The following is a 144,179-nucleotide window of genomic DNA, read 5'->3' as shown; positions in this document are numbered from 1 at the left end:
ATTTACCCTGTGCTTGCATTTTATCTGACTTATACTCCACTGTCGTATCAACATCCCACTCACCGGCTTAAGTAAACCTGTAGTTCTTTGTGCCCCGCAGTCAGCCCCTCCCCCTACTTCTGCAATACACGGTCTGATCCGTAAACTATACCAGACCATAACATTAAACCAAACAAACATAAGCATTATTAACATGAAAAGGGCCGTCGCCATGCGGGGGGCTGCTTCCGCGCTCTGCATGTGGTGGTATGCCATTACCAGTCTTTATTGTCAAGCTCCTACGGTGCCATGGCCCCATATGGAGGTTACGTATAGCGTAGAAATCTAGCAATGGTTAAGTTGGACCCAGTGTTATTACTTGTTACAGTTACTCTGCAATATCAAACAAAGTGAGACTCTAATACAGCAATCAAAGCGAAACTATACTTGCATGATACCATCAACCAAATAGATCAGTAATCACCTGTGGAGTAGCCGACGGAAACAAGGCCACGCTGCCCTCAGTTTCCGAGCCTTGAGTCTCATCATCTTCCGACGAGGTTTTTACGTCCACCACTCTGGGGGCATTCGTGAAAGTGGCCGTAGCAAGGATCGCCTGGGTTTTGTTCTGTTGTAACAGCTGCGGGGTGATCCGTGTACGTGCCGGCGTTCGCCTTGATTTCCTGCCTCTTTTCCTTGCTGTAAAGCCAATCTGGGATCTGCCTCCTGTCTCTCCACGCGAGGTATGCTGATCAGCCGCGGTCAGCTCCATCACCTCCAACCAGTCCTCCACATCGCCGGGACTCTCAAAGAAATAAGCCTTCTGTTCATGCAACACCTTGAGCCTGGCCGGGAAAAGCAGAGCATATTGCAACTGCAGGTCACGGAGACGTCGCTTCACCGCCATGAAGGAAGACCTTTGCCTTTGGACCAGCATTGTGTAGTCTGGGTACAGCGATACTCTGGTATTTTCAAAGGTTATAGGTGCGGCTTCCCTTGCCTTCTGCAGGAGCGTGTCCGGGTCCCGGAAGTTTAACAATCTGACTATCATCGGTCTCGGTGGGGCACCCGATTTCGGCCTCCCCATGGGTATTCTGTGCGCCCGCTCGACGCAGTATTGCATGGAGAGAGCCTCTGTTGTGACGTGGTCCCGAAACCATTGCTCCATATAGCCAGCGGCGTCCGATCCCTCGCATTTCTCCGGCAGGCCAACCACTCTGACGTAGTTCCGTCTCGCCCTCCCTTCCGCGTCCTCCACCCGGTCCAATAGTGTGCCTACTTGCGTTTTCAGCAGCTTCACTTCCGTCTCCATCTGCACCTGTCTGGGTAGCACTTCAGCCATTATCCTTCACTTTGTCTGCCGTTTTGGCGTGGTCCGCCCTAAGCAAGTTCAGCCCCGTAGTTAGCGACCCCAGCTGTTCTTCCATCGCTTTTCTGGAGTCCCTCACTTCGCGTAATATGAGGTCCAGCTTGTCCTCTTGCCCGCCAGGCTTTGTGGGGGGAACACAATTGGACGATGACATGCTGCCTCCACTATTCACCAAGACTGGCGCCGGATCCGCGTCGCTCTGTTCCTGCTGTTTTGTTCTGTTCCGGCCCATGGTATATCTTTTGCCTTTTGTTTGTTGTTGCTGTGTTGTGCGGTTCCAGCCACCAATCACTGCCTTCGCTGTCTGTGCGCCCTATATTACGTGTTGCACCAGACTGTGAGTATAGCTGTTGGTCCCTCGCCCCCTCCTAGCAGGTGCGTTGCGCCTCACCACTCCCTGTGTGCAGGTTGGGCACTGGGTAACCTATCAGGCGATAGTGTGCACCGCAATAGGCACCGAGTCACTGTCGCATGAGCACGTGTGGCAAACAGTACGTTCGTTGACATCCAGCGGCATCCCCTCCAAAACCATCCATGTATCCCTGCAGATCGTCCTCTACTGTTCAGTGCCTCCTGCGTGGCGAGGGGCCCCTCCACGTGTTTCGCTCTTATTAAAGCTCTTTAGAGAGGTATAGTATTGTCCAGACACAAGAAAGCACCCAGTATACGTCAAAACAATACCCTTTCAGGCATAGAGTGATGCAAAAAGTATGCAAAAAAAGAAGTAGAGAACTCTGGGTAGTTTTCAAGTTTAGGTGGAAAGCCGCTCCAGTATAGAGCACTCTCAACACCAGCGACACTCTAAATTTGCTCACCTCAAATGTCTTCTTTTCTGTCAATGTCTTTAAGCATAGGATTAGCACAGTCCCATCCACACCCAGATAGAAAGGGACTTACAGCCTGATTCATGAAGCGAAATAGCGCCCGCAATCGCAGCGAAAATGCAATTGCGGGTGCAAATTACGGAATTGGCATTCAAGAACAAAATAGCGAATTCGCAAACACATAATAGCGAATATAATAGCGATTACGCTATAATAGTCGCAGATTCCCGGTAGTCGAGCATTAGCGATACGGAAATAGCGACCAACCACGGAATCTGCGAAATAAATAGCGAAACGCAATATATTCTCTATCGGCATTCATGAAAAATATACAATTGCGAAAAACCCCAAATTCGCAGTTTGCGCGGCGCAAATTAAGGACAACTCAAAGCAGGTGGTAACCATAAAAGCCATGATTAAGTAAAATTTGAAAAAACGTTGGCCAATCACCAACAGGTCCAGGCCTGACCAATCACACATAAGGACATTCAGCAGCAGCATTAGGCGTTCCACAATGCCAGGAATGTACATGGTGGTGAGGCGGCGAAGGCTACAGCGAGCAGCACGGAGGAGACGCATGAGGCAGGAAAGGATTTACCGGCAGCGGGTCACCTTGCTGGGCCAAACCAGAGAACAGATATATGCTAAATACAGGCTGAATGGGGAAATGATCATCTGGCTGATACATGAACTTGACCCCCTCATGCAGCACCCAACAAGGCGAAACAATTCGGTGCCTACACATGTGCAGGTATTGTGTAGCCTGCACCTCCTGGTCTCCGGGAGTTTCCAGGGCATAGTAGCGGCTGCTGGGGGGATATCCCAGCCCACCATGTCACGCTGCCTCCACACTTTCGTTGACGCCATGCTCACCCAGCTCCACCGCCACATCACATTTCCCACGAGCCAACAGGAATTGGACCTGACAAAACTACAATTTTACAATGTAGCCCATTTTCCCCATGTCCTCGGCTGCATAGACTGTACCCACGTCGCCATCTGCCCACCAGCTGCCACAGAGTATATGTACCGCAAGAGGAAGTCCTACCACTCCCTCAACATACAGATGGTCTGCAATGCCAAGACCATCATCACTGACATTGTCGCCCAGTACCCAGGGAGTACCCATGACTCCTTTATCTTCAGGCACAGCGGACTCCACACACGACTGCTCAGGGGAGAGTTTGGGGAAGGACACCTACTTGGTAAGAACACTTTGTCGACAATGTCACATTGCTATGAAGTCACTGCGCTGCACAGGCAATCAACATCTGCTCCTCTCATTCAGGTGACAGTGGCTACGCCCTACGGGAATACCTCCTGACCCCTTACCTCAACCCTGCCACACCTCAGCAACGGCGCTACAATGTTGCGCACATCCGGACAAGGAACTGTATAGAAAGGACATTTGGGCTGCTCAAGAGCAGGTTCCGTATACTGCACAAGACAGGTGGGGCCATGTATTACAGTCCTGCTGTGTGCTGCCGCATTGTGGCTGTCTGTGCAATGCTTCATAACATTGCAACCAAGCGCCGGATACCTGTTGACATCTCAGGCAGTGAATCAGAAGGGGACGACCGGCCACCAGCACATACGCACCATGCACGCGGGGAGAACCCAGCTGAAGGCCACAGACGTCGCAACCACATCACAGAGAACAATTTCTAGCCCACCCTCTTCCCTCACCCCACAAATCACAATTGCATGCAAAATGTAATGATTACACAACGCTAATGTGTGCTGCAAAATAAATATATTTGTTTCATTCACAAAAAAAAGGTAATCAGTACAACTATTTACAACTAACAGTATTCCTTCATACTGCAGTGTGAAAGGACATGGCAGGCTTATAGTCAGCCTGTGCCAGTGTTTTTCTGAAAGAGTCAATTGCGCCTCCTGCGCGTAATGCCCAAGCGCCTCTGAGGCTCTTCCTCTTCCGGGGCACCTGTACCTGGCGTTGCCCTGGTGCTGCGCCTAAGTGGCGGGACTAGTGTGGCAGATTGGCTGCTGACGCTGGAAGCCCCCTCACTGCCATCGTCACCCCCTACAGTGGCAGGTAGAGCAGGAGGGTGTATTGCCGTTACCGCCGTGGTGAGGTGCTCCAGGACCCTGGTGATGTCCTCACAGCACTGTACTAGTTGGTGCTGCTGTGTGAGTGACCGCCGCGACAACTGTGAGGTGGCATTTGCAGCCACATAATTAGACCTGCTGTAGGAGGCCAGCCGGCTCATGAGCTGGTGGTGGAGCCGGCTTGCTGCACTGCGCTGCTTGATCATCGCAGCAGTGTTTGCCTCCATGGCTGCAGTCATGCGGCCCATGGCCGCCGTCATGCGGTCCATGCGGTCTCCCACTCCGGCCACATTGCGCCCAATTTTGTGTAGCTGGAGCTGAATGGCACCTTGCTGCTGTGACTGGCGCTGATGGATCCTCAACATGCGTCTTTCTACGCTCAAACAGGCATGTCTCTGTCCATTGCCCCTCCTGCTGATTGGAGCTGTGGTGTGATGGCGAGAACTCCCACGCCTGCTCAACTGGCCTGTCACAGTGGCTGGCCGCTGTGTTGGCGCTGTCGCAGGCCCAGATGTCGTAGCACCAGCTGCAGGTGGTGTCACAGCAGGCGTTGCTGGTGCGGCAGGGACTGGAGGCACATTAGTGGGGTGCCTGGCTCTGGCTGTGGGTGGAACGGCAGATGCAGGGGCCACAACGGTGGGGGGCCTGGCTTTGGCTGTGGGTGGAACGGCAGATGCAGGGGCCACAACGGTGGGGGGTCGGGCTTTGGCTGTGGGTGGAACGGCAGATGCAGGGGCCACAACGGTGGGGGGCCTGGCCTTGGCTGTGGGTGGAACGGCAGATGCAGGGGCCACAACGGTGGGGGGCCTGGCTGCTGGTGTTGTTGCAGCGGCAGGGGCTGGTGCCTGGGTTTCCGGTTGAAAATCCTCCTCCTGGGCCTCCTCATCTATTTGCAGCCTCTCACTGTCGCTGCTTTCTGCGCCACCTGTGAGGGTAAGTGGATACTCATTAGTTGCATGTGACTGTCAGACGTGCTGATGTTACATGCATGCTGGGTGACATTCCCTGGATGGCTGTGGATTTGCGTACTTTGGAACCTGTCTGGCTGCATTGTGGTACTACTACATTGTGGACATACTACATCTCCCACAATGCTTCAGGGCATTTCCTGATGCGCAACAAAGGCATGACTAAGGGACATTATGTGAGCCTATTTGGTCAGGGACGGTCATAGGGGACAGGGTCGCAGTCGCATGCCACTTACCTTGGGTGTCTTGGGTGGGGCGGGAGGAGTCCAGAAGTGTGACGCCAACGCACGCCTCCCTCTCAAGGGTGTTCTCCACCTGGTCCTCCAAGGGTGTGTTGGGAGGGACTGTAGGTCCGCCACCTCCAGTGCCCGATGCCTCTCCAAGGCGCTCCGCCACCCTCTCCTTGGCACGACCTCGGAGGTCATACCATCGCTTCTTGAGCTCCTCCAATGACCTATCGGCCACACCCACGGAGTTCACACTGGAGGCTATTCCCAGCCAGATCCTCCTTTTGTCTTGCTCTGGGACCTTCCTGGAGTTTATCCCAAAGAGTCTGTCGTGGTTGGCCACCACCCCTTCTATCAAGTTCTCGAGCTCCTGCTCTGAGAACTTTAGCTTCCTCTTCCGCCCTGTGCTGTTGCTGGGGCCAGGAACAGGTTCCTCAGACATGGCAGCAGTTTAGTAGTAATTTCGCAATCACCAGATTAGCTGCTGCTTTCCAACTTGCTCCCTCGAGGTTTGCCTCACTGTGGTGTTTGGGGGTGGGAACTGCCTGCTTCCTGGTTGTGATGTCATCACTGTGCTCGAAAAGCGACTTCCCGTTTTCCCGATCGCGCGAGATTGCGACTCGCATTCCCGATCGCACGAGATTGCGACTCGCATTCCCAATCGCACGAGATTGCGACTCGCATTCCCGATCGCACGAGATTGCGACTCGCATTCCCGACGCTGGTAGCCGGAAATAGCGATTATTCTGCGATTATCGTTAGTCGCTAACGGATTTAGCGCCCGCGTGCGAGTCGCTTTTTTTTCCGGTAATGTACATGAATTCTGATTTGCGAGTTCTCAATAGCGATTCGCATTTTATCGCTATTTGAGACTCGCAAATCCCGTTTTTCATGAATCAGGCTGAAAGTCTTTTGCCATATCTACCACAAAGTCTTTAAGCATAGGATTAACACAGTGCTATCAATGTCGAGCTGTAAAAAGACCAACGCCTTTTACCATTCCAGGCACAGTATTACAGCTTTGGATTGCTAAAATACCATGCAAGCTAACTAGAAACTAATAAATGGAACGCCTGACTGTGTTACCCTCTCATTAGAGCTCTTCAGAGGGGTATAGCTTGGTCCAGACACAAGGGAGCACCTAGTATTAGTAAAAAGAAACCCCTTTCAGGCATATAGTGCTGCATAAATTATGTAACACAAGAAGCAGAGAACACTGAATAGTTCTCAAGTTTAGGTGGAAAGCAGCTCCAGAATAGAGCACTCTCACCACCAGCGACACTCTTAATTTGTTCACCTCAAATGTCTACTTTTCTATCAGTCTTTAAGCATAGGTTTAGCTCAAGTGGCATCCGTGCCCAGATAGAAAGGGACCAAGTCTTTTGGCATTTCTACAGCAAAGTCTTTAAGCATAGTGCTATCCATGCCAAGCTGTAAAATGACAAAAGCCTTTTACCACTCCAGGTACAGTATTACAGCTTTGGATTGGTAAAATACCATCCAAGCCAACCTGAAATCAATAAAAGCAACCCCTGACAAGTGTTTTGCTCTCATTAAAACTTTTTAGAGAGGTATAGGTTTGTCCAGACACACAGGAGCACCCGGTATAAGTTAAAACAATACCCTTTAAGGCATAGAGTGACGCCTAAATTATGAAAAAAGAAGCATAGAACTCTGGGTTGTTCTCAAGTTTAGGTGGAAAGCAGCTCCAGTATAGTGCACTCTCAACACCAGCAACACTATAGGGGGCATATGTACAAGGAGTTAACACCGCCGAAGCATCATTTTTTTTTTTTTTTGTCCTCATTTGCCATCAAATATGCACAGAGCGATTTAACATTTCTCCACGGTCCCCCTTCTTGTTTGGCACCGGCTAGAGAGTTCTGTATCCAGAGGGATGCACTTTACACAGAACCTCTCTTTCCCATATTTGGTATGTTCTGATCTTCTCACTGGGTATCTCCTGAGAACAAACCAGAGGGGTAAAATATCATAGTGTAGAGACATAATCATTGGACAATATTTGTACGGTTGTCAAGGGTATCTAGCCATCCTACACATGGTAACCTGTAATCCCCTTTCTTGTTTTTCTTATTACTCCTCGAGCCTCTATCCAACTTCATCGTGTACTTGATGGAATTTACCAATCAAGAAGCGTCAGAGATATATTTACAGTCCAATATTTACAAATTACTCTCTGTGCAAGTAAAATTAGATAAAATATTACATTATTTTCCTCTGGAGACATTCAGGTACATGCATCATTGTTGGCTTTTGCAATTCCTTAATTGCGATTTTTAAGGAATCGCAATTAAGGAATCGCAAAACCCTATGCATGTAGAAATCATTTAAAAAATAGCGCTTTCTAAACATTCCTTAATTGCGACTTGCGATTTGTGAATCGCAATTAAGGAATACCTCCTCATTCATTCCTATGGGCCTTGAGGCCCATAGGAATGAATGGGAAGATATTCTCAATTTGGGAATCTCAATTAGAGAATCGCAAATTGAGAATGCAATTTCAAGGGTGCCAGGGTGTCAAAATGACACCCTGTAGCACCCCTGAAATTGATCTGTGCACATATGTTGAGCACACACATGCCCTAAGGGCATGTGTGTGCGCAACATGAAACTTTGAAAAATGCACAAAAGTGTATTTTTCAAAGTTTTTGCAAATTACTATGAAATGCAACTTCATGGTAATTTGCTACTCCTATTAGCGAAATCGCATTTTTTTTACTTTGATGCATTGCATTTAAGGAATCTTAATTTGGGATTCCTTAAATGCAATCGCAATTTAAGGAATCTCAATTTAGAGATTCATTAAATTGCGATTTTTGCATTTGGGATGATGCATCCCAAATGCAAAAATACCGGTCGCAAAGGGGCAGATTCTGAGAATCTGCCCGTTTGCGACCGGTTTTTTACTTGATGCATGTCGCTGATAGACTCATAATTTGGTAAGACCCCAAAAGATACTAGCCTTATGCTTACCGGTATATCCCTCCCAAACATGGCTTTGATGGATTTACTTCCACTGACCCAAAAATGACATTGGGCATTTGGGGATGGCTCCTTTCGCAAACTTGGAGAGCCTTAAGGGGGACCAGTATACTCTGTGGAGACAAAAGATGTGATTTCTTCTAAGGTTTGCAGCTTGAACAGTGGAATACAAGATGTTATAAGATACTTGCCATAATTCATCTGGATGAAGACCGGGCAAGCACTCTCCCCACAGATTTGATGGAAGTTTTAAATCGCCCTCTGCCAACTTTACCAGGAGCCAGTATAGGCTCGCCACCTCCTTCTTTTCATTTTTCCTTTTGAGTGCATTCTCCAGTACATTGGATACACCAACTGTTGTTCCGACAGCTTGATGCCAGCTTTTGATTTGCAGATATTTAAACTTTGATAGTACATTATCTGTGATGTTCCTCAGGTTTTCCCACAAAAGCATCATACCCTCTGGTGCAACATAATATCCCAGCTGTTTTCAGAGGAGTTGTTAAAGAAACTTTGGTCCATTTTGGCGACCCTGGAGCATCCCAAATAGGAGCTAGTGCACTATAATAGCTAATTTTCAATGACTTACTAATGATGGACAAGGTATAGGCTAGCCCATTTAGAGTCTTTAAGCGCACCCTTTTGAAAAATCTTAGATCCCCAAATTTGTAAATAAACCCTTGATCACCTCCCTTTAAGTCTGTCAGCATTTCCTTAAACATACTCCCGATATCCGAGCTGTCTAGTTCATTCAGAAGCATTTTCCTGCCCTCATTAGAAATACCCATTCATATGAGACTAGGGGCCAGATGTAGGTGGGAGATTTTGGCCATTTACCGGCCGGTAACGGCCGAATACGGCCGTTACCGACCGGTAAATGGCCATGGCGATGTAGGGGGGGAAAAACATGCATTTTCGGTAATTTTACCGAATCGGTAATTTTACCGATTCGGTAAAATGACAGAATCGGTAAAATTACCAAATCTGTATATTTTACCGAATCGGTAAATATACCGGTCGGTAAAATTACCGAAAATGCATTTTTGGTATGTAGGTGCCAAGTTTAACATTGACACAGGGCTTTGAAAATCGGTATTTTACCATGCAATACAATTGCATGGCAAAATACCGATTCAGGTGTACATGCACATCTGTGCATGTACACCGGCATGTATGTGTGCCACATGGCACACAAGCCTAAAACAGGGGTGCCAGAGGGTGTCAAAGTGACACCCCCTGCACCCTTGCAAAATTCGGTATTTACCGATTCGGTAAATACAGAATCGGTATTTGATATTGAATCCTATGAGCTTCAAGGCCCATAGGATTCAATATCAAATACTGATTCCGTGAGGAGGAGCCAAGATGGCGATCGGGATGGCTGCGTAACCGCTCGGCTCCGTGAGCCTCCTCACCCCAAGCATACATCCTGGCACTTATCCTGAGCTGCAACGGCATCTACATGTAGGCGAAGAGTCACTTTCACTTACCGCTTGCTCCTGAGGCTTCTGCTTGCTGCGGACCCGTTGGAGTGTCCCTGACAGTTTTGAGGCCTTCGCGGAGCTGGGTCCGGGGTCTCGAGTGCGGGGAGTGGCCGGCCGCGAGTGCAACAACAGCGGCCTCTGGTGGTGGTGAGGATTCGGTCGGAGGAAACTGTAGACCTGATTGCCGATGGCAAAAGTGCCGACCACGCCCGACTGGCGGAGAACCGTGTGGGGAGTGTGATGCCGCTGGGTCGAGGGAGGTACATGATTATTGGCCCCCCATTCCGGTGTTGTGCCCGGGCCCATCGCTGCCATTGCCCGGAGTCGGCGTGCTGCCCCCAGGGTGCGGCGGAGTTTTTAGCCTTTTGGTGACTCTCCGCCGAGACACCTGCCCTGGCTTGTGAGATTCAGCTGAGAAACCTGCCTTGGCCTGTGAGATTCCCGTTGTGAATCCTGTCCATCCCTGATGTGAGACCCGGTCCCGTGGTGAGGTGGTGAGGGACGAGGCCGGAGCAGCTGAGATGGCGGGAAACGCCCTCGTGCGCACACCTCACCCGGGCAGAGAAACCTTTCTGCGAGAGAGTCCTGGGGTCTGGCGACTCGAGAGAGAGCCCACGTTCAGAGATGTCTTGGCTGCATTAACAACTCTGCATAAGACCGTGATCCGGGACGCCCGGGAACTGGGACGGAGGATGGCCGCCATTGTTGTCCCGCCGCTCCACGTGGGTTGGGATGAATCGCAAGGAAGCGCCGATGTGCCCGCCTTTGCGTCTGTGTTGAACGTTCCAGCTGCGCCTGTGTTTGTGGAGACGCCGATGGACCCGGTCCGTTGCATCGCTCTGGATTGCTCTGTTGTGTTTGGGAGTGACTCGTCGGGATCTGCATATATACGGCGGCGGAGGAAACAACGCCGATCCATGGTTTGGGTCACCCCGGCGGCGCTTCAACAATTGTTGGATTGTGTGTCTTTCTCCTCCTGGCCGGTGAGACTGTGTTCTGCCTGGGGGATGTTTCCGGCATCGGTGCTGCCACGCACGGAGTTCCGCCATGCGTCCTTCACTGGGAGTTGGGGGCTACGGTCCCATGGAGTATTGGCGCCTCTCGGACCGCCCGGTTCGGCTGGACCCGCCACATTGTACTGTATGCCGATTGATGAATTGCCATATGTGGGTACTATTGATAGAGGAGGCCAGGGATGATATCGTCTGGGATATGATGGAACACATTGTCGACTGACGGTGTTTTGGAGGGACACTCCACGGGGATGATACCGATTGACTATTTGATTCTTGCTACTGTGGCTCTTCTGACTTTGCTTCTGCTGTATACTGTGCGCAATAGGGGAGGGGGGGCCGGGTGGTCTGCTCGATGGCCCTTCTCCGTATTTTTTCCTTTCTTTTTCTTCCTCTTTCTTCTATATTTCGGGTCTCTTTTTAGGGCGATAGGCACGCTGCTGGGGGGGTAGGCCATAGCCTTCTGCAGGGGTGCAGGGTGGGGGGTAGGGGGGAAGTGGGTTGTTTCGTTGTCCTTTCTTTGTCTCTATGGCCCTTTGCTTCGTCTTTTTCTGGGTGTCGTCGTCTTCATGTTTCCTACAATCTGTTTTGTTTTTAAGGGTTGGGGTGCTGATTCGCCATGCCGGGTATGTGTTGTTTACTTTAATCCTGACTCGTATGCCTTGCCCCCGTGTCCTTAATTGTTTTCGCACTCATTCCGGGGTTCCGTTTCATGTTGCTATTGTAGGATCGAGAGTGACTGTCTGGCACTTCTTCTGATGTTTTTTCAGTTTAATTTTTCTTCATTGTAAAATTGACCTTCTTAAATCCTGTATTTTACGCTGTACGCTTAAATACGAGTTATATCCTGGATACTTACCTGCCCCGGCTTATCGACCGCTGTTTCTTTTACATTGCTCTGCTTACCTTGTGACTTGCTTAGCGGCCGGCCGGGATGGTTGTAGGCCCATGCTTGTATTGCTGCGAAGTGCAAATAAAGGTCTTAAAAAAAAAAAAAAAAAAATACTGATTCCGTATTTACCGAATTGGTAAATACCGATTTTTAGCGATTCGGTAAAATTTACCGAATTGGTACCTACATTAGAAATACCTACTCTTAATTACCGAATCGGTAAAATTCGGTAATTAAGAGTCGGTATTTCTGACTTTGCTACATCTGGCCCTAGGTCAGGAAAATATTATCCTCCCTTATACTTTTTTCTCCATAGTTTCTTCCACGAAATTCGTGCACATTTTGAGGCCCATATAAAGCTGTTTCATTTTTGCCTTATGTTTTTTCAGACCCTCTTCTTTGAAGACTAAGGGGATATTTTGAAATAAAAAGGTACGTTTCGGTAAGACCATCATTTTTATTAGGTTAACTCTGCCAATTATTGTTAGAGGTAAAAATGCCCAGCTCGTTAGAGAGTTACATATCTCTTTGCTAACTTTATGGAGATTTGTAACTGTGATTTTCTCAATACTCTGTGTGATCATAATGCCCAGGTATCTAATTTCATTTTTCATTAGATGTGTGTGTGTGTATCCATATTCCATGCCATACATTCAGTTTTGGAAGCATTTATCTTGTACCCAGATACCTGACCGAACTGAGATGCCAAGTTGTATATTATTGGGATTGCCGTATTCAGATCAGACATATACACCATCAGATCATCGGCGTATAGTGCCACCTTTTTATCCCAATTTTTATATTTGAAGGGTGATATTCCGACATGATGCTTGATCTTACCAACAAACGGCTCGATATACAGGTTGAACAGCAAAGGTGATAACGGGCACCCCTGCCTTGTCCCCCTCTGGATTTTGACAGGAGCCGACATGTTCGCATTCACTAAAACTCAAGCTATGGGATATTGATAGATCAGAATTACAGTTCTGCAAACATTTTCTCCCAGAATGCACAGTCTCAATATCTGTATTAAATAGGGCCAATTGACTCGATCAAACGTCTTTGTGGCATCCAGAGTGATGACAGCCAATGGTACATTATAAAGTGTTACTAAATCAATTGCCCCAATCAGGTTGAAAATGAGGTCTTGAATTCCTCTCCCTTGGAAAAAGCCTTTCTGATCTTTATGTAACAGCCTACCTATATCTCCATGTAGCCTCTCTGCCACAATCTTGGCAAAGATGTTATAGTAAAGATTAAGCAGAGAGATAGGTCTATATGAATTACAGGAGCTGGGTGATTTAGATGGTTTGAGGATTTAAGCCACTGTGGCCTCATTCCATGATTGTGGCATACTCCCCCCCTCTTTGAGGATATGAGAAAAAAGCCTCTCCATTACTGGGATAATCTCCATCAGGTACCTATACAAATCCGCAGGTAACCCGTCCGGTCCCGCACCTCTATCAGATTTTCCTGCTGCTATTGCTTTTTTAATCTCACTCATTATTATTGGTGTTCAGATTATTAAATTCATCCTCATTGATTTTGTTTGGGGCATCTTGGTCAAGCCAGTTTATGATTTCTTCCGTTCGGATGGTTTGATCTTCTCTGTATACAATTTTGAAATGCTTTTGGAAAGCCTCTTCTATCACGACAGGACTCTTAAGTATGTTCTTGGAGGCCTCACATCTTAATTCTCTTATACTGCCCCTTGATAGGTCTTGTTTGTTCTTCCAGGCTAAGAGCTTTCCACAGCCTTCCCCATACTCGAAGTGAGCACGCATGCTCAGCTGCCATTTCCTTTTTAACCTTGAGTCAATTACCCCTGCCAGTTCTAGTTTAAGAGTTTGCAGCTCTCCCGTGATATCTTCAGTTGGCAGGTTGCTTCTTTGGGTATTGTGCCTTTGCTCTAGCTTCTGAATCCTACACTTGATCTCCTCCACCTCAGATCTGTATTCTTTTTGTCTGGCAATCTGCAACAATGTTATGCAACCTCTCAAAGAGTCCCACACTATTTATATTGGGGCACTATTAATGTTGTTTAAAAAGAAGTCCCTTGTCTCTCTATCACTTCCTCCTCTAGGATAATGGCACGACCTAATGTCCATCTCCTTGACCGAGGTCTGGCTGGGAATTTTAAAGCTAGAATTACTGCTGAGTGGTCCGATAGATGTCCCCCATGTGTTTTACGTCCTTCACCCAGTGTTTCAGATCAAGGCTGATTAAAAAGAAATCTAATCTGGACATATGTCTGTATTTCTTGTTGTGGAAAGTATACCCTCTTCTGTTTCCCATTGTGTCTCTCTCTCTCCACACATCAAGCCATCCTAGCTGTCTCATAGCACTCTTGATCGTTGATCTGATCTTACAATGTTTTGTTGCTCTGGTCTTTAATGAGCGATCCATAGCTGGGTCCAAAACCACGTGAAAATCTCCTGCCAGAATTAAAGGGTCTGGAAAATTTAGTAGTTCAGAGAGCAGACCTCTGATAGGGGCTTGTTTGTCTATATTGGGACCACAGTATCCTGCCACTGTAAATTTTTGAGAGTGACACAAACAGTATATGCTTGTTATAAGCGATATACACATCCAATAGCAACTATCGTGTATCGGTTTTTATACCTCCCATCATCTGATCCATATCCAAATCTACATCACATATACTAACTATAACAATCACAATGATGACCACTGATGCATGAATGTCTATTCACACATGAATCAATGTGGATAGGCTGCAATGTGTGATCCAAGGGCATGTAGACAGCTATGTATAACTGTAATCTTGACATTTCAGATTGAGTGAAGTCACATACACAACACAGATCACTTCACATAAACAAATGGTTTCAGCAGTCATGCAATTTCATGAAATCATGTTCATCTGATGAACAACTTGCACTTTTCGTCCAAAATGTTGCTGCTTAAACACGAAAGCGATAATTTTTTCATAACCGCCATAGAAAATAATCACAAAAGACATGTTACAACACAAAAAATTACTGCAAAAGCCAATTAGCGTGCAAAATATTACCGCATAGTCAAACCACGGGCACAAACACACAGGAAGTTATGTCAGCATGCATCCTGTGTAATGGAGGAGTATTGTACACTTTCAATTTCTCCTTTGAGCACACTGTTAGTGACTGTGGAGAGTTTTGGAGGTGTTTGGAGTTATGTGCTGGTTTGTTTGGAGTAGAGAGTGATGTTGTGTCATGTGAACTGTCCCTAGTGTCTCTGTGAAGTCTTGTGTACTTGTCCTTGCTTTTTTTTGCGTCTTGTACCAAATCTTGTTGGGGTCTGTCCAACGGGTACAATAACAATATTAATAGTTTCTGGGGTATATTTTTGGGCTTTACTGTATTCCTAGTGGGTTTAGGTGTGTTTTGGAAGATGTTGGGTGTGGGTAGGGAGAGCAGAATGACAGAGGGGTCATGGGGGGGCTTCTTCTGGCTTGTGAAATTCTACCTTCTGTTGATGGTTGAGAGTGGGGAAAGGATCCTGCAGGGATATGCCGAACGTGTACGTAAGGTGAGGTGAGAGCATGTCCACAGTCAAATGCTGAGGATCTTTGGGGTGGACAGAACTGTCTGACAATGGAAGCACTGATGGCAGGATTGCGAGGGCAGTGCGGGTGACATGTTAAACCACCTAGGAGTCATCATTGGCCTTCAAGGTGGTAAGTACAACTACAAAATTCATAAATAATCACTTTCTTTCCAAAATCCAAAATGTAGTCAGGAACACAATGTGAGAAACGCTACAGGATGATGTCAGTCATTCATGTAGAATAAAGATGCCAGCTTCTACACAATCACACTTGTACTATTGTGCAAGTGAGACAGTGTTTATGATGAGGTATGACCATGTTCAGGAATGTGTACACTCCTGCACACATGTTAGGAAGGCTTCTAGAGCGCACAGCTGCCCCAGCGAAGGGGCGTCCCGGCGCTTAGGACAGGCATAAGAAACACAACACCACATAAACACTCGAAGACCCAAGAGGACAAAATACTAAGGTGCAGGAGGGAACAGGAAGGTTTTGATAGCCCTCCTAAAGTCAAGCAATTCGTCAAGGGCACGAATATGGGATGGAAGTGAATTCCAAAGTTTAGCAGCTAAAACGCGAAAAGAACGTCCAACTGCTCTACAAAGCTTAAACCGTGGGACAACGACCAAGTTTTGGCCGAAAGACCTCAGAGATCGGGAAGGGACATAGGGGGTGAGGAGGTTCTCGAGAATCTGAGGAGAGGACAGTTTGAGAATCTTAAAGGAAAGACATATGGACTTAAAGTCAATCCTCTGCGCTACCGGTAACCAGTGAAGTGCCCGAATAGTTCTTTTAGCAGAGCAGAACCTCGGTAACCCTACCAAGGCCCTGGCTGCCGCATTCTGAATGCGCTGCAACCAGGCGATTTCCGCCTGATTGGCCCCGAGAGGAGCGAACTGGCATAATCGAGTCGGGATAAGATGGTAGCCTGAATAATCAGCTGCCTAGTGGAGGCATCAAAGAATTTTAAAACGGGCCTCAATCCGCGCAGGATCCCGAAACAGGTGGCTGCAACTTTTTGTGTATGGCCGCAGAAGCTAAGAGCAGAGTCTAGCCAGACACCTAAGTTTTTTTTTGTTAGTTTTTTTTATTGGAAAACCTTATATATAGTGCTGCAAAGAAATACAGACATGGGCCCACAACCCCTAGGGCCGGCCGCTAGACAGAAACAAAACCTTGCAAAGCAAAAATGAACACAGTCCAGCATCACTCGGTCCGAAGACATAGTAAATCGTAACAGCAGGGTGTACATTGAAGCGCGTCCACGAAATATCAGGATTGAAGAGGATTCCATTTTATAATATGGGAATAAGGATCCAATGACAAACAGTCTAGCAAAGTCATACTCGGAGCAAATCGTGCAGTCGGATATTCGCTTTCAGTATAAGCATGATTAAGAAGTTAGTGGAGAGCGTGAAAATCAGAATAAGCAAGCATACAATAACCATGCGCTAACTCGGTATCCTACCCGTAGGGTCAACAAAAACTGTGAGAAACATAAGCGCACATTGCAAGATTCTCCCAATTCTTCCAAAAAGAACAAGACTTGCCCCCCCACCCGATCCAAGGTATATAAGAAATAAAGAAAGAAAGTACGAGCAGAAAAAGAGAAAAAAAAAAAAGGGGCCATAGAAACAAAAGAGAACCGAAAACAAACCCCATCCCCATCCCCCCACCCCGCATACCAGCAGAAGGCTACGGCCCACCCCCCCTATAGGCATGCCTGTCTCCCCAACAACTGAAACCCCAAGTAAGGAAAAAAGGGGGAGGAGGACCCTCGCACCCTCCAACCCCCCCTCCCGCCCCCCCCACCGCATCCCAGAGGAACACGGAAGCTCCCCAAAAGGGAAGCGGCCAAACCTGCTTCTCATAAGCCACCCGAGAGATCTGCGGAGGCCGCAGAACAGTGACGACACCTCCTCTCCAGTAGTCGCTTTCCAATATTAAAAGCACCCAGTGTTGTTGTTTGGTGGCTAACACATGAGTCGGAAGAACCAAAAGAATGTCAGTTGTGCAAATCCGGCCGGCGAACTCACTGTCCTCAAAATCCAGCACTTTGCAACCCAGAAAGCCCTCGGTGTCCAAGGGCCGAGCGTAGCCGGGTACCCAACATACCATACTCCCATCTATGCCCACCAGCCCCATTTCAGGAGCAATAGACGCCAGCGAGTCATGGAGAGTCAACAGACTACGGCTCATGAAGGAGTGAACTTCAGTAATAGCCAGGAGGACATCTCCTAGTGTGTACTCCCTTACTCCGCTGTCGGCGGTCACAACGCTCGTCCCCCGGGGGCCCCCCGGACAGGATAGCGCACATCGTAGCAGGCATCCGGGGTCCCGGTGTCTCCGAGTAGTATGCGTTGGGGTCGGAGCGGAGCACTTCAAAGCCCTTAGTATTACAGTACCATCAACATCCTACAAACCATGCCCAGGAAAAGAAAGAAGGGGGTCCATAGTCCGACATTTGCAGCGGCCGGCGGACACTGAGGGGCAGGCCACCCCGGGCAGTCCACCAGATAAATTCCGACGCGGGCGGCAGAGCTGTCTTCGGCGCCCGGGTCGCTCACTACAGGGAGATCAGCCAAATGCGTGTTGGGAGGCTCGGGGCACGGGCATCATGCTCCGTCTGCGTCCGCTGGAAAAATCGGCATGCTGCAATGACCGCCGGGGTCCTTCGGTCCCCCCCCCGTCCAGCCGCGGCTGCTGTTGTTCGACTCCCCTCCGGCCACGCCACAACTCGAGGTCCCGGATTACTACCAGCACAGGCCACAATCTTCACGTCGACGTTTCTCGGCCACCCAAGGCGACCGCGAACTCGGAGTTGCACGATCGGGTACCGCACCACTTCAGCTATCCGGGGGCACAGTGGAGATGCAGGATAAATGTCAGGATGTTAGGGAGGGAGAGGGCGAGCGGCGGAGCCGGGCTCCTAGGCTGCCATTTTGGACTCCGACTTGGCTCCTCCCTCGACACCTAAGTTTTTAACCTCAGGTGCCGGGAGATGGGTAGTACCTAGCTCTGGGGGCCACCAAACATCACCCTAGAGATTGCTCTGCTTGCCCACGATCAAGACCTCAGTTTTCTTGGCATTGAGCTGGAGACAGTTGGCTGTCATCCAGTATGCCACTGCCAGAAGACCGCTACGAAACCTGGAGGCATCGAGGTCGGAATTCCCACTAAGAGCAACCGCCAGCTGCATGTCGTCAGCATAGGAGACTACAGTCAAGCCCCAAAGCTTGGTGACCACAGCCAGCGGCTGCACATAGAGATTGAATAATGTGGGGCTCAATGCCGATCCCTGAGGCACTTCCAGTTCTAACGGGTAAGGTGTAGACTCAAAAGGTGGAGTAACAACCCTAAAGGAGCGCTCAACCAGAAAAGACCTAAACCATTCAAGTGCCTTGCCAGAGACACCTGCATCTCCCAATCGTTGCAACAAAATCAAGTGAGAAACCGTGCCAAACGCGGCACTGAGGTCAAGTAACACCTGTGCCGCAGTTTGACCGGAGTCCATCACATTGCGCAGATGTAGAGCTGTCTCAGTGCTGTGGGCAGCCCGAAACCCGTTCTGAGAGGAATCCAAAATATTGGCCCTCTGCAGATGTTCAGATAAAATGCTATTAACATAGGCCTCAGCGACCTTCGCGGCCCATGGAAAAAGAGAGATAGGTCGATAATTCTCTAATTTAAGGGGATCCAGTGTAGGTTTCTTCAGGATAGGGATGGCCTGGGCCTGTTTCCATTTAGATGGAACTATGCCTGATGAAAGAGATAAGTTTATAAGGTGACGCACATAGGGCATACATTCAGTAGAGGATTCTCTGAACTGTGCCGGTCTAAGTGGGTCGGCAGGGGACCCAGATTTTACCTTGGTTGCCAGGCTATTGAAAACCTCCCATGACATGTCAGGGAGGATCGAGAGAACCACATCAGTAGTACAATTAGGCCTCAAGTGCTCGTTCCAAGAGGTAGAGCTAGGGAAGGAACGATAGATGGTCTGTATCTTTCTAAGAAAGAAGGCCGCTAGGTCTTCACAATGAGACACTGAGCAGATTTCAGCTGCTGGGGCTCTCTTGGCGGTCAGGTCTTTGAGAACTTTAAAAATCAACTTTGAAGGATTAGGGCTATTTTTAAACTCGTGAGAATAGTAGACCGCACGGGCTCTACAGATCGCTCTGTGATAAATTTTGACTTTATTAAGATAAAGTACTTTGTTCCCCGCCTCGTAGGTTTTACGCCAGTGCCTTTCCGCTTGTTTACAAGCTTTTTTCAAAGGCACTAAGGTCTATCGTACCAAGGAATAGGGTCTTGGGCGCGACACTTACTCCAAGTGGCAGGAATCAAAAGGTCGAGGGCCCGAGTGATCCAATCGCAAAAGAAGTCATAGCCACGTTCCACCTCAGTAAAAGAACCAAGCAGATTTTCATCAAGTAGTCGATGAAAATCTACGAGCTTTAATTTTTTCCAGGGGCGTTTCAAGGCAACTCACTCAGAAGGTTTAAAGAGAGGATCCTTAATCGTGAGATGTAATTTCACAAGAAAATGGTTGGACCAAGCTACAGGACTAGGTCGCACCACATTGGCTCCTGTTAAGTTCGTAAATATGGGGTCCAGAATATGTCCACCCACATGCGTGGGATGGGTAACCAACTGGCTAAGTTGTAATGCCTCCAGATCTGCTAGGGTGCTGCTAATAGCTGGAGTATGACAAAGATCGAAATGGAGATTAAGATCTCCAAAGACACTAAAATTAGCCGAACTTATAGCAAGAGAACTCACCAGTTCTGGGAAGGCCTTTCTGAAAGCAGTATCATTACCAGGAGGTCGATAGATCAGCAAACCAGAAAGAGAAAAGTGGTGGTTAACCGTTATAGAAAAATGTGCACACTCACAGGTCTCCACATTCAAAACCTTACCAGGCACAAGGGAAGCAGGACTTAACTATCACGGCAATACCCCGACCCCTAGAATTACGGTTATGGGTGTAGATGGAGTATTCCGGAGGAAGAGCAAGATTCACTATGGCCGTTGCTTCATCCTGTAACCACGTTTCAGTCATGAAAAAAATATCCGGGACTCCTCGGAAATAAGATCATGAATAACGGAATGATGTTTTGCCAGAGATCTGACATTAAGATTCCAGATTATAAGCTCACGAGGGTCCTGAGACACTGTATGAGAGGATGCATCTGACAAAGATGTGGCTAAGGCAGAAATAGGAGTAGATATCTTAAGAGAGAAATTGCCACATGGGCATTGAAAGGGACCGCACAGCGGGTCAACCAGGTCCAAGACACAGTGTGGGGACAGATACCGAATGCTCAAGAGCTCATCCCTCGAGTACCTACCTCCGGAGACCTGAGGCAGTGCAGAGTTCCCGGCGCTAGGCGCTTTCTTAGCGCTGACGGGCGCAGACGGGCAGGACTCCGGCACGACTCCGACGCGAATACGGCGCTCCCGCTGCGCGTCGCCATGGCAGGTTTAAGTAGGGGACTCGCCTGCACGCCTGAGCACTAGAGCGCTCACCAAAATTGCGCCACAACACGTCCCTACCTACCCCCAAGATGGCCACCAAGCGTGTATACCTGCCGATGTCCCGCTAAAGCAGCGGTGAATGTGACGATTATAGTGCAGGTATGCGCTGAGATAACAGTTAAAAGCAGGGTTGAATAAAGTAATATAAAAGAAATTTAGACGAAAACAGGGTTTTTAAAAACGCGCTCGCTTTTGCTGCTTCAATTGCCAAAAGCATGATGTCTGAATGCGCAGCGTAGTGCACAAATACCTTGTCCAGGGCCGACCAGCCAGTAAAGACCGTCTTAAGTAGGGGACTCGCCTGCACGCCTGAGCACTAGAGCGCTCACCAAAATGGCACCACAACACATCCCTACCTACCCCCAAGATGGCCGCCAAGCGTGTATACCTGCCGATGTCCCGCTAAAGCAGCGGTGAATGTGACGATTATAGTGCAGGTATGCGCTGAGATAATAGTTAAAAGCAGGGTTGAATAAAGTAATATAAAAGAAATTTAGACGAAAACAGGGTTTTTAAAAACGCGCTCGCTTTTGCTGCTTCAATTGCCAAAAGCGTGATGTCTCAATGCGCAGCGTAGTGCACAAATACCTTGTCCAGGGCCGACCAGCCAGTAAAGACCGTCTTAAGTAGGGGACTCGCCTGCACGACTGAGCACTAGAGCGCTCACCAAAATGGCACCACAACACGTCCCTACCTACCCCCAAGATGGCCGCCAAGCGTGTATACCTGCCGATGTCCCGCTAAAGCAGCGGTGAATGTGACGATTATAGTGCAGGTATGCGCTGAGATAACAGTTGAAAGCAGGGTTGAATAAAGTAATATAAAAGAAATTTAGACGAAAACAGGGTTTTTAAAAACGCGCTGGCTTTTGCTGCTTCAATCGCCAAAAGCGTGATGTCTGAATGCCCAGCGTAGTGCACAAATACCTTGTCCAGGGCTGACCAGCCAGTAAAGACCGTCTTAAGTAAGAGACTCGCCTGCACGCCTGAGCACTAGAGTGCTCACCAAAATGGCGCCACAACACGTCCCTACCTACCCCCAAGATGGCCGCCAAACGTGTATACCTGCCGATGTCCCGCTAAAGCAGCGGTGAATGTGACGATTATAGTGCAGGTATGCGCTGAGATAACAGTTAAAAGCAGGGTTGAATAAAGTAATATAAAAGAAATTTAGACGAAAACAGGGTTTTTAAAAACGCGCTCGCTTTTGCTGCTTCAATCGCCAAAAGCGTGATGTCTGAATGCGCAGCGTAGTGCACAAATACCTTGTCCATAAAACGAGGTGCTGTGTCAAGGTGCAAGGTGTGCTGCGCAGTGCATCCTATGAAGATAGTGTATGAGGAGAATTGTGTATGGACCCTTAATGTGAATGAGGTGGCCATGTGAGCTGCACAATTCAAGATATATGACAAACACACTGCCTCGTGTACAAACATGTCTAACACCACTGTGCAAGGGTCTAATCACATCTTGACACTTCACAATGTATGTGAAGTACCACATGAATGCAACAATGTTTCGCAATCACAATTGCACTATCACGTGGCTGGTTTTGTGTAATGTATGATGAGATTTGCAAATTTGCATTTGAAGATGTATGCCTTCTCTGGAGTGTCAGTCTGCCACAGGGGTCTCCAACCAGTAGCTCAGGAGCTACTGGTAGCTCACCAGCACACTCAAAGTAGCTCTCAGAGGTGAAGCCAAACCAATCCAATCTGAGAGATTCTGTGTATATTATAGAAGGCAGCACTGCTCATTTCACTACCCTTAAGAGTTAAAGACAGCCAAACCAATGGCAGGGCCTGTTGATAACACTCAAACACACACTGTGGTGGCCTATCAATCAATCAATCGGGGATTTATAGAGCGCACTAATCATCTGTGATGGTCCCAAGGTGCTGGGGGAGTGTGTGAGGGGGATTTGGGCAGCTCAGGTCATTTGAAAAGCCAGGTATCGAGGCTCTTCCTGAATGCTTTCAGTGTGGGGTGTCATCTGATGCTGAGGGGGAGATCGTTCCAGGTTTTGTCAATGTTGTAGGAGAAGGGTGGGCCTCCTGTTCTGGTTCTGTGGATGTAGGGGATTTCAGCCAAGGCATGGTCAGCGGAGCGGTGGTTTCTTTTGGGGGTGTAGAAGGAGTTTCTTTCGTTGACGTATTGGAGTCCGGTGTTGTGGGGGGCTTTATAGGTGTGTGTGAGCAGCTTGAAGGTCACTCTTTTTCTACGGGGAGCCAGTGGAGGTCTCATATATGCTGGGTATTGTGGTCTTGTCATGGGTTGCTGAGGATGAGTCTGGCTGCTTCGTTCTGGACAGTCTGAAGTTTGTGTAGTAAAGATGTGTTGATTCCGGCATAGAGGGCGTTCCTGTGTTCAGCCTGCCGGTGATGAGTGCATGGGTGACGGTCTTCCTGGATTCGGGGGGTCGGTCCATTTGAAGGACTTGCTGAGTATGCGGAGGGTGTGGAAGCATTTGGAAGCTGCAGCATTGGCCTATGGGTCTGCCACATGAACCATCTGTATCCACTTTAAATCTACCAAAGAAGGAGATTGGCAATGTTATCCGCCCTGCTCGATCAGTTGCACTGTGTGTGACATCAAAGAATAGTAGCAGCAGTAACCAGGGCTGACCCACCAAAGGGTGTGACTGCAAGAACTAAAGTGAAAATATGTTAGTTGTGAGCATGATCAACCAAAGAGCTGAGGAGAAGAGAGTATGCATTCAGGGCAGAGAAAATTAAAAGCATCACATTGATTTTTGTGTGGGTGTGTGACATTGTGTCCTTCCCAAATAAAAAGTGTTGATTCCTTAAAGCTACTCCTAGCATCAAGGACTGACAAATATGTATGGTGGTCTCCATCATAAGAGTATTATCCCTGACGCAATTGTGCCCATTCATTGTATAATTGTGCCATAGCCATAATATTTCCGTCCTTGACTATTTTGGGCATACAAGTCTAGTAATTACATACTTGCTGACATCACTGACATATTAAGAGCAAACTGCCCTGCTTTTAGCCATTCCTGACAGAGTGGTAACCACTTCTCCCATAATAATGGCCATAACTGATATATGTTGGGCATCCAGCTGTGGCACAGTGGTAGCCCTGGTTTAATGGTGGGCATAATTAGCATAACAGAGACATTCTTAGTGTTATGGTGAGGAACCATGGCCTATGATTCCAATACCTTGGTATTTGAAGCATAAATTGTCCATGCGAGGAATTTTTACATGGCGGTACTCAATGAAAACAAAAGGCTGATGTTTAGTGACTGTGTATTTTCTAACAATGAAAACTGATTTGATTTTTAAAGGAAAACATTATGATTTTTCAGAAAACTTTTTTCTTCTGGAAAATTGAGTTTGATTGCTCAAAGTAGAAGGGGATTTTGATAGAAAAGTATGTGTATTTTCAAAAACTTATATGCCAATGAGGACAAAATATTGCATTCTAAAACACATTTAAAGTTGTTAGCTAAATGATAATTCAATTTGAGTTGGGGAGACTTTCTGCTGTGGTAATACCCTTTGTGGCACACAGCATGTGATGATTTGAATTTTACTTGATTACAAGCATTTAATATTGATAAACGTTTGCCTAGCATTCTGCTGATAACTTCACCTGGAATTTTTGGGTGGTTACTATTGATAATTGTGCTTAGGGTGGTCATAGTGTAATGTTAATACATATCATCAGCATTTTACAGTGATAAAATATGCTAGTAGCTCAGCAGGACTTTCCTTGAGCAGAATTAGCTCTCACTACAGAAAAGGTTGGAGACCCCTGGTCTGCCACATACACAAGGTGTGATCAGACAACATCAACTGTCTTAGCCCCTTCGCCGCAGGGGTAATTCCCCCGCTGTGCTGGGGGAGGGGGGGCGGGCCCAGCGCCCCGGTGCTCGTGACAAGCTCAGCTCGTCACGCAGCAAGGTGGCACTGTGCTCATGACGAGCTGAGCTCGTCACAGCCACACCTGTTTCTTTAGAACGCTCAGCACAGCGGGGGGATTATCCCCGCATGCGAGCGTTGCGGCCGTTATGACGAGCTGAGCTCGTCATGAGCACACGGCCACCATGGCTCATGACGAGCTCAGCTCGTCATGAGCACGCAAGAGGTTAACATACCCTTGTGAGATCTTCAGAGAATATATTGTCTACAGACCATGGAGAACATGATGTTGTTGGGAGAAACGTGGCCTTGGGAATGTGTCATACAAGTAGTGTGTGTAAAATTAGCATATTTGCTAGCAGTATTGTCTTGTGTTACACAATTCAGCATTGGTCATGTCTTGTGGGAACGACAGGCAAAGCAGATACAATCATGTATACAACCTGAACTGAGACAGTTCTGGTACAGGGCATTGTTGTTGATGTAGATGAACCTGAGGTTGAATAGGACATGTGAGAATTCATGTCTGATACCAACACATGTTTCTTTTCATGTCTCACAGCTGGCCAACCACTGATTCCTCAGGGGGTCATTGACGCCTTCATGGACCCACACACCACTGGTGAGTTCCATCATTAAATATTGTCATTGTGAGATGTGAAGAATGTTTGGGTAACATCCTATATATAGTTGTATGCAGTCTGGGTGTGTATCACATGTACCTTGCCTCCAGTGTGATGATGGATAAAATAAAGTGTGCAGTATGAACAATTCAGTAAGATAAGATTAAGCAATGCATATGTCTTCCTGATGTAACTTTGCACATCCCCAGTCAGTGATACCCAGGCCAGAAATATCAAAGGGTTATGTCACTCTAGCCGATGCATGTGGATTACACAGCGTAGACAGGAGAGGAGACTTGTGAGTGATGTTGGTGATGACTATGACCAGACATGGAATGCGTGTACATCCTTGACTGAGATGATTGTCAATGATCATCAATTCTGTGTTGCACTGTGAGTCATTCACAGGCACCAGTACAAAGAGCAAATAGTCAGTCACATCCACATTAGGAAAGATGGTGTACGTGATTAAATAATTATTGCTGCAGGATTTTGTCGCGATCCTAGCTAAGGAAGGGCAGGTTATGGGCCGATCCTTCCTAAACAACAAGTCCCAGAAGGCCAAGGGACCTAGCAAAGCAATCAGGAAATCCTCTGGTATGGCCCGCCTTCTATATATTTAGTTCCGGGGCAAGGGGCCGGCGCTTGACAATCTGGCCCGTTCTTCGAGAAGTAGCGGACGCTTTCCTTCCCGCTAGGATTCGGATTCATTACCTTTTTGCCGCGTATGCAGAGAGGACTTCAAAAGACCCCCACCATTCCCAGATTAGTGCGAGTCCCTGATTCCCAAGCTCCGCTTCCCGCCTGCAGGAGGATTCCTCTGTAGCGGCGGTTCATTTTCGCCTGGCATGTCTCGCACAACCTTGCTGGTTCCGCATTCAGCAGTGCTCATTTACAGCACTACTTCGGAGAGCTGTATTAGAGCGGCGCTGCCTTTTTCTACACAACCATTCTCCTGGCAAGGAGAATTCAGGTACTTTGTTTTCAGGCATTGTTCCGATAGTTTCAGGAAGCGCTTCCTAGGGATATTTCTGACACTAGTTTTATTTAGTGTATCCTTTGTTGACGGATAACATTTTCATTCTTGCACGTTTACATTCTTCTCCGGTGTAGTCAACCAGGAGAAGGGACTAGGTTTTCACGTGCTTATTTACGGTACTATTCTCTTGCCACTCTGGAGCACGCTTGCCAGTCGAATCCCTGGAGTAATCTGGTGACATTGGCGTGTTTTTAAAGCCCACGTACCTTCTATTTTATTTGGAACTTTTGCTGTTTGGCTTCCTGTGCCTGCCCTTGACCCGGACCAGTTGCTGATTCACAGTTTGGGCTCTATAGGGGGAGCGGGACTGCGAGGACCAGAGGGACTAGCGCTTTGTGATCATGCGCACCTGGTGCCTCTTCCCGCCCCCTCCTCCCTGCTGCCTTCAAAACACGACTCGCGGCCCCCGCTACGCGGGAGCCGCTCACAGTCGAATTCCTGGAGTAATCTGGTGACATTGGCGTGTTTTTAAATCCCACGTACCTTCTATTTTATTTGGAACTTTTGCTGTTTGGCTTCCTGTGCCTGCCCTTGACCCGGACCAGTTTCTGATTCACAGTTTGGGCTCTACAGGGGGAGCGGGACTGCGAGGACCAGAGGGACTAGCGCTTTGTGATCACGCGCACCTGGTGCCTCTTTCCGCCCCCTCCTCCCTGCTGCCTTCAAAACACGACTCGCGGCCCCCGCTTCGCGGGTGCCGCTTGCAGTCGAATTCCTGGAGTAATCTGGTGACATTGGCGTGTTTTTAAAGCCCACGTACCTTCTATTTCATTTGGAACTTTTGCTGTTTGGCTTCCTGTGCCTGCCCTTGACCCGGACCAGTTGCTGATTCACAGTTTGGGCTCTACAGGGGGAGTGGGACTGCAAGGACCAGAGGGACTAGCGCTTTGTGATCACGCGCACCTGGTGCCTCTTTCCGCCCCCTCCTCCCTGCTGCCTTCAAAACACGACTCGCGGCCCCCGCTTCGCGGGTGCCGCTTGCAGTCGAATTCCTGGAGTAATCTGGTGACATTGGCGTGTTTTTAAAGCCCAAGTACCTTCTATTTCATTTGGAACTTTTGCTGTTTGGCTTCCTGTGCCTGCCCTTGACCCGGACCAGTTGCTGATTCACAGTTTGGGCTCTACAGGGGGAGTGGGACTGCGAGGACCAGAGGGACTAGCGCTTTGTGATCACGCGCACCTGGTGCCTCTTCCCGCCCCCTCCTCCTTGCTGCCTTCAAAACACGACTCGCGGCCCCCGCTACGCGGGAGCCGCTCGCAGTCGAATTCCTGGAGTAATCTGGTGACATTGGCGTGTTTTTAAAGCCCACGTACCTTCTATTTTATTTGGAACTTTTGCTGTTTGGCTTCCTGTGCCTGCCCTTGACCCGGACCAGTTGCTGATTCACAGTTTGGGCTCTACAGGGGGAGCGGGACTGCGAGGACCAGAGGGACTAGCGCTTTGTGATCACGCGCACCTGGTACCTCTTCCCGCCCCCTCCTCCCTCATGCCTTCAAAACACAACTCACGGCCCCCGCTACGCGGGGGCCGCTCGCAGTCGAATTCCTGGAGTAATCTGGTGACATTGGCGTGTTTTTAAAGCCCACGTACCTTCTATTTTATTTGGAACTTTTGCTGTTTGGCTTCCTGTGCCTGCCCTTGACCCGGACCAGTTGCTGATTCACAGTTTGGGCTCTACAGGGGGAGCGGGACTGCGAGGACCAGAGGGACTAGCGCTTTGTGATCACGCACACCTGGTGCCTCTTCCCGCCCCCTCCTCCCTGCTGCCTTCAAAACACGACTCGCGGCCCCCGCTACGCGGGAGCCGCTCGCAGTCGAATTCCTGGAGTAATCTGGTGACATTGGCGTGTTTTTAAAGCCCACGTACCTTCTATTTTATTTGGAACTTTTGCTGTTTGGCTTCCTGTGCCTGCCCTTGACCCGGACCAGTTGCTGATTCACAGTTTGGGCTCTACAGGGGGAGCGGGACTGCGAGGACCAGAGGGACTAGCGCTTTGTGATCACGCGCACCTGGTGCCTCTTCCCGCCCCCTCCTCCCTGCTGCCTTCAAAACACGACTCGCGGCCCCCGCTACGCGGGAGCCGCTCGCAGTCGAATTCCTGGAGTAATCTGGTGACATTGGCGTGTTTTTAAAGCCCACGTACCTTCTATTTTATTCTGAACTTTTGCTGTTTGGCTTCCTGTGCCTGCCCTTGACCCGGACCAGTTGCTGATTCACAGTTTGGGCTCTACAGGGGGAGCGGGACTGCGAGGACCAGAGGGACTAGCGCTTTGTGATCACGCGCACCTGGTGCCTCTTCCCGCCCCCTCCTCCCTGCTGCCTTCAAAACACGACTCGCGGCCCCCGCTACGCGGGAGCCGCTCGCAGTCGAATTCCTGGAGTAATCTGGTGACATTGGCGTGTTTTTAAAGCCCACGTACCTTCTATTTTATTTGGAACGTTTGCTGTTTGGCTTCCTGTGCCTGCCCTTGACCCGGACCAGTTGCTGATTCACAGTTTGGGCTCTACAGGGGGAGCGGGACTGCGAGGACCAGAGGGACTAGCGCTTTGTGATCACGCGCACCTGGTGCCTCTTCCCGCCCCCTCCTCCTCCCATATAGCCACACCCTCACACGCGCACGCGGGACGCGCGCGGGACAAAGACCGGGACGAAGCCCGGACAAAGGGCGGACAGTCTAAGACAGTCCGAGACAGAACGGGACTGGACTGGGCACGTTATACTGCCCGCGCCGCTACTAGGAGTGCCTCGTGAAAGTAAGACATATTGTGTATGCTATTGCTGCTCTGAGGTCTAACATCTGGATCTACTTTGATATATTGTAATTTACCATCATATGGTCCAGATTATTGTGCTATAACTACCACTATTTAGCATGCCAAAAAAGATCCCGCCCGCATTGTCTAACACCATGGACAATTATCTGGTCCAAGTAGTATCTAAAATTAATAGTGAAAGAAGACAGTCATTAGGACTAAGTCAATCCCCTATTCTTCACCCTCCGAGCCCACCACTAAATTCACCATGGGTTGATATACCCAGGTCATAGGTAACAAAGTTTTAGACACTGAGCTACGTGATAACGAGATTCATAATCACAGTGCACCACTAGAGATTGACCCAGAAACCAATGATGAAAATGACCCCGAGTTCCAGGTTAATGTCACTGCAGAAATTTGCCCTATACAGGTGGACTCACAGGTAGACACATTAGTAGAGAAACCTCCTATTCTCGTGCCTGTCACCCGGGCAGTTAGAACATGCAGAAAAGCTCAGTCAAACCGTGGAGGGTCACGACCTGGGAGAAAAAGGGTTGTATCACCAGTGAATATAAAGGACAAAAATAGGGGCCACGGGGAAGATGGCGGAAATCAAACCGTGGACGATGAGTTATTTAATAGGATAGCGGATATGATTGACTACAAGTTCAAGGCAATTATTAAACCATTGGTGGCTAAATTAGATAAACTCGCCGCCGAAGTAAAGAAACTGGGTGGGACTCAGAATAAGATAGCGGATGAGGTGGCAAATACAACAACTTTGGTCACAAACCTAGCCAATACACATAAAGAGCATAACGTGAATAGGGCAGATGGAGGTGAAAACGAGGCAATGATTATCTCCCCAGAACTTATATTAACAACAGAATGTAACCAGCCTGAGATAGGAGTTGACCCTATACAAAGATTACCTGTAGTGACCACATTACATATAGAAAAAGAACCACTATAATTTATAGAGGAAGCCTCGCCCTTAGTGCTGGTTCTAGCAAATGTACCCGTTCTGACTTCGGGCCAAACAGAATCCCCGACATCTCTGACAAGCAAAGCCCTGCACTGGCTGTCTGGTAATATGCAGATGGCCCCTGGGGGGGAACAACAGTTAGCAAGTGAGGTCAAGTCAGCTAGAAGGGTACCCTGGATAGGTCAATGTCCAAAAAAGTTTAAGGGAGATTGTATAGTGCTAAACTTCACCAACTCGGCTGTACTCCCTAACGTCTTATCAAACATACTTCCGCCCCAACGGAGGAGTGGTACCATTGTCCCACTCGCTTTAGAATTTTTTAATGGAAAACAGCGAAGCACTTCATATCCCAAATCACTGCCTAATTTTATAAGGTCAGAGTGGACTGTAAGGACAAATGGATGGGGTATGAGTGCTCCTGTAAACGAATGGGGGAGCAGTCTAGAGAGGCGAATAGGACCAAATCAGCTATATCAACACAAGTACCATTACCCTACTTATTTTAACAACCAGTATAGTTTCCCTATTTCAAATAGGTTTGACGCCCTGTATGGCCAGGGAGGTCTGGAAGGAGTAGAATGACTACCCAGTGTACAATTTCAGTCCGATCACATTGCTCATATAGATTTAAGGAACGCGGCCACTATAAATGCGGGGTATGGATTTACACAAGCTGAAAATTTTGAACTAAAAAATCCCTTAGCCCATGTAATGGGTTCTTTAACAGTGGTAGAGGCAACAATAGCCCAGACAAACCGACCTATTAGTTTATCAAATGAGTATAATCCTGCCCATACACAAGTTGATCAGTTATATAATACTGAAGAAGAGCAGGGTCTCAGACGTACAGAGCTAACGCACACCATTCCACCTGAAAAGACTAATAAAGACACAAATACAAATGACCTGTGTCCACAAATTCCCTGTAGTGCAAGTCTAGTATCCTGGAACATCGCAGGGTTGATTGATAAAGCTTGTGATAACACTTGGCTGTCCTTTGTTAAACAGTATGCAGTGGTATGCCTCCAAGAAACATGGTTGGTGGAAACAAATGTCCATATTGAGGGGTACCAAAGTTTTTTCATTCCAGCTGAACCATCGAACAGTGGAAGAGCAAAGGGGGGTTTGGCAATTTTTGTCAATTTGGCTCTTATATGTCATAAAGTTACACGTTATTCTGGGAACAGAAATATCCAGGTCCTAGAGCTAAAGAGGGGTAAAACTACTCTTGCCCTGATTAATTTTTATAATGCAGTGAACCAGAATGGAGATTGTAATATATTGTTACTGGGTGATTTTCTGAGAGAAAATGCGAGGAGTTTGCCGCGCCAAATGTTGATTGTAGGTGATTTTAATACTCATCCATGTGGAAATCCAGGCGAGACTATCATAGATCAATTGGGATGTAACAGCTTGAAAGGCTTCCACTTTGATCATTCGCGGCGTGGAATGCAACTAAATACGCTAATGAATGAAAATAACCTAATCAAAGCCATGTCCTTGGTGGCGGGACAAACTCTTTTTATTGTTCCTACTTACAAGGGTCATATAAATGGATCATACATTGATCACATACTATTGTCCGCGGACCGCTCTAATACTGTCCTGGGCTTCTCCATCCAAAGGAGCATTTATAGCGATCATAATCCTATTTGCATTGAAATGGGTGGGGGTATCTTTGAACAGCGAAAGCCACGTGTTGATCATGGATCCATAAAATGTATAAATGGAAAGCGTCGCTTAAAATGGACAATGGTGAATTGTAAAGATCTGTATACCTCTATTAATAATTTGTGTAGTCTTGAGCTTTCTCTATGTATGTCATCAGTATCACCACCACAACAAATCTTGGTAGCTTTTGAGGGTGTCGCATTAACAGTAGGTTCATTGTTAATGGTGCCAACCAAAGGGAATAGTAGTAATAACCCAAAATGGTTTGATAACTTGTGCTCCAAGGCTAGCCGAGACTTAAGGATGGCTTTGAAAACTATACCTAGAGACCCGGATTATATCAAGGCTAGGCGTGGTAGATACAAAACGTCTCTTGCCACTCGAAAGAAAGAGGTAAAGAAAAGTGTATGGGAGACCCTCTTAGATCCCAAAAACTTGAGAAATAGTGCCAAGTTTTGGGAAATTATTAACAAACCTTTGTTTGATCACCCAAGCAACTCTATTATTGGTACAAACATTCCAGAGGAAGAGTGGGTTAATCATTTTAGTTTAATTTTTATCTTCCCGTCAGAAATTTCGAAGGGCTTTAAAAACCCGCCTCTTCTTGCAAGCCTATGTGTAAGGATGTATATTTCAATTTTGATGTGTTTGTTAGGCGCCTTGATACCTGCGGGTTATTGTTTTGCGCATTATAAATTTTAATCAAATCAAATCAAAAGTAATGAGCCCCAAGCAAAACATAGTCCGGTTATACCTAAGGAAATTTTTTTACTCTTTTCAGTAAATGAGGTTGAAAAAGGAATTGAAGGGCTAACAAGTAATAAGGCCCCAGGCCCGGATGGCATCCCACCGGATCTTTTTAAATCTTCCATATCGCTATGGGCGCCTGTCCTCTCAGCTGTACTTAATGCGGCTGTGGTATCGGGTTGCCCAAAGTCGTGGGGTGTGTCTACCATCGTACCCGTCTTCAAGAAGGGTGAACGTAATAGCCCCCTCTACTACAGACCAATATCCTTTATTAACTTGGTGGTTAAAGTAGTAGGGGGAGTAATTTTAAATAGACTAGTCGAATGGGCAGACGAAAACAAAGTAATATCCCCAATTCAATATGGATTTAGGCCCGGTCACTCAACGATCACCCAGTGTCTGAATTTGTACATGATAATAGGGAAATATACTATGGCGCGACAAGGTACAATTCACATGGCGTTCATGGACCTATCGTCGGCTTTCGATTGCGTAAGCAGAGGTAGGCTCTGGGACATCATGGCGAAAATGGGTGTAGAGCAGAATTTAATCAACTTGTTAGCAGACATGCATTCTGACACGAGAGCAAATGTCCGGTACACACATGACCTAAAAGTGACAAGAGATTTTGGTGTATACCGGAGTGTCAGACAAGGCTGTATTTTAGCCCCTTTTCTTTTCAATCTATATATAAATGATTTGGAAGAGTATCTTTTAAGTACAGGAGCAGATTATCCTTATGTTGGACGGAAGGGACTGCCTGTTCTGCTTTATGCGGACGACGCAGTCCTTTAATCCAGGACTGCAATAGGTCTTCAAACACTGCTAAACTCCTTCTTTGCTTTTATGAAGTCCCGAGACTTGAGTATAAATAACTCCAAATCCTTCGTAATGAAGGTTGGCCAAGGTAATAAAAAGCCAAACTGCCTAAACGTAAATGGGGAAACAATCCCAATAACAAAAACATTCTCTTACCTCGGAGTCCTCTTCGACTATCAACTAAATTGGGGACCTGCGGTACAGAAGAAAAAGGGAGAGGTAACCCGGGCAAATGCAGCAATACTTGATTTTGCAAGAAAAATGGGAAATAGCCCAGTGGCTAGACAAAAAATACAAGTTCCCTTTTCATGTAGTCTAGAAAGAGAGACTTTTGTCTCTGGGGAGTTGCAGAAAGGTGCTTAGAGTGAGCCAACCCATGTATCAAGGTTGTAGATGGATCAACAAATTTACAACCATTTCAATATGCATTAGTACACATGATTTTATCAATCTGAAATTAGTGAGGATGTAAACACTCTAATGTAAATTGTATATAAAATTGTTTTTATTGTTTTTATATTAATCTCTGTTCATACCATCTTACGAAACAATTGCATACATTTATTCATAAAAAATATGTTAAAAACAATTGATATAACATTTCATCTTACAAGGTAAAAATACAGTTAAAAAAAGGTTATTTACAATACAACAAAATTATCACACAAACAGATTGTCGACGCGGCGTTTCGGTGATTTTTATGTCGTCACCTTCTTCAGGACAGTGTGTGAGTTCAAATCACTATAGATTTAAAAACACAGAAGAATCATATGTTAACATTTAATGTATTGACTCAGTGGCAGAACAGAGTTAGACTGTAACCTTCCTAAATTGGCACGCTGTACATCCTACATCCTAAGTTTCTTTCATTAAATCTAAACAGTACAATCATTAACACTTTATATATTATAGATATTTGAACAAATTCTTTCAAAAAAGCTCTGTGATTGTATGGTTACTCTATTTGGAAAACAAGCCTATGCAATATTTGTGAATCCCCCAACCTTCGTTTGGTCTCACCCTTTCGCTTGCATCCTTTCAGGTCTGTTATCATAAAGCTAATGTTTGGGGATACCTGTTTAACTTAAGATATCACCTATCGATCATCTTAGTATGGATATTACTTTAATTTATAGTATGTTGACTTAATCCATACCTCCAATTAGGTTGTTGCTTGGTCTGACGCTTTTTTAAGAAATTGGCGATCTGTGACCTTTTCGGGATTATCTCAGTTTCTGTGAAATGATTGTTAAATATAGACCGGGCCATTAGATCCCCTCAAGGTGTTGTCTCTAGTTAATCTCTATATACCTTATTAGTTATTTCTTTACCTTATTTTAATAAATGTGTTCATAGATGGAGTTCTTATACGAGCACTGACTCTGAAACAGAAATCCACCCTGAAACCTCTGCCCCGAGGGATAATAGTCACAGTAATGCCAACAAACCAAATAGAGAGAGCCTGCCTTTTTTAGACAGACGCAAAACCAACCAAAATACGAACCCAAGAGGCAGAGCGAGAGGGAGGAACTACTACCCTCAGAACCAAGCACGTCCATATATGAAGACTCGCAGCCAAAAGAATTGGGACTAGATCCTAAAACAGCAGTCATAAACTTATCCAGCAGAGTCTTAAACGCTGATGAAATACGACTGCTGGAAAAAGGTTTAGGATATGCCATCGCTGAACCAGTGGATAAATTTAATCTTCAGCGGGATATAAAAAGTTTTTTTAGAAAAATTAGGCTCAACAAATTCTTCGAAGGGAAGGAAAAACCCCCTAGTGACAATAAGTCAGGTCTAAGGCCCAAATCCAAATGGATGCCCACCGGCTCCATGGTCAGTAAGGAGGTAGACATTTTTGAAAAAGTAATTGAGAAAGGACTAGAAGACCTTTTAAAACAGAAATCTTGGGTAAAATACAACCTCACCAAAGAGGAGAAAAATGCACTAGGATCCTTGCAGGAATGTAAAGACATCACAATAAAACCTGGGGACAAAGGTGGCAGTATTGTCATCATGGACACCCATAAGTATGAAACCAAAATGCAAGAAATGTTAAAAAACCCTTTGCACTATGCATCCTCTAATAAGCAAGAGTGGTCCAATCTGAAAACGACAATATCAAATAGACTAAACTATGCCCTAGAAGATGGAGTTATAAACCAAGAGGAATTTAATTTCCTAAAAAATGAAACCCCAGTGATACCTGCAATTTATGGGCTCCCTAAGGTCCATAAAAACCTTAGGGATCCACCAATGAGACCCATAGTGTCCAGTCTTAACTCATTAACAGAACCCTTGAGCCAGTACGTGGACAAGTTCATTCAACCCCTAGTAACCCAGCAAAAAGCCTATATCAAGGACACCACAGACATAATCAGTAAAATCGAAAATAAACCCTACAACATGGATAGTGAATGGCTAGTGACTCTAGACATAGAGTCACTATACACGAACATCCCTCAGCAGGATACAAAAATAATGATGGAGAATATGTTAAAAGGAGGAGAAGAAGACCTGTCCGAACATGCACAATTCATAGTAGATTGCATAGATATCATTCTAACAAAGAACATTTTTTTGTTCAAAGAAGACCTTTTTAAACAGATAAAGGGCACTAGTATGGGCGCAACTTGCGCACCAAGCCTAGCTTGCCTTTACGTATCTACCTTTGAGGAAAAACATGTATTCAATGAGATGTCCCCTTTTTTTGAAAACATCAAGACCTGGTATCGTTTCATTGACGACGTGTTCTTCATATGGTCAGGCAGTGAAGATGAACTAAAGGAATTCATCGAATGGATAAACCTTGGAGACAAGAATTTAAAATTCACCTCCACATATAGTAACCAAAGCTGTAATTTCCTTGACCTAAAAATTAAACATACGGAAGGTCTTCTAAAAGTAGAACTCTTCAGTAAGCCTACTGACCGTAACACAATGTTACATTATGGTAGTTACCATCCATCCACCCAAAAAAATAATATACCCTTCGGCCAGTTCTTAAGGGTGAAGAGAAATTGTACAGATGAAAAGGAATTCGAAAAACACGCCCGAAACCTGACTAATACGTTTTTGGAAAGAGGCTATCCGAAAAAAATGGTCAAGCAAGCATATAAAAGAGCTAAATATTTCAATAGAGATAGTATATTTGAGCCAAAAATAGAATCCCTACAAAAAGAACAGATAGTGTGTGTTACAAACTTTTCTAATATAAGTAATAAAATTAAGAATCTCATAAACAGGAATTGGAACCTACTTCAAAACCAAAACAGCGCACCCCTGCCCAAACCAATCTATGCATTTCGCAGGAACAAAACAATTAAAAATTGTTTGGTCCATACATACCCAGATGATCAAAAAAGAAATAAGTTGAGAACCATTGATGGAAAGGCCCCAGTGGGTAATTTTCCCTGTGGTTCATGTAAAAACTGTAGTCAGATTCTAAAGGGACCCAAAGTGACATACAACGGAGTCACTCACCAACAAAATGAACTAGTAAACTGCAGGACCCCAAACGTAATATATATGATCCAGTGCCCTTGCCAAAAAGCATATATTGGAGAAACCTCCAGAGAAATAAGAGTGCGGCTTAACGAGCACAAATCCGCCATCAGATCGAAACGGGCCAATGCCCCTTTGGCTGAACACTGGGACATTCTGAAACATAAAGTCGAGGACCTCAGATGGTGCATTATTGAAGTAGTTAAATTAAATAACAGAGGAGGTGATATGGACATGAAAAGAAGAAAAAGAGAACAGTACTATATGTCCAAATTTAACACTTTTAAAAATGGACTGAACAGCAAGGAGGAATGGGACAGGATTCTCTAAACCACGAAATGGGATCAAAAAATGTGTGGTTCTGAGTAAACTTAAGAATAGAGGAATAGGCTAATATAAGATCAGGAGGTATGCTAAAAAAAAACCGTTCCCTATTATCTCAGCTTTTGATAAGAATAAACATATGGGGATATCTGGATTAGTGGCCAAAGCTAGCTCCCCCACCCATAGCCCCATTATGAGGATTCCATATCCAATAAATCAATATAGAACTAAACACACGACAAGAATATTTTGTCTAAAATATTGGGGATTCCGTATAAAATTCAGGACCAAAAACACAAGGCCCAAAGAAAAGTAACAAATAAATGATTACTATCAAAAGATTTGAATAAATTGAAAACCTAAATAGCCACCAAATAAATAAAAAGCCAGCAGGGAAACTAACAAAAGAAATATACTTCAAATATAATAGGGAATTCATTCTCAATAACACGACTTTTAAGAAGAAAAAGCCATACTTTAACACCTTTAAAGATGGCCGCCATAGTTCACTTAAGGAATACCCATCTCCGCTAATGAAACAACATATCATTGTTGTGAGGCGATAATTACTGTAAACCCACTGGGGCAAATTATACGATATGTGCCATTGGTAAACAATCGGTTTTTACTGTAAAAGTTTGAACGAAAGCGGAAGTAAACCCGAAGTAGTAATAACACCCTTAACATCTTTAAGATGGCCGCCACATTTTACTTAAGGAATATCCTCTTTCCACTAAGGAGTGTATATATCAAATTGGGAGGCGATAATTGATGCAAACCCACTGTGGTGAAATATACACCCTTTAAAAAATTGTGCTTCACTCCTAAAGTAGGAATGAAAGCGTAAACAAACCCGAAGCGGAAACAATTAAACGGTACCAAGTGAATGAAAATGCAACGCAAAGATGGCCGCCGTAACCGACGAAAGAATAGAGCCCGTCTTAAAAATAACCACAGGTGCATTGATTTAATCAAGATTGACCTAGTGAGAAGCGTATATAAGTACGAGACCAGTTAGTGCAGAATTAACACTATCGGCAAGACGGTCACGGCAGACGCCCGGAAATCGCGGAGAAAAACCAATTCAAGTAAGTAGAACTCTGTCCCGAACCCCCGAGAGAAGAACCAAGCCTTAAACAGTGTTCCGCTAGGGAATAAATAGAACTGACCCGTAACAGCTACCAAAATCGCTATCCTTCCGATTTTTTCAGATAAAAAAGAATCTCTCCTGTGTTCCCAAGAGAAATTTCGCCACAAAAGCAAGAGCGAGCTTTCTTGGTCAAAAAGACATACTTTCAGGTAAGATCAATCGACCTCTGAATAGGGAATTAATAGACAAAAAGCCCCGTTTAATATTTACAGTAAAATCTTCAACTTTTGTATCTTGTTTTTTTTAAAAAGACCAGAAATTAAAATTCTACCGGAAATACCGGGCGTAGAAAAGAAAGACCGTCCTCTGCACAAGACCTGCCTGCAAAGAATTCCAGGTACTTACTCTTTACACCCCATAATGTAGTGAACTGAATGATAAAAAAGCATTAAATTTAGGAGGGTGAACAATGGCCTGTTTAAAGGTAAATATAATGACTAATACATGGTATCTTCCGATAGGCACTATGATTTCATATATCAACGGAGCTACGGAAGAACACTGACCCACTCCATCTATGAACAAATTTATTAAAATAAGGTAAAGAAATAACTAATAAGGTATATAGAGATTAACTAGAGACAACACCTTGAGGGGATCTAATGACCCGGTCTATATTTAACAATCATTTCACAGAAACTGAGATAATCCCGAAAAGGTCACAGATCGCCAATTTCTTAAAAAAGCGTCAGACCAAGCAACAACCTAATTGGAGGTATGGATTAAGTCAACATACTATAAATTAAAGTAATATCCATACTAAGATGATCGATAGGTGATATCTTAAGTTAAACAGGTATCCCCAAACATTAGCTTTATGATAACAGACCTGAAAGGATGCAAGCGAAAGGGTGAGACCAAACGAAGGTTGGGGGATTCACAAATATTGCATAGGCTTGTTTTCCAAATAGAGTAACCATACAATCACAGAGCTTTTTTGAAAGAATTTGTTCAAATATCTATAATATATAAAGTGTTAATGATTGTACTGTTTAGATTTAATGAAAGAAACTTAGGATGTAGGATGTACAGCGTGCCAATTTAGGAAGGTTACAGTCTAACTCTGTTCTGCCACTGAGTCAATACATTAAATGTTAACATATGATTCTTCTGTGTTTTTAAATCTATAGTGATTTGAACTCACACACTGTCCTGAAGAAGGTGACGACATAAAAATCACCGAAACGCCGCGTCGACAATCTGTTTGTGTGATAATTTTGTTGTATTGTAAATAACCTTTTTTTAACTGTATTTTTACCTTGTAAGATAAAATGTTATATCAATTGTTTTTAACATATTTTTTATGAATAAATGTATGCAATTGTTTCGTAAGATGGTATGAACAGAGATTAATATAAAAACAATAAAAACAATTTTATATACAATTTACATTAGAGTGTTTACATCCTCACTAATTTCAGATTGATAAAATCATGTGTACTAATGCATATTGAAATGGTTGTAAATTTGTTGATCCCTCTACAACCTTGATACATGGGTTGGCTCACTCTAAGCACCTTTCTGCAACTCCCCAGAGACAAAAGTCTCTCTTTCTAGACTACATGAAAAGGGAACTTGTATTTTTTGTCTAATCCTTTAACCCCTTCCCTTTTCACAAAGGGTTTCTCCTTCTTAAATTGGAAGTTAAAATAGCCCAGTGGCTGCACTGCTTCAACTTTACCAGGCCAAGAGTGTTGCCATTTCAAGTTATGGCAGTGAGTTATGGGGATACGTCTCAATAGGTGCCCTGGAGGTAGTAGAAAACAATTTTTTAAAACAGATACTCAGGGTACCTAGGGGAACCTCAAACTTCTCAGTACACGAAGAGCTGGGTATGTCATACCTAAGTGACAAGATAGCAGTAAGTCCTTTACTGTGTTGGCTAAATTGTTGGCTAAACAGTGATGTAACTCTTACTCAGCTCATACTGAGGGAAGCGCTAACGTGGGAAAATAGGCTTAAGGTACCATGGATAAAATACCTAAGCACCTGCTTTAATGAATTAGGGCGCCCCAAACTCTTTTCAGCTCCAGAATCCATTACGAAACTGGATGTTATTACTGTGAAGAAGGTTTTTATTTCCACTAGGCATTTAAACAGGGAGAATGGTGAATTAAAGAAAGGAAGTGTACGGAAACATGCGCTATTAAAAACATCTATGCGCATGGAACCGTACCTGACATGGCCTATGTCAAGTTATGACCGTTTCCTGTTGACGAGGTTCCGTATGGATTTATTTCATTTACTACTGGCAGTGCCTAGGGGGTCCTATCATAGTCAAGAGTTGCCGGCTTGCGGCTGCGACGAAAAGTCTCCGCAAGACCTGGCACACTTTCTTTTTATCTGTCCTTTTTATATTATACCAAGGAGGTTATTTTTAAAACCCTGCCTCAAAAAATTGAATTTTACACAAATCAGACCAGCACTTTATTATCTCCAGTTGTTAAGTTGTGATTGCACTTTATTTGTATGTAGCTTTTTAAAATTAGCTCTCAAATTTAGGAAAAGTATGGAGGGGTAATAGAGATATTGATATATTCTCTTTTAAAAATGTATTTGTAAAAATGAGTTGGCACATTTGTTATAACCTTGATCTATGATGCTTTTAAAAAATTCTTTTGTAAATACGAGTCAATGTATGTATAATGTAATATGCTTTTATGGTTGTTATTTCTAATAACCGAATAAAGTTATTTGACTTGACTTGACTTGACTATACTTGTGTTTCTTCTACGATACTGTGCAGAAACAGTTTCGAGACAGTGTTACTGCCCAGTTGGGGCAAGGGGATCCCGATTTCTTGGAGTTGTTTATTTTTCCCCCAACGTTTTGCTTACCTGCTGGTAAGTCCTCCTTGCTTGACCTTCTCCTGTTGCCTTATGGGTTTATGTCTGTTGTATGCCTAGACTGTGTATAATTGTCTTCTGTTCTATTTCCACCTACAGTGTCTCTGATTACCTAACTAGACCAGACCTAGGAAGTAAAAAGGTCCAGCAGGATTTATTATTTTGTCCCCTTCCCTTTTCCCTTGGGTGTTATATTTCCTAAGTGTGTGTCATTACACTGGGAGGGGTAGCGCTCAGGCGAAGAGGGAGGTTTCTCTACACTGCATCGTTCCCGCTGCTGATCAGACACATAGCTGCCAAGGTTTTAGATTGCCATGTGTGACATTTTATTATTTCAGTGAAATTATGAGTGACATTTTAACGACTATGAGTGACACTTACTTTCTCGCGAGCAAAAATCATGCAATGAAGACGAGGAAAGGATATAAATACCAGAAATTACAGCCATTTGCGCAACCAGAAACTCCAAAGAACTTCTTGAAACTGCTAGAGAGCACCAGAAATGGAAGGACACTAACCCTAGTGCATAGCTGCCAATTTTCAGATTGCTCAAGTGCTACATTTCCAAGAATTAAGTGCACTTATGAGGGACATAGTAGTGCCAAATGTGTGACACTTCAAGTGACACTTTCTCACAAGTGAAATTGAGGAATAATATCCATTTAATGAGATACATATTGGAAATTACCACCTTTTGAGCTGTGAGAGGCCTTGTAGAAGCCCTGAAAACTGCTGTAAACTCCTGAAATGGAGGGTCACTAATTGATTTATATTTCTAAAGTGGTCTCACTATAGTGATTTCTATAAAGATCATTGACACCTTGTAATGACTGCTGCCTGATCACTTTTGGGGAGAACTGATCAGACCCCTAATCTGTGGCGACTATGGTATACTAGAGAAACCTTGCAGTGGTTACTGAGAAAGATGTACATTACTCAGGCATTATTAGGTTAAGGCCCTACCAATATTGCACCAGTGTTTAGACCTGTGCAGGTAAAAAATGGTGAACACCTTCCAGAATTAATATTTCTTTTGAAATATGAACCCACAGCTACAGATACATCAATAGTGTTTTTGAGTTGTCTAAAATTGCCATAAATTAGTTTTTAAACAAGCCACCTTGGCTGAAATATTAGATGTAAAAAAAGAAATAATACAGAATGACTCATTAGAACATTAGATGCTGGTACGCATCTTTGCGTATAAGGTCACTCAGAACTGGTAGGTCTGGTGCCAGATCCCACAAGCAATGCATCTATAAAACTGTGTGCTTTGTAGAAAACGGATAAGTTCCTAAAGGGGTTGGTTACGCTACCAACGTGAGCAATGGATTATGGAATGTAAGGTCTGTGCTTGGTTGTGCACTTATTTTTTTTATTGTCTGACTGGGTAGTTTTGCAGCCTTGCACTGGGTTTGCCATCAAGGTTACTTTTCAATTTAATGTTGGAAAATTAATGTGAATATGTGCCAGTATAATGTAACTGGTGCTCATGTAAAGCCCTTGAATACCTTTTGGTTGCGTATACACAATTGTAAAAGAAACAATGTTACCCAGAAAATGTAATTTCTCTGCTGTGGGCTGAGTGCTACTATGAGTGAGGGCAGGTCTGTGTCTCTAAAATTAAAGAGCTGCTAGGCTCTTACTACCGACACAGCTTGATAACAGTAAAATCTGTAATGCTGTATTTGTGCACTCTCCGTGACCCGACCCTGTGCCTGGAACACAGGTCTGGTGCCTCTGTAGTAGCTGCAGGCATGAGATGATCTGCTTTGAGGCTGAGCCTGCACGCAATCCAGAGAGACAGGGGCAGGAACGGCTGGTAAAACCACAATGTCGGGGACTGGTGCAGCAGGTGAACCCCCAGAGAGTGCGGCCATGTGTTTGGAGGTGATGCAAACAGATCGTGCCATGCTGCGCCCCGTGCACAGAGCCAAACTTTAACCACTATTTGTCCCGCGCAGTGGCAGGGTGAGGGAATATGGTTGAATCAGGCCGCCTGAGCCATCAAGTGTGGGGTGTCCCCCTATTGCCTGAAAAACATAAGAAAACAAGTGCTTGCTGGGCTGAGCCTACTTGGATTCGGCAACACCTTCTTTTGAGATTAAGCTCATAAGAGATAAGCTAAACAGGACTCAGGCTCACTGACTCCGGAAGGATCATCAGACCGAGCAGCCCTGCAGATGAGATCGATGCTATTTTTTTTTTTTATGACTCGTACTTATACTAGCTATAATATAACACTTACTTGTAGAGTTCAGAGACTCTTCCCGGGTCCGTGACTACACTGCTGCTGCATGAATCTATGCACACGGCAGCAGCAGTCTTCTTCTCAATCCAGGCTGACTCACTTGTGGACTCGAGTCGTCGAATGAGAGTCTCAAATTCCTCGCCGTTTCTCAGTGCTGCTCACTTGACTTCCTCTTCCTCTGCCGGAAGTGAGGGCACCATCCGTCACTGCACGTCATCCGAATATCACGGGCCGGCCCCCATGGTGTGCCCAGTGTGACTGACAGCAGCATCGACTGCTGAGAGGGCAGCCCCCCTGAGCACCCCGCCCCCGTACTTGGCAGCAGACAGTGACTGTGTGTCAATTAATAAACCGCGCCGCGGCGCCGCTAATAATTCTGTTGCCAGGTGACACAGGCTGCCTGCTGGGCAGAGATTTGACACATTGTAGCGCTCTGCACTCCAGAGCTGAGAGAAGATGCCGTTGGGATTTAACAATTTAGGAGTCAGCCCAGCAATTTAGCACGTCCCTCGGGAGCAGCAGAGCCCGGTGCACAGGCACCGCTGGTGGCGCGACTGAGGTGGCAAAATGCGTGACAATACATTTCAGTGCGGTGATGCGAAACACCGCACTGAAATGCGTGAGTGTCACACCTGATGTGTGACACTTGGCAGGACTAATCCACCGCTCATATTAATTTAATATTTCACTATACTAATTCATCACTAATCCTTTTGGGTTCCGGAGAAGCGTACTACTCTCCGAAAAAGTGATACGACGCAGCGTCAGGGGTTGTAAGCGCTACTATAAATGCAATTACTAGCCTTTATTGTGAAGCCTTAAGTGCTTTATATTTAAATCTGAAATACTACCTAAATGTGAAAAGGATTAACAGAGCCATCGGAAGGGCTTTAATGTGACATTAGAGAAAAAGCGTGACATCTATCCCACAATTGACTAAAACGGTGTTACATTTTTAATGGGTTTCAAGTACTAGTCAACAATAAGATGAAAGGTCAGATAATGTTCGTCGGTGTGCTTCGTGAATGCTGAGAATGGCAGAGTTTTGTATCCCAGCATCCAGGATTGAATGTTAATGGTCGCTATTTACGTCTAATAGTACTATTGGATGTACCTTTTGACTTCCCTGCAGTTGACTGCATACTTACTGTGGAGAAGGATTTTCGTTTTACCGCCGACCACGCGGTTGGGAGGGTGGAGTTTGCTTTTGGGTTATTTTACTGCACCGATCGAGCTTATTTTCTCAATCCAACACCGAGGTGCATCATTGCGGAAAAATGACGTAATCACTCGGCGTCACTGTCAGGCAGTGTACTATCTCCTTTCAATTTTGTTTTACGCTGGTTGTTGCTCTGCCCTATGCGTAGCGTACGGAGTTCTTCCCTATGCTCTGCAGGACCCACGAGAACTCTGTGTGAGGCCGCCTAAGGATGTTCGTGGCCCGGAGCATCGCGGCAGATCACAAGGACCTTATCCACGATGTGTCCTTTGACTTCCACGGCCGGAGGATGGCCACCTGCTCCAGCGACCAAAGCGTCAAGGTGTGCTGCGCGCAACCTGAGCGTCGCTTTCCCGCGCTCTCCCGCGAGCTGTGGCTAATGAGGGCGCCTGGGTTCCCCAAAGGCACCAATAGGGAGGGAGCGCGCGCCCTGGTGCTTTTGACACACCGTTTTCCCTGGGGCTGATACTTGCGTTACGTCAATTTATGGATTAGGCACTCAGCGCCGCAGCATTGGGCTATATTTAGCCCCTTAGATCTAATTATTTAATTACACTAGCGTGGCAAAGTGCGAATAGAACATATGCACTTTCTTCTTACGTTCCCTTTGTTTTATAATTCCTGGCTTTGGCAGCTCGTCTCTTTATTATTGATTTGCCTATTCATCGTGTTGCACCCTCCTTTGCTTGTCCTGGCCACATTAGGTTGCAGCATCTCCCGTCGCTTCTAATTTCTCTAGCCCCCTCCCCCCCCCCCCAGTCAGTTAAATAAAGCTTTCTTAGACACGTGAGTAAGTTTTAACGCCATAGTGGCCTTGATTATTTTCTGTTTATAGAAATGCCATTTTAATACATGCAATATTGGTTAAAGTTAATTTACGGTGTTTGCAAGGTATACTTTACAGGCACGCGGTTGTTTCGGCGTCTCTGACTGTCTTGAGGGCACAGGAATCGTAAAGATCAAACACGGCACTGGAACAAACTTTATACTTAACTGACCAGCTGTGCTTGTAGATTGAGCAACAAGCGTTTGCAATGCAATAGGTCTTGCATTTACGAGAGTTTGGGCTATTGGCATTGTAAATGACAATGCCTTTTATTTATGTGTTGAACAAATAAAAGGCATTGTCATTTACAATGCCATTAGCTTAAACTCTTGCAAATACGAGACCTATTGTATTGCAAATGAGTTGGTGCTATCAAAATAATAAAAAAGCGTTAGGAGAGGTCGTGTCCTGTGGCAGGCAGGACAAAGCTATTTGAGAAAATTGTTCTCGGAGGTTGTATTTAAAGCTTACTAACAACACATGTAACTGGATGTCACCATGGGAGGTTACATAATGTGACAGGGTGGTACTAAGGAAGGACTACTAAGTATAGTGACAAATGAACCAGCACAGTTTGCAGTGGACAATGAGGCCTTAATACGCTCTCTCCTGGACGATGGAAATGCCCTGTATTTAGGGGTTCCTCGATCCCCCACTAAGAAGCTACAAATCATCCAAAACTGTGCAGCACGGTTAATCAAAACCCCCAACAGCCAATCTGCTTCACCTGCGCTGAATGCCCTACATTTGCTGCCAATCATGGATAAAATACATTTCAAATCTCTTTGTAAAGCCCACAAGTCTTTCCAGGTGAGCGGACCCCCAATCAGTCCGGATATCATCCCTCCATACTGTCCTAATAGATGCCTACAATCAACTCACCTTGGCCTTGCCTCATTTCCCAGAATTCAACGAGTGAGGGGGGGAGATTGTTCCTTCTCTTATAACATTTCTAAACTCTGGAACTTGCTTCCCTCTTATCTCCGCTTAGAGGTGAATCATTTTGCTTTTCGAAGCGCCTCATAACCTGGCTTTTCGAAAACTCCACCCCCTAGCCTTCACTCTGTCAGTCTGTAATCGCAGCTAGTGCTCCGAGTCCTTTGGGTAGCCAGGCGCTCTAGAAATACTATTAACGATAACAAAGACACAAGTCACTGAAAAATATGGGCAGAGCTTCAAGTCCCTACCTAAATACAGGATGTCTCGCAGAGCAGCGCATGCTCTGCCAAGGCTCAACCTAAAAATGCATGCGGAAAGTCATGGACATTAGCATTCATGTATGCAATGCCCTGTGTCGTGTTACAATATTCCTATCCCATTGTATTGTGTTCGAATTGTATTTTTGTAATGCTCAATACCCCTAATGTGGTGTTAACGATTTAAGGCGGGTTGCACGCTGCACTAGTACCTGTGGTTAGTGGGCAATCTAGTGGTTGTTTGGCTTAGCCATGCTCGGAGGCCACTGCTCCATACATTTCCAACATTTTCTTGGTGGTAGATTAGGTTGATAGGAGTTCGCCGTGATTATTGGTGAGTTCGTGCGAATGGAAGGTGTGATGAGCAAGTAGCCTAGAAGGGGTAGATAGTGTTAGATTACAAGGAATGTGTACTTAATGGACAGTTTATGAGGAAAGTTATGGCCCAGTTAGGCACATAACCATTGAGCAGAATAGGCTTCATTCAGGGATAGTATGGCATGTACAGGATGGAGGATAATGAGAGGGTCATTTAAAAGAAAAGAAGGAAGAACAGAAGATTCCATCTATAGTGGGAAGATACTTTTTAGGGCTCGGCTAGTAACGCGCTGAAAGCGCGTTCTCGCCGAGAACTATTGTCGGCGTCTCAGCAGTCTGAGACGCCGAAGTGAGACAAGACCTGGCCGCGCGCAGCGTTTTTCCATAGGATAACGTTGTGCGCGCGGCCAGGTCTTGTCTCCACAGCATCGCAGGGCAGACAGGATCGCGTTGCGCGCCTCTCTGGAATGCAGGGGGAGTCTGCAGAGGGGCGCGCGGCGCTGTTCATTCTATGTACAGCTGCTTCTCGTCGCAATGAATGTGATTCCAAAGTTGGGGGATGATCCCTATGAATTAGTTCTCTTCATTGCTGACATTTATAAACGTTGTAATCCAATTTGCAGTTTTTCAACTCCTGCAAAACTGAATGATTTTTAAACACGCAAAATCATACTCGGAATTAAAGGAAATGCAAGTCTGCGAATAGTACGTTTTCTTAATCACTGCATCCCTGGTGCACCACAGAAAATGCACTCGGCGCTCCGAGGGCTGGGAGCGCGCACAGAGCTTCATGCTGGCACACTGTCGCTTCGTGACTCGTAATGGAGTCGCAACAGCCCCGGCTCATGCATAGTCAATGAGTCAAGCTGTTAAACTCCAGTCAGAGACAGACTCTAGCATGGAGGACTAATAGGACATTAGTCATCCTTTCAGGAAAAAAGCTTTATAGAGAGAAGCCCTTGCCAACAATTACACTTCCAAAGAAAAATGGAAGGATTTCTCTTAGACCGCTCACGAGTTTTCAATTTGTGATGCTTGGATGCTAAATGAAGGTAAATGCAAATTGTACCTTTGCAAGTTTGTATCGTCATTATCAAGCCAGCCATATGCCATAAGGAAGCTATGCAGCTGTTCGAGCTGGTGGACTGCTATAAAGCGCGGTACCTGTTCACTTCAAAGGATGCAAATAGGACATTTTGGCCCCAGCACATAAAGACATTATTGGGAGAAATGAGTTAAGACCCAGACTCTGCCACAGTTTTAGGCTGATTGGTGTTTTAAGTAGACGAAGAGCAGCGGAAGCGTTACGTTATCACCACAGTCAGGGGTTTGCCTTTCAGCACACTACAAAGTTAAATATACTTAATGCACAGACCCCGTGGAATCCCACCGGGGCCCCCTGTGCTGGCAGGATCTGCCATTACTAATCACAGGCCTCGGAAACCGTCGGATTTAGCAGTGGCACAATAACAAACAGCTGCGCAACGAAGACACGACGGTCAAACCACTGCCATGCACACACAGACACCACCACTGCCGTGCACACACGGACACCACCACTGCCGTGCACACACGGACACCACCACTGCCGTGCACACACGGACACCACCACTGCCGTGCACACACGGACACCACCACTGCCGTGCACACACGGACACCACCACTGCCATGCAGACACGGACACCACCCGTGCTTAATTTGTAAAAAAAAAAAAATGCCAGGGCTTTCAGTTGTAAAAAATTAAGTGAAAGGGCACTCGTCAGGAGGCTACTGTAGTTTGCCATACACATTACGCGACTTTGAGCTATTGGCATTGTAAATGACAATGACTTTTATTTATGTTTTGGTTTTTAAAACATAAATAAAAGACCTTGTCATTTACAATGTCAAGACCTTAAACTCGCGTTCATTTACAATGCTAATAGCTCTAACTTTTGCAATGCCGAGACCGTTGCATTGTAAATGCTTGTTAGAATTGTATGCAATCTGAGGTTACAGAACGCGTAGAAATAAGGATTCATGGATGTTGTCAGTGGGCAGGTGCTGTGTCGTTGCATCTTTGTTCTTTTTGACCGGTGATGGCATTGAACAGTTAATCTGTTAATAGGTTACATTTATGTCATGATCCAAACTGATAAGGGCACGTAATTTGAAGCCCAGAAACCAATGTTCAATGCCATTACTGCTTTTTGAGCACCACAGTCAGCAGATTACTCAGAGTTGGACTGCTTTTGGAGAAGGTGTTATAAAGCGAACCCAGCACTCTGCGCAGGGAGTGAAGTCTTAATGCCAAGTAGTGCTGAAGACAGTGACATGCGTCTCTACACAAGTATGTTTGCTGATTGAGAGATGTTTGTACGCAAAGATCAGTTTTAACCCCACTAAGGCTATTTCTCTTTTAAAAAAATATACTTTTATTGCGAAAACTCAAAGTAATCTACAATACACCGATTAATTTATCACAATTTCATCTACAATGTACATTGTTAATAGAGGCATTGATTTTATGTGAACATTAATTTGTATTTTTGCTCCAGTCATACATATCGTAGCGGGGAAACATTGGGACATCTCAACAAAATGCAATCATGCCTAAAATACACATATTCAAATAATCATAGTAACAATGTTATTCAGTATTTGAGTAAAGTGCAATACATTTAAATTTTTGGGATAAAGTGCAGATACGTCAAGAATTTACTCTTTAAAAAAAAAAATATATATATATACCAAACAATCCACCTCCCACAGTGACACCATGGAAGGAAGCACGGACACGAAGTGGTTCAGGATGTGGCATCACTTTATCCGTTGATGTCACCCTCAATCCCGAACACAAGGAGAGACGCGTTTCAGCCACAAAGTGGCCTTTGTCAATCACATACATACATACATACAGCTAAATACCTAGATCTGTGATCCCTGAAGGGAAATATTGGGCCATTTCAACAAAATGCAAGCGTGCCTAAAAATACACATATTGAAAAAGTCCGAAAAACAATGTTATTCGATATTTGAGGAAAGTGCAATACATTGGCATTTGGGGAGGGGGGTAAAGTGAAAATGTACCAAGAATATGCATATGTGCACCCCCACAGGGAAATAGTGGGATATTTCAACAAAGTGCAAGCATGCCTAAAAATACACTCGTTCTGATGATCCTAGCGACCATGTTGTTCTATATTAAAGGAAAGTGAAAAACATTATTCTATTCTAAATATTGCATGGCTAAAAATAAACATTCGATATTTGAGGAAAGTGCAATGCATTAACAATTTGTAAATAAAGAGAAAATGTGCCAAGAATGCTTGTTTTAATATTCCTATAAAAATATATATATTTCTTTCCTAACAACCATGTTGTTCGATATTTGAGGAAAGTGCAAAACATGAATCTATTTTAAATAAAGTACAAATGTGCCTAGAATGTTTATTTTTATATTTCCTGAAAACAATATTTTTTCTGTTAGTAAAAACGATAATTTTTAGCAGCTTCAATAGAGTGGATCAGTCTGGATTCCACTCTACCTGTTAACGAAAACCTTCTACCAAGTATGAAATACAAACAAATGTTAATTTTTAAGGCAGACCTTATTAAAAACAAATATTTGATTTTGTTTACCAGATCTTATGTTACTGCATTTTCTTTTTCCTCCATAAACTTCCTTGTGGTATTGAATCTTTTAATGCCCCTACCCTTTTTGCAAATGCCTCCTCAAACTTCTTCATTCGGCTCATCTTATTTTGTTACTTCTTATACATTGGTACTCTGGTTGTCTTCCAATTCTGCAAGATCAGAGATCAAACGGCTGAAGAGAAAATCGCAATAAATGCTTCAGTACGTGTTATTGGAAAAAGAGGTTCGGATGGCCCGCCATAACATGAGAAACTCGGGAAATTGCACTACCTTGCAGGAGGAAAGTTAAATGGTTGAAATAGAAAATGAATATGGATTACAAAAGGATTACATAAAGGTTGAAAAGAAAAATGGTTTAAAAATCGATGCAAACGCAAATATGCTGTTGCCACTAGTTTGGGGCTTAAACTGGCCCGAGTTATGATGTCAATATCTGGTGTACACCATTAAGCGATTTTGTATGCCATGGCCTTGAACTGATAACATACGTGTGCACAAAAGGAAAAGTAAGATAGTATTGCACATACATTGTAATGCAAACACAGCTATCTTTTCATTATGAAAATGCGTTTTACCCTGGCAGACATTGTCCTGCAAAGCTCATAGTTAGTGCCCCTGACAAATCTGTTTATTGTTAGGTCGAGCATCGAGAGACCTATTGTTGCCCGTATTTGGGAATGTAGACACGAGAGGGGCAGAAGCGCAGATTTCACCTCGTGGGCGCGCACGGCACCGTGCCCCTCTCGTGCCTCATGTTCCCATGCGCAAACACACTCACACAGCCACACTCACGCATGCGCACATACAGTCACACGCATACACAGGCACACACACACTGCATACGCATGCACACACACACTGCATACACACACGCACCCCCCCGTCGCCGCCGCACCTACACACTAGCGCACCTACACACACACACAGACCCCCGCACACACACCAGCGCACCTACGCACACATACAGAGACCCCCACCACCGCACATATACACAGACACACAAGCGCACCCCCTCCCCCCTACAACTAAGCCCCACTTACCGCCATTCTGGACTTCTACAGCCTCCGCGGGGCTCTCCATCGGGCATGGGAGCCCCGCTCTCAGGCACTCCGTGGGCGCGTGCGCGGGACTTCCGAAGACGGAAGTCCCGCCCAAAGGAACTGGCTCTTCTGTACGGCACTGACGCTTCGGATACGGGAATTTCACATCGAAAATACATACATATCAGGAAAGAAATGTCTCGGCAGAACTCAGAAACGGTGAGTAATGTGCTCGGAGAGAAAGAAGGTTGACGGAGGACTGCCAGGGTGCGGTAGATGTATACATGAAATGAAAGACGTGAGTTTTGTGAATGCGATTTGTGACATTTCACTTAAAAGTGATTTACGGGGAACTAACTCTCAGTAACAGTTTACAAAAAGATGACTGTCTTTCTGTTTTGAAGATGTGTTTACGTGGCTGGGGAGCATGTTAAATTTAGAATTAAGAAGCAGCATTGCAGCATAAACAAATTGAGTGCACGACTGGAATTATGGCTGTGAATGAGGCTGCTTTAACCTGCGTAGGCTTCGGAAACGGGAGCGCCTGCGAGCAAGGAAGCCTGCTCTTCTCAAGCCGCCCTCTTCTTTTCTGTGAACAAAACTCGCGGGCACAGAGTCCATGGACTCAATTTTCCCCAGAAGACGTTTTGCCCCTGTCGTGCAAATGTTGTGACCCGCAGTCTGTATTCTGTAGCCATGTGGGTCTCAGTTTATAATTCCGGACATGCTTGGTGTCTTGTTTTTTTTGCTGTCCTGCTCCCGGCTACTCGTTTGCTATCCATTTTATTTTCACGGCTGTCAAAACCCAAATCCACTGAGTCCCGGTCACGTTCCTGGGGCTTCATTCTTGTGGCCGCGGAGGTCAGCGAGGCTGCTGGAGTGCTCGAGCTGACCGAGAAACCCTAACCAAGTGTGCCGCTCCATGCAGCCCGCAGTGCATTGCTGTGTCAGTGTTCCCCCGACCAGCCTTTGGAGCGGCAGGGCATCTGGTGTGCCTCGGTGAGTACCCCGGAGAGCGGTGTGGGTGAAGGAGGCCTTGGTGGGTTATTCAGGGCAGCAGGGGGATGCAGGGTGAAGCTATGGATCTGTTGTGCAGTGTTTGGGCTATTGCAGTGCTGGGATCGCAGTAAATTAATCTAACTCCTGTCGTTGTATGTTACTGCAAAGTAAATCATTATTTGGTGTGTAATCTGCAGATGTTAACAACGAAAATTGTTTCTAACTCAAACACTGCAACACGTCCTGCAGTGCAGTGGAAGGCTTTTGTGTGGTTGATCTCTTTCCTTTGCTTACTGCTCTTTTTAGGTAATAAACTTGTACTAATGAGGAAAAAAGTTTTGCTTAGACCGTGCTAATCAGTGTAAAAACGACAAAGTAAGGAAATTATACTGTCACGAAATGTAGCGCTGTACACGGTGTAATTTGCCTTTTTTTGCCTCACAATTTTGCCATCTCTGCTGCGTAATTTGCGCTTCCCCTATTTGTAATTCCAGACACAGTTAGAAGAGCCGACAAGTTGCCTTCTCAGTCACTCCGCCATGCTGCTGTCAGTCATCCTTTTAACGCTTGTGCTGTCATTGTTGTTTAACCTTGTGGTGTTGCTGGGCTGATGCGAACAGGTTGTCTCATTCTAATCCTTATCAGTACCACGTACTCCGACTACACGGCTTCTGTTCTTCATCTTGTTTTCTCATTCTGTCAGTTTTATCCTAATTTTCTCAATATTTCTTACTCTTGTCCTCTTTCTCATGCGCTTTCCTTTTCCCTGTGTATCTCTTTCGCTCCCTCCATTTCGCTCTCTACTGTCCCCTTTTTCGGACTATTTCATTCTTTCTACATTTTTGTTTCTACTTTATTCCTCGTTTTGTCTGACTTTCTCTCCCTCCCCTCCTGTTTTCAGCAGTTTTAATATTTAAATAAACACAACACCAATAGTTGTCTTTAGTCTCAACTCTGACCAATTTTTACCGAACCGGTGACTCGCATGCATTAGTAGCGAAGGACGACGCAATGCTCTCTTCCCAGTGCCTAGAACCTGTAACATGGACTACATCTTTTCCCTCTTCAACCTACATCTTATTGCCGTGGCGCGCCTTTATTTTCATTGCAACCTACTCCTTTCAGTCTGTATTTTTTGTGATAAGGCCACCAGAATTTCTAATTGCCTCAATAGCTAGTCTGCCCCTGCTCACTTTTACGGAGCTTTACTGTCGCCTACGATGATGATTACAGAACGCATGTTGAAAGTGTGTCTCAGCCTTTGCTTATTTCAGCACTTGGCAACAAATCCTAAAGCCTGAAAGTGAAAGCAAGTGGCTTCGGCACATCAGCTCTCCACAACATCACTCAGCGCCACCACAGCATCAATCTGTGCAACCATTCAACAACAACCGATTCAAATATGTTCTCTCAATGTTTCAAGCTTTATTACAAATGTCACAAAAAAGATGTTATATTTCACTGCTGTTCTAGGATTTTCGTCACAATAAAATACACTGAACATAATCTTCAGAAAAGTTATTTACAAAAGTTTAAGCTATTATAAATTACAATACCTTTTATTTAAGTATTAATTATTAAAAAATGTTAAGTCATTGTTATTTGTAATATCAATACATCTAAGACTTAAATACAACACATATTGCATAACAAATGCTATAGGTGTCACATTTGCGAAAGTTAAAACTATTGGCATTGTAAATGACAAAGCCATTAATTTCACTATTTTCAAAACCAACACAGAAATAAAATAATTGTCATTTACAATACCAATAGCTCAAACTTTCCTAATGCGAGACCTATTGCATTGCAAATGCTTGTGTTTAATTTGCCATCTTCTTTGAGATTTAGAAACCCAGCAGCTCCATCTTTGGGCGTCCTTGCCAAAGTAATATTATCTAGAACTGTATGCAGTTCTTCCACGAATACTGTGAATAGCTTTAACTTGTACTTAATGAGTGCCATGTGCGATAGCAACTTTGCTTGCCTCATGTTAGATTCTGCAAGTCGGCATTTTTAAGGTGACCAAGGTTAACAGCCAAGAAGGAGTGGGATTATGGGCCCATAATGCTTAAAAAAGAAAAATGTTTAAGTGCAAATGATAAAATGAAGCATCTGTACAATACCAGATGTTACAGAAGAGGAATGCCATTGAGCAGTTTAGCCGTTCCCAGATTACCGCAATATCCCTAAAGTATTTGACCCCCCAAAAAATGCACATTTAATACAAAGTAAAAGGTACACCAGTTTAAGTGGATTAGTTCCCCTTCCCATATATACCTTGTTCTGAAGAAGATTTCCCATTTAGTGTGCTAGCTGTCCCTCCCTGTGAATTTTAACCGTGGTGGGTTTAATTCTTGAAACTTTAACAAAGAACAATACAAAGCAACTTCAGAGACGTCATACACCATAGCACGGTATTACAGAACATAGGATACAATATATGTAAGCAGAGCAACTCCAAACATGCATTTAAGGAATACCTAAGTTAGCAAAAGATTGTGTTCCAGTTGCATTAATAAAATAATTGCATATCGATATGTGACCTTTATAGAAAGATTCCTGGCATGAGCAAACACCGGCTTTCCAAATAGCCAAATGGAAAAGTCTCTTTCTGAAACAATATGCCGATCTGGATCAGGCCTCTTGTGTCGAAAGACACAGGCAGCACGTTAACTTTTCACGACTACCTCCCTTCCAGCTAGTCTAACCAGTAAAGATAAATCTAGCAACCGAATTTACAAAAGTGCTGACTAATTGAGGTTTCATTTAATAACCTTTGTGGCTGCAAAGCAGGGTTTGATTTAAGAATTTGGTGTTTTCAACTGTGCTGCGGACGCTTGTACTGTGTAAAGGAAAATACTGATGTGTAATATTTTATCCAGTCCTTCAGTAGAAGGTTCACCAAATTCCCACCTCCTTTTTTTGCACTTCGAGTTATATTTCGGTTCTGGAATCGACGGATGCCTGGTGTATTCTCTGATAAACATATTGTTGGATTTGCTGAATTGTTGCCCAAAGATTTGAAATTGTAAATTCCTGTGAATAGGGATTATCCAAATGCAGCACTCTTTGAAAAATAGTTCTTATTGTAAGAAAGTGAATTATTGTAATGGATGCTATTCCTACCTAACCCTATAAGAGACCACAGTCCCAGACTGCACTGTGTCAGAGAGGCTATGTCCAATTTCAATTATTCATCTGTGAATCCAAGTTTATCCAATAGTTTGTTTATTTGTGTTGCAACCATTTAAAAATAGGTTTAACTATCTGGTTTCCAAGTATATTACATTATCTCAAAACAGCTTAGAGTCCTCCTTTGTCAGTCAACTTCTAGTGCATTTCGAATAAACTGTCCTTCGGGGGAAATTCTTATATTTCTGTAACGCAAAACATATCTATTTTCATCTGAGGAAGCCTGATATGATCATCGTAAAAATGCATGCCATTTGGCGAACAGAGGTTTCTTTAATTTGCACCTTAAACATACACATACTGGCATGGAGTGGTCACTTATGTGACATTGTGAACTTTTTTTTGGCTAAAGCAGTACAGGCACAGAATGCCTGTTTTATTTAACGGCAGCCAGTCAAGGGTTCAGTGAGGTTGCACCTCAGGTGGATTGACTTGGGTGCTTCTCCAGAGGTATGTTGATCAAAAATTCCAATTTTTGAGAGATTGTTGGAAAAGTCCAGCTGGACACGGCAATGGTTCCCAGAACTTCAGAGACTCCACTTAGGGGTCAGAGCTAACTCCACCAGAGGCCATCAGCAGGATACATTTGCAACTGGTCATATGGGCATTTCAGGAAACACGCTCTTGCAGCTTTTGTCCCTGTAGCCCAATATGTAGTCAGCCAACTGACGTTTGGATTCTACTTGTTTGTCCTGGGTTCAAATGGAAGCAGGTCCAGCCCTTCAGTCTTTCTTCTGCTCTTCCACAGGTCCAGAAAGTGGTCTGATGAGTTTATGGAGACAGACACTTTTGTACAGTTTAGGAGCCAGTGGGTGGGTGTGACTTCCTGGCCACTCTCTAATCAATGATGAAAAAGTGCCCAAGGTGTGTAGTTTAGGTGTGGCGAGGAGTTTTAGGGGGCAGGGATTGATGGTTTTTAGGGGCTGCGAGGGGGTCGGCAATAAATGGTGTTTTTGAGTGGTGATGAGTTGGCGATCTAAAAGTATCTGAAGTAATTGAGTGTAAAAAATTAAAATATTAAATGATGTTCCCTGAAGCAAAGCACTGAAGTGCATAGCTCCTGAAAAAACTGTTTCTTAAAGTAAGACCTGCAACCATTCCATTTACACTTAAAAAAATAAGCAGTCAAAAGCCAATTTTGACCAAAAAGATATTCAATTAATTGGTTTCTATGAAAAGGAAAATGCCATTTATTCTGAAAATTTCCATGAAACAGTTTAGATGAAATAGTTTCCCAGTAATAGTATTCCATTAAATCGTTTTTCTGTGAAATCACATACAACGACAGCGGAAGGCTCAATTTCTTTCTTTGTTGCACCAGTGATGCTGCAGTCCACTAGTGATATTTAACTTTCCGTGCCATGGGTATATTTCTGTACCATATACTATAGCCTTTTAGTAAAATTAAATGTGCCAATTAGGAGGTAGCAATTTTAGGGGTTGTGCGGAACCGGCTTTTTGGAGCACCCCCCCACTAGGAGAGTCAAAGCCAGCGGTGCAGGGGACACCTAGAATCTACGGGTTCTTCTTGCTTAAATCATACTTTACCAAAGAGACCAGGACAACCAGCCGTGAAGGGAAGTAAGTTATTTATTAGCTCGAGCTAAGGACGGGGTCCCAGAATGGTACAAAGACAATTCTGTGGAGACTGCTCCTTCAATCCGCAGCGCACACATACTTATAGTACTAGCCACGCCCATTTGCACAATACATAGTTCCACATTTTGATAAGTTCCTCATCTGACAAGTTATTCGTCAGTCTTGTGGTGCAGTCGTGCCAGGGGACATCTGTCTCTGATTGCACAATGTACACAGCCTCGTGCTTCCTTGTTCAATTGTGTGGTCACAGGGTGCAGCCTCGTTCTTCCTTGATCAGATGGTGTGGGCACGGGGCACAGGAGTTGGTCGTGACAGGCTGAGTTACCAACAATGGACAGGATGTGGCTAAGTCTCTGACACAACTGGGGGGTGAGGCACACAGGCAGCTTCTCGGAATCGGCTCGACCACAAGGAGGAAGGAGGGTTGAGCAAGTTTCAGCAGGGACGTGAAAAGTAATTCTTCATCAGGTTGCCGAGAGCATGGCAACACAAAATGGAGTCTCTTGGGTCATTTTAATTACAGTTCAGCAGTTGGAGCACATGCACTGGGCCTGATTAGCAGTGTCCCAATTCATTGAGTAAAGAAAATTAAAATCACATCCGCATCAGTCCCCCAAAAATTATGGTGATCATGCCAAAAAGGGTACTTTTAATACACTCGCTATATAGTTAAAGAAGGCATTTGACAGCCTTGAGCCTACTACTTTCGCCGAAAAAGATTCAATACAATCTCCCATGCTATACATTGCAACAAAGTAATCTAGCTGTACCCTTGTTTACTTTTTCTCTCCTGAAGTGTGATTTGCAAAGATTTTTCCATGAGGTTTGTATTTTTTAGTCAAATACGGAAGTTCAGATATTTGATACTATGGCTTCTAATTACCAGATATTGTTCACATCAACATTTGAGTTAAATTCAACCATGTAATGTGCTTAGTCACAGTTCATGCAGGCTCATACATTCTCCAACACTTTGCTGTAAACCCTGAAATCCATCGCTTGCTTCCATCTGGTTACACATTTGAAAGACATTTACAGTACTCTCTCAGATGGCGCAGTCTGGTAACAGTCAGTGCAAGCAACATGCGCGCTCTGGAACATCGCTGCCTAGGATTCTTCAAGGCCAGCATGAGATATTGCAATCACCCTTCATGTAATACGTGTAGCCCTCCACCCCCTTTCAGCTGGCAGGTTTCAGCATACTTTCATCTTCTAATGTGATAAAGGCAGATTACTGGATATATCTTCATGGGGAAGGGTCAGCATAATTTCGGGACTTGTTTGTTATGCTTGTTTTGTGAAGTTCCTGAGTTTGTATAATTAAACCACTTTGTGTAATTATAATCCATGTGTGGTGAAGATTTGTGATAAATATGCCACACTTTGAAAATGTACTGTTAATGCATAGGAAAGGTTGAATGTGAGCAACTGTTTGCAGTGCTTTTGTTTTACTCGCAATTTATTTTTGGTGCGGTTTGCGTCCTTGTGCTTAAGTATAGCCTGAAATAACGGCCTTGCATTTTGCATAATTTTGCAAAAGTTTCATGTAATTGGACAAAGGCAGACTGTGCACTTTTTGCACATCCATAGTGACTAGCATAGAAGTAGTAAGGGGTAAAAAAATTATTTTTTTGCTCTGGTGTCCCAGAGCAGAGTAAGGATGCTGTTTCATATTCTTTCAGTCAACATTGACTACTGTCTGGAGCCTGCATTCTGAGAGGTTTATTTAGGAGTTGTCCAGGACAGGAAATTACACATATTGCTGCCATTGTTTTACTTCAAAGGCCTCTAGGTAGGGGTGGGAGCAGACTGAATGGGTGGGGGAGGGGTAGAGTGTGACTAGACCAGACAAAGCTTGTGTTTTTCACAAGGCACACAAATTATAGATGAGCTGGGCTAAGATAGAGCAAATTCAGAGCCATGCTGCTATCCTAACCAAAATAATGGAAACGGAGTAAGTCTCCTTGCATTGTCTCTTTTTGACCCTGAAATGTCATTCACCAATAATGAAAGTGGAAATTATTCTGTGAGGAAATTCTAGAAGTTAAGAAGGATGTCTTTTTAAAATAAACTAGAAAGAAGGGTTTCCGGGATCCCTAATAAGTATACAGTTTACATGAAGGGGGAAGGACAGCAGTGTAGCACAAGCAGATTTGCTCATGAGCTGTCGGGACAGTGATCCACCTAGCACGTCATCTCTCACTCTTGCATGTGCTGGGTTCTCCTCTAAATAGGATGTGAGATATGACCAGACTATGGGTTGCCCACTGGCACTCGTCCACCCTTGAGAGCCTGGGGTGGGCTTGGAGCATGAACCACTGTTCAAATGTTGGCTTCCTTTGGCATAGCAGAAATAGTTTGTGCAGTTTCTGCTGAGGTTGAGAGCCATAGTTACTTTTCCACAGCCTTCCTCCTTCACAGGGTGTCTTTGTTGAGCAGACAATAAATGAACTGGTGCATAGCTGCTGCTTTTGACACCAATAGTCATTCTTACCCGTTTGATATCCTTCTACTCCATTCAACAGCATCTCTGCCTGGCATATGTCGCTGAATGTACTGGGCCTCCTTATCTGATTATTTCCCCCCCCCGCATTTTGGTGTAAAGTCACACAGCATCCTACTGCCCCTGTTGCTAAGCTGCTTAGTTGATTTGTGCATCTATCATGCTAGCAATGGCTCAATTAAGGGGGGAAAGCAGGTGCAATTGTGAGCCAGTAGTCTCAGTTAAGTGCAGAGCATGGAAGCCAGGGAAGAGCGAATAGGTTTTTAGAGTTATAGAGTAAATGTACTGAATATTGAACGTAACCAGATTTTTTTTTTTAGCACCAATGGGAAACTGGTCATTGTTTTAGAGAGCGAGTGAAGGGGTCATCTAATGTGTATATATGTGGTATTTCTATAGAACAAACCTAGACAGAAGGCTGCTTAGCTGTTGTTTTTTTAGAAGTGGCAGAAAAACAATGGACTCGAAGGTTTGTGGATAAACCCAGTGGAAAGAGATAATTGGTAGAAAGAAATAAGGGTACTTTAGGAGTTAGCCTGAGGTTTCATAATTTGATTACAGTATCAGAGTAGGCAAAGGAGAGGTTGGTTTGAATTTAGAAATTCACTAATTTTGGGTTATGATTTATGAAGAAGCATAGCAGGGTGGTCTGCTGGGAAGGGAATAAGAGGATCGAAAGAGATCACAATATTGGAGAGAGTATGTAACCGTACAGCTATAGTGGTCGACCTCGAAGCTGGGGAACCGGGTTCGAGTCTAGGTAACGACGGTAAACTTCCTGTGATTCTGGGCAGATCACTTAATCTCCCCATGCCTAACAAAAATGAATGTGTCCTTCTGTAACGAAATTGATGCCATGTAAAGTGCTCTGATACCCGATGTCTCGGGTCTAGCTTGCGCTATATAAAACTCTAATAAAAAAAAAAAAGAATGAGGATGTTTCAGTCAAAGAATTTGACAGGGTAGTTAGTCAAGAGGTTGAAATGAGTCGATTTGGAACAAGGGGTCGGAAAGTAGTGATTGAATGGCTTGAAAAGAGCATTTTAGTCTCATTTGCTTGCTTCTTATTCAATATCTTTCATTCCTCTTCTTGTGTTTGTTCCTCTCCTGTAGCCTAGTTGATTCACCTTCCTTTTTAGGTCGAGCTGGCGTTGGAGCGCGAAGCGCTCCCGCCAGCGAGACTATAGTCACCTTGCTCCCTGCCAAGGGAGTCAGAGCTGTGAACGAGCAGCTCCAAACCTGGGCACGAGCCGACTCAGGTCCGTGAACGCGCGGGAACGTCAACGTGCACGTTCACGCGCGTCACGCTCCTGTCCTCCCGCGTCTCTTCTGAGGCGCGCTCGAGGCCGACTTGCGGTGTGCTGTTCCAGCGTTAGGTAAGTGAGGGCTGGGGGGGGATTTGTTTGCTTGTTTTCAGTTGTCAGGCAAATTAGAGATAACGCTAACAGTATGCACAATGGCTGTTAGCCATCCATCCGTAGTTTACTAGCTTCGTCTCGCCTGCTATCAGTTGAAATCCTGTCATATGAGGCATTATTTGTGTTTTAGTGTACCTCAATAGGGTCTCGGCGCCTCACAGACAAACCTAGGTTCCTGTGTGTCTTTGTAAGCCGTGGTGCAAGAGGGAGCAGCCACAACTTGCCTTTTGAATTACAATTATTTTTGTACCTTAATTCATGTAATTAACGTGGAACGGGAAATGTTTATTACGTTGCATCACTTAAAATCTAGCTGTATGCCAGCTCCTGGTATTGGAGAATGTTTTTCATTTGTATTCATTTTTTTGTTTAAACTTTCAGGTCTCAGAGTGCTGGCTATGCACAAGCCAGCTGTTCTTTTTGTCATGTAGGTAGTGGTTTAATACACAACGGTCAATTTTTCGCATGAATTGCATGGTTTATGTTTGCTTTAATTCTACATGTTCTCTGAAGAATTTGTGCATTATCTAATGCTTTTCTAAGATGATTGGTTACAACAGATGCCTTTAAAAAAAATCCTGTCATCATGCTGTAAAAACTACCTTTCTCCAGAGAAAAGCGTCTGTGCTAATTTATGTTGGTATTTATTCTGATTTTTGTATAGTCTTTTAAAAATATTTATGTAAAAGCTCTTTAAGGTTAACAGATGATTCAGTTATGCAAGGCTTTATTCCTACTTTTTTCGTTTTAACTACCGTGTATGTTGTGGGACTTGTGATTCTATTTGATTTTAGTTGGTCCACTGAATTCTCTCACCTGGAAACAATGATTTGTTGAAAAACCCACGATTGGAGCTTTGTGTCAATGAGATAAAGTCTTCTGTAATGTTAGTGGGGATGGGAGGGCGAATCTTGGAAGTCATGCAGATGCAAACTTACTACTGCCACATCTCTAACTATGTGTAAGTAGTCCATTGTTCGTGCAGTCCATTTACCGAAAAGACATTTTATAAGAATGTTTTTAAATGGCATTCTGAATGGCTTTTACTCAACTTTAACTTGACATTAAGTCTAGCAAATAGATGCGGCAAATCTGTTTGGTCCAGACACAAATCACCCACGTTTTTGGTGTGTGTTTAGTTTATGTGCACCTGGTGAACATCTCAGCCCAGGTTCGCATAACTTATACCTCTAAACTCACACGCCTTTGGTATACACGTTTTTCCCCTTCTTCATCCAGAAGCTTTTCCCCGTTCATGCACCACGGTGGGCCAGCAGGATCCGTATATACAGTAGGACTGGTGGATTGCCTTGCTAAAAACTTTCTTTAACTGCCTTCCCGCTGCACACCTCAGACAACCCACAAAGTAGCAGAGACCACAGAGCAAGCTGTGAACAGGATCCACTCCCAAAGCACGAAAAATAGTACTGGAGCATTTCAGATATTGCGATAGTAAGTAGGTTTCAAAGTAGGCATCTCCTACATTAGGCCGAATCTCCACCTCCGAGGTGTGCCCTAACTCTAGAGAGAGTGTAAGATTGCACTAAAGCCTGAACCTTACAGAGGGATTAAATATTTACCATTTATATTTAGGCATACAGCCAGCTAAGTAATTCATCCAGAATCACAGAATGTGCTTGAAGTTGTGCTTCAAACCCTGGGCAGTACAGTTGATGACAGATACTCATTCCAACAGGTCACATCTCCACCACCCTTCATTCACTTGCTGACATTTTAGCCTAAATGTGCTTGTATTAGTGGGGGACCGTGACACTTTGAGATTTTGGGTATGTACAGTAACAGGAAGTAAATATCATACTTTGTTAAAAGAAAATTGAAGTGAAACTCCTGCTAAAATTGAGAGCCTAACCTGCCAAACTGCTACAACGGGTTGAGAGGTATGCATAACTGTGTGCTGGAGGGACAGTGTATTTTACGGGCTGGATCGGGATTTGTAGACCTACCAACTGTGCATGATCTCCCTCCACTTCCTTCCTCCTTCCCACCCTATATGCTTGTAAACAATTGATACTCAGCAGTTTTATCCTATATAAGCGGTTATTTATCAGCTTAAGCATTTTAGAGTAACAAGTACATTTTTCATTGACATTTGGCCGTTTGCATGATTACCACCCTAAAGTGTTTACTTTCAGGAAGGACCAACATCGTAATTGCCTTCCCACCCTATATGCTTGTAAACAATTGATACTCAGCAGTTTTATTCTATATAAGCGGTTATTTATCAGCTTAAGCATTTTAGAGTAACAAGTAAATTTGTCATTGACATTTGGCCGTTTGCATGATTACCACCCTAAAGTGTTTACTTTCAGGAAGGACCAACATCGTAATTGCCCGTTTTACGTTTTTCTATCATTGGATTCATTAATGACCATGGTACTTAAAAACTCAAAAGCGATCAGGTGCTGTTGCGCTTCTTCGTCTTAATTATCAGAATTTATGTTAGTTTGTCAGGCTTGTATTCATGGGGCTGTTTTGCAAAGAAACATTTTAGAGCTTTTCCCCAAACTAACGATTTCAATGTCTTTTGTCCCACCTCAGTAATGGAGGTTTAGGGTCTCATTGGTACCAGAGTGTGATCAAGCAATTAGAACTCGTGAGGTTGCATAATCTATACCTGGTTTATTTGAAATGACTGCAAAGGTAGTGTGAGGAACACACCCACTGAAAGTAGATAGATGCTTCAGTAAAGAGGGGTCCCTGCAGCATGTATAACAAGCATTTGCAATGCAATAGGTCTCGCATTATTAAAGTTTGAGCTATTGGCAATGCTAATAATAATAATGCAACACCAATAGCTCAAACATTCAGTAATGCGAGACCTATTGCATTGCAAATGCTTGTTGACTGAGTGACTAACATTCCTCCCAAGATTACCCCATGATTTTTATTTTTTTCAGCAATCAATGGGTGTGAATGTGTTTTCTTGCTTTCCCCTTGGTTTACTAGCCTTCACATCCCTCTCCTCTATTTTGCCTTGTTTGAATAAAGAAAAGCAGCAAGGTGATGGAAGGAATGCTTTAAGTACCCCAGCCACTGGCAGTTGCTTTGGGCCTCTATCAACATTGTTTTTCGCCCCCTATGCCGTTCTAGACAAAGACCCGCCTTCTGCTATTCAGTCTAGTAAAATGTATTTACAGTGATTTGCTACAAAATATCTCGTCTTCCAGAGGCCTATAAATCTGCTCTCTGGGCTGCTACAGATACCATACCATGTTGGCCAGAGACTCTGGTCCAGTTCCAAATTGTTTTAAGTTTATGGCACGCATGCTTTTTCCTTTTAATTCTGGCACTTCTTCATACAGCTGTTATGTTCTTTTAAGTTCCTCCAACTAGTCCTCTGTTATTTCTTAGCTGGATCACATGCAACAAGCCTTTTAAATTCCGCTCAGTTCTCTGTGTGAAATAAAAAACAATGAAGCATGCAGAATATATAGAGTGAAAATATTACGTTTATTGTTTAATTTTGATGCACTGTAAAATGGTTGCTTTTCCTCCGGCATTTCCAGTTTTTTTGTTTACTTTTAGTAACCGTTCTGTACAAACAAGCATTGGCACATCCAATAACGTTGCACACATAAATGCAAGGCCTTTTGGCTTTGCCAGTGCTTGGGTTTAAAACTGCTGATACCATTTTTTTTATATTCTCTAGGCTTCCCCCCGTACACTTATGGTGCTTTTGTAAAAATAATGCTACTCGTTAAATCCATTTCATTTTCTTTATAGGTGTGGGACAAAGGTGAAAATGGGGATTGGCACTGTACTGCAAGCTGGAAGGTAAGGCTTTGTTTTAGTGTTTCTGTTGATATTGTTGGCTGTTTACCACTTAAAGATGGTAGTTTGCAGCCATCAGTGTTTTTGTTGTGTTAAGATTATCTTTCACACAACGAACCTCAGATATGTAAGTTAGCCGTATAAATAGCTTTGCTGTTTGCTGCTCTCCTTTTCGAATATGTGGGTTCGTATTCTGTGTCATGCAGACATTTCTAGAAATGACTGCTTAATGTTGTGAACGTCCAGTTCTACTGATGCTGTGAAGGAAAATCCTAGGACTGATAATGAGCTGTTCTTGTAACATCAGGTTACTACGTTGAGTGGTTATCATTATTGAGCAAGTGTTTGTACCAGTTTAGGGATCCACAGGTCACCACATTGTTAGTGATCCTTTTGACCCTATCCAAACCATGTCTGAATTAAAATGGAACTTAACATAATATGTTCTAGTTAAAGCAGAAACAACATAGCCGCCAATTTAAGTTTGCAATATGACTCCATGTCTCGTGCGCACCTTTGTTTAATTTCTGAGCTTTTTTTATTAATATAATTCTTTTGACTTGTGATCTCTTAGTGGGTTCAAATGAACTAAGATTACAATTCTCAGAAGGCGCCGATGGGGTAAATGAAAGGTTAGTACTTGGAACCAATGTGATCTTGTGAAGTCCCTAAAATGTTTACACCCATTTGTCTGGTTAAAGATGGATACATAAGTTAAAAATCTATATGGAACAACACAGGTTGACTATTCAGACCATCTGGTGTTGTGTCCAGCTCCCAAATGTTATTTGCAAAGTATTAAATAGTATTATCTTATCTTGTGAATTATAGTGTTTAACATGGCATGCAGGTATGTTAGGAATATCTGTCATCTGAGTTAATACCATGATCAACATTTCGGAGTAGTAAAATATCGGAGCTTGTGCTGGATCATAGAAGAGAGATAATCTAGTATATTACATGTCATCAATTATGTAGTGTAGTTCTAGTACGGCTAGAATTTCCACAGGAAGAGTATTTTTTGTATTGCAATACCGTTAATGCCATTTGGCGAATCTGCACAAAACTTTACAAAAAAACTTCATCCACCGCGGCTCCTTCGTGGTAAGGTTTGCACTGATCTCTTAAGCAAGAGCCGAGTAAAGGTGGGGTACATTGATTTCCTATGTTAATTTTCCAGTGCATTTTACTTTCCAATACAAAAAAAAACCAATGGAAAGGAATTGCATCAAAATGGCAAAAAGTTAGAGCTTTAATCAAAGTCAGCTTTTTGTAATTTGGTATAAATCTGTTTAGCCACTTGAGACATTTGTGTTTAAAAAGGTGCTTGGGTTGTGCTTGAAGGAGTTCAAAAGTGAGTTGTGCGGAATGGAAAATGGAAAGAAAGAGCTCTCTGATTCAGCAACGGAGTTTATTTCTTCAGTTGGCCATTTCGAGATTGCTACAGTACAGAGCAATCTGAATGGCTGATCACAACTCAGAAGAGAAAGTTTCATCTGCCATTACAGAAATCGTTAGCTCCGACCATATGTCCTGAAAAGGTTTTGTAAAAATACTATAACGGGATAAAGGGCCCAGATAGGGACACCCTTGGTACTTGTGGGTCGTACCCAGAGGTGCCTCCCACGGGCCAAAGTTAAAAGAAAAAAGTACCGCCGGTTCTACAGTACTCCTGCTGGACCCAGCACGTTTTTTGTGTGTTTTTTTGTTTGTTTTCTAAATATCTTTTTAGTTAACTGTATGCTTATGCTATCTAAAACAAATATCATAACAATAACTTCGTTCACATATGGTATATTCATTAAGGACAGCATTTCATTGGCTTCGATATGTCCATATAAAATCAGTAAACAAAGGAGAAACAGTCATTTCCATATCCCGACATAAGTACAGTGATAACATGTTGGATTCAGATCTAGTGGGTTTTTCAGTGTGGGATGGTACCGGCGTAAACATTTATTGATGAAATGGTCTCATGGCATTCGTCCGGCTGGTCCAAACCATAGTAGTGCCTCCAGGGACCCCATACTTATCAAAACTTTCGGGGACAACCCCTGCTGTTATATGTAGTATGTTCAGCAGCCATGTAAAGATCCATCCTCCTTCTCCACTCCTGGACTGTAGGGACGTCGTCTGTAACCCACCACCTAGTCACATCGCGCTTGGCCACCACTAGGCTGTACATAGTATACCCTAAGCAAGCTATGTGTGGCATAGTTGTGCGTACTTGGTGAATTGGGAATTATGGAGCTTATGTTCTATATAGAGAGTCGACCAGGACTTGAGTTTGCCTCTGTCAAAAATGTAATCTATCGTTGAGACCCCCACCAGGACCCAAAACATTTAAGTTTACTCAAGTCTTCGAACCACCCCCCTTTCCATGATGGTGTTGCCTTGGTGACCCTATGCAACCATCCCATGGTGCTTGTCACCTTTTCCCACACCTCCTGGTTGACCTGTATGGTGGGCAGTAGTCTGGAAACTCCTTTACCTCCGTAGAGGTAGTGTAACTGGGTGTGGGGTTCCAGTAATTCCCTTTCTAGCCTATACTTGGGATGATCTTGAGACATGCGTGTCCATTCATCAATAGGAATCAAATGTGCAGTCCAGTAATAAGCTTCTTGTCTGGCAGCTCAATCCCTCCATTTTAGGGGTTGCGTTGTAATGCCTTTAGCGCTTTTCTAGGATCCTCCCTGCCATATTAGTAACCGGATGTCTCCCTCCAGTCCGGTGAACGCTGTCCAAGGGAGTGGGTGATGGGTATTTAGAAGCCCGTAGAGTAGTTGTGGTCGGGTAATCGTTTTAAAAATAGCTGCCTGCCCAAGCAAGGAGAGGGGGAGATCTTTCCACCTCTCTGCGTCTTCCTTAAACTTCGACAGTACCTTCGCAAGATTTCGGTGTCAACATACTTCTAAGTGGAGTAATAAAAATACCAAAGTATTGAAAGCCTACAGCAACCACCTTTAAGTCCCCGGGCAGAGGGGGCCATGTTTGTCTGGCCGGGACAGTACAGCGTGGACTTATTTAATTTCATTTCATTTCAAAGTTCTTTATTTCGGCTTTGTTGCCATAAAAGAATCGAAACATATACATTACAATTAGAAAAACATTACAGCATAGGACTTTAAAACCATTAGTTAAAAATACATTTCATAATAAAAAACAATCGCAGCACAAACGACATTAGGATTCTAGGAGAGACCCCCCACTAAGTACTAGAAAATGGACTAATTCTATCTATAGGGATAACCTCAATCATAATTGTTGCCCCATTTTTTTCCTTAGGAAAAAAATAGAATGTAAAAATCTACTGACACTGAATATTATTGGTTGCGTTGTGTTGGTTATAAGAATTCTCAAGGCCTGTGTACATGATCTCACGCCTAACAGTAGGCATAGTGGTTTGCGTACGCAGGACAGAAAAAGAGAATATGAGACTCGTTCTCTATCTGGTGGCATTCACACATGGAGCAGATTTCATCTGTCACCATGGATGAGGTATTTGAGCTCCTAGCCCAACGTGCCAAGGTTGTCTTTATTAGAAGATTCCCATATCTAAGTTTTAGAAATAGAGTTTTGGCGAGAGGGGGCTCTATTTCGTCCAAAAAAGTCTCAAATAGTGGCTCCTCCTTGAAAGTAAGGAAATTTGTTACTAAAGTCCCAGCAGTTGGAGCACTTATGGTCATGTTAACAATGAAGGTCCAGAAGGCCCTTTTTAGGTCTCGCCTGTCGATGCGCATGCGCATCGAGCTTGCGAGACTATTGGGGCTTAAACAGTCTTTAACCAACTTGCAAGGAATAGTGGCGATTCCTTGCAGTGCCCGTGAAATTCAAGCTTAATGCGCATGCGCTTAAAAGCGCGTGCACATGCCCCCAGCCGCCTGCCTGCCCCTGCTGCTTTCACACCCTCTCGCCGTCTGTTCCCCCTGCTGCGTCATCAAAGGCTTTCACGGCCGGCCGGCCGTGCTTTCAGTTTCACTGCCGGCCGGCCGTGTTAAGTGCACTTCAAAGGCCGCTCTCCCTGCTCCGCCCCCTGTAAGTGCTCTTGTTTTACTCTTCAGCACACACTTTTAGAAAGTGCATGCCTCTGCTCTCAATCTCCTTCACCCCTGAAATCCCCGCTCCTCTGGTCTTTTAAACCTCCTCTCCACCGGTTTCCATTCTTTTTTCGAACATTTCTCCCACCCGTCGTCCTTCTCTGTAATCCATCCCGCCCCCTCCAGCTACACGTTCTTTGTTTCCCAGCCTCTTGTTTATTTTTTGATGATTTCGCTCAACCTCACGTTTCCCACCTTCCGTCATCCCGTTGCTTGAGGTCATGAAAAGGACGCTGCAGGATTGCACAGCCTCGCTCGAGTTGCCCACCCCCTCCCTCTCCCCTTCCGTGACTCGTATATAACAACTGAGAACAGCACATTAATTAACAACTGGTCACAGTTGCTAATCACGCTCAATACCCAATAACGTCTGATCACTCGTACTTGGCACTATGCTTTATGCGATTTTTTGACACAATTTATTTTGTGTTGTTAGCTCTTAGCGCCCTCGCCTTTTTCAAAACGCTCGGGGTATTCACCATCTTCTGATGTTTGGAGTCACCGGAATACATCCTACAAAAGGAGGCCAGAAAGGCTGGGACTCCTGAGACAATTAAAGCTAGAGGCATTGGATGGCGAGCCGCAAAACAACCGGAAGACAATCGCAAGTCCACACAGTGAACCCAATACTTGCACGGTCACATCTAGAAAGGTAAAACTCTCCTCTCGCCTGCCGTGGGATGCATACGTGTGACCTCGGCATAATTAGCCTTTGAAAACTTTGGGGATTACAAACGCTTGCGGGTCACCCCTTCCAGCTGAGCTAACAGACTGATGCGAAGCAGATGGACAGCACACAGAAGGCGGCGCTGGCCTCTCTAATTAACAAGCACTGGCGTTGCCAATAGGTCTCGTTTTTTTTTTTCCCGCTATTCTTTCCAGTGTTTTCGAGTCTTCTCCTCTACCATTTCCTCCCTTCTTTTTTCTGCAGTCCATCTGTGGCTCCTCTTAATCTCGTCCATCTCCCCTTCCTTTCCCTTGCCTTCAATCCCTTCATGCCCTCTCTCCTTTTCCCACCACTTTGCCTACCCTCCCTTCTTCTTCTCTCCTCTCTCCTCCCTTCTCGCCTCCTTTTACAGCCCTGCTGTTCAGCTTGCTTCCTTCCGTACCCATGCAGTTTCCTTCTTTTCCCATGGCTCACTGCAGCGTTTCATTCGCACTTTTCGGCATCAATTCCTCGGTTCACTCTATTTGCTATGTTTCTTTGTTCCACTGCCCCCACCTTCCTTCCAACACACTGTGGCCCTGTGCAGTTTGTCGCTGGCATTCTTTAGTGAAATGTAGTGCACATTGCCCCTATAATTTCATCTTGTGTGTATAGCGTCTTCCCTGCTCTTATTAAGTCGTTCATGTTCTTGCTTTTCCTCTGCAGGCTCTTCTCGTTTATGTTTCTATATTATACCGAGGCACATCTCTTTACCAGGCACATGCACTTTTGTCACTTAGGGAGTATGCAGTACCGAGCACGGCGTTTCCATTGCGTATGTTTGCTTGTTTGTTGCTGGGTTATAACTGCGTGTTAAAGAGCCAGAAACACGGGTGAGTGCACATGAGATTTGTGTGCGTCAGTGTTGCCGGCGAATGTAGAAGTGGCCATTAAAAGTAGAGACAAAGGAGCATCGGTGTGTGAGGGCTTACCTGCAATGTGTGTGTCTGTGTAGATTGCTTCTAAATGTACAATGTATGCGAGCCTGTGTATGACTGTCTACGTCTGTAAAATGTGTATTTCTTTGTATTCTATATGTGTGCTTGCATAGAGGAGCATGTTTTTTCTGTACCCCACTGCACGTTGCTTGTGCACGAGTCTTTGTGTATGTAAACGCTCATGCGTGTTTGCTTGTGCAATAAATGTGTACAATGATGTGTGTATCACGTTCTATGGAATGTATGTGCTGAGCGAATGTTGTGCTTGTGCCTTAGTGCATGCCTGTGTGTTTGTGTAGATTGTGTGCGCCTTTGTACTTGGTATATAGCTCCGTAGTAGTGCTACTATGTGTAAAGTATGACTGTTACTTTGAGCTGTGCGTTTGTGCATGTATACAAAAGCTTCTCGAACGCTTTTGCATGGTGCGAATTTTTTTTATTTTTATATAGGAATGACTGTGTTTATAGATAAGTATGTGTGTTTGTATTCTGTGCTTGGCTACGAACTCTGTTGTTTTGTGTGCCCTTCAGCGTATGTATGTCTTTTTTGCGAGTACGCCTGTGTGCATTTGTGTAATGTATGTGCCTTTGTGTGGTGTATGACTGCTCCCGTTTTTTTGTATGTGTATGAGATGTGGGCTTTACCCACGTAACGCCACTCACACACGCAACGCCACTCACACACGCAACGCCACTCACACACGCAACGCCACTCACACACGCAACGCCACTCACCCACGCAACGCCACTCACCCACGCAACGCCACTCACCCACGCAGCGCCACTCACCCACGCAGCGCCACTCACCCACGCAGCGCCACTCACCCACGCAACGCCACTCACCCACGCAACGCCACTCACCCACGCAACGCCACTCACCCACGCAACGCCACTCACCCACGCAACGCCACTCATCCACGCAACGCCACTCATCCATTTGCAAAACGAAAAATGTAAAACTCTTCTATTGCGAGACCTATTGCATTTTCAATGCTTGTTAGAATTAGTTTGGGATTGGGTGGAAGTTGGTCGGGGTTCTCCCAAAAGTGTTTCGGGCCTATTTTACTGAGCCAATTTTTAACATGCTTAAACCATGGAATAGTTTTTAAATTATCTAGCTCCATAATTTCTTTTAACCCATCTCTATAGTCTTGTAATTCAGGGACCCGCCATAATCTGACCCATAACATCAATGGGTGAATTATAATATGATGATCGGTTCTTTTGATGTTTAGGTCAAATTGAAGGGGCACTAAAGGAGTGCCTCTTGGGACCCTTACCAAACTTCTCATAAAATTATTGTCCAGGACACTAAAAGTATCCTTGGACCCAGGGCCCCAAATTTCTGCACCATATAGCACTGCTGGTTGGACTTTGAATTTAAAAAGCTCAATCGCCGGGGACACAGCTTTGCTGGTACTCAGGCTTTGTTCCCTAAGGATAGGTTTTGCATTCTGGGTGAATGTCAACTTACTTTTTTCCATTTGAGCTCTCCAAGAAAACTTGGAGTCTAACGTTACCCCTAGGTACGAAAAGTGGGGGACCGATTCTAGTTTTACTCCTTCCAAGATTAGACTGCCTTTGTCGGATTTAGTTGGATTTAGGGCCATACATTTAGTCTTTTCCGTTTATCTCCAGTCCTTTCTTACTACAATATTCGTTGAAAGAATTCAATAATGCCTGGAGACCTTTTTTGGTTTGGGAAATCAGAATAGTGTCATCAGCAAATAATAAGGATGTTACCCTTTCTCCATTCAGTTTTGGGGAGTCATTTTTACATCCCTCTAAATATGACGGGATGTCATTCACGAAAAGGGAAAAGAGCGTGGGGGCCAGTACGCAACCTTGGCGAACACCACGTTCAATGGGGATTTTTTGGGTTAATTCACCGTTTGGGCCCCATCGAATTTTCGCAAAGTTCCCTTCGTGTAACTCTTTGATCTGAACTAATAGATTATTTGGCAGCCCCATTACACTCAGCGTTTTCCATAGGAGATTGCGTGGCACTAAATCGAATGCTGCCCTTAAATCAACAAAGGCAACATATAAATGACCCTTTTTAATCTGTACATATTTCCAGTAAAGGCAGCAAAATCTAAAGATCTGGTTTATTGTGCTTACTTTTGATCTGAACCCAGCTTGGTATATAGTTAAAATTGCATTTTCCTCCAACCAGTCACTGACACAAGATAGGATGTGTCGTGAGTAGATTTTCTGGAGTATATCCATCAGGCTGATTGGCCGGTAATTAGAAGGGTCCATCCTATCTCCTTTTTTAAAAATTAAAACAATTTCAGCTCCCTTCCAGCTTTCAGGGAAGTCTAAAGTGAGGGATAACTTATTGCACAAATAATTAATATATGGTACCCATATTTTTAAATCGTGCTTATATAAGTCCCCCGGGATCTTGTCTAGACCTGGGGCTTTGCCAGATTTTATTCGGCTTATTGCCAGCTCAGTTTCACCTAATGTAAAGTCCAGACAGTCTGTTGGAAGGTCGTAGCTTGGGACATTCATATCCATATGTGGATCATCATATGTTTTATAAAGGTTAGTAAAGTGGTTAGTCCAGGTTTGCTCGTCCAGGTAAACATCCTTAACCGCTCTCCCTGCGTGATTCCCATTAGCTACTAGCCTCCAAAAAGCTGCGTTATCACGTGTTTTGGCGGCCAGCAGCATATCCGCCCATTTTTCTTCCTCCCAAGCTATTTTAGAAGCCTTTTGTACAAACTTGTAGTTGTTCCTAGCTGTATGAATGTCTAATGGTGACTTGGATTTGATCGCGAGTAAAAGTGCCCTTTTAGAATCTCTGCAGGTTCTGTCATACCAGGGTTTGCTACGGGACAGGTTCTGTGTCTTTTGTTGGTTCTTCTTAGGCATGTTGGTGACTAACAATTTTAGATCTTTAAAAAACTTTTGGTGTAATGACATAAAGTGAGATTGATTTTCCTCCTCTGACGGTAGACCTATATATGATCCAAAGGTCCCTGCGAAGAGTTTGTATATTTCTATAAGAATGTCACCATGGTCCAATATAAATGGCCATTTGAGTGATCGCCTGTTATTGCTAATATGGATCTCGATATTGTCACCATTGCTTCCTTCTGCTGAGGGGGAAAAAGCTGTATCCTCAAACAGGGAAGCTTCCATTGCGAGGTTTAAAGGAAAGTGGTCACTTTCTAGCCTCTCCTTTACCTCAAGATCTAAAATATACGGCCAAATTGATATTGGAAGCAATCACGAAATCTATATTACTTTTGCAATTTTTTCTGCTAAACGTTGGTTTTTTTAAGCTGTCAGACGGTAACCGTCCATTGCAGGCCCTGAGGCAATACTCCGTGCATATTTTAGTCATTTGGAGTGCCAAAACTGAACATTTTACTAGTTTGGTATTCTCCAAGGCGGGGATTTTATTGGCCTGATCTTCCTCTTCAAAAATGTCACAAAGGCCCGAGACTGGTTCGTAGTTACAATTTAGATCACCGGCCAGAATAATGCAGTCCTCCCTACCATCCAGTCTACTTAGAAAACAATCTAGTTTGGATAATATTGATGATTCGCTTGATGAGGGTGATGGCCTATTGTAGATATTTATTAGGAAAAGATTTTTCCCTTCACGTGTGGTAATTTTTAGTGCTAGTATGTCTAGGGAATTTGTGTCTTCCACCTCGATATGCACCCTTAGATTAACTTTCACCCAAATTAGTAGTCCACCCAACGGCCTTCCTCTTCTAGATGGAGTCACACCAATCCCATAAGTCTTATACCCTAGTCTATGTGGTGTGACAACTGCCCAAGTTTCCTGTAACATGCAGAAGTCGAAAGAATCAATGAAACTGGCCCATTCTGGGTCCCTCAAATTTTTTGAGACTCCGGCTATGTTCCAGGAGACTAGTTTCACTGGCTCCCTTCTTTCAGCTGTAGTCTCAAGAACTGCTATTGGTGTCTCATTGCTTCTTGGGGGAGCCTCAGATTGTACTACCAAGTGAGCATCCTCAGATGTTGACATTCTGTTCATTTTATTGTGGGATGCTACTGATGTATTTGGATGTTTACAGCTCTCACTTGGGGTAGTTGTATCCCTAGTTACCGAATTAACCAAAGGTGACGACCCAGAGTTCCCCAATACTTCGGTTCCATTGACAGCACCCTCAGCACTAGGAGTTCTTATTCCACTTTCCTCACCCCCCCGTCTCGAAAAACATCAATCACAATCGTCTAGGCCACTGAATATGTCAAATCTATTTGTGGTCTCCAGAGGTGTGAATGGTTTTAGGTGATCCATTCTCCTATTATTAGCGTTGTAAGATCTGGCTGGCACATAGCTCCATCTGTGGGAATCTGGGGCTGACAGAGGATAGGGCACGTGTTGAGGAATCCTAACACTCTGTAAGGTCGGCGGGTACGGTGCATATTGAATGTTCCTAACGCTCTGTGTGGTCGGAGGATAGATATTTGGGTGAGTTTGTGTTGTCATATGCTGTGGTGGTTGGTGCTGGGATGGAAACACCACTGACCTTGGATAAAAGTACGTCAGTGGTCTGGGGATTATGCGGTTGTTAGTGCTACCTGGCAGCCAATTTAATATGAATTGGACGGCATTGAGGTCCCTAAAGTTCACTACCACCACATCACCCTCGATGTCTTTGGGTCTGCCCCCCAACCACTGAAGACGGCGAACGTGAACAATTTCGCCACTGATGTGATTTGCAATTGGCCTGTATAAACATAGCCAATGCATAATCTTATTCTTCAAATGAGCAAAACCCTCCCGCTTATTCGATTCCAACACAGGCACCCCTGATAGAACTACAACAAAAGGTACTGCCTCTGGCGGGAGTTCGGGTAATGGAGTCAGTTTAGGTCTCCCCCAGGTATACCTGGAACCACCCGCCTCCCTTGTTGGTATCTCCAAACGTGTGGTCGCCATGCTTTTAGAAGGTTTACTAGCTGGAATAGCCGGGGTATGATCTGGTTTGTCTTGTGGCAATTTGGATAATGGGATATGTTGTGTGGTCATTATGTTTCCCGGGTGCTTTGAAGTGGATGGGTTCGTGTTTGTGGTAGAGATTGGTACAGTTAAAGCAGAATGAGGTAGTAATGTAGTATTTTGTACTACATTACTTGGAGCTAAGATGGTAGCAGCTTCCTTACTTCTCAATGCCTGCTCAATTTTCCCTAGTCTATCTTCCACTTCGTTCAGCCTCTCTAAAATTGCTGCCGAGTAACTTCGAATTAGACTTTCTATACTATGCAATGTGACAAGGCCCTGGGCTGCTTGAGGCACATTGTCAGCCACACTGATGTCCGTGCTAGCCTCTTTATCTGTGGACATATTGGGTAAGGGTGGGGAAGAAATGTTAGATCCTTCTACAGCTACTAATAAGTCATTAGGACTTTTCACAATAACCTTCGCCTTTTTTCCAAAGTCAGAATGGCTCAACTTTGGTTGTTGGGAATCCCCCCTTTTCCGCCGTTTTTTATTTGGGGGTGGGCCATATATTCTAGGCGGAGGCATTGTATTTTTAGCCCTACTTCGTATTGTTTTGGCTAGCACAGTGGCAGATGCCTTCATTAAACTCGGAGTGCTCGTATAGTTTGTGAAGGAAGGGCCATTCGTATCCGACTCAGGGGAAGCACTTAATGTAGGCAGGGTATCACTCGATACCAGGGGCTGGCTTTCCACTATGCATACAGTATCACTGGCTTTCTGGCTGTCCTCATTGATAGAAGTAACAGGTGAAGGTAATAGTATCACTGACCTGTTCTTCATGCTTTCTACGGAACGGCGGCCTTCTGCTCGCCGCTCCGCCAAAGCAGTTTCCTTGGGAATGTCGGGAGTAGACTTTGAAGTAGTTATCAAGGGTTCTATTCAGCGGGCCCCCTTGCTTATCTGACATAGTCAGGTCAGAACTTAGCGATGTTACAGACATCTATGACAAGCAATCCGAGAGTTGACAGTAACGAACCTATGTGGTCTCTATTACAGTGACGCTAAAGTAACAAGCGACCAGGGGGCTGTGCCCAGTCCAGTGTCTTCGGTGCTCTGAGGGTCTCAGAGGGTCCGCCCTTAGTCCGGTCTTTGTCCCGGGATTTGTCCTACTCACGCGTCCCGCTCACGCGTTGTGGCACCAACCTATATACAGGAGATTAAAAGAAGGGGAGGGGACACGGGAAGAGGCGGCAGGATTGCGGGATCTTCTGGCGCACAGCCTGATGGGCCTCGCAGTCCCGTCTGATGGCGGTGTTCAATCCCCAGCAAAGATCTCCTCCGGCACGGCAGTTATGCAGCAGAGTCCCAAGGCAAGGCAAGTCCTGAATCGACTGCGAGCGGCTCCCGCGGAGCGGGGGCCGCGAGTCGTTTTTAAAGGGCCAGATAATGAACAGTTAGAGGGGAGGGGACACAGGAAGAGGCGGCAGGTGTGCGGGATCTTCTGGCGCACAGCCTGATGGGCCTCGCAGTCCCGTCTGATGGCGGTGTTCAATCCCCAGCAAAGATCTCCTCCGGCACGGCAGTTATGCAGCAGAGTCCCAAGGCAAGGCAAGTCCTGAATCGACTGCGAGCGGCACCCGCGGAGCGGGGGCCGCAAGTCGTTTTTAAAGGGCCAGATAATGAACAGTTAGAGGGGAGGGGACACGGGAAGAGGCGGCAGGTGTGCGGGATCTTCTGGCGCACAGCCTGATGGGCCTCGCAGTCCCGTCTGATGGCGGTGTTCAATCCCCAGCAAAGATCTCCTCCGGCACGGCAGTTATGCAGCAGAGTCCCAAGGCAAGGCAAGGCAAGTCCTGAATCGACTGCGAGCGGCACCCAATGACTGAATGCTGTGCGGGAAAAAGGTCCACTGTTGTGTGACCGGGAAAACGTAATGTTGTAACACTACTGACTTGTCACCAATGACGGAGACCTCTGAAAAATATCATCTGCACGTCGGAAAACTGATCGTGCAGAACGCTTGCCGCGGTGTCGCAGTGCCTTAAAATGAAATCAGGAACTTCTAGGACGCTGGAACGAATTTAATTTGATTTTATACCCTGAGTGTTTCCCAAATGGTTCAGAAAAGGACAGGGATGGTTGTCATGGGGTCTGTGACATAAAAGAGAATATCACTGGCATAAAGGGAGAGCTTTTCATCCGCCTCGTTGGTGGGAGTGATCTTAAAACCTTGAATTTTCAGGTGTATGGAGATATCACATAACGGAAAACAACAGTTTGAATGGGGGTCTAAGGGCAAGATTAACGACCTACAAACAGACATATGCCCCAAAGATACGTACTAATAACAAAGAGTGTCTGAGGGTCAGGAAGAGCGGTTCAAATGTGTACACAGTTCAAGGCACAACTAAAAATGACCAAAATGGTGAAAATAAAGGTGAATTGATGTGTGTCAAAAGCACTACATCCCTAGAGTTGGGAAAAAGTACCCATCAGTTCCTGCTTGGTACCGCCCTTTATCATCATATGGGTTCTCCGTAACCCAGGAGAAAGTGCTGCCCGTCACTAGATGTCATTCTGACAGACAATCAGCCATTGGTAGATATATGTATGAATGGATGATACCGAGAATAATATCAAAAGGGGTAACTGATTTGCAGTGCAAGAGTGTAAAGTAAGAGTGTGGGGTATATTCCCCTAATGCGTCAGATATTTTGTTAAATCTGTTGGTATTTCACATTGGTTTTAATGTTGGAAGAGTTGAGAGACATTATTAAAATGTTTCTTTCTACTCACTTCTATCCAATTTTATATATACCCCACACTCTGACTTTACACTCTTGTGATGCACAATTGCACTTAGCACTTCGGTGATACTACTCCTTGTAAATAGCACGCTCAAAGATAGCCGCCATGAATTGTACTCTTAATGCTGCGTAAGTCCGTCTTTGATGTTCAAGAATAACACGTGATGTATTGCTATTTTAAATACTGTTGTGTAAGCACAGAGAAACTGACCTTGAGAAAGCCGTAAGGTGAAACGCGTCTGTCAGTGCAGGGGGGTGTTTGAATTATTATCAGTGTGCCTTCCGCTTGGCTACGAAAGGGTCTGATATATATATATATATATATATATATATATATATATATATATATATATATATATATATATATATGTATATGTGTATGTATATAAAATTTAAGTGGCTGAACTGTTGGCTTTGCCAGTGTTTCTTTTTTGGGAGGGGTTTGGCAGTCGCACGCATCTTAACCCTTTCCTTGCGCCCGTCGGCCAACGGCCGTCGCGAGCACTAACTTCGTAGTGCTGCACACGTCTTTTGGCAGACGCGGCCACGCCCACACAATTTAACGCACCGCGGCGGAATTGCCGCCGCGGTTAAGGCGGTAATGTACACGTGTACACACACACACACTGGGTTTTGTGTTCAAGAAAACTCATTCCATTTCTGCTGCCGATGTGGGCGCTGTTGCTGGTGCATGTGTTGTGGCGGTTGGCGACTATTAATTAGTTTAGCTTTTTAACATGGCAGACCGCCATGTTAGATTGCTAAATTAAACGCCAGTGCAAAAAAAGAAAAGAAATGTGCCACTGCTTGCATCTGCCAGACCGTTTTAAAATAAACTAAAAATGGGGATGCAGCAGCAATGAAATGAGAAGTCCTCTAGTCTTAAGAGTGTGAGACTGAAATGCTCCTTGGTGACACAACCGCAGAAATATGGAGAAAATCCATTGAATCCAGCAGAGACAATACAGACAACAAAGCCATTAAATCGTGAGCAAGGGATTGACTGAAAGTCCACTTTAGTACATGGGGCTGTAGTTTTCTCAACTGGAGCTGGCTGTAGCCGATAACCAAAAACAAGAAATCCAGCATCTTGACATGTAAACTCGTGTGTAATTCCGAGGGAATTTCCACCTTTTGACAAAGAATGAAGGATCGTAATTGGGGAATCTTCCCGCTGCTCGCTACCCTTTCAAAGGTAAATTCACAGTTCTGCAAAAGACTGAAACTCTTCTTTGTGCAAGCAGTAAGACTTGATTGAAGCTGATGTAATCACTGATCAGTATAGGATCTCCCTCACCTGAAGGCTGTGTTCTAGAATGGAAGAATCAATCATTTGAGTACCAGAGGGTCGAAGGTAAAAAACATTGTTAGCCCAGTTGATAAAAAAACAGGTCATGCATTTGAGTAATATTATAAAGTATCCTAATATTTTTAGAAACGCTTTGTTATTCGTTGAAAATATGTTAGACAGTCAAATGCAAAGTTGGTAAATTTGGCAAAATCAAAAGTAAATGTTAGAGAGATCAAAGTCCTTTTTGTGGACAGCGTTTTATAAAATTTCCATGAAATCTGGATATGGAAATGTGAAAAATAAACTTGTACAGTGCATTAATCTGGGACATTTTATTTTACATTTAAAACTACTTGGGTATGTGAGTTACAAGCCGACCCATTTATTCACTGGTAATTTTGTAAAGTTGTCTAGAGGCAGGAATAGCTTTGGTGAATCGAAGGGAATTTAATATCTTTTTGTTTCCTTTAAGACACACAGTGGCTCTGTGTGGCGTGTGACATGGGCTCATCCTGAATTTGGCCAGGTCTTGGCTTCATGTTCCTTTGATCGAACCGCCGCTGTGTGGGAGGAAATAGTTGGAGAGTCAAATGATAAGTTACGAGGGCAAAGCCATTGGGTGAGTGATTTATGAATTCTTTAATTTCCATCGATTCACATTTTCTTGTTTAGTGGATGCCCACTATGCCATCAGTGTATTGGATATTTGAGACTTTAAATTCTGCTAGTAATGAAATATACCCATTGTTGGCCTGTCTTGAAAACAGATGACTTGCAAGAATGATGCCATTGCTTCCTTGTAACAGTAATATTTGTGTTACGTATGCTACTTGAAACTCCAAAAGTAACCTTTCTTTTTATTTAATGCTGGAATTCAAAGCTAGTATCTTCCTTTCCATCACCTCTTACCTCTTTTGATATTTTCCTTTTGGAATACAGGTAAAGAGGACCACCCTGGTGGACAGCAGAACATCTGTTACAGATGTGAAGTTTGCTCCTAAGCACATGGGCCTTATGTTGGCTACATGTTCTGCAGATGGGGTAGTCCGGGTATATGAGGCCCCAGACGTCATGAACCTTAGCCAGTGGTCACTGCAGCATGAAATCTCTTGCAAACTAAGTTGCAGTTGCATTTCCTGGAATCCTTCAAGGTGGGATTTCTGTTTCTTTTTTGATGCTTCATCGTCATTTACGTTTTCTTTTATTGTCAGAATGGAAGTGGCCTGTAGCTCTAAGGTTAGCATTGCTCCCTATCATTTAGGAACTGCAAATCTCCATTCACTAATGTTTACATGTTGTGTTTTCAATTGGCTTTCCACATTCTCCATGTCTATGCTAATTTGTTAAGTTTGTTTCCTTTATGTAATACACTATTGCAGCTCAGTAGTGAGATCCAGTGTTTGAAGTCGAAACTACGAAGACTCTTGAAGTAAAATTGTTATTGGGCTTTAAAACAGCAAACCAGACGGGGATCATCAGAGTCTAGCTATCAGTTGCACCATGCTGCATTGTGCTGCTGCCGCCACCTAATGAATCTGCACGAATGTGCACAAATCTTGCTCCTGCATATTCGTTGGATTTTCTCTCCACAAAGTTAGCTCGGATTTGCGGTTTCTTAAAATAGCAAAATAAGGCCACAGTTTGAATTTGTTTACATGAATAAGCTGTTCCTCACTTGGCTGTTTCACTCCTCTGAAAGTTTGTATTTCTCATAACTGATATTCTCTGAGTTTCCTTTAGTAAGTTTGACAATACATCTTTAGTCAGTATATTCTTGATTTATTGAATGTGGTAAATGTGTCAATTTAACGTCTCTACATTCTTGTAAACAGTAAATAGAGCAATAGCTTAAATTATAAAGTGTTATATGGAATAGAGCCATCACAATATACATGTTTGTGTACAGCGGGACCCTATTATCGTAGCATATAGTTAGTGTTTCATATTCATACAAAATTGATATAATTTAGCATTAGAACATCATAATTAAAAAAACTGTATAATTGCAGAAATGGTATACCATTTACTCAATTAGTATAAATATGCACTCAGTGCCTACTTTTGATGTTGCTCTTATCCTAGGGAAACTGAGTCCAAACAAGTTGCCATACCTCTTCTTTGTGTACATAACACAACAGGACTCCAGCATGTTTGTTGTTTTGTATTTCTTAATCCAACTTTGTTACCAAGCGTTAAAAGCTACTAAAGGTAGGGGAGAGGAGTTGGCCTAACGGCTAAGGCGCTCGACCTCGGACCTGGGGGATCTGGGTTCGAGTCTCGGTAACGACGCCAAAACCTCCTGTGATTCTGGGCAAATCACTTAATCTCCCCGTGCCTAAAAATGAAAGTGTGTGTCCTCATGTAAAACGTAACTTGTGCTATGTAAAGCGCTCTGATACCTGATTCGGTTCGGGTCTAGTTCGCGCTATATAAAACTCTACCAAAAAAAACAGTGTAAATCTAAGCAGCAACAAACCATGGTCACCCATATGGTTTTGCGCATTATACTTAAAAAATAGTGAAACGAGGGGCGTGGCTAGCAGCCGACAATGGCGGCAGCAAAATAGAGAGGCTCCTGGTGTAAGGCGGCTTCCCACTAAAATCCGCATACTTATCCGGGCACAACACTGCTCGGAAGAGGCGTCCTGGGTCGGATGACCGTGCGACCACTCCAGACGCAGTTTCACGGCGGCGGAGCACCGGATTCCATCAAACGGACGACGCAACTGCAGGGGCCTAGCACCGGCCGGTGAGCATCGGGCTGAAGTGGCAGAGGTGACCTGGCGGAAGTGCGACCTCGGCGGGGACTGTCGGCCGGAAGTGCTCCGGACTACGAGACACCCAAACCACGGCGGAGGCAGCGTTTGCCCACTACGCGACTGGTAGGAGCCACACGTATCGAAGGCTGCCTGGGACAGAGACCGTGCGGTGGAATCCTCCGGCGGGAGGCGGCGACACGGACAGAAGCGGCAGCCGGAAGACGAGTACTGGCGCCGCCGCCCTGCGCAACAGCAGTGGCCCCGGTGGCGTGAGGGACAGCCATTGGAAGCCCGAGGTACACGTCCCCAGGTGCGTGCACAGTGTGCGAAGGGTAGCGTTGTGGCGGAGAGTGCTACTTCCGGGGCCCACTGTCCAACGGAGTGAGTTGCCTATGTGCGCTGGGGTACTGTGGAGGCGGTGAAGGCTGAATAACAACGCTGGTGCAGACGCGTTTAAAGGGGCCAGGCAGATTCGGACCCCTGGGCAACGAAGAGGCATGACAACAATGTGGCAGCGGTTGCACTGGTGCGCATGGAAACGGACTGCACCTTGAGGGATGGTTGACTAGGTTCCTGGCAACCCATCAAATGGCCCGCACGCCAACCGGAGAGAACGAGTCAGGGCCCGAAGTGCAGCAGTACTGCTCATAATACCACTCTGGCTTACCACACCGACGTCTGTAAAGGCTGGGCGAGTGGACAAAGGTACTGGCGCTTCATCACACGACAAGAAGCGCGATCTGGGGCTGGGTGCCTTTTTGGGGGACCAACATCGTGGCCCATTCCCTAAATAGACAAGTCGAACCGAGACTGGTAGTGGATCCCGGCTTTTACACACCACTCAGCACGTCAGGGGAGACACGCGGCGACGGGCGGTAGCCACAACGCAAAGCAGGCGGAGAGTGAACAGTGCAACGCCACTCGCGGGTTGAACGAATTTGAGGTCACGACCATGGCGGGCAGAGGCCCCCAAACACAACTCCACACAAGCCAAGCTTGACAAATTCGCATTTGACAAACAGACCCCCCCGTCGGGGGACCAACGCAAGTCCGCAGGTAAATCGGTGGACAGCGAGGGAGTGAAGAAGGCCACGTTGGAGGACGTGATGAGTGCCCTGGCACAAGTGCAGGCTACGGTTGGGGCAACAGCGACTGAGGTGACCTTGATACGTGCAGATTTCCAAAAAATGAATGAACGGGTGAAACAAGTGGAAGTAGTGACCAAGTCCCTGGTAGAAGATGTTTCGGACCTACAAGTGGAGATGGAGAAAATGCAAGCCGAGAATAAAGTCCTCAGGGAGAAGCTGGATGATCAAGAAGGGCGATCTCGTCGAAACAACGTCCGAATACTTGGGGTTCCGGAGTCGGAAACTACAGGGGCCATGGACCTTTACGTGGAGGACTTGATTAAAAACCAGCTCAATCCGAAAGGTCTATCGCACTTCTTCTCTGTGGAGAGGGCCCACAGAGTACCCGGTGGTCAGCCGAAACCGGGGACGCCGCCGAGACCAATTCTAGCAAGACTTTTCAATTTCCGAGACCGAGATGCCATACTACAGGCAGCTAGGGTGGCGCCGGCTGTACAGATCCAGAACTCCAAAATAACATTTTTCCCGGATTACACAGCGGAAGTATCGCGGAAGAGGAGGACATTCCTTGAGGTGAAAAAGACGCTGCGAGAAAAAGAACTGCCTTATTCGATGCTTTTTCCGGCCAGACTGCGGGTGGTTGCCGATTAAAAAAAAAAAAAAAAGTCTGGTTCTTTGACACTCCGGATGCGGCCAGGGATTGGCTCGAGGGCTGGCGTACAGCAGGACCTCCCCGAAGAACGAACAGATCGAACAACGGACACCGAGATAATAGCCGGGCCGGATCACACGCATCAGGCAGAGGAGGCATGGACCGGTCACCGACGCAAGACCTCACTGAGACCGGAGGAAGAGAATGAACCGGAACCGGTGCGGGGTCGGACGCCGATTCTTGTACTTGATTTCTTTTAAGTACTGGTTGCGATTGGACGCTGGCCTGGGGGGCCCGGACGAGTGCAGGGAAGCCGCCTGCCCGGGGAGACACTCTCCCCCCACACGCAAGTACTTTGGTTGAGGGAAGGGTAAAGCGCTCTGCTCAGTTGGGGAGGCGGGCAGTTGGAGGTCCGTTAAGCAGGGAGGGGGGAACAGTTTGGGGGATGTTTCGTAGTTGTTAGAAAACCACAAATAGTGTCACGATGTAAGGATGGATGCTTGCACCGCTTGACTGTCGAGAAAGGGTGGGGCGTGTGTGCCGCAGGGAGTAGTAAATTTACACTACACCGCAGGATGTTCCATGGCCGATTACAATGTACATAGCACAGAGGGGGAGGGGCCGAGGAGGCGGGGTGCGCCTCTCCGCATGCTGACGTGGAATGTAAGAGGGCTGGGGGATAAGGTAAAGCGCGGACTGGTGCTTACGGCATTGAAAAGACAGGGGCCCGCCCTGGCACTTCTCCAAGAGACACACTTAATGGGTGGGGCGACCAAGGCCTTAGACAGGAGGGGCTATCGCATGGTAGCACACTCCGAATTCACTTCTGGCTCTAGGGGAACTGGCATACTAATCAAGAACTCCTCACAATTCATACCAATGGGCACCAGGGTGGACGGACAGGGATGCTTTGCTGCACTGCAGGGACAATGGGAGGGGCGTCTCATTAATGTGGTCTCGGTATACATCCCCCCCGGCGCTTCACTCGGTCATGTTGCCGGCACTTGGTGATTTCCTCTTAACACTGCCAGAGGGGGATGTGATACTTGGGGGAGATGTTAACGCCACCGTAGACACCCAACTAGACAAATTCCCGGAGGTGGCCCCGACGGGTGGCCCCTCCCGCTTTCAACGCTTCCTGACCGCCATGGGTCTGGTGGATATTTGGCGGCATACCCATCCTCGAGAGAGACAGTACACCTTCCACTCCTCTGTCCACAACAGTCTCTCGAGGATTGACTATTTCCTGGCACTGGGGGATGGCATACAGCGCGTAGACACCGTAGACATTCACCCTAGAGGCATATCGGACCACTCACCAGTCACCCTGACGATCTCCACCCAAGAAAAATCACGCAGACGCATCTATCCCATACAGGCCACGTACCTTAATGTCCCCAAGGTCAGGAAAGCACTGAAGACGGTGACGACGCACTACTTTGCTGAGAATGCAAAGTCAGTGCCTTCCGCAGCAACTTTATGGGAGGCATATAAGACGGTGCTCAGGGGCCAGGCTATAGCCTCGATCACGGGTCACAAAAGGGAAAAGGAGACGGAACTTGCCGGACTAGAGTTGGCACTGCGGGATGCAACAGCAGCACACGAGGCGCACCCCGGGCCCGAAACGTCCCATACCCAACACGTCCACCAACAACTGTATGCGGAACATTTACGCCATCAGGTGAGGGGGCAAATTACAGACACACAGCACAGGATCTACGATATAGGGGACAAGGCGGGTAGGATGCTGGCCTGGCTAGATAAAAGGGGAGGGAGCTCCAGGGGTATCCAACGAGTGAGAGATAAGCATGGGGCGGTTCACACAAGCCCCGAACTGATAGTGGAGACACTGGCAGTGCACTTTGAGGAGGTATATACACCGGGCGGGGCAGTCTCGGCCGATATGGCCAGGGCAGCACTAGATTCTATCCCAACGCCAACTCTTCAGCCGGAGAGATCGGCGGAGTCAGACGCTGACATCACTGCAGAGGAAATACAGATGGCTATACGGGTGTTAAAGCCCGGTAAGGCGCTGGGACCGAACGGTATCCCGATAGAATGGTACCAGGCCACGCCGGAGAGTTTGAGCACCCACCTACTGGCTATGTATGAAGACTGCTTGGGTCTGGGCGAGCTTCCTCATGACCAAAGGATAGCGACCATTGTCGCAATCCCTAAACCTGGGAAACCACCGGAGGAATGCACTTCCTACCGCCCTATTTCTCTGCTTAATGCGGAAGTCAAAATACTGGCCAAACTCCTGGCTACCCGGCTGTCGGCGCACCTGCCTGACCTCATACATCCCGATCAATCCGGATTCATGCCACACAGGAACACGGCGATGAACCTACGCAGGGTGCATGGAGTACTGGCACGGGCGGACTCGATCCCCGAACCGGCGGTCATCTTGGCACTTGATGCGAAGATGGCTTTCGATTTGGTGGAGTGGAACTATCTGTTCGAGGTCCTGACGCGTTTGGGTTTCGGGCCCAAGTTCATAGCGTGGGTCAGGCTACTCTATGCTAAACCGGTGGCGCATGTGGCAGCAAAGGCACCCGCCAGGGTTGCCCTTTGTCGCCGTTGCTTTTCGCAATTGCATTAGAACCCTTAGCGAAGCTGATTAGGTCTACCCCCTTACTGAAAGGCATATCTTGGGCAGAGGGGTGGGAAGACCGCCTCTCACTATATGCGGGCGATATGCTGGTGTACCTAACGGATCCGGGGAGTGGAGTTCCGGCGCTCTTGACCCTCTGTGATGACCTCGGGAAAGTTTCGGGCTACACGTTGAACTGGACTAAATCGGAACTATATGTTCTGAAGGGCCCGGCTCCGGCGTTGAACGAGGACTGCCCATTAAAGATGGCCGGCTCCTCCTTTAAATATTTGGGAGTCCATGTCACCATGGACCCTTCGGAATTTGCCCGAAAGAACTTGATACCGCCCTTGGAGAGGCTTAAACAAGACATTGCATTTTGGGCAGGGCTGCCCCTAACGATGCTGGGTAAAGCAGCACTCTATAAGATGATGTCACTGCCCCGTTTCTTATACATTCTAGAAAATACGCCATATCCGGTAGAACCAGGATACTTCAGGAAGGTATCGGCGTTGGTGGCGGGCCTTCTATGGAGTAATCGCCCGGCTCGCATTGCACAGGCTAAAATGCATAGAAGCTGGTATGACGGAGGGATCGCATTGCCTAGTTTGCAACTGTATTACTGGGCAGCGCAGTTGAAACTCATAAATCAATGGCTTCATGCCCCCCAGAACGACCCGGCATTCCAGGCAGACAGGGCGCAGTTGGGCACTAACACCTTACTGGCCCCTTTATACGACCGGCGAAAAATATACGAATTGACGGGGCCCACGAAACTGACCACCGCGCTGTGGCACACGGCGCAGTCGGCCCTGGGATGGAAAGGAAGATTGACCAAATTTTCTTCGCTGTGGGACTCCTGTGCTCTGGGAACCCTGAGATGTAGCAAGGGCTTCCCCCATTGGGATACCATAGGGATATCCACGGTAGGGGATCTATGGGAAAGAGGCACGGTGGTCCCCTTTGATCAGTTGAGGGAGCAATACGAGCTGGGAACTCGGGAATTGTTCCGCTATGTTCAGATTCGGCACGCGCTGCTCACGGCCATCCCCCCCGAGACAGAAATCCCAGAGGCCTCTCCGCTTGAGGATCGCCTTCTTACGGACTTCATGCCGGAAAGGGCAACCTCCCTTGTATACCGCAAATTACTTAATAACTTGCCAGACCCCATGCTTAAACTGATAGACAAATGGGAGGGAGAAGTGGAGGCTATGGACGAGAATGAATGGAATGCGGCGCTAGCGTCACCCAGAGAAGTTGGGATTTCGGCTAAATTCCGTCTTGTACAATTAAAAATTCTGCACAGGGTATACTATACAAGAACGAAGCTACACCTCATACACCGTGCACAACACCCATACTGTCTTCGTGGATGTGGGGAGGAGGGCACATTCTTCCACACGATATGGGAATGCCCGCGCATTCAGGAATACTGGAGGCAGATATTGCGCACAATATCACAGACGATGGCAACCTCTTTGGTCCCGGAGCCGCGGCAGTGCTTGCTGAATGTATGGGGGCCTAACGATTTGTCCAGACATGGACAGCAGTGGGTCACATTAGGCATAATGATTGCAAAGAGGGACATAGCGCAAAAGTGGGGGGCGGTAGAGGTGCCAACGAAATCGCAATGGTGTATGAATGTGGACAGGGTGATGATAACAGAAAGGGCTGTGTATGCTAGTCGGGCTTGCCCAAGGAAATGGAACAAGATATGATCCCCGTGGAATACATACGGGGGGAGATCTGTGAACCCTTACCGGAGGAAGACACACTGACTTCAGATGAGGAGGGGGAAGAAGACTAAAGACACCCGTAAGGTGTGACGGGGAGGGAGATGCCTCGGGTAGAGAGGGAGGGATTGTGAATTAGAGGGTAGAAGCAAGTGGTTCCCAAAGTATACAGCCTCGGAAGGACTGGGCATGCAGGACCGCTCTCCCAACACAGGCACCGCGACCTCGGTCGCCACTCAGACTGTTCACACTGTGGCCTTAACAGGAGTTTCTCCAGGCACAAGTAGTGCAAATTACTTATTCTAATGATGACCTAAAAGTGGTTTACTCAATGTTCTGTTGTTTGAGGTTAAAAAAGAGAAAACCAAATTTACATGGAGCTACATGCTGCCGCGATTTATGCACCTTTACTATGCTGTAAATTAGCCGAACACCGAACATAGCGGCCGATAGGTGATATTATCCTGTTGATCAATACTTGCGTTGCTGATGTTGCGGCCGGCCCACTGGGTTGTAGGTCTATGGCTGTGTAAACTGTTCAAGTGCAATAAAGGTTTTTATAAAAAAAAAAAATAGTGAAACACGACTTTTATTTCACATAGAGATTTGTAATCGTTATTGTCAACAATAAACTCCATGCTTTTAAGTAACAAGCTTTCATGTTAGCCAGAATATCCAGTCCTAAGCCACCAACTTAAATAGATGAGTTCGGGTAGCATGCATCTAGAACAATTTATAGCCTTTCTCTAACAAAAGCCTGAAAGCCTTCCAAAATATCCAACCTTTTATTACCCAGATAAGTTCCCCACAAGAGAATTGTAAAGGGCAGTGGGAACTCATTTATGGTGACCATTAGTAGCAGGTGCAGAGATAGACCTCAAATTTAACTATTCTCAGCTAAGAAATGTGTTGTTGAAAAATATTTAAGTATGTCTTTTTTAGTATATTCATAGTACAGTAAATTCATTGACTCCAACTTTCTGGCCTTGTTACTTAAGGTCCCCATGATTACCCTATGGATTCGTGAAGTTGGCAGAGCTAGCTTCAGTCCAATCTGTGAGGGATTTTTTCTTGGTGTCCTTTAAAAAATGGTGGTAGTGCCTGAGTGCAGTCTTGTAAGTAGATCTGGCATTGGCTTTGTGGTTGGAGTTCCATTTCCTTTCCATTTGCTTGCTGTATCTTTTGCAGTCCCGAAGTTTGTCAGTGTACCATGGGGCCTGTCTGTTAGTTCAGCGCTTTTTATGAATTGTGATGGGTGCAAGTGTGTCTGCACAATTCGTGATCCATTGGTTGACATTGGTGATAGTCTTGACTGGCTTTTCAGTGGTGCTGGGTGAGTCTGTTTTGAGTGCGCTGCACTAATCAGTTTATGTTAATCTATTCCAGTTCTGGCTAGGCAGGTTGATGCTGGTGGGTGCTTTGCCCTACAAAGTAATAGCACCTTATAGCAATCATAGTTGTCTTTGTCAAAGTGGCAAGGATAATATGATATTGAATCCTCTCTATAAGATGTATTAAAAAGTTTGTATATGCATCTCTTTTATTAAGGGTGATGTCATAAGCATTGCATTCTGAGCAAGCCATGATGTTTTTTTCAAGGTGGTGGAGGTTTCCTTTCCTCAAGTTTCTTTCTCAAAGTCTGGAAATAAGTGTGTTTAAATTTTGTACAGTTTAGGATTACCGCATTCAGAGTTTCATTAAATGTTCTTTAAAGTATTTGCGTTTCTAACCATGTACCTCCCTCCATATGTACACACTTGGATGAATAGGGTGTTGATGATTGTTAAGCCTGAAGTTCAGATAATGCTCCAATCTGCACATCTTTTTCCATATGCAAGGTTTCAGAAATCGATATTTTAAGCAATGTCATGTAAATGATACACTAGTCACTATGTATAGTGTTAATATATGAGAACCGTAAAGTGTAACACAGGTTGTATAATGGGCGATTATAACTTTTAATCTGAGTTATTTGGTTTGCAGCTCTCGTGCTCATTCACCGATGATAGCTGTTGGCAGTGATGACAACAGTCCCAACATGATGGCGAAGGTTCAGGTGTTTGAATACAATGAAAACACTAGGTTAGTGAATACAATGCATGCATGAGTTCATAACGTTCAGTGTACATGTCAGTGTTTGCCTTTCACTTGTGCACTACAGACAGCGATCACATTATTTTGTATCTAGATCAATCTACTCTACATCTTCAATAAAGGCCCTTGTGTTAAAATCCCATCAGTTATTTGATTCCAATTCGACTTAGATCCCACTTTCTTTTTCCTGTTCAGTTTTAAAGTACACGTAAATCTAGAGCTCCTGAATAGTATGCCTGTAGGAAGCTGCCTCTCTATATAGTGGACCAAAACGAGGTATAAGGTGTAAAGAGTCCAGGCAACCCTTCTTGGTTTACAGAGGCACAAGTAACAAACCCAAATGCTTTCTTTTGTGCTCGTTTGGATGAGCATTTTCAGCCCTTCGGAATGTTGTGCTAAGCATTTGTTGCACTCACAGAGGCAATAAGTGAGACACACACTCGAGAATAAATCCGAGACCAGTTTAGAAAAATAACACTTTTTTTGTATACATTTCAACACCAAGAACTTCGGTATCAATTAAGTACTTTTCGAAATTTGAATTTTCACAGGTAAGTACAATGTTCACTTAAAGGAGTTTTTACGCGGTAATGCTTTCCTATGGGGGTCAAGGTCCAAAGAACCACCACCAGTTAGTTTTTACTTGTCCTGGAGCGTCTAGGTGCAAAGGTTCTGGCTGAGTTGGTAGCTTTGGGTGCTACAGCAAGGGGAGCGGGGAGGCACCCAGAAATAGACAGCAGAGGGAGACTTGGGGACAAGTCTTGGAGCTCCAAGGTGCCCTCTGGGTGCTTGTAATCTATTACTGGCATCAGTACAGATTTATTAAGAAGAGGTGTTTGATACCAAACACCGTAGGTTTCAGTGAAGCCATCATGTAGCTGGGGAACTCGCAGTGACCAGTGCCGAGTACATGTACTCAAGATGGCTTCCCTGTTCACTTGTACAATCTAGCAATTGGATTAGACAGTACAGGGGCATAGCTGCTCATGCAGGTATGTCCTCACATGTAATCTAATGCACCATACCTTAGGGCTGTAAGGCCTGCTGTAGTGGTGACTTACAAATATTATATGCAGTGTCAGTGGGCATGGCACACAGGGTGTGTGCCATGCTGTGTTTTCATTTCACGCAGCCTGCAATGGTAGCTCGCATGATTTTGATGGCTCCCTTAGGTTGGCACAATACATGCTGCAGCCATTATGGATCCTCCTTAGTACCCATGGTACCATTTACTAGGGACTTACAGGGGTGCTATTGGTGTTGCCAGTTGTGGAACAATTGCACAGTTACCTTGTTTTGGGGAAAGAACACTGGCACTAGGGACCTGGTTAATAGAAACCCAGTATACTTCAGTCAAAGTTGCATCAAATACCAAGCAAGAAATAGGGTTTACCATGTCAAAACAAAGGGGCACTTTCCTACACAATGCTCAGACCTTCAATACATTTTTCCCCAAGCAGCACCATGCGTGATTTATCTGGACCAAACAGGTTCTGATTTTGATCTTGGCGGACGGGTACTCCGTCACAATGGTGACGGATACCCCGTCCGGCGAAATGTAAATTACATTATATCCTATGGGATTTATATTTTTCGACTGACGGGATGTCAGTCACAGTTGTGACGGAGTAACCCGTCCGCCAAGATCTAAATCAGGCCCTAAGTGTTAAGCTGGTTTCGAGACTATCCAAAACCAATAAAAAATGAGTGTGGGCCTAAAGAAATTAACTCCTCTCCTTGCTTATTTTTGTCTTTAGTTTCTGCTGGTTACAAGTGTATTTCTAAACCGAAGATTAGACTCCACCATTGACCTTTAAAGCATTCTGGAAAATATTATCCAAGTATTTGGAAATCACTCCTTTTGTTAATCAAAGGATTGTTCCTACATTATTATACTTGCTGTTCCTATTGCTGCTGCACTATTCGTCAAGAGAAACATTTTGAACAGACCACATCCTTCTTTCTTGGATTGCACTTTAGTTTCAGAAACATGCCCCAAGTTCTCCCTTGCAGACAGTGTTCATCCCTGGGGTCAGTTGTTGGCATTTGGGTCCACCAGTGACACCATACTCGTAGTCTTGGAGTGAAGGTGATCTTTTATGGCACATTTTGTGTATTTAATTAAAAATCTAATAGTCAACAGAATGTTGTTGCACATTCATAATCAGTAAAATAGGTCCAAAATACTAAGGCAAAAGGCAAATGGAAGTAGCGGTAGGTGGCGTTAAACTATTTGGAACTTTCCCACCAGGGGTGCCAATATGAGATAATTATAAAAATGTCACTCCAGCTGCAACCACATTTTGAAGGGGTGAACACAGCAGAGCTGAGACATGCCTCTCGAAAGGCTTCCAGATGACTTCAGATCACCAGTGATGCGATGAACCAATACTGTGCTTTCCCTTTACATATTGTCTTTAGTGTGTGTATGTTTTACAGCAGCGAACCAGGACTTCAAGTCCCAGAATGCCTTACACATTGGAGCACTTAGAAAGAGTTTAAGCTCCCTCACTAGCATTAGCCTCTGGTGCCATGATCTTCAGCCCCTCCTTAGCTGCGGTGTCCAAATGTTTGTTCGTGTTTGTCAGGTGCAGAGGGCCATGGGGTGAGCAGTGCTTGATGAGATGACATGAACGTTCACTAATCTGTATTAAGACTGATGCTCCTTGGTTTCAGCCATCCAGGTACTTTAGCCAAGGGTTACTGTTTAACTACCCAGTGCTTTCCTAGAGTTGTAGTTTTGGTTCATGTTGATTGGTTGAACAATCCTGCAAAGAGTAAGATGTGAATTGAAAGCTAGGACTGGGGTATGGGCTTCCTCAGTGGAATGCTTCATCTGGCCCAGAGAGAGAGAAACTCTCTCTGGCTCTCGAATAAGCTTTGTGCACTTAAACGGGAAGTTCCAAGAAGGCTGCAGAACTGAGGGTGAATTACCATATTTATTTTTAATGTGCCCTTTCACTCAGGGTTTCTTGGCTCTGTAGAACAGCTGGCTGTTGGTCAGCTCTGCATTTATGCACGTGACTGGAGAGTATTATACTCACTATGCACCTCAAGTAATTAACTTGTATGCAGAATTCAGACCAGTCTCACCAGTCATGAGTACTGCTGTAGCAAAACTGACTGTGTCCTGCTTCAACACGTATTTTAAGGTAGCAATAAGTACCATTCAGTGCATGAATGTGGACACATCCATGCCTGTTTCTAGTCTGTAGCCAAATGTGCATATGTTGAAAATAACTGCAAGTTTGTTAAACAGAATCACAAAGGGTCAGGGATTTAAAACAAAAGTGGGTAAATATAGTCTTAAAATATTGTGTGACTTGTGTACTTTACTGTCAAGTCTCCATATATATATAGTGTATGTTACTTTCAGCCTCTTTTTAGTATTTTGCTAACGGCACTTTCTGTTCTGTGACTGGTGGGCTTGTAACCATAGCGGAAATTAATCCAAAATTACATTATACAGGGTTGCTGTTGGTTTTAAAAGCCAGGACTGACTGAGAAAGTCGTAACTTCAAATTTCAGCTAAAAAAGTGTTTCGAAAATACTTTTTGGCTGTGTGTCTCCAAGAATGAAAAAGTTTACTGCCTAGCACAAATATGCTGTTTGGGGGATTGGGCACCTAAGGTGGTGCTAATAAAGCTTTTTTTGCATTTTATTTCAAACAAGGGATCCTAATTCAGAGTTCATTGAGTAAAAATGTTAACTATCGTTCAAATAAGAATTGTGCAAACAGTTGACAAATCAAGCAGCATTTAGTTTACTTGAATTAAAACAAACTTTAGCAGAATAACATTAAGTGCACCAAAGTATATGTCAGTTCCCTAAAGTAGCTGTGCCTGGCCTACGTAGTAGGCGACTGGAGGCACAATGTCAAGAGTGACAAAGTGAAGTGGTCATCAAAGATGGTCTTGTTAAATCGTTGGTCAGATTTCAAATAGGAGTCTGATTGGCTTGCTACTAATGCTCCGTGTTTCTCCAAATGTCAAAATCACAACAAAATGGAAACAATAAATTATTTACATATAACATTCAAAATATGCCAACAGTTGACAATGATCTGCACTTACATGGGCAGCACGAGGTGTACACGAACTTTTCAAGCAGATTACGGTCCACAATGTTGATAAGGAAATTAAGAGGGACCATGGTGATAATTGTATTGTTTTACGGGATCCCTTGCTACAGCACATTAAATATTTAGTTGTATGTTTTTAATATGTCTTCACTTTAAGCAGGTTGTTTATTGGTGTAGTGATAAATCTCTAATAAGCCAAATCAATAAGCGCTGTTCAAGGACTTTTGACTGTATCCGAGCAAATCCGCATATGCTATCTTGTAATGGATTTAATTGTTTTATGATCTTGAAACTAACTGCCTCTGTCTTTGTTTTTCATAGGAAATACGGAAAAGCAGAAACATTTATGACCGTGACGGATCCTGTGCATGATATTGCTTTTGCTCCAAACTTGGGAAGATCTTTTCATATTCTTGCTGTAGCCACTAAAGATGTTCGTATTTTCACACTCAAGCCTCAAAGGTAGATATTTGAGTAATTATTTGATTAATAACACCTTGTTTTTGTCCAATTCTTTGCTAGTGCCTCACTAATATTTGTTGTAAATATTGTTTGTGTAGGATGCTGGCTCTTTATACAGTATACCAAAAAAAGGTATGCTGTGTAAAGAGTCCAGATATTCTTTCGAGTGGACCGGGGCTTGCTCTAGCAATTTCAAGGTGCTCTATCTAGGGTAGTGTGGTCAAGCAACCTAAGGGTTTACAGAGAGGAGTGTTAGACATTTACAGCACACACAGAGTCAGTGAATGATACAAACACTCAAAAAGGAGAGCCACACCAATTTAGAAATCTAACGGGTCTCTCTCTATATATATATATATATATATATATATATATATATATATATATATAAATATATATATATATATATATATATATATATGTGTGTGTGTGTTTAAGTTCGAGGTATGTGTGCTGTAGATACACATGCTTTGCATTCTCCTGCAATCTGCTGTTGGGTGCGGATGTTTGCAAGTTGTTTTTCTTCGAAGAAGTCTTTCCCAGTCACGAGGGAAGGTGCCTCCTCCTTTTGGTGATAATGCGCATGGGCATTGACTCCATTGTTAAATTGTTTTCTTTCCGCCATCTGGTTCGGACGTGGTTTGTGGCGCTCCAAGACCGTTTTTTCAGTATCCCTCGGTGAGCAACCCACTGTACCCTCGTCAGTATTGTTTTCTACTTGTTCCTTTATTCCTGCATGTCGAAACAACTTCGATCCTGAAGACGTCGTAGGCAGCCTTCAAGCCTAGCCATTTCTTTTGACTTTCACTCCGTCGTACTGGTCGAGTCTACCGTTGATGGAATTGACTCCGTTTCAATTCTGTCCCCGGTGCCACGCAAAGCATCCGCGCACCGACCTGCACGAAGTTTGCAACTTGTGCCTTTCACCGGAGAACAAGGAGGAAGACTGTGATGCTTGCCGATCATTGTGGTCGAAAAAGACTTTGCGGGATTGTCGGGCTCGACGAAGGGACATGCAGAGACAGAAAACATAGTACACCCCGGTTATTTCCGGAGAAGGTATTGATCAAGAAGAGATGGAAGTAGCGGAAGAGGAAGATCCCTCTCCGTTCATGAATCGGACTCTGAGCTTGAGATCGACTTACAGTCCGAAGAACTTTCAGCGAGACAGGGGGCTGTGAGTAAAAAAGCCTATCTATCCTCTCCCTCAGTCCCCTCCTCCACCAGGGCCAAATCCCCTTCAGATTACACCACAAGCCTCTCCTCACACACAACCTGACATTGATGAAGGAGATGATAATAGTCCTCCACCCACAGATCCATGGATTGATTAAGATCAACCAGTAGATAATGATCCTGATCTCTACCCTTTCCGGGCCTTCACCGCCTGATGATAATATCGCTTACCCAGAGTTTCTATCAAGAGCAGCATCTTACCACGGAGTTGCGCTATACAAAGAATCTCTTAACCTTTTCCATGCTAATGATAAGGTGAACTCGTCATGAGGCACACTGGAGCTGTGCTCATGACAAGGTCAACTCGTCATGTATAATGGGAAACATCAAAGCTCAGCGCAGGAGGGGAAAACCCTGTAGCAGCCAAGGTGTTAAGGAAGATTTCCTATTTGAGACATTAGGTTCCACACATAGATCCACACAAAGCTTAACTATGTTGAAGGGTATGTTGAGACATATAGATGACATTTTTAAGGATCCAGTATGCACCTGTGTTTTAATTCCTCAGATCGATAAAAAGTACAGACCTCCACCACCTGACCCAATTTATATCAAAGGGCAGTTGCCTTTAGATTCTCTTGTAGTGTCAAATGCTCGTAAAAGAGCTAATTCACAAACAACCTCTGATGCACCTCCACCTTACAAGGAGTCTAAATTAATTGACTCATCAGGCAAGAGAATAGTGACTCAGCCAGTGGCGCATTGCTAATACCCAGGCTCTTTTAGCAAGATATGATCGAGCCCACAGGGATGAAATAGAAGAGATTCTACAATACCTCCCAGATGGGCATAGAAAAAAGGGACAGGAGCTAGTGCAGGAAGGGAAATTAATATTGAATTATTTCATTCTATGTACAATAGATGCTGCTGACACTGCAGTAAGAGGAATTAATACCAGCATTCTCCTCCGTAGGCATGCATGGCTTAGGATTTCTGGTTTTAATCCTGAGGTTCAACAGTCTTATTTTAAAAGTCCCTTTTGATAAGGAACACCTTTTTGGGTCTCAAGTAGATGTGTCACTTGAAAAAATGATAAAAGACACAGAAGTGGCAAAATCCATGGGAGACTTGCAGTCACCCTCCAGCAAAGGTTCCTTTTGTTGGTCATTTTATAGGCGAGGATCCAAAAGTAATGCCTCAGATCCCAATACTTCCTCCTATAAAACAAACATGCAACCCACTTCATCCAGGGAGTTCTATAGGGGAAGCTACAGAGGGAACAACTTCAAAGACAGAGTAAGATGTACACCCACCATCACGCACCACTCCACTCCCAATAAGCAGTGACTTGCCTACTATTCCCCCAGATCATCTTACACCTGTCAGGGGAAGACTACAGTACTTTCTTCCCATTTGGCAAGCAATAACCACGGACAAATGAGTATTCTACATTATCCAACATGGTTATTGCCTGGACCTCACCAGCGATCCTCCCAATATTCCACCTCGCAATTATCAGCTGTCATCACAACACTTACAGCTACTCAAACAGGAAATACAGGCTCTATTAGCAAAAGGGGCTATATAACCGTTTCCAATACAAAATCAAGGTTTAGGAGTATATTCACTGTATTTCCTAATGCCCAAAAAGGATGGGTTTCTACAACCAATACTAGATCTAAGACCCCTAAATCTGTACATACTATCAGAGCACTTTCACATGGTCATCCTCCAAGTGCTTCCACTAATACAGCGAGGTGGCTTTATGTCTACACTAGACCTAAACAACGCATACTTTCATATCCCCATCCATCAGCGCATCGCAAATACCTCACATTTGTGATAGTAGGACAGCACTACCAATTCAAGGAACTTCCATTCAGAGGGACTACTGCACCCAGAGTATTCAAAATCTCTGGCAGTAGTAGCAGCTCATCTGCTAAGACAGCAAATCCATTTCTTCCCATACCTGGCATAACACAAGAACGGTGTTTACAACACACTAGATCTACAATAAACCTTCAACATCAATTGGGATTCCCAGTAAATCCGCAAAAAATCCCATCTTCAACCCTCACAACTGCAGACATATCTAGGAGCAACGCTCAACACTCCATTTCAATTCAATTATAAATCTTTATTCAGCACTTAGAAAGACACCATAAAAGCATATACACGATATACACACATATATTTTATATATACTGCTCTAGCTTGTCCCAGTGTAGCCAGAATTCACAATTTCCAGAGGATCGTACTGCAGTTTCAGTTAAACCAGCACCTGTCAGTGAAAACTTTCATGCAGATATTATTATAAATGATGGCATCATGCATTCACATAGTGCCTCATGCGAGGTTTTTCATGCGCCCCCTTCTAGAATGTCTAGCACGACAGTGAAATCACGCACAGGGTCAATTAACAGATCTAGTGTTGGTAGTTAGTCACACTCATAGCTCTCTGCAGTGGTGGAACACACAAAACCAATTATAAGGGCAGCAGTTTATCGACCCTATTCCACAAGTCGTACTAACATCAGATGCATCTCTCACAGGTTGGGGTGCCCATCTCCAACATCTGACAATTCAAGGTTTATGAGACACCAAACACAGAAGTTTCCACATCAATTACTTAGAACTTCTAGCAGGGCAACTAGCATTGAAAGCGTTTCAGCCTCACCTAGTAGGGAAAGTTGTCTTACTCCAGACGGACAATATGACAGCAATGTACTATGTATAAAAACAGGGGGGAGGCACACTCTCTACAGTCGTCACGCCTCTCCCAGACCATTTGGCGTTGGATGATACATCACAAAATTCATCTTCTGGCAGAACTCTTTCCAGGAATAAACAACCAGTTTGCCAACGTCCTTAGCAGGATGAGGCAACAAATACACAAATAGGAAATTCATCCCCAAGTTCTCCTCTCATACTTCCAGAAACGGGGATTCCCACAAATAGACCTCTTTGCCACAACACTGAACTCCAAATGTTCAAACTTCGCCTCCAGATTCCCACACCATCTATTCAAAGGCAATGCCCTATGGATGAACTGAAATCAACCAACAGGAGATAACCCGTATTCCCAGTTGAGACCTGGGTGGTAATTGTGTATAACAAAAGCAACGTCTCAACAGATAATGTTTAGAAGACCGTTAAATAAAACCTGCACATTAAGTTGCAAAGAAAGAAAAGAGACTCGAGGGTTTGGTGGGATATGCAAGGAGCAATATGTATTTTGGAAAAAATGTAGGCATGGGAACAGTATCAGCACTGTTTGCAATAAATGTGGGCGTACCCCGAAAGAACTTGTGCACATGAGTGCTCGTGGGACATATGGGCAGCGGCACAAGTGACACTGCGAGGAACCATGCAGAACAAACACACTTGGCAAAATATACAAGGTACTTTCTGGTTCACAATTAATTTGAACAAAAACTGTTTTACAAGGGATTGACAATTTCGTGAAAAGTAGATTTGCGCCAAGAATTGTGCTGGAAGATGTTATTGGGTCCTTCATGTCCGCTTTAAAAAAAAAAATCCACCTCGTACCCTGTTTAGACTCCCACCTTGTATACAATGTGAAAAAAAGCATATCCTTTTGAAGAGTGTGCCTACCATTTTTCAGAACTGTCTCCAAATTTAAAAAGCCATTACTGCTGAACAGATGTATTCACCCCTAGGGGCAATGCTGTCTTGTATTTTCGTTGCCCCAAACATAAGACTCCATGTGTCACCTTTTTGGCAGTACCTGGAAGAAAAATGGTCTCAATGGAAATATAATTGGGAAGTTATGGTGCCCATATTTCTATGTGCAAAGCAGTCTCTGAATTAGTGGTGCAGGGAGTCCAGTTCTATTAACGGAGTCATATTTCAGCAAGACGTATAGCAAACTATTGTGACAAGTGCCTCTCTTGCGGGCTTTAGATCCCTCTGTTAGAACATGACAGAGCGGGGCATGTGGTCGGATAATAAATGCTTGTACCATATTAATGTATTTGAGCAGAGAACAGTCCATGTGTTCATCTGTCTCAGACAATGAACAAGATTCTAATCCAAGTGGACAACACAACCACAGTGCACTACATCAACACACAAGGGGGCACCAGATCCAGGACCCGTTCTTTGGAAGCCCAGTCGTGCTGGCCTTGACTTTTGGCGAGAAACCTGAACAGAAAGACAGTTCAGATTGTAGGCCTTCACAAATTCCCACTGGAGTCAAGCAAGCCCGGATGAAGACGGCTGTAATGCCAGAAACCGGTCCTGGGAAGCTTGATTCCGGTCCAGGGAAGACCAGGCTTGGCAGTTCGGGCAGGACTGTTCCTATGAGGCACAGGGTCAGAATGATTTGCGTATGGCTGTCTGAACTGGGGTGGCGGAGTGAGCTAAAGAACAGTGATGGATTAAACCCAGATCAGTTGACTGGGGGTGAGTGTTTGTATTGTCAACGCTCCGTCCATCATCACCTTTGGTTTTTCTTTGTTCGCCCTAAGTTGGCAGGGTATGCTCAGACGTGAGTCCCTTGCTCACTTTGCCACTGGAGTCAAGCAAGCCCGGCTGAAGACGGCTGTAATGCCAGAAACCGGTCCTGGGAAGCTTGATTCCGGTCCAGGGAAGACATGGCTTGGCAGTTCGGGCTGGACTGTTCCTATGAGGCACAGGGTCAGACTGATTTGCGTATGGCCATGTCTGAACTGGTGTGGCGGAGTGAGCTAAAGAACGGTGATGGATTAAACCCAGATCAGTTGACTGGGGGTGAGCGTTTGTATTGTCAACGCTCCGTCCATCATCACCTTTGGTTTTTCTCTTTTCACAAATTCCCAAGCATACTTGCTCAGTAGATTCCCTGTAGAAAACCATGAATGAGTTCTCAATAGCAACATTGTTTACTGCTATTTCTCAGATTGATCTGCTTAAAACATCTGAAAATGTAAAATGTCCAAGCTTTTCCTCCAGTGTGTGAGAGCAAGCATCATTGGACTTGTCCTTTTTGATACGCCAGTCAGAAACATTTCTGATTCCTTCAGGGGTAGTGAAATTCATATATGCCAGTGTTAAAAGGGTTCTTATTGCTCCAACAATGGATAAGATCTTGGGAGTGTCGAGTGCATCCTTACCTGTATGTAAGGCCTTGTAGGAGGAGGCTGCAGGCAAACCGGTTTCAGATTTTTACCATATTGTGTTTTAGCTTTATTGCTGTTTGTGTGCTGCATAAATACTTTACACATTGCCTCGAAATTATGCCTGACTGCTTCTGTGCCAAGCTTCCCCGGGTTAAGTGCAGATTAATTTGGCGGCTTTTGTGGGTCACGCTGACCAGGATTGTGTTTGAGTGGGGCTGTCACCTAATAACCAAATTTCTTACACACATCAATAAAACCACATTTCTGAATCTTTTCTTCAGTAAACCTACATCTTTTTTTGAAAGATTCCAGCATTTCTTTGATGCTAAGAGTCCTTGTGTTTTTAATTATTCAAAACAAAGATGTAAGGAAGACAATCATATCTTTGTTAACTATGGGCAGGTGTGAACTGGTTTTCCTTCATTTCTAAATGGATAATATCTTGTATTTCTTTCTGCTGTCACAGTGCCAACACACATCTTACAAGAAAAGCAAATCTCACTCTACTGGGGAAACAGTGGCAGCTGCTTAGTTAAGAAACCTCCCAGTTCTTGATATTTGTACAACAGCTACATGGAAGTCTATTTATACTTTCAATAACCATTGTCTAGGCAGACTCCAGAGTAGATGTAGTTTGTCAAGCTACTGTAAAGAAGCTCTCTGGATGATGTGGTTCTTGTCTTTTGGGCCTTCTTGATTATTTTGCGTTTTCAGATTGGTGGCCTCATTTTTTAATGGGATGAGCTTATTTTTCTATCAGTGAAGATCCAGTGATGCAGTGGGAAATGTTAATACATTGCAGTCCTAGTTTTTCACTGTAGGACTCTTCACTGAAGTCATAAATAATCCTCTCGCCTCCTCAAATTTTCAACGATAAATTCATATTAAAGTAAATTTACAGTTTAGCATGAATTCCTCACAAAGAACCGAGCCTTGGAGTCAACCGAGGCATGCTGGCAGATGAAAGCTGCTAGCTCTTTAAAGGAACACTGCATATGTTTAGTTTTTCTTTTTGGGCTTTCCCTAATCTTTGAGTTTAGGTTTGCTTATAGTAGCAGCACATGGAACATTCATGCTGAAATGCGGTCGTATACATTATTTAAAATAAAAAAAGAAACCTTTCTGTTAGACAAATATGGCCTGCAATGGGTATGGTGTATATGTGTGTGTGTGTGTGTGTGTATATATATATATATATATATATATATATATATATGTGTATATATCAATGCTCAAAGGTGTCCATCTTTGAGTAGCACGCGAACAGCAGCTTGGTTTATGTATAGGATCCACTCGTAGACGCCGCTCCGTACGGGATCTGCCCAACGCGTTTTGAAGCTCCATATGCTTCTCTTTAGGGGCTTTAGCGGAAGCGGTGTGCGCAACCGCTAACCCACTTCTCCATTTTCCATATGACACACCCACCAATGGGAGGCTCAAATGAGACTGTGTATTATGGGAAGTGTGGTGCGGAAAGCACATAATCAAGTCCTGTATGGACCCCGCAAGTGGGCCTGTCCTCGATCCCGTGTACGGCTGCTGTTTCACTTCCGTGACACCCAAGGATGACGGGGTGGTGCATACTCCGTGGCTGGACGGCCGCGTATAAATTGTCGCTCCAAGGTTGTCCACCTTTGAGTAGCACACGAGCAGCTGCTTGATTTATGTGTAGGTGAGGACGGGGATCCGCTTGTAGATGCCGCTCCGTAATGGATCTGCCCGACACGTTTCGAAGCTCCATATGCTTCTCTTCAGGGACTTTAACGGAAGCAGTGTGCGCAACCGCTAGCCCACTTCTCCATTTTCCATATGACACACCCACCAATGGGAGGCTCAAATGAGACTGTGTATTATGGGAAGTGTGGTGCGGAAAGCACATAATCAAGTCCTGTATGGACCCCGCAAGTGGGCCCGTCCTCGATCCCGTGTACGGCTGCTGTTTCACTTCCGTGACCCCCAAGGATGACGGGGCGGTGCATACGCCGCGGCTGGACGGCCGCGTATAAATTGTCGCTCCAAGGTTGTCCACCTTTGAGTAGCACACGATATATATATATATATATATATATATATATATATATGATGCCTGCACACTGGTGGGGATATTCTAGGTGTATGACTTCAGTGAAGATTCCTTCAATGTAAAACTCTTATTGTGGTGCCGGTAAGACAAATAGGCCCAGACCTGTTCATTTCCTAATGGCACACAAGCCAACCTATCGGTTTCTGTTTACTCAGTGTAAGGATAGCCAAATGGAACTGATGTAGTGCAGACAAGGTGGTAAGGAGTTTGGCCTTGGATACAGAACATACTTTGCCTTTAGTGTTGTGCCATGGCCCTAGCTCATGATTGATCCATCATGGAGAAAGATGTCCCATTCTTTGTGAAAGAAAGGGATGCAAGGACTGAACAAATTGGGGTTTTAGTCATTAGTAACGTGATTCAAGGCTGGGAGTCATTTGCATTATTAAGATTACTGATTGTCTCATACATGAAGAAATATTAGAGCAGACTCTTGCTGTGAACAGCCAAAAGTTTGTGTTGCCATACTTTTAAACGTATTTGCCCGTAGTGGCCTTGCTTCTTATTTTTGTATTTTCCTGTGGTCTTGTTTTATGATGAATCTCAGTGTTGCCTTTGCATTTATTCATTGGTGATTTTGTTTTTACAGACGTATATCCATGTCTCATCTGTTTTAAGTCCTATTTGAAGGAAAATCTTCACACGTTTAAATCCAGTATACTTCTTCTGTTAACCTACTTTTCTCTAGCCATCTTTTTAAGCCCAAGAGTCTGAGTAATGTCATTGGCTTGAGATTGTGTACGTGTTAAGTTATCCAGTATTAGGGGTGTCTTTCATAGATTCACATGCCTGAATCATTCCCCGTCGTCGAGACGGGAGCCTCCGGTACATAGAAAAGTAATGTCCTATAGACATACATAGAGAAAAATAGGCCTAAGGGCCTCACCTTAGTAGTCTATCCTTGTCCTTATGCAAAAAGGACCAAACTATTAGAGCCAGCCAATCAGCTATCACCTCCCTCTAGAACCTTCCTGACAGGAGCCTCAGTCTCTCAGATTTTCTACCGCACGTTGTGCTAGGGAGTCTCCACCCTGAGCTCTCCTCAGGATCTCTTCAAAACCTACTTATTTACTTGTGACAAAGAATTCTTTCTCAATCTTGAACAGGAATACTTCAGACTCCTCTCTTACAGTAAGTTATTGGTTTCCTCACAATTATAAGGAATGTCTGGATCCCAGAAGAAAGCCCTTTTCAGGGCCTGCTCTTCATGTGGGAAGAAAAGGCTCCATGTGGAGGACAAGCATGACCTATGCTTATATTGCCTTTATCCCGACCACGTCCCTAAAGACTGCAAGATATGTCGCTCTTTCCCTAACAAGACCTTAAGGGATAGAGAAGGTCGACTTCTAATTTGGCTGGACAGGCTTAAACACAGGGATAATGTAGAGTCCTCAGAGGGAAGCTTCTCCATGACCTCAGACGTCTCCCACAAGAGGCCTAGGGGGGAGTCCCCTGGCCCCTCAGACACTCCTCCTATGAAGGTACAAAAGAAATCTTCAGAGGCAAGATCGACATCTTCAGTGTCTGACAAAGGCTCTCATGCCTTTAAGAAGCCTACGCACTCATCCTCTAAGCCTGCGTCATCTTCCTCGCAAAAAAGAGTTATGACGCCACTCGCCGTCTCCACAACGACGACGACCGTGTCGACGACGACAGCGTCGTCTGTTCTCGCCTCGACGACGACCACCCCATCATCGTCGTCGGCGGGTAAACCTATACCATCTATCATGCTGCTTAAGCAGTCATCGACGACGAAGCTGGGCCCGTCGACGACGACACCGTCGACGAAGAACTCATCGACGACGAAGTTGGGCCCGTCGACGAAGAACCCATCGACGATGAAAGTGGGCCCGTCGACGACGACACCGTCGACGAAGAACCCATCGACGGCGAAGATAGGCCCGTCGACATCGTCGACGAGAAGTCCACCGTCGACGGGAGAATCGACATCGAACGTCGACGAAGAAAACGTCGACGAGGAATGAATCGTCGACGAGGAACGAATCGTCGACGAGGAAAATCTCGTCTGTGGACGCACCGACGACGGAGATCATGCCGTCGACGACGATACCGTCGACGGGAGGGTTGTCGACGGACCGGAACATCATTGAACCATGGAAGAAGTCCCAACTAGTGGAAACGTCGTCATGGACCCTACCACCGCCGACACCACCGGAGACAACAGGGGCTCCTGTTAAAGGTCCTGTGTCTGGCAAAGTGGCTAAAAAACTTATAACACCTGAAACGACATCACAAAGCAAGGTGCAAAGTCATTTACCATCCGAGATTCTCCAGAGCGAAGAATCTGAAGAGGAACCTACGAATCAGGCTACGTCCATTTCAGACCTTCATGTGAAATGCCAAAGCACTGACGAGGAACAAGAGGAACTGGGCTACCAGGAGCACTCTTTCCAGGCTCATGTACGAACGGAGGTGACCCCGATGGTGTGCCTTCCTGCTTCCATTGTGGATGACCTTAAGCACCTTATCAGGGACTACAAACAACGTTTCCCGGAGGCACCGACAACTGAGGCTGGGGGCCCGACGCCTGCTACAGATACACCAGCGGCAGCCCCAAGACAGGCGCGGCCAATTTCGCAGACCTACCAAGAGCCAGTTTCACCTCAGGTGGTAGACTCCTCAGATGAGGACGCTGAGGAACTGGAAGAGGGTGAAGTCCATGAGGATCGAACGGATCAGGAAGATGACGAGGAATACGTGGCACCTTCCCCAGCTTCACCCCAACTGCGCCAGTCAGACTCTCCGCCAGTGGACATTGGCGGTTTCCATAAAATAATGGAACGGGTAGCGAAGCGTTTTCACATGGAGATGGAAACGACGGAAACGGAATGCTTCCTATACGACTTTAAGGAACAAACTAAGAAGATCACGAAATCAATTCCCATTATAGACTTTCTCTGGGACCAGGGAAAGAAACTGATGACGACGCCGGCCTCTATACTGGCGGTGGTTCCACGCCTGGATAAGAAAGCTCCCACTAAGGCGGCAGCTTGTTTTAATGGACACCCGAAGCCGGATTCGGTGGTAACCCAGGCAGCCCAAAAGAACTCTCGCAACCCTTCCGCTCCCTTGTCAGCCCCACCGGACAAAGAAGGAAGGAAGTTGGACACCATCGGGAAGAGGTTCACGACGACGTCGGCCATGACCATCAAGGTGGCCAACTCCATAGCCCTATTGGGACGTTATAACCGCCAGCTGTGGGAGGATATAGTCCCTTATGTAGCGGAACTGCCAGATACAGTTCAGGAGGAAGTCAAGGCACTGCTCTCGGAAGGGCAAAATTCGGCAGCCGAGATCATCGATTGTGCCATAGATGGGGCCATGACGGGTTTTCGCCAGTTAGCTGGAGCAGCAGTCCTGCGCCGCCAAGGTTGGCTTAAGGCGACTTCCTTCAGGCAAGAAGTACAGACAAAGGTGCTGGACATGCCCTTCGACGGGCAACATCTTTTCGGAGCCACAATTGATGAAGCGCTCCAGACCATCAAAAAAGACACCGATACGGCTAGAGCACTGGGTACGCTGCAGGCACGAAACTAGTCCTTTCGGGGTAACAGATCCAGAGGCCAGTGCTCCTACAGAGGGTCCTTCCAGAATAGATCCTCATATTCCTACCAAAATAAATCGCAATACCAGCAGAAACAGCAACAGGGTCGCCAAACTTCGTATGGAAGATCGAACTTCTGAGGAAAGAACCAGAGGAGAGGCACTGGCGGACGCCAGTGACCGATTACTCCAGCCAGTCCAGCCACAATTTCCCTCATTAAAACTTGGAGGAAAGCTGACCCATTTCCTACAAAATTGGCATCTCATAACCACAGATCGATGGGTGCTACAATTAATAAGATTCAGCCATTCCCTGGAATTCCCCACAATCCCGCCTCCAACACCGCCGCGCAAACTGCCGCACAAACATCTACGGCTGTTGCTCCAGGAAATATCTGCGATGTTGAAGAAAGGAGCGATCGAGACGGTTCCATCGTCTCAAAGAGTGAGGGGATTCTATTCCCGCTTCTTTCTTGTACGCAAGAAGGAGAAAAAGTGGAGGCCCATATTAGATCTCAGAGCCCTCAACTCTTTCCTGAAGAGTCAGTCGTTCAGGATGGTGACTATCCAAGAAATACTAGGCGTTCTAGAAAAATGAGATTTCATGACATCCTTAGATCTCCAGGATGCCTACTACCACATCCCGATACTCAAAGGGCACAGAAAATTCCTAAGGTTCGAGGTGGCGGGACACCACTACCAATTCAAAGTCCTACCGTTTGGCCTCAAATCCGTGCCGCGGATTTTCACGAAGTGCCTTTCCCCGGTGGCAGCCTTTCTACGTCAAATGGGTCACCAGGTTTTCCCCTACCTCGACGACTGGCTGGTGAAAGCACCCTCAGCGACAGGCGCAACCGAATCCTCCAACGCCTGCACCAATCTCTTTCTACAGCTAGGATTGACTCTCAATCTCGAGAAATCCTGCATGACCCCAACCAGAAGCATCTCCTTCCTTGGGGCAACCTTGAACACGGAATGCGCAAAAGCATTTCCTTCAAAGGAACGGAAACACAAGATCATATCTCTGGCCACGGCTGTGGCATCAAGAAAGTCCATAAGAGTTCGAACTTTCAAATCCCTGCTGGGCATGATGTCGTCCTGCATACTCCTCATCCCGCACTGCAGACTCAGGATGCGCCCATTGCAAGAAGCCCTCGCAGTCCAATGGACTCAGAGTACGGGTTCTTTCGAGGACATAGTGAGAATAACACCACAAATATCCAAGTCCCTGCAATGGTGGATGAACCACAAGCATCTGTCGGCCGGCCTACCATTCCTACTTCCGGCAGCGCCTTTAGTGGTCACCACGGATGCATCCCTGGAAGGCTGGGGAGCTGTCCTCCAGGACCTCCGAGTAAGCGGCAAATGGTCAGAGCAGGAGAAGCTATTCCATATAAACCTTCTGGAACTGCGAGCTGTGTACTTGGCACTGAAGGCCTTTTTACCACGTATCCAGAACTCCCAGGTGCTCGTCAGAACGGACAACACCACGACGATGCACTACCTGAACAAACAGGGAGGAACGCGTTCGCTCACGCTAGTCGCAGAAAATCTGGAACTGGCTAGTGCTCCAGGGGATCACGCTCAAAGCGGACTATGTTCCGGGCAAGGACAATACCATCGCGGACGCCCTCAGCAGACAGATGTCTCTCTCTCACGAATGGGAGCTCGACCAGAGGACGTTGGATCAGGTATTCTCCGAATGGGGAGCCCCAAGGATCGACCTGTTTGCCACCAGGGAGAACGCCAAATGCCCAAACTATGCAAGCTGGCGTCCCCAACCAAGGTCACTCGGAAATGTTCTTTCCATCGGTTGGTTCAGCGTATTTGCGTACGCTTTTCCACCATTTCCGCTGATTCCCAGGGTTCTCAGGAAGATGAAGGCGGAACCTTGTACCCTGATCCTAATTGCCCCGTTCTGGCCGAGGCAGCACTGGTTCTCGGATCTTCATCGCCTCTCCATCAGGGCACCAATTCGTCTGAAGCAGCACCCAACCCTGCTGACAATGTCCAACGGGCAGATCCAACATCCGAACCTACAATCGCTCAGATTATCAGCCTGGCTCCTGAGCACAGAGAATTCTGCCATCTAGACATTCCGCAGGAGTGCAGGGATGTACTGGCGAAAGCGAGAGCGGACAGTACCAACAGAACGTACTCTCTAAAGTGGAAGCTTTTCTGCTTGTGGTGTGTTGAGAACGGACTGTCGCCTCTTCATGTTACACCTGTACAGATCTTGCCATACCTTCTGCACTTGGCACAGTCAGGGTTGGCGCATGCATCTATCAAAGTGCATTTGGCATCAATTTCACGATTCACCAGGTCCTCAAAGGCTCCTTCGCTTTGGTCCAGTAGGCTTATTAAGCAGTTCCTCAAGGGATTATATAGGTCCTTCCCAAGACCTAGAAGGATCCCGCCTACATGGCACCTCAATTTGGTCCTCCCCCAACTCATGAAGCACCCTTTTGAGCCCATTCATCGCGCACCCATCAAGTAAATCTCATGGAAGGTGGCTCTTCTGCTTGCTCTAACATCGGCCAGGAGAGTCAGCGAGTTACATGCTCTATCCATTCAGGAGCCGTTCATGCAGTTTAAACAAGACAGAGTGGTGCTGAGGATGAATCCCAAATTCATTCCGAAAGTGCCTTCAGACTTTCACCTTAATGAACCCGTGGTTCTACGTTCCTTCTTTGCAAACCCTACCACCGCAGCAGAACGAACGTTACACTCCTTAGACCTCAAAAGGTGTATAAAGTTTTACCCGCACACATTCTCCAGACACTACTGCCTGGATGTTGAGCTTCTACAGGACGCTGCAGTGGGACAGGCGGTGCTTCAACATCTATTCCAGTGAGGTGAGCCTTCCAACATCCCGCCATCCTGGTATGCACATCTCTTGTTGTTATGATATATATGTATTGATGTATGCTGATGTTTCAGAGTCGCATGATAATAGATGTATTATCGGACATGACTATATTTATGACATGCTTACATCAGAAATGTGCATTATATATTGCTGACTACTCTGATTCAGGCATGTGAATCTATGAAAGACACCCCTAATACTGGATAAGAAACGCGTTACTTACCTGTAACAGCAGTTATCCAGTATTGGTGTCTTTCATAGATTCACATGCAATCCTCCCGCCTCCCCTGGAAGGACTCACGCTCTCTCTCTCTCTCTAACTATATTACGCCTACCTAGCTTGGTGCGTACGAAAATCTGAGAGACTGAGGCTCCTGTCAGGAAGGTTCTAGAGGGAGGTGATAGCTGATTGGCTGGCTCTAATAGTTTGGTCCTTTTTGCATAAGGACAAGGATAGGCTACTAAGGTGAGGCCCTTAGGCCTATTTTTCTCTATGTATGTCTATAGGACATTACTTTTCTATGTACCGGAGGCTCCCGTCTCGACGACGGGGAATGATTCAGGCATGTGAATCTATGAAAGACACCAATACTGGATAACTGCTGTTACAGGTAAGTAACGCGTTTCGTCTTTGTAGGAAGCGTCTTTGACCCCAACCATACAAATTCACTGAAGATAAAAAAACAACCACTGGCATGACATTTTTATTCTTGCAGTTGTACACCAGTGCATTGTTAATAGAAGGATATCTGTATTTAACATACTGCCTGTCATTGATGAGCTGTTAAACAATTTTACTTGATCAAATCACCATCTTTCTTGATGGTTTAGGTTAATGCCACTTACATTGGTATTTCCCCTACCTTCTCATGTTAAGTACACTGTATGTGTCAATTTAAAAATCTTTTTGGGGGAAATTAAGCACATGATCAACAGTGTATAAAAACAAACAAATTATTTTTTACATAGGCGAGAAATGACTTCTTCTGGTGGAACAACGAAGTTTGAAATTCAAACAGTGGCTCAGTTTGATAATCACAATTCCCAAGTTTGGCGTGTAAGCTGGAATATCACTGGAACAGTTTTAGCATCCTCAGGAGATGATGGATGCGTGAGGCTTTGGAAGGGTAAGAACTTAACCTCGAGTAAAGACCTATATGTTTATCTTTCATGTTTGTACATTTGAAGTCACTCATATTCTATGGAATATTTGAAAGGTCAAGTAAAGTTAGTTAGTAGGATGTTAAATCCATTTAAGATGTACATTTTAATCTTGAATAATTTGGGATTTATTTAGGACAATAGATAAATAAAAGTCCGTCCAATCCCAAACCTGGAGCTACGCTGACAGATCTTTGGCATTACGCATAAAGGGGGCACTAGGGAGGAATGGGTGTGAGTGTCCAGGGCAGCATTTAAATCCACCACAAGTATCCAAGGGAGTGATGCCCAGTCCGCGAGCACGCCTGACACTGCCTCAAGGAACAGGTGAATAGATGCTGCCAATCACTGAGGGGTGACCATCAAGTTTTCCCCCTGAGCAGCAAATAACGTTCATTTGGGTCCACTGGTGTTTTATTTAAACTCATAAGGCACTCCAGGCTGTAACAAGACTGCTGCGCTTCTTCAGGCAAAGGTCGAGCACACTTCACTGAACAGGCGATTCTTCTATTTATGTTGAAGCTTTTTTATTTCGGGCTCTTTTAAGTGCTTCTCTTGCCTCATCGCGTAAGCTGTGCTAAATCTCATAATGATTTTGCAGGGAGCCCAAGCCTTTGGCGTTCCAGGTGTTGAATTGGTATTAACCCTTGTGTTGCTGTACTACACGTTGCAGCATTTAAATTTAAATGAGGCAGGGCTGTGCAAGAGTGAACCCACTGTGCCTTAATGTACCTCTGTAGTGTACAAGTGAAGCTGTACCTGATGGATCTGGCTGAGATAGTTAGTGTTCCGGAATGTTGTGCTTCCACAATATGAAAAACTCCTGGTCAGGTACGAATAGGCGCTTGGCCAACAACTTGATAGCCACAGTGTATAGCCTCTAACTGGAAACCTTGACACTGGGGCATTCGTACTATAGCAGGGTAATTACCATGGGTAGTGTGTCTGACTGGCTCCATATCTAAGGGTATAGGCGGACTCCAAATGGCGCCCAGCGATTGCTTCGCATAATAGTGTATTCATTCATGTGTGATTGAGAGACCGTTCTCGTGGCTCAATATTTAGCTGCCCCTCCAGCACAATGTGCGTTGTGGGGGAATAGTATGGGTGAGACAACAGCAATGCCCGTTGAGTAACGGTGTTCTCAAGAAAATTCATTTGTTGCATGTGGTGTTACCACTGTGTCCCCCCAGCACCCCCCCCCCCCCCCCGATTCTGCTTGGAGCTAGTATTCCCTGGAGCGTCCACTGAATCATCCATTGAGATAGACAGGACGGGGTCCAGAAGAGCTGCCAGCGACTCCAGGGCCACTGATCAGCCATCCCTTAGTTTTTTTAAAGGGATCGCCATGGTCTCCTGGGTATGGACCACTCCGGTGGTAAAGCAGAATAGGGGGCGAGGGTAGGCCAGCCCAGGCCTGCCAGACAGATGTGTCAGCACAGAGGGTCCAGGTGATGTGAGGATGCGGAGGGTATCCGATCGCTCCAGGCATATCGACCCAGGGCTCCAGTGCCTGCCGGGCAGCCATTCTCAAAGAGGTAATTGAAAAAGTACAAAAGCATGTTGCGACCAGCGAGAATAAAATTAAAATTTCTACCCTGGTTAAGATGTCCTCTAATAAACTTAAAAGCCTAATACCTACTTTTGTGCAGTACGCTAAGAAAGCATGGAGTTTCACAACTTGCATCTACATTTTCTTATGGAGAGTGAGTGCACCTCTTACTTGGTTGCAGCCAAAAGTGGTAACTATTAGGAGTCAGGGAAGCCATGTTACCTGTGAAAGGCAAATGCGTCTCAGCAGCTTTATATCGGCTTTTAGTAGACCGGGCGATACAGCAGCGTCTCTGGCAGTCACGATAGTCTCTGGTAGTATCTTGCATGATTAACTGGGGCGAAAAACCTCTCCTAACAAGTTGTCTAGTGGAAGTTCTTTTATACTATATCTTATATAAAATGAATTTCAAGCATCACTGTAGGAATCTCCGGTATAACCAATAAGCATCGAGATGCTAGTCTTAAGACACATTCTTTAAAACAAATAAGGTCAAAATGCAACAATTCAGACTACACTGTTTTTGTTACTGTCCTTGTTTGACCTTGAAATTGAGATAACAAGGCACTGTTCGAGGCATGTGGGCTGCTGAATTCATATCTTGTGCATAGATCGCCGCCTAGTGTTGGGTCCGGATGATTGCACATTGTTGTCCTGGAAGAGTTTTTGAAGTATCACGAGATAGGTGGCTCCTCCCTCGGACTACAGTGCGCATGGGCATCCTCTCCATCCTCAGATTGTTTTTTTCCGCCATTGGGTTCGGATGTACTTTTCTTTACTCAAGTTCCGAAACTTTCTAAAGGCCAAAAGGCCTTCGGGGTCGTCGGTATTGTCTTTCGATCGGTGCAGAGTTCTTGTTCCAGTTCTTTCGAGCAGGACGTTAAGGAGAGCCGCGTGGCCTTTTGGACACCAGAGGCCCGATCGTCGATGGAACGGAGCCCGTTCAAGCGATGCCCACTTTGTAACTCCAAGTACCCGCACATCGATGTACACCCGGTGTGCAACAAGTGCTTATCATCCGACCACAATGAGGACAACTGTCTAGCTTGTGCTCGATTCCGGTCCAAGAAGACGCTTAGGCTCCGATGTGCGGCGAGGCAAACGATGTCGAAGCCAGCGCCCGACCTGGTGAATATCTTCGGTGAAGAAAACGATGAGGTCGTCGAGGCTCAGGATCCAGGACAGCAATCGGATCCCGGTTCGGAGCATGACTCCACCTATTATGAAGACATCGCTGATGAAGACGATAATGAAAACGACGTCGAGGTAAGGGACGACGTATCCCCCATCGGAGCCGTCGATGACGACTCAAGCGATGAACCAGGCCCAACTGTGGGTACGGAGCCCAAAACAGACACTGAAAGGCTTCCAAGGGCTCAGGTCGAGGCATCGCCGGAAGGCCTTAGCCAAGATCAAGAGGAACGTTCGATAGCCCCGCGTCTCGGCCCGGCTAAGAACATATCACCGAGCCATCGATCGCACTACTAAAAGCGAAACCGAAAGCCATTGAGTCAAAATCGAAACCGAAACTGCTGAAGACAGTCTTCGGATTGAAGAGTTCGAACATGTCTGATTCTACAAAGACCAGTGTTGACGACCCTACGAGGTCAAAAATGAAGGCCGTCGAGCCAAAGATCGGTGCGCTGAAATCCATTACCAAAGTCAAGCAAGTCGAACCGACGACGTCGACGGACAGCGACACTAACAAGGGACTCTAGTCTCGGAAGGTTCTCGATCTGAAGCAACGAGTCGACAGGCCGAAGCTCTCAAAGCCCTCGAGCCGAAAAAAAAGGCGCCTCGGAGCACGTCGAACCGAGGCAAAAGAGCGTGCTTCCGACGCCTCAAGCACCGAAGTCAACGCAGAGCCTGCGGCATACTGACGAAAGGGCTACGTCGGTTGGACCTCCATCGACGCCGGCCACGAAAAAGGTCAGTCTGTCTAAAGACTCGCAGCCGCCGATAAAGTTTGGGCTGCCCCCAACTGCACGCCCTAAGGCGCTCGATCCGAAAAAAGGGGTCGAGACACCCAGGTCGGTGTCAACTGGAAAAAGAAGTCATCCCCCAGAGGAGGACATTGTATACCAAGAGCCCTCCTAGGATGAACAGTCAAAGCTGTATATCGACTCCGAAACTGGTACACTTTCCATCTACCAAAGGAAAATCAGGTCGGAAAATCCTATCGAATCATATCATATAAAATTCCACTCAAAAAGAAAAGGGATTCTTCTACATCACCTGTCCTTTATGAGACTGTAAGCTACCATGGCCAAGACACTGCATACTCGCCCACACACACTAATGAGGATGTGGGGTATGACTATGGGGGACGATATGATTACTCTGCGGACGCAGATCAAGATGACCAAACTCAGCCATGAGCAGACACTATTGACCCTGGGGAGTCACAGACTATTCCTGATACTCCTTCTTATCCTGTCAAAACTTCCCCGACAGAAGATACAGCTGCGTTTAACGCATTAATGGAAAGGGCAGCACTAAATGATGATGTGGAAATGCATGCTGACCCAATTGAAGAGGACTTCTTGTTTGACACTTTCTCCGTTTCAGAGAAATCTGTTAAGACATTGCCAATGTTGAAAGGTGTTCTTAAACACGCAGGAGACCTTTTCAAAGAAACCACAAGGACAAGGGTTATTAACCCCAGGATTGAAAGGAAGTACAGACCGGCGCCAGAGGACCCTACATCCATTAGTGGACAGCTGCCATTGGACTTTTTAGTGGTCTCAAATGCTCGTAAGCGTGCCAACTCACAAACTACCGGTGATGCTCCTCCTCCAGACAAAGAGTCTAAGATCTTAGAAGCATCTGGGAAAAGGGTGGCTGCTCAAGCAGTTAATATCTGGAGAATTTCAAATACACAGGCCCTATTAGCCAGATACAATAGGGCGCATTATGACACACTAGAGCAACTGCTATAGCATTTGCCTGATGCCTACAAAGATGGAGCAGAAACACTTATTCAAGAAGGGAAGCTAATATCCAACGCATCCATTAAATGTGCGCTTTACGCAGCAGACACCGCAGCCAGGGCCATCAACACAAGTGTCCTGCTCCGGAGACATGCTTGGTTGCGCATCTCTGGCTTCAAACCTGAGATTCAAACCACATTATTGAATCAGCCTGTGAACCCTGATTTTTTTATTTGGTCCTGATGTGGACAACACAATCTTAGAGAAGATTAAAAAGGACACATAGACAGCCAAATCCATGGTGCCTTGCAGTCACAACAATTCAGAGGCGGCTCCTTTTGTCGCTCCGGTAACAGCGGAGCTACAAGAGGCCAAGCATCCCAGCAGACTCCATACAGTAAAGGGAGCACGCAAACCACCTATAATAAGAACAATAGAGGTGGTTACCGTGGCAACAGCAACAAGGGCAGAGGACGAGGGAATAATAACACCAGATCCTCTGCCAATACTAAACAGTGACGCCTTGTCACTGCCCCCAGACCATGTAACACCGGTCGGGGGACGATTACAACAGTTCCTGCCAGTCTGGGAAAGCATTACCACAGACAGGTGGGTGAGACAACTTATTCAGTACGGCTATTGTCTAGAGCTAACGTCCACTCCACCCAACATACCCCCAAGACACCGTCCTATGTCCGCAGAGCACATCGACTTATTGCAGCAGGAAGTCATCAGCATGCTGCAAAAAGGGGCCATAGAACTCGTCCCTATAGAGCAACAGGGTACCGGGGTGTACCCGCTGTACTTCTTAATCCCCAAAAAGGACGGGTCTCTCAGGCCAATACTGGACCTCAGGCCCCTAAACCAATACATCTTGTCAGAACACTTTCACATGCTCACTTTACAGCAGGTTCTACCATTACTCCGTCAGGGAGACTTCCTCGCAACATTAGACCTAAAGGATGCATATTTCCACATACCAATACATCCAGCACACAGGAAGGAAGTATCTCAGGTTTACCATACAAAATCAGCACTACCACTTCATGGTACTGCCTTTCGGGGTGACAACTGCCCCAAGGGTGTTTACCAAGTGCCTAGCGACAGTAGCGGCGTACCTGCGGAGAAACCATATTCATGTCTACCCCTATCTGGACGACTGGCTTATCCAAGCAAAGTCAGCCCAACAATGTGCCGACCACATGTCCCGCACTATTCACCTCCTGCACAGCCTCGGATTCTCATTAAACTACACAAAGTCTCATCTCCAACCCGCCCACGTACCTGGGAGCGACAATAGACACTCTGGCAGCAAAGGCTCAGCCAAACTCAGCAAGAATCAACATCGTTCAATCGCTGATCCAGGGATTCAGACCCCAACACTCGCTCCCGGCACGGGTATTTATGCAGTTGATAGGCATGATGGCCTCCTGCATCTTCATAGTCCCCCACGCCAGACTACACATGCGCCCGCTTCAGGAGTGCTTAGCACAGCAGTGGAACCAGACTCATGGACAATTGAAAGACCTAGTGTTGGTGACCGGTCGCGCATACACCTCTCTGCATTGGTGGAATCCACAAAACCTTTGCAAGGGTCGACCGTTCCAAGAGCCTGTACCACAAATAGTGCTGACAACGGACGCATCTCTCCTATGATGGGGAGCGCATGTCCTCCATTACACTGTCCAGGGGCTGTGGACAACCCAACAGAAGAAGATGCACATCAAGCTGCTAGAACTGATGGCAATCTTCATGGCAATGAAGGCGTTCAAAGTACATTTGTGCAACAAAGTAGTGTTGATCCGGACGGACAACATGACTGCCTTGTACTACATACAGAAGCAGGGAGGGACACACTCTCCACAGTTGTCACATCTAGCGCAAAGCATGTGGAAGTGGGCCATTCAGAAGAACATCTTCCTCATGGCGGAACACCTCCCGGGCAAGGACAACCTAATGGCGGATCTGCTCAGCAGACACAGCCACCAGATGCACGAGTGGGAGATACATCCCTCAGTGCTGCACCCGTACTTCCAGCAGTGGGGTCACCCAGAGATAGACCTATTCGCCACAAAAGAAAACGCAAAATGCCAAAGCTTCGCCGCCAGATTTCCACATCCGCAGTCTCAGGGCAATGCGATATGGATGAACTGGTCAGGCAGATTTGCGTACGCTTTTCCACCAGCCCCGCTCATACCACTAGTGGCACGGAAACTGCGACAACACTCCATGACACTCATCCTAGTTGCTCCAACGTGGGCAAGGCAACCATGGCACCTAGTTCCTAGAACTTTCCGTGGTGCCTCATCAAAGGCTCAGAATAACACCCAGTCTTTTAACGCAGAGCCATGGCGACATTCAGCACCCAGATCCGCAACAGTTGAACCTTGCGATCTGGCTCCTGAAGTCATAGTTTGGTTACCTGAACTTGCCTCCTGACTGTATGAATATTATCAAAGAGGCATGAAGACCTACTACCTGGGCATGCTATGCGGCAAAGTGGAAACGGTTTGTCATCTATTGCACCAATAATGACATAAATCCGCTAGACGCATCTACTCAAAACATCATATGTTGCCTGTTGCATTTACACATATGCAATCTGGCTTACAGTTCCATAGTTATACATTTAGCTGCTATGGCAGTTTATCTTCAGAACAGGCAGCACCTTTCCCTCTTCAGAGTGCCTGCTATTAAAGCTTACATGGAGGGACTCAAACGAGTAATTCCTCCTAGACACCCACCTTCACCTGTCTGGAACTTAAACGTAGTTCTCACCAGACTAATGGGACCCCCTTTTGAACCGCTACACTCGTGTGAGATACAGTTCCTAACGTGGAAAGTGGCCTTTCTAGTGGCAATTACATCCCTTAGAAGAGTTAGTGAGCTGCAAGCTCTAACTATTCAGGAGCCATTCATACAAATTCACACAAATAGGTTTGTGCTACGAACAAACACTAAATTTATGCCAAAGGTGGTATCTCAGTTTCACATCAATCAAGCTATAGAACTACCAGTGTTCTTCCCAAATCCAGATTCAGTGGCAGAAAGAGCTCTGCATACCTTAGACGTTAAAAGAGCTCTCCTGTACTATATTGACAGGACAAAACATTTCAGAAAAACTAAGCAACTGTTTGTTGCCTTTTCACCACTGCACAAAGGCAACCCCATTTCCAAATCAGGTATAGCCAGGTGGATTGTTAAGTGCATACAAATTTGTTATCAGAAAGCTAAACGCACATTAACAGTACCCCCAAGAGCGCATTAAACACGCAAATTAGGGGCATCCATGGCTTTCCTGGGAAACATTCCTCTAGAAGACATATGTAGAGCAGCCACATGGACTACCATACATACATTTACCAAACACTACTGCGTAGATGTACACTCCAAACAGCAAGCGGCTGTAGGACAGGCTGTTCTCAAGACTCTTTTTCAGACTGCTGCAGCTGGCACAGGCAACCACCGCTAAAAGGGAGACTGCTATACATTCTATGCACAAGATATGAATTCAGCAGCCCACATGCCTCGAACGGAATATGCTACTTACCAGAATGCATCTATTCTTGGCATGTAGGGCTGCTGATATTCATATCGCCCTCCCTCCTCCCCGGTGCCTGTCGCAGCTGTAGCACTCACAATTACTAGCTAGCATGGACATCACTTCCTGTATCATACTCCATCCCTGCCACAATGGCGAAAAACAATCTGAGGATGGAGAGAATGCCCATGTGCACTGTAGTCCGAGGGAGGAGCCACCTATCTCGTGATACTTCAAAAACTCTTCCAGGACAACAATGTGCAATCATCCGGACCCAACACTAGGCGGCGATCTATGCACAAGATATGAATATCAGCAGCCCTACGTGCCAAGAACAGATGCATACTGGTAAGTAGCATATTCCTTTTCCAGACTGATGTTGCCTCTGGTATCTTGATGTCTATATCTGAGTGACTTGACACTTTCACATGTTCTTGGAAAGATGAAAAAAGACAACATCAGTGTCAAAGGCAGACATGTTGATGATTCTGCTAAAATACAGAAAATGGAACCTCTGCCTCCTTAAAATTGAGTTGTGCCTTAGTCTTTACGTCACTTTCAAGTGCTCTATCCAAACTGGTCTAAGGACACAGTCTTTCCGTCCAGTGATGCTTCTTAGACCAGGATTGTCTCCATCCTGCAGCTCCCACAATAGAGGCACAAATAAATGTGAGCTTTTTACACTGATGTCATAAACTAACAGAGAAGTGTGATCAGGGAAAGGCAAACTAAAGGGCCCCCTTCACCTTGCACAACAGAATCTAGTCCCACCCTTCACCCCGCCATCTATCATAAGGCACTGCTTATGGGGGCTAATCAGCAGCTTCTTGTTCATCAAACGGCCTTATCGAATTTCTGCTAGAGCTCTGCCTTCTCTTCACTCATTTCAGTGCCTTTGCGCCTCCCTCCAGCTCCAGTAATGTCCGCACTACACTACACTTCTGTTGTTCGGAAAGTCAGCCCCATCACTTTCTTGTGCAACAGGCCTGGGGCATCAAAAACTGATCCAACAGGCCAACATTACTCTAGATAATTCACACACCATGAATGTATCACATCTGCCACATATGCTCACAACATGTTCTTGGGATATCCGTGCTAGAAACTGGATAAGTGTATAGAAGCAGAATTCTATATGAGTGGGCCAGTAGGCCTGCCCTCCAATGAAGCAGATGCAAAAAAGGTTTAGGCACAACTAAAGATTAATAAAGCACGGTACACTGCACCACCACCACTCTGTGAGCTAAACCCATGACCGAAATAGCACTCCACAGTCTGTCGAGGGCATGCTTGGAATGCTCCTTGGAGTCACAGGACCGGACCAGGTCTTCACTCATGTCAAGAGGCAGCCCTATCTATGTCTCTGCACACACACACCGGATTAATGTGTAGATGGAACCAAAATAAAAAACAAGGGATACCAAATGGTCACATTAGGGTACTCGGGGCAGGGGTCCAGTTGACAATACAAAAACCAATATCGCCAAAACTGGTTTGAATTATTTGTATCTAAAATCTGTTTCTTTTCCTCATGCTTATAAGATTCATCTCCTTTACAACTCAACCTGCTGATATTGCTAAATGTGTTCACTGCCTTTAAAGCCCTTTCCTCCTGGAAGATCCTTAGACTGGGTCATGTACTGTGCCATAAACAGTTCCTTGCCTTCTTTGCCCTGGAAACATAAGTATTAATGCAGTCCGCAAAGAAGCTTAACACAGACACCGCAGTTCTGGTAAATTTCCAAACACCCTTTCTTCAGGAAGATCTTGGTAAAGGTGGTGATTCAACAACCCCATGACAACCTAGAACTAAACCACCTCCTTCATGACCATGAACGAGAAGTTCTTGTGCGGACCTCTGTAATACTAATAGCACTGGCGCTTAGCTAGTGCCAGCATTATCTTGAGAAGGCATTCCCTCATTTGTATGGGTGGTGTGGCATGTATCAAATGAGGGAGTCGCTTTGCCTTTGCGCCCATAAGCTATTACAGACACAGGTGCAGAGGCAAACAGTCCCTTAGGAGGGACACTGACCATGTACCACGATGAAGTGGCGCACTGTACGTTCGCCCTCTGGGGCCAGCCCCCTAGAGGGGGGAAAGGAGGGCCCATGGAACCCACCCAGGTACCCCCTGCAGTTTGGTGCAGTGAGTAACTGCACTAGAGTGCAGGGGGATCTCTGTGCTCATTTAAAGCATAAGCAGCTGCTGCCTGCACTGTGACGTACAGAGTGGCATGTAAACAACTGCTCAGTCTTTAACTGAATGTGCTGCTCACAGGGCAGCTGAGAGCTTGCGGGTGCCCAGGCGGGGGCCGGGAAGGCAGCGCATTCATGATAATGGGGCTCATCAACCTGGTATGTGCCACATACCACTTTTGAAAGGTGCACCTGGTGCAGACTGTGGCAGTCTGTCTGTTATGTAATCGGGGCATGGGTCTATTATTGCCTTGAAACAGAAAGACAATGCTTCCTGCTTTTTTTTCCTTCTTTTTTAAGGCTATTCAGAATGGAGGGCGGTTGGTCATTAAGCTGTACTTAACCAGCATTAACAATGCTTAAAGGCTTGTGGTCAAAGGTAGACCGGTTGGCTTTCCCAGTGCTTGTTTTATTACATGAGGCTGTTCGAACGACATAAGCTGTCTCTAGACTACGTCTAAACCGCTTGCTTGAAGAGGGGGAGCAAACTGAATCCGATAAATGACAACAATTCAGGGTGTGCTCCGAGATAAAAATTTGCGTTTGCTGTTTTTTCGTAATTGTTTGTGACATTGAGAGTACGATGTAATGAGAATGTGTCTTTCTGTAAAACATACTTATTTTTTCAATAACATTTTCACAGCTAACTACATGGATAGTTGGAAGTGCACAGGGATCCTGAAAGGAGATGGGAGTCCAGTAAATGGAGCCTCTATTCAGCAAGGTGTTTTTAATACCTCTCTTGGGTCTGCAAACCAAAGTCAACAGAATTCACTAATAAATGGATCTTCAGTAAGCCGGTAGGTTGCATGTTATGTTGCACCATTTACCTGGTGTCATTTTGGGCCTCACACACCGCTTCCTTGAAGCAGACGAGCAGCCTGCATTACTCCATTTGTTGCAGCAGCTTATAGTCTGTTGTCAAATATTGCAATCCATTTTTACTGTTTCTGAGAACAAAAGAAATCAAAATTTTTAGTGTGTTGAAAGCAGCCAGCATGAATCAGGCTGAAGTGTACTCTTCCTCTGGAAAATAATGTATTTGTATATAATTGGTAGGTGCTAGTAAATAAGTAAAACTCACTGTAAGTGGTGCATGCCAGTAAAATATGTTATAATAAAATTAAGTTTGCAACTTACATGTTGGTTTTAGGACTCAACATTTATTCTATTAAAGGTTATCTAGTAAACTGATTTGTTAGTGATGCAGATAGTAGCACATGGGTGTATGTCTGTTAGCAATAGCTCTTCCTTATTTCGTCGCTGCCCTCTGATAACCTTGTCTAATAGAGCAGGAGGCAATATCATAGTCTGTTTGAACTGAGCTAGCAATCCTAGTTTCAGCTGACATGATACTTTGTGTTTTTCTAGATTTTAAATGACCTTATTAAAAGATCCTTGTAATTGGTGTATTAGTCCGTGGCATGTCACACTTTTACTTTGCCCTGCAGCAGCACATATTCTCTTGATTTTCTCTGCAAGGGAGTTAATGTTACAGAGCTATGCGAAGACAGAGATCAGTTCATAGATCCTAATGTCTTTTCGGACACTGCCAAGGACCTACATAAATGTACACAAAATATAGTAAATGTGAACATTATCCAAACAGCAATCTAAAGGGGTGTCTTCTGCTGTTCCCAAAATGGTCTTGCCACCTGGTTAGATTCTATAGTAGTAGCCACCTTAGCAAAAAGAAGAGGAGAACGAAAATGTCCCTCCAGCAGTGAAATTGTATCAAAACATCCTTGAAGGATGTAAGGCTTTGATATTGTCCATTGGATTCTTACAATATTCCACCAAGGACAGTTTGAAATGTAATACAACCCATCCACTGCTTTCACTGAAGGAGTAGAGATTTAAAAAGTAATGTTCTTGATGAGCATATGGCTAGCAGTTTCATCAAAGAACCAGTTCCTGCTTCTAATGAGTGCTCTCGGAGTTAAAGCATGGCTTGGTTCTTCTGTCCTATGCACGAGAGTTCCATAACACAGTATCTGATAAGCCAGGCAAAGATAGCCAACCTGAGCTAGGTCACAGATAATGCTTAAAAGGTGGCATGCTGAGTCCTCCATCAGTAGATTTGCTATGGGCATCACAGTGGTGGTGTTTAGGCCTAACCTAGAGTTTGGTCCCTGGTGCCCAACTGGCATAATGTTCAACATGGCTCTAGATATCTTCTAGACTGTTTATCCTTGCTTCAGCTTCTTGTATATTATATTGTTGACTACCAAACAAACCCAACCACCTTCTAATTGGTAAGGCCCCAGGCTACTGAAGGATTCGAGCCCTGATGCAGCAGTTTACAGTAAAAAAAAAAATACCTTTTGCTGGGGATCTTGGATGGCTGATCACACCTCTGCATTACACCATGGGTTTCTTCGCTACATCCATCATTGCAGGCTGCACCGTGGAGATCTCTTACTTGGGCCTGGTTGTTCCAATTCCTTCAATCCACATTTTCTCCCGTACTGCTAGTGTGCTGGGCCTTCCCCGTTTGTTTAGGTTGGCACGCGGAGCCTCATGAAGTCCCATGGGCCATAACTGCATCTTACCCTCCGAAGTCTTGCCGAGTCAGAGTAGTGTTTCCAACCTACTTTCTCCAGCCTGGTTTAGAAGCAGCCCTATGGCCTTGGCCAGCCTTCTTGCCCACTGTGCACCAGCAGTCTTCGATGCTCTCTGAGACCTGTACTGTGGCACAGAGCTCTACGCACGCAGCAGAGGGTAGACCGCGTCTGCTGACAATTCCACCACTGGGCAGTCTAATCGAGACTCTGGATCTGGTTCTTGTGCACTGTTGATTTAAGGCATTTTTGATAGTCATGAACTTTCTTCAGGCTGAGCAGTTGGAATGCAACCTGAAACCCCCTAACTACATCAAAATTCTACAAATAATATCAGAACACAATCTTTTCCTAGCTCACAAAGCTGTGAGGCCTCCATCCTATGACCAGCTGACAGATGATCATTTGATTTTACTCCAGGAGAAAGTCATGACTCTCTTGGCCAAGGGAGCCATAGAGCGGGTTCTGGAGCCAGAAGTAAGCTGTGGTTGCTATTCCCGATATTTTCTGGTCCCGAAAAAGGACATGGGCCTTCGTCCTAGCCTATACCTACGAACCCCCAATTACTTTCTCAAAAAGGAAAAATTCAAGATGCTCACACTAGCTCCGGTCCTGTCTGCCCTGGACCCAGGAGACTGGATGGTAGCTTGGACTTGCAGGACGCTTATTTCCACATTCCTGTCCTGTGGTATATAGAAGGCCGTGAGCTTTTTCAGTTCACGTGCTCCCTCTTGGTCTTACCAGCGTCCTTCGGGTGTTCACCAAGGTGATGGCAGTGGTCGCAGCTAATCTGCGCAGATCAGGGGTGCCAGTCGTCCCCATCTCGACGACTGTTTTAAGAAGGGGGAATTATCCCAGGCTGTCTCCCACCTCTAGACTACGACGAACATCCTGCATTCATTGGAGTTCACTATCAACATGCCGAAGTCACACCTGACTCCCTCTCTAAATCTCCCTTTCATCTGAGTCATTCTGGATACAGTGCAGTTTTGGGCTTATCCCGAATGGTGAGTCCAGGATATTCAGGCTAGGATACTGATGTTTCAGCCTCTAGCCTGGATTTCGGTTAGATTGACTCTGAGGCTGCTGGGCCTCATGGCCTCATGCATCTTGCTAGTGACACATGCCAGATGGCATATGCGGGCTCTGCAGGAGGACCTGAAGTTCCAGTGGGCACTGCATTAGGGGAATCTCTCTCCACCATGTTGCATAGCTCGGAGGTAACTGCAATTAAACTGCAGTGGTGGCTGACGAACCGCTTTTGGGGTCAAAGGCAGAACCTTCTACCTTCTCAAACTTGCAACAAACGGTGCAGAGTGGAGTTATGGACTCTTTGTCAATAGTCTCTGCGTCTCTGAAAATGGCTGGAAAAGCAGGGCATATCCCTGGTGGTTCAACATCTGGCTGGTTCCCTCGACGCTTGGGCGTACTAACTCAGCTGTCGATGCCTTGCTGATCATGAGTGGCATCTCCATCCGGAGGTGGCCCAAGGTCTCTTTCAGCAGTGGGGAGAGCCTTGGTTAGATTTGTTCACCTCCTCAGAAAACAGTGTCAGCAGTTTGGCACGCTGGAGTTTCCAAGGCAGCTCCCGCTCAGACCAGGAACGACTGGGCCAAAGTCATCCTCGTGGCACTGGACTGGACATGTGGAGTTTAGTATCCTGAGCTTCTACAGATGAGCATTGATCCTCCGATCAGTCTGCTCGCTGGAAAGGTTCGCAGCAGTTGGGGAGGGTCCTCCACCCGAACCTGTCAACTCTGCACCTTCTTACATGCTGATTGAGCAGTGGCAGTTGAAAGCTTTCGACCTTCCTCCAGAAGTCTGCGATGTTATTCTGTCAGCAAGGCGTCCATTTACTATGACTGTGTATGCCTGCTGGTCGAAGAATTTTGTAATAGATTGTACAGAAAAGTCTATTGATCCTCTTGCTGCTTTCCTTTCTGATATTTTGCTTTTTCCCTTGCCCAGCAGGGCTCTGCTCTGGGTACCTTGAGAGGGTATCTTTCAGCTTTGTCTGCCTTTCTGACGCTGACAGACCAATCCGCCCTATTTAAATCTCCAATTGGACATAGATTCCTGATAGGCTTTGTACATATGTTCTCTCCTGCCCCCCTGCCCCTTTCATTATTCCTCAGTAAGCCCTTAATTTGATTCTCACTTTCCTAATTTGCACTCCTTTCGAGCCCCTGCCTAATTTACTCCTCTGGCTGCTCACCGTCAATATAGCCTTCTTAGTGGCAATTACATCTGCCAGGAGGGTAAGCGAGGTGCAGGCTTTATCATCCCACCCCCGCCACCCCCCTCATTTCTGTCGATATTTCCTGTCAAATTGGTGCTTCGCACTAAGGCCTCTTTCCATCCGAAAGTTGTGACTCCATTTCACCTGGGGCAATCTGTCTCCTTGCCCAGTTTCTATTCTCCTCCGCGTGCCTTCAAAGAAGAGGAGCGACTTCACCACCTAGACCCAAAAAGAGCGTTGTAGATTTACCTTAAGTGCACAGAAGAGTTCCGGGTGAATGACCAACTTTTCATGGGGTACGTTGGAGCGAAGAAAGTTTGTGCTGTACAGAAGAGGACCATCGCCCGGTGTGTCATCCTCTGCTTCAAAATGTGCTATTCCTTGGCCAAGAAGCCGCCCCCTGAAGGCTTATAGGCTCATTCCTCTAGAGCTAAGGCTGCTACCATTGCTTTGCAACGTGGAGTCTCAGTCCTGGACGTCCGTCATGCAGCAACATGGGCATCCGTGCACACATTACTGCCTGGATTGTCAAGTCTGCAGGGTTGGCCATATCAGCCGCTCAGTCCTACAGGACTTTCTAGTGTATATTTGTCTACATTACCTCCTCCGGGGATGGTATTACTTGGGTATCTATTTAAAGGTAAGGAATCTGCGGCTAGATGTCTTCATCAGATGGACAAGTTACTTACCTTCGGCAACCCCTTACCTGGTAGAGTCACGATCTAAGCCAACACAAAGAGATGATGGACACAGCGCTGAAACTTTTTAGACAATCACCCCCAGTCACAGATCTTAGTTGAATCCATCATTGTTCTTTAGTTCACTTCGCCACCCCAGTTCAGACCCAGTCATATGCAAATCAGTCTTGGCCCTGTGCCTCATGGGAGCAGTCCAGCCCGAACTGCCAAGCCAGGTCTTCCCTGGACCGTAAACAAGCATCCTGGGACCGGTTTCGGGGTAACACCCCTCATCAGCCAGGCTATCTTCAATCCAGTGGCAAAGTGAGCAAGGGGCCCACGTCCCGGCATACGTGGGCCCGCCAACTTAGGGCAAACAAAGCAAACACAAAGCGATGATGGACGCAGTGATGAAACTTTTCAGACACTCTCCCCCCAGTCACAGATCTGGGTTGAATCCATCATGGTTCTTTAGCTCACTTCGCCACCCCAGTTCAGACCCAGGTGACGTGGACAACTTGGACAATATCCCATGGAGCCAACCAACGCCATCTGCTGGTGCAGAGGAGTATTGCTCGAAGAAAAATCTTCTGGATCAAGTCTGACGCCTGGGAATTCAAAGGTAGGCAATCTGCGGCTAGATTATGTCCAGATAAGGCATTACCAAAGGTAATTAACTTGCCTTTCATTGCCAGTACTGGATGACCACTAGCAACAACCCAGCATTCAAAAGAATTAACCTGTGTTGAGAACGGTATTGTGTCAATCAACACCATACGTTTCGACACCAATGCAAGCTCAAATAGCCTCCCCTCCCCCCAGCAATTTTTCCTATGATGTTGCAGTGCCTTTACTACAACTCTGTGCATCACTTCTGAATCAATTACTTGTGCTCCTTCACTACTGAGCAGAATAATTCTTGGAAGCACATACCTCATTCTACCGAATAAATACCTGAATAGAAACTCCTCTCCCGCCACTCTGGAAGAGTTCGGAAGCTCTTTTATATATCTAAGGGCCTCATCCTCTTCCTCAGACTGGAGCACCCTTCAACTATGGCCAGCTTATTTAGTGCTGCTACATGATTTTTTAGTTGTGTCTGTAGCAAGAAAACGGTCTACTAGCTCTACTGCTTTGCTAGGATGTTAAAATTGAGAGCTGTGGAACTGTTAAAAATATTTTGACCATTTACTCAAAAGGGGTATCAGTGCAGCTGAGAACAATGCGGATATAGCTGCCTGTGACATATACCTTGGTCTTTTTTTAACTCACCCGCTTGACTCATCATGCACAGCAGAAGAATCTTTCTTCTCAGTTTTTGTGTTAACAGGTTGGCATTGAAGCAGACTCCAAGACCTTAAAACCTGGCAGCAAAAAGAGACCACTGTTCCTCAATGTATAGTTCAACAGATTTTGAAAAATCTGTGATTCAATAACAGTTGAAGCACAAGGAGTTCTTTCACAAACAAAAATCCCACAACGGAAATGACCAACAGCAGCCATCTACCACTGTGGGAAAGTCTTCACATACCAGCAACAACTCCCTCTTTCTAACACCTGTGTCCAGCACCCATTTCCAGCCATTGCCGCTTGTGGCAGAAGATAACAAAAGACAGTCTGTTGCTCAAAATGACCAAGAATGGATTTGAAATTCAATTTTGATCTTTTCCACCTTCAGTTCCTCTGAGGGTATTGAAGTTGTTTTACCTCAGGAGGTTTGACTTGGGAGGTTCAGATTATGTTATGCAATAGAAAAGGTTGTTAGACAAGAGCATCTATCTGTTTCTTAGGAAGAAAATTCAATGTCTGGAGTATCGTCACATTGTGGACTTTAAATATGTCAGCAAATGCTTTTTATGCATCTACAAAAGACGAGATGGAGTAAGTACACCTACAAGAGTACTTCCATACATCATCTTGCATTACTCACCAGAAAAGGGCTGTCATTTTAGATGGGAGTCTCTTACTGCTGATACTAAGTTCTGCATTTTGGCTTGAGGTCTGCCCCACACTTTTTTTTTTCTTCAAACAACATGGAACTGGTTGCTGCGGAAATTGTTTTTGGCTGCTTGCACCAGGGCAGCTGAATAGTAAGTTCACGTCCAATGCTGATATTACAACAATGCCCTAGCCAAATTCAGGAAATGCAATATTAACAGATGTCTCCATGAAAATCTGAAGGCAGACCGTCTTCAAAGAAGAAGTTGAGCCACTTTAATTAAGAGCAGTTAATCTGACCAGGAAATGATTTGGTCTGTCTGTCCCCAGCAACAGCTGTCCTCATTGTAGCCCCAAAAAAATACAATTCATTATCTAAATATGCAACTAGCGTCATGATCAACAGAGTTCCATTAACCAGAGTACAGTCAGTTTGGCATCGGGCTCTGACAGCAAATATTTCCCACTAAGTATTTCACCTTGCTGATTTTCATAGCAGTTTAGCTACAGACTTGCAAGCATCTCATAGAAGAAAACTATTTAGTACTAAACCATGTTGTCCTACAAAACATCTTTCACACTGAGACACCTCTCAGATCAACCTATTTTCCGTAAGAAGAAATGCAGAGTGCCATGCCTTTCTGCCCCAGAGCCCAGATTAATGGGTAATGTTTTTAGAAGAAGAAATTTACTTATGCTTTACCTCAGAGTAAAATATTGTCCCAAGTTGATTGCCCAACAAATACCATATATGGTGTGTCTTCACGAACAGGCAGGTCTGAGAACATGCCAAGAAGATAGCCTTACTTTAACGTTTCAAAACTAATTATCATGTCTCTTCAGCTAAAGGACATGGCTCACATCATTGCTTTGTCATGAGTAAGATATGACAAGCTTCCATGGCACTCATCCTGGTGACTCCCACTTGGGCCGGGCTGCCCTTGGACTCTTTGCCCCTGGAGATGTCCGCCCCTTGAGATGTCCATCAGCCCCTGGGTAATGCCGCAACTCAGGCTGGACCTTCTCACACAGAGTCAATGTCCGTTCAGACGCCCAGATTCTAGACAGTTCAACTTAGCAAGCTGGCATCCGAGGTCCTAGAATTTGGCTTCACCAGGAATTCATGGCCATTATGTGGGAAGTGTATAGGCCCAGTACACGGGCCTGTTACATTGAAAAGTGGAAGAGCTTTACAGACTACTGCATTTCCACAATTGTTGACAAGACATTATCTCTTACATCTGTAGAAGTCAGGCCTCACCTAAACCTTGCTTACAGTCCCAGTTGTGGAAGGTGGGCATCCTAGTGGCCATAACTTCACTCAACCTATTAGTGCGCTGCCAGCACTTAGCCTGCAAGAAGCATTCATTCATGTTCACAAAGACCGGATTGTTCTCAGGACAATCCTAAATTTCTCCCCAAGGTGGTCACCTTTTCACCTCATATACACAACATAAGTGTACGGTGACAATTGTTATCAAAAAATTGAAGTACCATTTACTCAGTGCTCCTACATTTTTGGCTCCGACATGTATATAGATCGAGCAAAATGTAAACCTTAGATCACTGTCTGTGGAAAGTCATCCTTGATGGAAGAGGAAACCTCACACATTTTTCCCTGTCCTGCTTCATCATCGGAATCCTCTCCCAACCCTGGTAGGACAGTACCGCCAAGGCGGACTCAACCTCCTCGAAGTCTGATTAGATAGGAGGGAGTTATACGTTAATGTTACTGGACAGCACATCAAGACAGGCGATACAGATGAATATTTAAAAATACCTTAGTGTGCCATGGGGAAATACCTTTATTCAGTGGATCACAACCAGTATAGTTAAAAAGTAAAAATTGTTTGGGTAATGGAGTACAATAACCAACACCCAACTGCTATCTGCCAATATCTTTCTGCCCATTATTAATAGCCTGTAAGGTCTGGAGCATTTGTAGGATACTTGGTGGTAGACCTGAGGTTTGTGGATTTGGAGATGGGTGATGGCAGTAAATTCCACAGGAGCAGTTGAGTTTCTCCCAATGCCTCTCTTCTGCTACGTGTGCCAGCATCACAAAAGACTCTAACACTACATACCTCCCGGCGTGGGGGAGAGAGTACCTCAGAAAATGTTGTGCCTACCGTATAGGTGTTATGTTTCTCCTCCCCTCTTTACCCCACACTGTTATTTCTCTGCATTGTCATCTGGGAATTTGGAGAATGGATCACAATCTACATCTACTAAAACATAAAAGATACTACTATCTCTCATATCTCGGACATATCACACATCTAGTAAAACATTACACATATATCTAGATACATATAAATACTCAAATGTCTGTTTCTCTTGAACACACTATATCTAGTTCTTTATGAGCTTTGGCTTCTGTCTGGTTAAAATTCTTGAGGAACTGATTGACATTGTCTCTGTAAAGTTGCTCGTGATTTTCTTAAACTATAAACATTTTAATTAATTTCTCACGGTCTTGGCGAATGTTCTGATGCTCCAAAATATTTTCTTTTTAATGGTCTTTTCTTGACAAATAATAAAATGCTTAATGCGACTTGACTGCTCTGGCTCTCTTACTCCTTGAAGTTAGTTAACAGACCTAGAAAAATGTTGTTTTTGAAAAAGGGGAATATCCTAGTGTGTGCAAACACAAAAATAAGGAATTCTCTTGAGTGGGTCAAAACGGTGACAACACTTCTCTTCACAGAATAGGCACGACAACAAGACATTGCTCTCCTTGACAGGATTCAGCTGAAGTGCGCGACTTCAAGCTCATGTTGGTGTGTTGACTTTTCTGGAGCTGCTCGCACTGAACCAGAAAAAGCCTAGACTGCTGTGTGCGGTTCTCTCTCACCATGTCCTTCATGTTGGCAGTTTCAGAAATGTCTTTCTGCAGGATTCGATATTTTCTCCTTCACAATCATGGCATTAGCATTCCGGACCGGTAGTAACGCTGTAAATGGAAAACAAAATGATAAGTAAGTTCACATTTCTTGAGTAAGTGATAGAATGTTGGCTTGTTTTGAAGTAGATGGTAATGTAACTGTTTTGAGGTAAGAGTTGACAAGTCAACATGTGTCATCCAATAACTTGATTATGGAGGATGGGTGATGTCTTTATATATGGTGGGATTTATTGAGTTGGTGTTGGAGAGATGGTTAGTGAAATGAAGTTGAGATCTTTGGGTATGTTATCTATGGAAGTGTCATGGTTGTTTCAAAGGTCAGCTTTGACTAATGGTGTTTACTTTGTTGATAAAATTAGAACTAATTTCATTTGAGAGTGAGCTGGTTGGAGGTGGATACAGGTGTTTGTAATGGGTTCATAGGGTTGTGTACTGCCTGATCTAAAGCCTTACTTTAGTGATTGCCTTCAGAGATGATCTTCAGGTAGTAGTCTGTGTTTGATTGAGTGATGATATGTTTACCTTTAGTGTACAATGACTTTAAGTCAAGCGATTTAAATCTGTGTTTGTTATATGGCATTGTTTCTCCATTAAACATTTTTTCATTTGGTACTTTTTCAGTACTTTTTTTTTTTATTACTCTTTACTTGTTTTTTGTAATTATTAGGAATTCAAATTTCCAATAATACAGATAACCAATCCTTGCAACAGTTGGATTCGGATCATATTTCCCACAATCTTACACTTTTTCCCAACCCTTATAGTGCCTGGCAGTTTTTCAGGTCACGAGCAAACTAAAGCTGAGGGAATCCATGGAAGATTATTTTCTTGTTTGAGACCATATGATGCACCACCAATGGGGCATCTCAATCTCTTCCAATGCTGACAGGCATGATGTGCCATGCATATGATATTTTTAAAGATCCTGCGCGGGCTTGCATTTTCACCCCTAGGGTAGATAAAAAATATAATGCTGCACCATCTGACCCAATTTTTATTCGAGGCCAGCTTCCATCAGACTCCCTAGTTGTTTCAAATGCCCGTAAATATGCAATCTCGCAAACTACAGCACACGCACCACCTCCTGATAAGGAATGCAAATCTCGTCAGGCCAACGGGTCGCTGTACATCCGCCAATCATTGGCAAATTGCAAACACACAGAGACTGTTGGCCAGATATGACAGAGCTCCCTGGGATGAGATGGAGGAACTCCTCCAATATCTTCCAGAGGAACATATAAAAAGAAAGGGCAGAAACTGGTTCAGGAAGGAAAGTTAATTTCCAACTCCTCTATAAGATACACACTGGACTCAGCAGATCCTGCCGCCAGAGGCATCAATCCAAGTGTCCTCCGACAAAGGCATGTCTGGCTGCGTATCACTGGACTCAAGCCAGAAGTCCAGCAAACTTTACTAAATGTCCCTAAGGAGGATCTCATCGGGCCACAAGTAGATGAGGCCTTGGAAAATATGAATAACTAAATTGAGGTTGCCTATGGAGCACTTAAAACACCCACTCCTCTGGGCTCCTTTCGTCACTCCTCTGGGCACCATTCGTCGCTCCTCCTGTAGAGCAGGTTCCAAAGCCACCTCCACATATGCCTCCACATCCTCCTACAGGTCACACACCCAATCCTCTCCTTCTGGAGGATATTTCAGAGGCAACTACATGGGTAACTACTTTAAAGGTCGGGGCAAAGGTACACAACCTGTAATACCCCATCCAGCAGCGAACAGTGACTGATCCTTTCCCTGATCATTTTACATCTGTCAGGGGTCGATGACAGCAGTTTCTGCCCACCTGACAGCCTTAACATCGGACCAGTGGGTGTTGGAGATTATCCAGCATGGTTATTGCCTGGAGCTCATTAGTACTCCTCCCAATATTCCACCCCGCACCCACCAACTCACTCTGAAACATCAACTGCTCAAACAGGAAATGCAAGCTCTCTTACTCAAAGGAGCTATATAGCCAGTTCCTCTACAACATCAAGGGTCAGCGGTGTATTCCCTGTACTTCCTTATTCCCAAAAAGGAAGGCTCCCTATTGCCCATTTGAGATCTACTGCCTCTGAATCAATACATACTATCACTGTACTTCCATATGGTCACACTTCATCTGGTGCTTTCTAGTTCTACAGCAAGGTGACTTCACGCACTAGACTGAAAGGATGCATACTTTCACATCCCCATTCACCCAGCACATCGCAAATACCTCTGGTTGTGATTGCAGGAAAATATTGCCTATTCAAAGTCCTTCCATTCGGAGTCACCACTGCACCTGGTGTGTTCACCAAATGCTTAGCAATGCTAGTCGCTTATTTACGCAGACAAAACATTCATGTATTCCCATATCTAGATGACTGGCTTATCAAAACCTGTACACACCATCTGTGGTATCAACACAGATTACCCTTAACCTCCTATATCAACTGGGGTTCACTATCCAGGTTTAAAAGTTTCATCTTCAACCATGACAGCTTCAACTATATCTAGGAGCTATGCTCAAAGCTCAGTTAGGCTTAGCCTATCCATATGCAGCCAGAATTCAAAATTTTCAAACACTGCTACCACAATTTCTAGTCAATCAATACCGGACAGTCAAAACTTTCATGCATCTTTTGGGAATGATGGCATCATGCATCGCCATGGTGCCTAATGCAAGACAACATATTTGTGCTCTACAAGAATGTTTGGCACAACAGTGGACTCAGTTACAGGGTCCACTGGATCTATTGCTAGTAGACAGCCGCACTCATCACACTCTGCAGAGGTGGAACATACAAAACTTGTTAAAAGGGCGGGCGTTCATCGACCCTGTGCCACAGGTCCTGCTAGTAGCAGACCCATCCCTCACAGATAGGGGTGCTCTCCTTACAAGATCTGACAGTTCATGGACTCTGGTACACCAAACACCAGAATCTCCACATCAACTACCTAGAGCTTCTAGTTGTTCGCCTGGTGTTGGATGCATTTCTACCTCACCTCACCTCATAGACAAAGTTGTCTTAGTTTGGGCAGATAAGGACAGCCATGTACAAAACCGAGGGGAGGGGACACTCTACAGTTGTCATGCCTCTCTCAGACCATATGGCGTAGGGCAATACATCACAAAATCCATCTGTATGGGGAACGTCTTCCGGGCACGGACAACGTTTTTGCCGACCACCTCAGCAGGATGCAGTTAAAGTCCATGAGTGGGAACTCCACTCCTAAGTCCTCCTCCCATACTTACACAAGTGGGGGTGTCCACAGATAGACCTCTCTGCGACCGCAGAGAATGCAAAATGCCCAAACTTCTCCTCCCGTTTTACACACCCTCTCCAAAAGCAATGCCCTATGGATACATTGATCAGGGATATTTGCCTACACTTTACCCCCTCTCCCTCTTCTTCCACTTCTGGTTTGGAGGCTCAGGCAAATGTCTCTCACCCTCATTTTGGTAGCTCCCACATGGGCTCATCAACCGTGATTCACCACACTACTCAAACTTTCAGTAGTTGCACACGAGAAACTCCACCTCAACCCAGACCTTTTCACTCAGAACCATGGCCAAATAAGACATGCAAACCCAAAGGAGCTAAACCTTTCGATTTGGTTTCCGAAATCATAGAATTCAGGCAATCTAAATTTGCCACCGGAATACAGGACTGTTCTTAAGGGAGCACGTAAACCTACCACTAGAGTTTGTTATGCAGCCAAATGGAAAAGATTTGTTTTTTACTGTTGTAACCAAAAAATGTATCCACTCAAAGCATCTGTGCACAACGGTATTTGTTACCTCTTGCATTTACAGCGCTCTGGCCTTGCTTATACTTCCATACGTCAACATCTAGCGGCAGTGACTGCCCATCTACATAACAGGCAGCACTTACCCCTGTTCAAAGTGTCGGTTATTAAGGCTTTTATGGAGTCCCACCTGCACTTGCTAAGAATCTCAATATTGTTCTCACAAGACTTATCGGTCTACCCTTTGAACCATTACACAAGTCTACACCACACACTTTCACTAAGCACTATTGTGGGGATGTTCTAGCACGCCAATAAGCTAATGTAGGACATGCAGTGCTACGTACACTTTCTCAAACAACTGCAACCGCCACTGGTTAGGCACCGCTTTTGGAAGACTGCTACACAGTGTTTGCAAAACATGTGTATCTACATCAACACATGCATCGAACAGACTGTTTTTTTTTTTGAAAACCTTTATTAACATCAAAAGAAGACAAATCGAGGCCCACAACCAAGCCGGCCGGCCGCAGTGTACAAAACAGTCAGGAGTCACCAGGCAAATATTTACATAAGCAATCAATACAAAGCAGAGGCAGCACAATCACAATAGGGGAGAAGAGATACAGAAACTAAAGGGCCAAAACACAGGAGTAAATAAGGCTTAATTTTACAATAAGGGGAGAGGGCGTATGACAGGCCCACCTGCAATACGGAGGCATCCAACATCCCGTAACCAACCTCAACATTAAGAAGGGGGCATGGGGCAGAATATCAGGGGGACAACACAATGCAGTCAAGAAATCAGGATATGTGAGATACAGTCAGCCCCTGAGCATTATCATCGTAACCCGCCCGCCACCCGAGACACTACCAAGCCAGAACAGAGGGATCGGAAGACAATGCATTAAAACCCGCCCGTCATAGCACCCTCTGGGACGCAGGAAGGAAAAAGGGGGGGGGGGACCAGGTAGGGAGGGGGGAAGAGGAAGGGAAAGGAAAATGGAGGGAAGAAAAACAGAACAATAAAAAGGAAATCAGGAAATATGAAAAAAGAAAGGTAAAAGACACGCCGACACGGCCCCCCCGTGGCGGGAGGACAGGAGACAAAAGGATTAGCGGCCCAAGTGGGGCATGGCGATCGGGAAGAAAGACAGCCGAAATATAGCAGGAGAAGTAACGATGCCATACCCCCACCCGAAACACACCATAGGAGGTCGGGACAGACGCGGCCTCACGAAAAAGAGATACAAAAGGGCCATAGAACCAGAAGACAAACAAAAAACAGAACCCAACCCACCCGTCCCACCCTGCACCCCTGTAGAAGGCTATGGCCTACCCTTCAAACAGCGTGCCTGTCGCCCTAAACCAGAACCCGAAATATAGCGAGAAGAAAGGAAGAAAAACGAGACAAAAAGGCCACAAAAGCGGAGAAAAGAAAACAGGAGGGAGGAGCAGAATAACTATAATACAAACGGTAGGCCGCAGCCCTCCGCCCAACCCAACAAGTACAATCAAAAACAGTCCAGGACGACATCCCATCACGCGCCACAAAATATTAGGAGAAGGGGACCTCCCACCCTCCTACGATCAGAAACAATTATGCAACGAAATCGCATACCGGGAATCAAGCAGAAGTCGTACATTTCACCCCCAACCCTTCCGAGCGACAAACCCCACCCACCACATGGCAATGTACAACCACATACTAAATACGAAATCAGCATAGAATCGAGTGGAATGGTGACTAGCATAGCTACGTGGGGTGTAGATAGATCCACAAGTGAGCAGTAGTCCAAACTGAAAATACCGATGCATCAACAATCGAAGCACGAGCCATGAAAAACAGGAGTTCAGATGCGCCATTGGAGCGGGCGAGGTGGTCCCAATTATAGACACAGGCAAAGTCATCGAAGCAGGGACAGGAGGAAGTCCACCCATAGTTTCAGGCAACAATGTCGAACAGGGTCGCAGTACAGCATCCGAGTCCCCGGGGTCCGAACCTTGAAAGGCAGGGCGCCCCAAAGTCACCAGCACACTACACGATCCTCGATCAGTGGTGGAGACACTCAGGTCAATCGAGGGGGGTGAGGCAATGAAGTCATCGAAACAAGAGGGCGACAAAAAGAAACTGCCGCCCAAAATGGCGGCGGATCGTGGCGGACCCACCGAGACGCCCAGGGCCAGGGAAGCGTGCAGGGATCTCAGGGCTTCCAGGATATCTCTGACTGTCTGCTCACGCCCACCAGATCCGATCCCCACACAATCAGGCAACTCGGGCCCGCCGCCACAGGGTGACTCTCGTTCCAGAGGGCCGGCCGCCATTTCGTGAATCAGCCCAATCGCCGCCCACGAGGACCCCCGGAAATAACAGTTCTCAAATGTAGGACTTTACAAGCGCTGGGGGTCCCAGCAAGGGCGGCCTCGATGCCAAAAGGATGTCCGCCCGAAATGGGTCTCCGCCAGCAGCAGCACCGGTGCCCCAAACAAGCGGAGTCCGGGCCCCGAGGACCAGGGCCGCCGGACAAAGCAGCGGCGGGGGGAGACCCCCTCTCAGAATCAGGTCCCGGGGCTTCTCACCCGCGTCGGCCACGCGGCCACCAGGGCAGGACCGGGTCAGGATCGCCGGGATCTTCGCACATCGGCTCCCAACACTGGTTCTCGCTCTCGGCCGGGGCCGAGAGCCGTCGGATCCCACCGGCCAGGTCCCGGTCCAAGTCTCGCAGAGGCCCCGATCTCTCGGAGGCCACAACTCCGGAGCCACTGCACGCCGAGACCCCGGGGTCAGATGGTAAGGACAAACAAGCCGTTATGTTTCCAATTCCCCGAAAATGCGCCGTCCCGGGACAGGATAAAAGACAGGATAAGCAGTCAGGATGGAGGGCTGCGGGAGCCGAGCTAAAGGGTGACCATTACGGCCGCGAGCTAGGCTCCTCCCCCCATCGAACAGACTGTTACTTATCCTGTAAGCATCTGTTCTTTCCGTGTAGTGCTGTAGATTCACAAGTGCCCACTTTCCGCCTCAGACACCTGTGGTCATTGCAGTTATTATCTATACTTTCATATGCATGGACCTCTTTTTACTAATACTTAGCTATACTCCATTTTCACCCAATTGTGGGAAAACAATCTAAAAATGGAGATGATGCCCATGTGCTCTATTACCAAGAGGATAAGTCTCTTTACCTCGTGAATCGAAACACTTCTTCGAAGAAAAACAACTTTCACACATCCAGATTCAACTCTAGATAGCAGGAGTAAGCAAAACATGTGAATCTACAGCATTACATGCCAAGAACAGAAGCTTACAGAGTAAGTAACCTAATCCTTTCATGATATTTTGGGCTACCAATATATCGGTATGAATACAAAAGGATTTCTCAATAGTTAAATTTGAACGTTTGTTTCTATTACCCATAACAGCGATGGTCTTTTATGCATTATAAAATGAAAAGTTTTGTATCTTTTGTTTGCAGACCAAAAAATTATTTTTCATTATAGAGCGGTTGTTGAATACGTTGTGCCTAATTTGAGACGTTTCATCATAGTTGAAGTTGTAAATACACCTAGTATAGCCTAGCTGTACAGAGATTTATTTGTAGATCCCTAACCTGTATGACATTTTCGTAGTAAGTTGCTGTTGTGAGTGCTCTTATTTATGTTTTGATTCCTAATACGTTTGAAAAGTCGTTCCAAGGAGGCCATTTAAGAACAGTGATGTATTTTCTGTGTTCATGTTGTTTACCAGCAATTGTATTGCACACACACACTTTTTGTTTTTGTTTTGGTCCTGCAACGCTTAAAATATAACATGGCATGAAGTGGTTAAGCCTTGATAATACGTATGATGTCTTGAATACTGCAGCTGATATCAAATGTTTTTTTCTTAAATAATAGACTATGTGGGTGGCCATAGAATATTAAGGGGAAGGAGTTTACAGTCTAATTTGTATTTTTCATTTATTTAATCTTTTAATGAGTAAGTCGACTATTTAGCGGTGTAAAAATTGTATTGTTGACTACAACAATGTTGCTTAGATCGTGATGCATTTCCCTTCTCCGTTTGTATTATGTCCTTTAACAGAAAGCACAGCTGATACCAAGCTAACTGGAGTAACTTTGCTGTTTTGCTGCTTGTTGCATGCACAGGAATGGAAAGCAAGCTCCTTTATCCCCTTCCCAACGCCGTTTGACCTCTCCCAAGACACATCAGCAACCTGCTTACTACTAAACACAAAGCACCTGTCTTTATTTTGTCAGTGCCCAGTATTCCTTTGTTTTGTACAAGCCAGCGTGCAGCATTGAAGCCGCCAAACGAAAGGCAGCTCTCTGGCGCACCTTCACCTCAACAGCTTCCGTTGTGTTTGTAAAATTCGTCACAGCTAACAGAGGGGAAAATGGGGTTGTCTTTTGTCGCAGCCATGGTGGGTGGGAAACAAGTGTTTTTAGTAAGCTGCCTTTTTTCCCTTTTCTCAGTTTGTTTCTGTTTGCATTGTCTAGTACTGTATGCATATTTGGACTTTTATAATTGGTATTTGTAATAAACCTGCAGTATGGGTAATGATGATAGAGGATTTATATGCACACTGTTTTTCTCCTGTACATGTTGAATTCAATAATGTGGCCAATGGTCCTGAAAATGATTGGTCTGTGCAAGACTGTACCCACCCACCTCCAGCCATGTCTCACTCGCTGTTTTCTATACTCGCGAGGATATTGGGTGTTGGCAGAGTCTAGACATGCCTTTATGAAAAATAAAGAGCCGCAGAAAGTGAGCAGCTACATCCTGCTTTTTGAAATGAGAGCATAGGCTGTGCCTCAAAGATTAGCAAATGACCACCTCCAGTGGACCGATCTGCAGGTCTTTGCTCTTTGTACGAAATTGCTTAGGAGCATTTTCAAAACTGCAAAGTCCATGTGCAGGTCTCAAATTGAAAGTGTTTCTCTAACCTCCCAGTAATTAAGTGTGTTTTTATTTTCACAATAAACCGAGTTGTAAAAAAGGTGGTTTTATGCCCTGGCATCTGAATTGACGTAATTGTCATTGGTTTGGAAAGTATTCCAAGGATCTTGTATGTGTATCTTCGTATCATTAGGCATGTGTTGTATAATGATGTAAATGAAGCACTAATGGCGTTTTCATTTTGTCATGATGTTCCAGCAGGACTACTGAGAGCTGCCGATGATTCAGCTTTAAAACCATTGTTTTTAAAGCTAGTGTATGTTGCCATTTATTTTGCAGATAATGGTGCTTTTATTCACACTTTCTGCTTACACGATGACCACTTGGCTCCTGTTTCCAACTGGATCTTAATTTCTGCTGTAGCTTTTGTCTAGCATGAAGATACTAAAGCTTTTTTTCCCTAGCATGTTTTTTCCCTCTTTTAGTTCTTGTAATATTTACTACTTCTCCTTTTCTTCTGTTTTTCTTTCCTTTTTGTTGGTGTTTTTGTTCCTTTCTTGGTTGTTTCAGGTATTTCTTTCCCCCTCTGGATCCGCCAAGGGCTGGATTGAGAGGGTCCAGTTATGCCCAGCTCCTTCCTCCTCTTCCTCCTTTGATAGAGCTCTCTTGCGATGCTGACTCTGCCAGCCTACAGTATCTCCGCAGACGATATACCCCTCGGCCGCTTAACCCTTTAACCGAGAATGAAGGGGATTAAAATATACTAAAACTATTTCACAGAACTTATCGAAGTGCTTCCTTTTCTGGCTCATAGCTTTCTTTGGGATTTGGATACATTGTCAGGGGCCATGTTGTGTTTGATGCAAACAGAACACTATCTAAAGTATGTAATATCCTGCCAAGCGTGCCTCAAAGGAACATCAACTGTTAACTCTGTGTTGGATGATGCACACCTAATAAAGAATTGATAAATCAAAAGTGCCTAACTAATAAAAATTAATGTATTTTGGAATTGATTGTGATTTTGTTTTTCTTTTCTTGGCACCAGATTGGCTAATATTTGGCTTAATATTTATGGAAATGCAGCTGTAGTTGAATAGAAGTCAGACATTTTGATAAATGAATTGTACCTTCAATAAACGTTCGCCCATTTGTTGGGCTAAAATTAAAAAACGCTACTATAGGAGAAAAGTGAACCATTCCTGTGTAAACTGCAGCACATTGTAATTTTAACAATGCACCCTGCTGCATAAAGTATTTAAGTTTCTAAAATGTGATTCAATAAACGTATCAATAAATAACCACCATGTTATAAAAGGGCTCTTATCTGTTTTTATTCTTCCATTTGTTACTGTACTCTTTGCTTAAGATCACCGGGACAAAGATATTGACAGAAAAAGATTTAGTGGGGAAAGTAAAAAATGCACTCCATCATCTGATCCTGCAATTATTAGTGGGTTTTGGGATGCAGATGTCATGCTCATAGAGTGTGGAAAGAAGGGAAAACTAGCCCATATCCTATCGTGGATGTGATTGAAGCCAAAACGTCCCTTTCAGTGTCTCTTTTCTATTGCCAAACTAAAACACACATCCTCCCCTATTCTCTTCTGGAACAAGCGAAAGGCATGACCCAACCTTCTGTCACCGGTGTCTCTCGCATTGTACTCAATATAAGGTGCTAGGAGTATAGGCCACTGGACTAGGGCCTGTCTTCCATCCTGACCTCTATTTACTGCACGACCACTACAGATAGTGCTACTTAAGCTGTTTTTCTTCCCACACCGGATCTCTTGATCCACTCATTTCACTCTGCTTCTGCTTGAAAGCCTTAAACAGTGTATGCATATTGTCAAGTTATAGTCTTATAAAACCCAGTGGTGAGCTTCAGTCTTCTACAGGCAGTTTCCTAAAGCCCCAGTGTTCAGTGCAGCGAGACTTAAATGTTGACCTACTCCTGTGTCTCAAACTCCTCAAAGTATCTTTCATTTAACTAAGTGTCCTGTTCCCAGGTTTCTCAGGGCAGCACGATTGTCAGTTCCGCATTGGTTATTAATACAAACAAGTTTTGTCACAATTATATGAAAGCTAGGAATGTTGATGCAGTTATCAGCCACAGTAACCTAGGAAAAGCAAATTACAGTTCAATGTTACCATTTAAAATACTTCAAAACAATACATTGCTGCAGGGTGTCCTAAAAAGAAGTTTAGTTAAGGCTTAATATATTACTATAAATTAAGAAATGTATTGTTATATAATTGTTTGGAGTTGCTGTGATTACCTCATGTGCCAGAATGAAAGTCCTAAGTATGGTTTGAAAAATCTAAACCACCCAGCCCTCAGTTTTTCTGACCTTCCTAATGAAGGGCCGGGCTTGGGAACCAAAAAGAGCCCTGGGAAGATGTTCAAAAAAGCTCCTTTTATCTGCCACTATCTCACTCTCATTTTAGGTCCCATTGAGCCTGTTGCCATAAACGCTGGGGAGTGGGAGACCGTGATGAGTTGGCTTCTATTGACCTTTTTGAGCACACTGTTTCTATAAATAGCTCAGCGTTTTAGCTCGGAAAGGGGGTCATGGAAGAAACTGACATCAGTGCATCAGGGGAGGGCTTATTTGGATTCTGTCAACGTCGCATATGGTGGACGTCACGGATACGGATTCGCTCAATGCCCTCTACTGACGCGCATTGGTACTGCTGTAGAAAATCTTCTGTATCCAGTCTGGCACCTGGGGATAATTCAAAGGTAAGGAATCTGTGACTAGATGCTGTGTCTATCATATAAGGCTTTACCAAAGGTGAGTAACTTATTCGTCAACACCAGACTCCCTCGAAAGACAGAGCTTGACATCTGACCTCAGTCTTTGAATGCACAGTGACAGAGCGCGCAGGTCACCCGACCAACTATTTTACCATATGCACATTGGGCCCATAAATTCAATTCACCATATTTATTAATCAGGCAACCTTACACTCTACTACCAGTAACCCAGTTCCTTCCTATTTATTTCCAATGTACCCAACTTACCAATCCACGTTATGGGTACCTAAGATCTCAATGGATCAGGGAGCTAGCTGTAAAAGAAAGGTAGACCCAAAAATACCAAATACTATTTACTCTACTTGCACTCATATAATAACCACAGACTCAGGAAGTTTTAAAACCTTTATCTAGTTTTCATCAGATTCAGAAAGCATAAGGTTCACAGCAAATAAACTGTCAATAACTAAGATAATAAAGAGCACATATCCATATAGGAAGTAAATAAAACCAACCATTTAGGACTCTAAAGGAAGGTAAGAACAGGGAACATGCTAGTAAGAATTTTCAGGAATTTAGACTTGACGTGGAGTAACTAAAGGACGGGGAAAGATAAGGAACATGCTAGAACGTCACAGTTTGTATACCCTTCAAAAGTGAGCAAGCAGAAGAACTTTAATAAATCTATAGAAGACTTGAAGGTATAGGGAAGGTAAAAGTGGATATTCCAGAGCAAATCATTTTATTTGGCTAAAGGAGGGTAAAGAAAAGAAAATCT

General features: G+C 45.1%; 1 protein-coding gene across 3 annotated transcripts; it reads left to right on the top strand.

Annotated features, from left to right (window-relative positions):
- The first annotated feature begins 44,789 nt into the window (after window positions 1-44,789).
- On the top strand, window positions 44,790-141,960 carry SEH1L (SEH1 like nucleoporin). 3 transcript variants are annotated; one of them, XM_078687488.1, is made up of 9 exons: window positions 44,790-45,063; window positions 65,216-65,266; window positions 80,508-80,654; window positions 80,975-81,186; window positions 90,844-90,942; window positions 95,357-95,497; window positions 111,279-111,436; window positions 122,335-122,491; window positions 139,890-141,960. In XM_078687488.1, the coding sequence occupies exons 1-9, from the start codon at window positions 44,953-44,955 to the stop codon at window positions 139,969-139,971; spliced, it is 1,158 nt and encodes a 385-aa protein (XP_078543614.1). In that variant the 5' UTR covers window positions 44,790-44,952; the 3' UTR covers window positions 139,972-141,960. The 3 variants fall into 3 exon arrangements, with proteins under 3 accessions (XP_078543614.1, XP_078543615.1, XP_078543613.1); XM_078687489.1 differs by having other exon boundaries at window positions 44,802-45,063; window positions 139,825-141,960; XM_078687487.1 differs by having other exon boundaries at window positions 44,805-45,063; window positions 141,214-141,542.
- Window positions 141,961-144,179: the final 2,219 nt, after the last annotated feature.

This window comes from Lissotriton helveticus, chromosome 4_1 (genome assembly GCF_964261635.1).
Source record: "Lissotriton helveticus chromosome 4_1, aLisHel1.1, whole genome shotgun sequence".
In the NCBI taxonomy this organism is placed as follows: domain Eukaryota; kingdom Metazoa; phylum Chordata; class Amphibia; order Caudata; family Salamandridae; genus Lissotriton; species Lissotriton helveticus.
The sequence above is the reverse complement of the archived record's forward strand: the minus strand, read 5'-3'. Positions and strand labels throughout refer to the sequence as shown.

Bases quoted from the DNA above. Each gene is read 5' to 3' on its own strand.
- SEH1L (XM_078687487.1), top strand. From the start codon at position 44,953: ATGTTCGTGGCCCGGAGCATCGCGGCAGATCACAAGGACCTTATCCAC. The intron at 81,187-90,843 runs GTGGGATTTCTG...TTTGGTTTGCAG, and splicing joins ATTTCCTGGAATCCTTCAAG to CTCTCGTGCTCATTCACCGA. The intron at 90,943-95,356 runs GTTAGTGAATAC...TGTTTTTCATAG, and splicing joins GAATACAATGAAAACACTAG to GAAATACGGAAAAGCAGAAA.